At 39.1% G+C, this 144,179-nt stretch overlaps 1 protein-coding gene across 3 annotated transcripts; it reads right to left on the bottom strand.

Annotated features, from left to right (window-relative positions):
* Positions 1-28,167: 28,167 nt before the first annotated feature.
* Positions 28,168-130,590, bottom strand: KLF7 (KLF transcription factor 7). Of its 3 annotated transcripts, none has more exons than XM_021008675.2 (4): positions 130,048-130,590; positions 86,586-87,014; positions 42,880-43,003; positions 28,168-34,763 (listed from the first exon to the last, which is right to left on the bottom strand). In XM_021008675.2, exons 1-4 carry the CDS (start codon positions 130,147-130,149, stop codon positions 34,726-34,728), a joined length of 693 nt encoding a protein of 230 aa, XP_020864334.1. In that variant the 5' UTR covers positions 130,150-130,590; the 3' UTR covers positions 28,168-34,725. The 3 variants fall into 3 exon arrangements, with proteins under 3 accessions (XP_020864334.1, XP_020864332.1, XP_020864333.1); XM_021008673.2 differs by having other exon boundaries at positions 86,384-87,014; positions 130,048-130,589; XM_021008674.2 differs by having other exon boundaries at positions 86,387-87,014; positions 130,048-130,587.
* Positions 130,591-144,179: the final 13,589 nt, after the last annotated feature.

The raw sequence follows: 144,179 nt of genomic DNA, 5'->3' as shown, positions 1-144,179 counted from the left end.
ATCATTTCTTTGGTGTCCGTTTCATTTCTTTTCAATATAATTCATTGAGTTTTCTTTTTTTCCCTGCAGTCATAGATAAGAAAAAGATCTGGATGAAACATGTAGAGAAAACAGGTAACCAAAAGGTTAGATTACTCCTCCATCCAATAAGATTACCCCATTATTCCTTCAAGCGTCACCTCAGGTGGTAGAGGTTCCCTGAATACCTTAGTAGTTAGCGCTCTACCAGCTTTTTTCCTGGAAATTACTCTCTCTTTGTGTAAGTGTATATATATACAAGTGTATACAAACACAAATACATGGGATATATAAATTTATATATATACATAATGTATGTATATATATATGTATGTATGTATATATACATATATATATATATATATTTAAAGAGAGACAGAGATGTATGTATATATGTTTTATATTTACTTAGCTGTATGTATGTTGTCTCCCCAAAGAGAATGTAAGCTTCTTAAGGTCAAAGAGTATGTCATTTTCATTTTTGCATTTCAAGTACCTGGCACAGTGCCTGCACACAGTAGGTACTGAATTGCTGATTTAAATTGAACTGAATAATCCAACTCTCTACTTTCAGTTCATCAACCATATTTTTTTCCCTTTAAAAAAAGTATATACATTAGAGAATATACATAGCTAAATTTCCCCTGATTACAATGCCATCTCATGGGTTTCCTCATAATGGCATAGAAGTAAATTGAGGATGGGAAAGAGATGAAGGTACTACTTTGGAATGGGAGTTAGTGACACCCAAAAGACTTGGTAACAAAGAATAAGAGGTGGGAAATAAAGGAAGATATTTTGAGGATGGAGCTCTTCATCTTGTCCCAATTCAGCAGTTTACACTCAAACAAAGCTTTTATGACCATCAGTGGAAAATTTTTCCCTCTAAAGAACAGGACCAAAGGATCGAATGTTAATTATGAAGCTCTAGTAGAGAAACCAACAAATGTGAGTGATCACTTTAAAGACATTAACAGACTTTTTTTTGTATTTAATTGCATTATATTATTTAATCAACTATAATTAGATGATAACCAGGGTAATTTAAGTGTATTTAATGTGTTATTTTAAAATTCCTAAGCATTGTGTTAAGAATAATGTTATTATCAATTAAATTAGCATCTTTACTGATTTTGTTACGAATGACAATAAGTTTTCAGACTTTCCCAGGCATCACCTAGGATTCCTGTAAGCATATCGTGAACAAACAGACACACAGCATGACTGTCCCTACAGTTCCCAGAAGAGTCTTCTAAATTAAATGAGTTAATAGCTGTCCCTCTTGGTCCTCAGTCCTTGTCATCATCCTTCTTCTTGAAGTCATTTTTTCACCTCTTTTCTCCTCCATTTCTGCTCATTATGTTTTCCTCCACAGACTTCTCTCAGCTCTTGGTATTCTTTCACAAATGGTTTTTCTTCTTGTGATCCCCTCCACCCCGCCTACCCCAATCTGTTCAGTCTTCTTGATTTCAGATCCTTATTACATGCTGCTTTTAAAGTGTTTTTCTAGCTATTCTAAATCACTTCTTGCAGTCCTTCATTTCTCACTGAGCCAGTTGTCCCTGATTATTGTTCTGCTCCTGTTGACCCCTCCATCTTCCCCTAGCATTTTCCCTTCGTCTCTCACTGAAGTTATCTTTACTTGTCCTCTAGCTCTACTCTTCCAAATTTGCTCTCTGTACTGACACTCCCCCTTACCATCTAATCCTCATTCTGACACAAGAAAGTCCCAGTCTATTTTCTAGTGGATCTCTGGTATTTGTGTATTTGTTTGTTTTTAATCTCCCTCCATCTTTATTTAAAGAGAAAATGCAGTAATGATAGCATTTGCAGAAACTTCCTGTGACATCAGAACCATCAATCTCAGGAGAACTGTCTTGCTTTATTATGAGTTTTAATTTGTTTATTGCTTTCCAAATCCTCTTCTTATCCAGCTGTTTTGTATGCTGAGAAATAGAACTTTTTTTTTAAGAAACTACCTAAATTGTCTTGACATAGATCACAAAAGTCTACATCTTTGGAACAAGCAGCCTACTTGTTAGCGAAACATATTTCCCAGGGGAAGATGCTTCCTTTGCAGTTCATCTAACGGCCCCATTTTTTCCCCTTGGTGATGCTGTCACCATTTGGGACACTTTTGCTTCATCACTAAATAAAGCCACCTGTGTCAGATGTCTATGGTTGGGTTTGATTCAAGGGCAAGAAAAAGAAAAGGTCAAGATGAAATTTCTGTTTTATCCAAATTGGTTTATCTGATTGGTTGTTCTTCTAAATGTCCAGACACAAAAAATCCAAACCATTTTTCTAGTGTCAGTGTTTGTTTGGATTATTTTTCCCTTCCAAGTTATATTGATGCCTTTTGATTTTTTATCATAGTCATTTTTTTTTATATATCCCTCCTCTCAAATTCAACTATCCTCTATCCTATGAGTCTTCCTTTGTAGCAAAGAAAGAAGCTTAATCAAACTAACCAACAGTCTGATGACAATGTTCCTAATGACCCATTGTTTCCCCCCTCCAATAAAAGGAGGGAGGTATATTTCCTTATCTTTTCTATGGGATATTAGTGTCAGTATTAGAATCTATTATGTAAATACAATTATACAGCACATACAGCTAATGCCCTAACTAGGATCTGATAGGTCAGTATAAATGAAAATCTAGAACTTAATGTTTCATTACATAAGATATATTTAATAAAAGCTGTGTGTAAATTGAGTTTTTCAAAATCAAATCATATTTCAAATGCAATTTAGAATAGCCCTGTGATAAATCCTTGTGTTATAGCAAAAGTTATTCCTAATCTATCTGTTTAGTCATTTTTACTTTTCACATATCATATTTGCTTTAAAGTACAGTTAAATCTGTAAGAATAATAATCATAGAAACACAGAAAAAATATTTATAACTCAATCCCTTACATTCAGAGAAGGTTGCATTGACAGAGAAGAATCTCTTGTTTCTGAGATTCATAATAATAGATTTAAAGCTGAAAAAGAGCCCAGGGGCTGTTAATGTTGCCCCTTTCCTCTCCTCCATTTTTGGGAATGTGGAAACTGAGGCACAGAGAGAGTGAGTTTTCCAGAGTCAAATAGGTGGTAAATGTCATAGCTGGGATTTGAACTCTAATTCTCTCATTCCAAATCCAATGCTTTTTCAACCAGGAAGGGAATGTGGTTGACAAGGTCCCATGGTAACCCATCACACCTCAATTATCTTCTCATTGTTGTTAATATGTAGAACTGCTTTAAAAAGATGGCTAAATATTAATTGTGATAAAAAAAAACCCTATGATATGATAGAAAGATAATTGGACTAGCAGTCAGGAGATCTGAATTCTAATCCTGCATCTATCCCTTGGGCAAGTCATTTGCCTTTTATGAGTCTTTTTTGTCATATGCAAAATGGGAGAATAGTTTGAGCATCATATGAAATAATCTACATGAAAAACACCAAGTGCCACACAACTGAGATCTGATTATTTCCCCACTGACTCAATCTTAACAAGAATGATTTGTGATTTTATGTAAGTATCTCCCACTATGGGGATTCCAAGCTGTCTTGATGGATTAGTCCTGGAGAGTTGCCTGGGAGCATTGAAAAAGTTAACTGACATTTCCAGAGTTATACTTCTAGTATCAGAGGAAGGATTTGAATCCAGGTCTTCCTGATTCCCAGCTCCTTCCTCTAGGGAAGGGTTCCCAAACTTATTTGGCCTACTGCCCCCTTTACAAAAAAAAAAAATTACCCAGCATCCCTTTAGAAATCTACTTTCTTTAACCCTTTAACAGCTGTTTTGAAATTTGTGTCCTTTAAAAAATATGAAATATTTTAAATGACACATCTTATATTTAATAATTTATTGTAAATTTGTGGGGGTTTTCCTGCATTGAAATTTTGATAATGTGATATTGTGTCATGTAACCATACAGTATCATATTGTAAACAGGTCATTACACACACATGTTCCTGCCAATGCATTCCCAACACGCTTGTCTGTAAACATTTGCTTGTTAAGACCTGTCAGTGGACCTGACCACTGGTCAGTTATAACTTGCATTTTGTGTGTTTATCTGGAAAATAATGTAATCACTACGACTTTAATTCTGTTATACAACAGAGCAAACATGTACTAATAGTTTTTTCAAAATTTTCTTCTATTCTTTCCTTATGCTTCTACCACCTCCTTATTTTAATTCACTGTCCCCCAATTGTGCCCAAGGCTTCTACCTCCCCTTCCCATCATTCCAGTGCTCACCAGGGGCTGTATTGCCAACTTTGGTAACCTCCTATGTCATGGGGACTCTAGAGTCAGTAGTTTTTAGAGAGGGTTGGGGGGCAGGGTATCTTATGCTATCATTTCATTGATACAGAAAACTCCCAGTGTGAAAATTCCCTCCACTGATGTAGCTCAATCCTTGCTACTGAAGGAAGGCTTCAGGGAATTGCCTGGGGTGCACTAAAAACTTAAGCTATTTTCCCCAGAGTCATACAACCTATATGTGTCTGAAGCAGGACTCAAATTCAGGGCTTCCTGACTCCTCTGTCCATTATGCTAGGCTGTCTCTCAGATTCAATCATACCATGAAGTTACATCATGTCTTTTATATACACATTTCTCTTATCACTATCTTTAACTCCTAATTCAAATGTTATAAAAATTTTACTGAACTGAAAGAATGACCTTAGTTTTACAAGGGACCAAGTTTAATTAGCTTTTCTTAACTTCCAAAATGTTAATAGCTGCTTTTGCAACACTGTCGAATCATTGACCTTTGGAAATATCTTGTTATTAGTTTTATTAAGTTCATCCCTGTAAAATATCTTATCTAAATGAGGGGAAAACAGTTGAAATCACAGGCATTACACAGGGACAGAGCCCTGGACTTGCAGGAAGAAAACCTAGTTTTGACTCACTACTCCAATATCTACCCATAGTCATTTAACCTGAGGAACTCATAACCTGACTTCAGTTTCCTCATCTATAAACTTGAAATGATGCCACATTCATGCCCTGGCTCATGGGATCATGGTGAGGAAAACACTTGGTAAACTGTTAAGCCTACATCACAGAAATGTGTGTTTGACTTTGTTTTACTATTTCTTGTTGCCTCATGGAGTATACGGCTTCTATCCGGTCCACTCTACTTTTCAGGGAGTGTGTTATTTGAGCCAGGTTTTGTAACTCTTGTATCAAACTGTTATTTCTGTTTCCAATTCTTTCTTCCATAGTTCTCATTTCTTTTCCAATTTTCCCCTGAAGCACTCTCATTTCTGTTAATAAAAAAAAAAACATTTTTAACTCTTTATTTTAATGTATGCCTCATCTCTTCAAGGCATTCTTATTGAGTTTTGGCCCAAACCATATTTTCACCTGAAAAATTGCCTATAGATATTTTGGAGTTATTCTCTTCTTCTATGTTTGTGTCTTGAGTATCCCTGACATCATAATAGTTCATTGTGGTGGGATTCTTTTTTGTTTGTTTGCCCGTTCTTCTAGCCTATTTTCTAACTTCAGATTTGATGTTAGGACTGGGCTCTGGGTACTTCTGGAGAGATGGTCTGGGCTGATTCTATTGCTGTTTTCTTGGGGTATTGAGTATGGTGTTATCTCAGGAACTTAGGAACAGGCTGGGGGGCCTGCAAGCTTTCAGTGCTCCTAAAATGGCCTGATCCAGGCCAGAGTCTGATGGTGGCTCTCCAGTTCTGTAGGAGCAGACTGCTGCTCCTCACAGCTTACTAGAAAGCTCTGCTGTCTCAGAGGGGCAGAATTGTAGGCTCCTCTTTGATCTGGAATTCCCACCTAGCTGTTGTTCTTCAGACTGGGCGAGATGTTGGACATAAGACCCCTGCTTTGTGCCTGAGGGCCGCTATTGTCGAAGCTGCTGTTGCTGCTGCTGCTGGCTCCTGAGCTTCCTTCTTTCTCCCTATACCATGCAGGGCCTCCCTATCTAGGAAAGCCCCTGCCCTTTGGACAGGGCCAGGTCTCCTTTTCACTCTGCTTTGGATCTGTGACCTGGTACCGGATAGTGGGTGCACAGCTGCCATAAAACTTTATGAAGCACCTTCTGTGTGTAGAGTGTAGGACATACAGGGCTGGAAGCTAGGAAGGATACAGAGTTTAGATAAGACAAGTTTCTGAAACCCAAGCTGATCAAGTTCTAGTTAACACAGGTGTGCAATGATGTTTTATAAGTGTACAATGTTTTCACATCCATCATTTCAGTGGTTCCCCCCAACAACCCTGTGAGATAGGTAGGGCAGGAATTGTCATCTCCACTTTAGAGATGGGAAAACTGAGTGAAATTGGTTGGGGATAGCTAGGTGGTGTAGTGGATAGAGCACTGAGCCTAGAGTCCAGGGAAGACCTGAGTTCAAATGTGGCCTCAGACACTTACTAGCCGTGTGCCCTGGGCAAGTCACTTAACCCTGTGTGCCTCAGTTTCCTCATCTGGAAAAGGAAATGACAAAATAATCTAGTATCTTTGCCAAGAAACCCCCAAATGAGGTCGTGAAGAGTCAGACATGACTGAAAACAACATAAATGACTTGCCCAATTTTACTAGACTCATACATATTAATAATGATAGATAGTATTTATACAGTGATTTAAGATTTGGAAAACACTTGACGTGTTACTTTATTTGGTCCTCACAATTACCCTGTGTGGTAGGTGCTATTACTACGCCCATTTTACAGGTGAAGAAACTGAATCAGGCCCAGCTTCTATAGCATGCCCAGAGTCACGCAGCCACCTTGTCTAAGGCAGGATTCAAACTCACATCTTCCTGACTGTATATCTAGTGTTCTATTCACTCCACTCCTGTACACAGCAGAGCCACAACTCAAGATAAGGCTCCCTGATTCCCAGTTCAGGATGGTTTCTAGCCCCCTACCCTCCCTTCCTAAAACGGCCTTCAGTTTGTCTTTGTGTCTTCCTTGGCACAGGGATATCCATGGACGTGCCAGGTGCTCCATGGATGTTTGTTGAAATGTCGAAATGTGAAATGTTCATTTGTGTAACCTGAGCAGATGTTCAGGTTAATGCAGAGTATTTTCACTTTACACTTAGAGAATGTCCTGAATAAAAAGTCTGGAAGGTAATCAAGCCAACCCCCCTTTACCTTCTTACTAACCAATAAGTCTTGCAGCCTGGGATTGGCTCATTAATAATAATGATATTAATAACATCTGTATTTGTTGTTCAGTCGTGGCCGACTCTTTGTGACCCTCTTTGGGGTTTTCTTGGCAAAGATACTGGAGAAGTTTGTCATTTCCTTCTCCCATTCATTTTACAGATGAGGAAACTGAGGCAAACCAGTTTAAGTGACTTACCCAGGTCACACAACTAGTAAGTGTCTGAGGCTGGATTTGAATTCAAGTTTTCCTGACTCCAGGCTCAGTGCTCTGTGTGCTATGGTGCCCCCTACCTGCCCCATCATTTATACAGCACTTACCATGTGCCAGGCACTGGTACCACAAGACTTGTAGCCTGGGGTTGACTTCATCATCATCACCATCATCACCATTAACATTTATAAAACACTTACTACATGCCAGGCACTGTGCAAACTACTTCACAAATGCTCTCTTGTTTGATCCTCACAACAGCCCCTGGGAGATAATTGCTGTGATTATTCCCATTTTACACATGAGGAAACTGAGGCAAAGAGAAGTTAAGTAACTTGCCCAGGGTCTCACAGCTAGTAAGTGCTTGAGGACAGATTTGAACGTAGGTCTTCCTAACCATGGGCCTGATACTCTATCCACTGCACCACCTAACAAAATGGCTATTCTATATTGTCTTAAATTTGAGGTCTGTTCTCAATCCCATTTCTCTCTCTCTCTCTCTCTCTCTCTCTCTCTCTCTCTCTCTCTCTCTCTCTCTCTCTCTCTCTCTCTCTCTCTCTCTCTCCATTATATATATATATATATATATATATATATATATTCCCCCCCTCTCTTCCTCTTTTTCTTTTCTCCTTCTCACTCTTTTTTCCTTCCTCTTTTCTTCTCCTTTCCCCTCCCTTGCTCTCCCTCTCCTTTTCTCCTGTATTGCTCTAACTGTTTCTCTTTTCTCCCTCTTGTTTTCTCTCTTCTCTCCTTTTTTTATCTCCCACTCTTTTCTTCCTTTCTTCTTATCTATCTGTCTCTTCTCCTCTCTCTTTCCATCCCACATTATTTTCCCCTGTCTCCCCCTTTCCCCTCTGTCTCACTTGTTTTTCCTCCTCTTTGCCTGTCTCTTTTTTCTTTTCCTCCTTTCCCCTTTTTCCTCTTCTTTCTCCTTCCCTCCCTTTTCCTTCTCTATATTCTCTTTTCTCCTTTCCCCCTTCTCTTCTCATCTTCCTGCCCCTCCCTCTCACTCTTAGATCTCTCTCTTTCCCTTCTTGTCCCCTGCCCTCCCCTCCTTTATCTCACCTCCAAGTGCTACTTTGCTGTCATTACAATCTTCTATAATATGAATCCCTTCTACGTATTTGCCACTTTATTTTGAAGATTCAAATCCTTTACAACCAAGTGGTGTTTTCTTTTTATGGCAAAAGAAAGAGCATCAGAAAAACTGTGTCTTGTCTAAAGTCCCTTAATTTGTGAGGGACAGAGCTGAAGAGAAAAATACTCTGTTCTTTAGAATACCATTAATGAAGACAAATTTCACTTACGACAACAGCATCAACCGTGAATGCAGGAATATGTTAAAAAAAAAATACTTCCCGCAGTTGTGAAGGAAAAGGAAGGAAATGAGTGTGTTCTTAATCACTACTCCCCTCTGGGTAGAGTTTCCTGACCCTTCTTCCTCCCTGAACTCTCCAAGAATTGCAGGAAATTAGGCCTGTAATATGGAAAAAATAACACTTAGCAAAGAAAATTGTAAATATTTCCACTGGGGTTCCGTTTTCTGAGAACACATCGATTAGCTTTTTGGGGATGAAATCTCTTGAGAAAAAGCAGAATTAAACCTATTAAACACAGAGCTCTCTAGATCCCTCTGGTTATTCCAGAATTAAGGAAGAAGAGGTTGTCCTCAAATCAGATTAAATGTGTGAATGTATTTCAGGATAGCAAAAGGAATGGGTTGAAAGGAGGCAGATTCCTTGGGCACCAGCTGAACTTCTCACTTGTAACATTCCACGCCCCTACACCCAAATGGATGTCACAAGCCACCAAGTAAACAACTGGTGAAATGATGGCCCAGTTTGCTGAAGGTTATTCAGAAATGATTCATTGGAAGCCAGACTCAAGAAAACCCTTACGGGATGCTAAATGGAATCATAGAATCTAGGTTTCAATATTGGCTCTGCCACTTACTACAAATAAGACTTTGCAAGTTTTAAATTGTTCTGTGCCTCAGTTTCCTCATATGCAGATTGAAAGGGTTGGACTAAATGATCTGTAAGTTTGCTTCCATCTGTACATCACCACTCCTATGATCCTAAATGTCTAAAAGAGGAAACATTAGACAGGTATAATTTTTTTTTTACTGCTATGGTTCATTTTCTCACTTCCCAGAGATCCCATAGTATTACAATTTGAACATAATGGAGCTGCCTCAATGTGGTAGAATCAGCTCTGCCCTAGGAAACAGACAACTGGATTCCAGTGTGTCTTCCTCAACCCCACCTCCACCATTTACCAGATGTAGAACATTGGACAAATTACTTAACTTCCAGGCTTCATTTGTCTCATCTGTCAAACATGAAAAAATGATGCTTAATCTGCCTGAAAGCCAAAGGCCTGAATCAGATCTTGCACTGAGTTTTCTTCCATCTCTGAGTTTTGTGAGTTTAACCACATCACCTGGTAGTGGAGTGGAAAGAATGTTAGATTACGGGCGGGAGCCCTGCATTCAAATTGTGACCCCAACACTAGTTGTCTAAAAACAAATCACTTTACCTTTCTGAGCACTGGTTTCTTCATTTACAAACTGTGGGTGATAATATTTTTATTATCTATGTCACTGGCTTTCTAATAAGTAAAATAATTGATAAACTTTGAAGCATTATAGAAATGTAAGCCACCACCATCATTATCATTATATTATGGTGATGATTACTGGAAAGATCAATGGACTGATTGACAGAAGAATTTTTATTTTGGCCCTGATTTTGCTAGTAATTGAAGGAGTTTTGTGATAAGATTTTGGCCATAGAATTTATTTCTTCATCTTTAAAAGAAAGATACTCTCACCACAAGACATTACAAGGTAATCACTTACCTCCTCTGAGCCTCAATTTCACCATTTATAAAATGAAAGGGTTGGACTAGATTATTCTAAAGTACTTTCCAGGGGCAGCTAGGTTGCACAGTGGTTAGAGCACCAGCCCTGTAGTCAGGAGGACCTGAGTTCAAATGTGGCCTCAGACACATACACTCACTAGCTGTGTGACTCTGGGCAAGTCATTTAACCCCAACTGCCTCACCAAAAAAAATAAAATTAAAAAAAGAATAAAGTACCTTGTAGCTCTAGATTTATATTCCTAAGACTGAAGACTATTTCTCAGGTTCACAGGTCAGAGTGCCCAAAGTTTGTGTTTAGACAATCTGCCAATTTGGGAAATAATTTCTGCCAAGCTAGTCCAGTACTACGAATATTATAAACATTAATGAAAAGAAGAACTTATCTCAGCAGGATCTCCAAGAATATGAGATCATGCAGCATTCCTGAAATATTCTGATGCCTTCAGAAGATGCTATATTATTAAAAAGAATTGAGTTTTTCTATGAAATCCATTAGAATCAAAGCCACTCATACATCTCAAAGTTCATATCTCTATAGCATGGTACAGGATACAAAGGACTTTCTTCACAGAAATTCCTCATTTCTAGAAAAGAGTGCTTGGCAGCAGGTAGTAATCATATGCCAGGTAGCACACTTTAGAAGGAAGAGACATTGGGGCAGCTAGGTGGCTCAGGGGATAGAGCACTGGCCCTGAAGTCAGGAGTACCTGAGTTCAAATCTGGCCTCAGACCAAACACTTGGCACTTACTAGCTGGGTCACCCTGGGCAAGTCACTTAACCCTAATTGCCTAAAAAAAAAAAGAAGAAGAAGAAGGGAAGAGACATTGATAAGATGCCCTGTACCCTCAGAAAGGTGATCAGGATGATGACAGGGCTTGAAGCCATGCCACAGGTGGAACGGTTGAAAGAACTAGGGTTATTGGGCCCAGAGAAAATTAAGTGGGGAAATGATAGCTGGCTTCAATTACTTAAAGGATTTGTCATATGGAAAAGGGATTAGACTTATTTTTGCTAGGCCCTTGAGAACAGAATTACAAGACATTACAAGGAGGCAGATTTTTGGCTCAATATATGAAGAAACACTAAGAATCTAAGCTGCCTAAATATGGACTGTCACTAATGAGAGAAGTTGTCTTCCTCATTCAGAGGAAAGAATACTGCATGTATAATCAGAAGACCGATTTCAATTCAGATTCTTCTATTTATTATCTGTGTGACCTTACCCTACTTGGATCTTATAAAATGAATTGGAATGGGCTAGATCAGAGGTTCCTAAAGTGGATGACACTGTCCCCTGGGGGGTGCTAGAATGATCCAGGGGGACAGTAGTAGCCTCAGAGGCAATTGGGGCATATCAAATAAAAAATGGGGTGATGGAAGCATAACGAAAGGAGAGAAGAAATTTTTGAAAAATTGTTCATACTTTTTTCATCCATTGTGTCACAGAGTTAAAATCATAGAAATTACATTATTTTCCAAATAAACACACAAAATGCAAGTTATAACCGATCAGTGGTCAAATCTGCTGACAGGTCTTAACAAGCAAGTGTTGGCAGGCAAGCATGTTGTGCATTGGTGGGAAGTTCAGCATGCATTGGCAAGAATATGCATGTACGATGACTGGTTTACAATTCGATACTATGTGGTTACATGATACAATACTGCATCATCAAAATTTCAATGCAGGAAAAAAAATAAATTTATAATAAATCATTAAATTTAAGATGCATCATTTTAAAAATATAGTTTTTGAAATGATGCAGATTTCAAAAAAAAAAACTGTTAAAGGGTTAAAGAAAGTAGATTTCCAGGGGGAGTGGGGGGGCACTGAGTAATTATTTTTTTAAAGGGGGCAGTAGGCCAAATAAGTTTGGTAACCTCTGGGCTAGGTGATCTCTAAGGTTACCCAAATGGTGAATGAGAAATGGGAAGTAAGTTCCCTATCACTGAAAATGTCCAAGTAAAGGCTGGAAGATTTGACCCTATGTGATGAATTTTGGACATGGAATTAATTATTTTGACAGCAATTTGGACTAGATTGCCAACTCCAAAATTTTATGATTTTTTTAAAAAGTGCAATGGTTGTTATCCCTATCGTACATATAAGGAATCTGAGGATGAGAGGAATTAAATGATCTGTGCTCATTTGTACTCAGTCAGAGCTAGAATTTGGATCCTCCTGCCAAATCCAATTCTATTTCCAGTGAACCATACCATCTCCCTGGGTTATAAATAAGTGTTAAAAAATAAGAGGCCCAGAGAGGTTAATCAAATCGTCTAGAAATACTCAGTAAGGTCGTGGCAGAATCAGGTCTAGAAGCCAGGTTTCCTGATTTCCCCATTTAATACCCTTTGCACTAGACCAGCTGCCCCATTAAATAAGTGAGCCATTAGCTGGGCTGTGTTCATTTCTGTGTGAGTGTGTGTGTGTGTGTGTGTGTGTGTGTGTGTTCTTGTTGGTATTGTTAGGGAGAGATGTTCTTTGTAATTTGTCATGATGGAATTTTGACTGCATAATTAATACTTCTGCCTTTTCCTTTTGGTTTGGTTTTCATGAGTACCTTGAAGAGTATGAATTAAACATAGCTACTAAAGTTTATGATATGAGGAATTGAAGGAAGCTTGGATGAATAACAACAACCAGCATGTACATAGTGTTTTTCAAGTTTCAAAGTGTTTTACATATATTATAGGCATATCTTGTTTTATCATACTTTGCTCTATTGTGCTTTGCAGATATTACAGTATTTTTACAAATTGAAGGTTTGTGCCAACCCTGCATCTAGCAAGTCTATTGACGCCATTTTTCCAACAGCTTGTGCTCATATATCTCTGTGTCACGTGTTCAAACTTCTTTGTTATCATTATATCTGTTATAATGATCTGTGGTGAGTGATCTTTGATGTTACTATTGTAATTGTTTTGGGGGGCCATGAATTTCACCCGTATATGAAGGCAAACTTAACTGATAAATGTTTTATGTGTTCTGACTGCTCTACCTACGAACCATCCCTGTCTCTTTCCCTCTCCTCTGACCTCCCTATTCCCTGAGACACAACAATGTTGAAATTAGGCCAATTAATAACCCTACAATGGTCTTTAAGTGTTCAAGTGGAAGGAAGAGTCAATCGATCTGGCAAACTTCATTGTTGTCTTATTTTAAGAAATCACCACAGCCACCCCAACCTTCAGCAGCCACTGCCCTGATCAGTCAGCAGCCCTCAATATGGAGGCAAGACCCTTCAGCAGCAAAATAGATTGTGACTTACTAAAGACTCAGATGATAGTTAGCATTTTTTAGTCATAAAGTATTTTTTAATTAAAGTAGATACATTGGGTTTTTTTAGATATAATACTATCATATACTTAATAGACTACAGTGTAGTGTACATGTAACTTTTATACGCGCTGGGAAATCAGAAAATTCATGTGACTGGCTTCATTGTGATATTTGCTTTATTGAAGTGGCCTGGAGCCAAAAACTCACAATATCTTTGAGGTGTGCCTCTATCTCACTTAAGCCTTACAACCATCACCCAAGTTAATATGGGCATTATTATGGTAATTTTATAAATGAGAGAATGGAGGTTCTCAGAAGTAATCACGGCCTCCCTAGGCGCAAACAGCTAACAAGTGACCCCAAATCCAGTTGTCTATCCACTGCACAACCCAGTAGCCCTGGCTAGTGACTTCAGAGCGGTGTTGTGGCAAAAGGCATACATTCGATATGGGTTTTACAACACCACTGGCATGATTACCTAAAACAATCTCCTCTGTGGGAAACATGGCCCAGAGATGAAAGGGCATAGATGATACAGTTCCCTGGAGGAATGTGTATCTTCAAAGGAAGAGAGCAGACAGGCTATGCTCATCTTAAAATGGGCAGGTAAATTAACGCCAGGGAAAGGAAGAAAATTATTTGTTGCATAGCCATGGGAAAACAGAATTATCTCCTAAGGAAACGGCAAAGGGGAGCAGAGGTGAATTACAGCGGGAGTGAATGTATAGTGCTTTGCAGTTTACAAAGTCCTTTCCTCAACAGCAACTCTGTGAGATAGGTAACGTAAGTATCATCCCCATCTTATGGATGAAGAAACCAAGACTGAGAAAGCGTAAGAGGTTTGACCAAGGCCTCACAACTACTGTGGCAAAGTTGAGCTCCAAAACTGAGTCTAATTGACTCCACTGTCTATGAAGAAACATTACCAGCCAAGGATTGAAGCAGGGAATTTCAGAATTTGTCTTGCACTCTAGCTGGAAATCAAGATTGCCCAGCAAAGAAAGCACATGGAGGCACAGGGAGGTAAGGTGACAGTGGCTGCCTTCCAGATATCATTTTTGGGTCAGTGCCCGAGCTGATTTGATTTCTACACCCAAGAAACTGATTGCTTCACAATGATTGCATCAAAGTGAAGAAAGGTTGGGAAATGTCCAATCACACTGAGTATAAATCAGATTCCAGGCATTTAAGACTGCACATTCATGAAGAGTCAATTAACACACCTGCTTTGGTTTTAGGGCAAAGCAACATTTTAAAAAAGTTGTTTGCTTTAGGTGTTTATACTTTGAGGATATTTTTTTCTTTTTCCTCACTGAATGGCTCAGCAATAAATCACCACTTCCTCTTTAGTCAACAATAGGGCAACTGAGTCACCATTTGCATTATAGTTCTATTTTCTTATTTGCTCTGCTTGCCTACCCCATGCCATTTTTAGATCTGGGAGAAAACAGTAACTGGTATGCGTCCATCCCATCCTCCACAAGAACTGGGCACTGGACTTAGCTGCATGTAGGCTAGATATTTCCCTCTGTCTAGTGTAAGCAGGTGAGAAATAGAGAAGCAATGAAGTAGTGGTCCCACATTTCTCCCCCACTTTTGAACTGGACTCTAGGCCTCTCTGTGTGCATTAAGAGGTGATGTCTTGGGAGTAATGCAGTCATTAGAGACATGGGGAGAAAAAGTCAAAAGTCTCTAAGAGACCTCATCTCACCTCTATCAGCCCTTGTTCATATGAGAGAAATAAATTCCTACAACAAATTCAGTAAACATTTACCACAAAACAAGGCTTTGGTATATTGATTGCTGGATATCTGCTTTGTCCTACTCTTTCCAAATTAGCTCAGATTTACAGCACTTCTCTGCATATACCCTGAGCTAACTATATCATCCTTCCAGTGCTTCAGGGTCAAAGGAAGGAGAAAAGCAGAAATCTGTATCAGAGTATCTTGGAGGAAAGCTTTCACTATCATTTTGAAAATTTCTCTTTTATGCATTTTTTTTCCTCCTGGTCGGCTTTCCACAGCCCTATTTTTAGAGCTCCTGTCTCAGAATATAGATGTGTCCATATTCTCCTGCTGTCTGACCTTTGTTCTATCTCCTACTTTGGTTAGAATAAAACCTAAGGCTGAAAGTAGGGTTGGCCCAAGGCAAAACAGGCTAGTGCCATCATGGTACCTTCCAGCAGACCTAGAAAACATCTGCTCACAAGCTAAGCTTCAATAGCCAAGCTATAATAAAGAAAAACAACAGATGATTTAAAGAGAAAATTTAATTGATGCCTAATGAATGATGTTATAAAGTTCTCAGTATTAGGAAAGAGCACAGGAATAGAAGTCAGGAGTCCTAGGTTCAAAACCTGCCTCTGACTTGGCTATGTGATCTTGGGCAAGTCACTTAAGCCTCTAAGGGCCTCAATTTCCTCATCTATAAAAAATGGAAATATGATTACCCTTTGAAGTACCTCACAGAGTTATTGTGAGAATCACATGAGACAGGATAGGGAAGGAACCTATGATTTTATTGTTATAAGGTGAGGAAATACCTCCACCAATGTAGGTCTGTCTGTACCTTTGCTTCAACACACAGTTTTGAAGGGTTGCCCCTAGAGCATGGAGAGGTTAAATTACTTGGCCAGGATCACACAGCCTTTAGACTTTAACCCATATGAAGCTAGCTTTCTATCTACTACCCCCTCCTACTACATCTCAGAGGAGGTAATAAGCAAGATCTTTTGTGAACCTTAAGAGTGTATATATACATATCATCACACATATACACACATATGCATTTTTGTCATTGTGCCTGACTTGTGCTTTAGTGCAGTAAACACCTTCCACAATGCAGATGAGCAACTCTCTGCAGCTGTAGTCTTAGGAAATATCTGGGCCACTGAGTGATTAAGAAACTTCTCCAGGGCCCTACAGTCAGTATGTGTCAAAGACTTAATTTGAACCTACATCTTCCTGACCTATAGAGTCAGTTTTTCATCCCCTACATTTCCCTGCCTTTTATATATATTTATGGGCATGTATGTATGTGTGCAAAATGTAGAAACAAAGGCAGGGGGAAAAGGACATAAAAGTTGCATAATACCCAGTGCTAAATATAATGAGGCTGATAATGATGAAAAAAAAAGCTTTTTAGCTAGCTATGTTGGAGGGAGGAGGAAGATGAAAGAAGAGATGGATGAGCTGATAAGAGATAGTTGAGTGAAAGTAAAACTACACAATTCTTATTTTAATTCCATTTTCTCTTCCAAAGTGAATGATCTTTGGACTGGAGAGAATATACTATTGAGTTGACAAAGAGATGAGGGAGGAGAGTAGGTAAGAGAGAACCTAGTTTTTCTTGTTAGCTTCAAGTCACCATACCCATACAGACTTTAGGTTACTGAAAATACTGGTAGATGTCATTTGTAAACCACTATTCAAGACCTTTTAAAAAAACATGGAGAACAGGAGAGGCTGCAAAATCAAAGCAAAATTTTCAATTTTCAAAAAAAAAAAGGTGGATAGAATATCACACTATTGATCAGTGCATTGATTTCATTCTAGCAAAATTCTAGTGTAGCAGGAGTTCTTTGTGTGCCCTTCCTCCCCACACCACACCCCCCCCCTTTCTTCAAGATCATGCTCAGTCATCATACTTGGTGACTACTTGGGAGCTTGCTGGGAAAGCTGGGGGGAAGGAAGTTTCTGACTCATTACTAGGTCAAGCCCTCATGATTGAAATCATCTCTGGATTGGGTCCTCATAATTTGCTACTGGTACAAAACTCTGTGGATTTACTAAAGGGGCAATTCACCTTTTGGTCGTTTCTCTTCCTTCTGTCTGGAAAGCCTGAGGATGATTCTCTGAGATATCTGGAGAATAGGATTGTTAAATGCTCTTCTCCCTTACCCTCAATCTCAAGCCACAAGCATATGTCCTGCCTAAGTAAGCTTATATCTGAGTTGGGGGCTACCTCCTTTTATGCCTTCTTTTGGGGGTATAGGACCTTGTGAAAACTCAAAAACACCTAGACACCTGTAGTTACAGCGGCAAGGTGACAGCAGTGACAGTCACAGATTGTTGTTGCTGTTTGTCCTTCATCCTCAAGGAAGACCATGGCATCAGCAAGATGCCATGACTTGCAAGTGAATCGGATTAAAGTGCAGGAGGGCTGTGCAAAGTCACCAGCCTCACTCTCTTCTCCAGAGCCATCTGGGTCCAATGGCAAGCTATAAATAAGGATGAGTGCAGATAGCACCCAACATGCCCCCAAAGGGGAGTGACTGTCTTGGGCAATTTGACTACCTGCAGGAAAGAATGTCTAAGGATCATCTGGGGTGGACTGGCTCCAAGGGAAGAGGCAGCATTCAAAGAGGCAAATCAAGTTTGGCTCTTTGATCAGACAATGCAAGTTGAAGAGGCAAAATGTGAAGTGGCTGAGTGAATCTGGATGAATTATTCCACGTCTCAAGGAACTTTGAATGTTGGCCTCCCAGATGACTGTGATCGTAGTAATGAGTAAGATACTGAATTCTGTTATGATCAGTCTGTGTGGCACACTATGATTCTCTTATGCTTACCATAGCTTTATATAAGTGGCAATAAATCACCTCCTCTGCATGATTCATATTCGTACACTGAGTACTTCTTTTATTTTTCCCCTGTTTGGGGGAACCCTAAACTAAAGATGAAAATAGAATTGTCCCAAGAGTAGCTAAGGTGAGGATGACAAGCCAGTGAATATGAAAGTAGGGAGCCCAATACCCCAAGGAGAGGTCAGTCTCTCCTAGAACTGAACCTAGGTAAACCACAAAGGCAGATAAAGGATAGGAAGTGCAACATATTGCTGGCCCTGAAATCCCAGCTAAGTTGTTGCATCTAGCCACTGTTAGACTAAAACCCAGTATTCAAAGGGATGGTTTGTGAGAATTAAGAAAGGAAAATAGTGGTCACTAAGGACCAGCATGGCTTTATCAAGAATGGCTTCCTAAACTCATTTCACATTCTGACAGGATTATTAGATTGGTATATCAAGGGGATGCTATAAATAAGGTGCACATGTATTTCTCTTAGTGTCTCAGTTATCTAGGAAGCTCCAAAGGCTACAGAAAAGGCACTGACCTTCATTGGCAGAGGGTTCTCTCTACCACCCAGGAGTTCTCCATACCAATGAAATCACATGTCCAGTCTCTATTTCAATATTTAGATTTTAGTGAGACATTTGACCAAATCCCTCCTCCTTTGAACAAGTTAGATAAATTGGGTTAGATGACAGTACAGTTAGGTAAATTTAGAACTGGGTAAATGGACTGACCCAAACAGTAGGCACTAGTGGGTCAGTGTCACCTTGGAAAGAAATCTCCAGTGGCATTTCCAAGAGATCTGTCCTTGGCTGTATGCCCTTTGATATTTCATCAGTGAACTTAATAACATTTTTATCAAATCTACAGATAACACAAAGCAGGGAGGTTAATTCTTATATGATAAAACCTGACAGAGATAAATGTCAAGTTCTATACTTAGGTTCAAAAAATCAATCTCATAAGTACAGAGAAGAAATATGACTAGACAATAGTTCATGAAGATAAAAAAAATCTTATATTTTTAGTCACCAGCAAGTCATTTGCAAAAGTGTGAACATGGTAGCCAAAAAAACCCTCAATATTATTTTGGTTAGACCTTATTAAGAGAAGTATCATGACCAGAACAACAGAGTTGATATTCTCATGTGCTCCTTCAAGGTTATATCAATAGTTCTATGTTTAGTTTGGGGTGCCATGTTGTTGGATGCACATTGACAAATTGGAGTATATTCAAAGGAGGACAACCAGACTAGAAAATGGACTGAAGACCATTCTGTGTGAGAATCTGTCAAAGGAGCTAAGGATGTTTATCTTGGACTAGAGAAGCTTAGGGGGTCATAATAGCTATCTTTAAGTCATTTAGAAGATGGTTAGCTTTTTTTTTTATTATCCCAGAAGGCAGAACTAGAAACAAAGAATAGAAGTTGCAGACAGGTGAATTTTGGTTCAGTGTAAGGAAGAGTTTCCTAATAGTAAGAGAGCTGTTCCAAAGCACAATGCACTCCCTCAGAAAGTATTGAGATACCCCTCCCAATAGATTTTCAATAACAGGGTGAATGGCCAGTTGTTTAGGATGTTGTAGAATGAAGTCCTATTCAGATACAGGTTCCCTTCAACTCTATGTTTTTTAAACAAACAAAAAAAGACTTAAAAAATTTTCCCCATAACTTTTAAAATGTGATTTGTTTTGGGAGAGGGGAAAGAGACAGGACCTATGATCCCATTGGTATATGGAACTCCCAATTGAATCAACTCTTTCTACCACAGCAGGTTGGTATTCCCCTACAACTTAGAGTCTTACAGAGTTTCCCAAAGTATTGAGGTTAAGTGACTTGCCCAGGGTCACACAGCTAGTAAATGTCAAAGGTGGGACTTGAACTCAGTTGTCTTGACCTTGAGGCCAGCTTTCAATCCATTATGCCATGTTACTTCTTATGATGTGTTGTAGACATAACATTACAGAAACAGATCTATTTTGCAAAGAAAGGTTACCTCTAGGTATAATGAATGAATTGTGTTGAATGAACTGTTTGGAAAACTAAGGTGGTTTTTTTTCCTCTCATAGCCCTTCCTAGTTCCTAGCATGCAAATAGTTTTTCTTTGCAAGGGTGAACAGTAGTTGCTTGTTAAACAGCCAAATGTGTGAAAAGCTAAGGTGGCTTCATGACACACTGAAGTTTTTAATCCTACCTCTAAATAATAAGAATGTCAGCTTGTGCCTAAGAGTCTCAGAAAACCAACAGAAAACAACTACTATTCAGCAGAATTTGGAAGCAGATAGGCCAAAACTGGAATCAAGAGATATACATAGTGACCTCCCACCTCTGAGAAGTGTGCAGAAAGAAAGTGAGACAAACAGAATAACAGACACAGATGGTGACAGAGAGGGATGGAGACAGAAATAGACACAGAAGAAAACACAGAAACAGAGAGAAGAGAGAAAAGGGGAAGTGGAAAGACAAAAAAATAAGGAGGGATACAGAGATAGACACTCTAAGAGAAAGCAGGTAAATGGATACTAGATTGAAGAGTAGACTGAACTGCTCTAGGAACTACTACTCAAGCTGATTAATAGGAAAGGGGAATATAGGGAAATGGTGAGATGAGAAAATAAAAGGGAAGGACAGAAAGGGAGAAGAGGTAGAGGAAGGAAAGGTAAGACAGTAGATAGTAAGTACATAGATGAAAGAGCTGATTATGACATACCTATGGAAAGTTTCCAGGACCAAAATATATAGTATACATTTCCTAGCTGGAGGTCTTAGATGACTATTGTGAGTCATTAGCACCAACATGGCATTTTGTAAATATAATGGCATAAATAGATGTTTCTGACATAAAAAATAATGTCGCAACAAAGTTCACAAGCCCATTTTTTGAAGGTACCCGTGACAAATCTCTTGGCATATTTACAAGAGTCCAACATAGGTTAGTAGTAACATTAGTTTATCAATGTTAGTTATGATGCTCCCAAAACATAAGTAAGCAGTTGTAGGACCCTAGCTGGGTAGGTAGGATGGAAGGAATCTGTGAATACACACCTTCTAAATTGAAAAAACATGTCATAGGGAAATAGTAGCTCCAGAGGAGAATTTATACGAGTGACCATGTTCTGAGAAAGCTTTAAATGTACACTGAGGCCAAAACCAAATGCGGACTGCCTCCTGGGCTGTTGGACTTCAGGAAAATGACAAACTTCAAAGATGTGGCTCCATCAAGGTACCCATCTTGATATGATGTAGTATGCTACAGAACATGTCACAAATCTCTCCCGGTGAGTCAGATGAGTAAATGTACTTACTGTCATAAAGAGACCATTTGCTCCCTGCTTACTGGCAAGATTAGGGCCCAAGAAATTATTGCTTTGCACACAGAATTAGACTGAGTCACCATGTATCTGCCATTGATCCATTGATCTGCCATTGAGCTGCTTGTCAGCATCTCGCATAACTAGAGGCCATCCATTAAGGCTAGTGGCTGTTTTCCCTATGGAAGTCTTGCAGAATCAAGCTATCATCCTTTTGATCATGCAGATGATGTCATCTGTAGTCAATACAAAATACTATTTTAAATCATATTCTTCAGGAAATCCATATGGTAATGGAACAGTGGAGCCTGGAGTAGTGGAGATCAAAGTTCTTTTCTAACATTCTATGATTCTCTGAGTCTAATTATCCCAACCTCTCACAAGCAGAGTTACAATGTCAGAAAGATGCCAGAGATCCTTCCCATCTCCATGACCCAGGAAAACTGTCACTATCCAAGGCATGATTATAGAAAGAGGAGGTTTGTTAACCCTTCCTCCTATCAGTGCCCTTCTTTCCAAGTATTTTCTTCTCCAAGTTCTTTCTACCTTCCCACTTAACACTCAGAAAAAGAGGTGATAATCTCATTCATGAGTGGTGGTCTAAGGAGTGGGCCAAAGAGCTAACTTTGGAGTCAGGAAGTAAGGAAAATTGGATCCAATCTCTACCACACACTGTGTAAATCTTGACCATGTCACCTAACCTTCCACTGTAAAAATTTTAAGTTGGAAAAGAGGCAAAAGAAAGTTCTTCACTGGGAACTCCCTGTTGAAATTCCTGCTCTAGTTTAAAAACAAAAAGTCGAATTCATTCTAAAGGGTAAGTGACTGATAAGGCATACCTTTTATATGATTATTTACCTTTTAATAGTAAAGGGAAAAGCAGGTCAAAGGAATTAATTCTTACAGATACAATTTAAGGAGTAAAAAAGTCTATGGGAGGAAAGGATTGTTGGGTTTGGGGTTTCAATTTTTGTGAGTTTTTTTTTCCTTTGCCTGTTAGTTTTGGTGACCAAAACCACACCTCAAAGGTAAACACCTGCTCTTGAAAATAGGCCTATAAACCTTTTATGTATGGGAATGGTATTACTTAGTGATTTTGAGAAAGGTGATGAAATGGGTAGAGTGCCCAGCATCGAGTCAGGAAGACTCCTCTTCCTGAGTTCAAATCCAGCCTCAGACACTTTCTAGCTGTGTGACCTTGAGCAAGTCCCTTAACCCTATTTGCCTCAGTTTCCTCATCTGTAAAATGAGCTGGAGAAGGAAACAACAAACCACTTCAGTATCTTTGCCAAGAAAACCTTAAAAGAGGTCACAAAGAGTCTAAAATGACTGAAAACAACTCAACAACAACAACAAAAATTTTAAAACCATATTAATATCTTCAATACCTAATCTCAGTAGTTACCCAATGCTCCATTTACCCTGGTGCTGGGTAATCATGACCATCCACAGATAGTTCACTCCCCAGGGATGAATGTGTCTGTTGGAAAGGGTAAAACAGAGAGAAAACTGTACACTTATTCCTTTTACATGCGATATTATCTCTCCTTCTGCCAAGAGTGTTCTTAATACCTTTAAGTAACCTTCACAAGAATCATATTAGCATTTATTAAATCTTTACGTGGATATAACAAAAAGCACCCAATCTGAAACTCAGAACATTGGTTTTTTGTTTGTTTGCTTGTTTGTTTTCTGATTTAAGTCGCAAGGAAAATCACGTAGACTAAAAATGAACATGAAGGCCTACACAGAAAAGTTACACCCAGTGAAAACCTGATGTTATAGGTGTTGGAGGGCACAAATAAAAGTCATCTCATAGGATATCTGCTGTGACTAGGAGGGGAAATAATGGGGAGAGATAAGTGGGGAGACATGATATAGTCCAGAAGATTATGATGACATGCTTATATGTATATATATATGGAAACATACATAGTCCAGCCGCTTCTTAAACTTTCTCCACTCGCGACCGCTTTTCACTTTTTGTCAGTGCTACTCGGCATGGAGTGGCCTGAGGGCATGCACAATGTAAAGTGCACGTACTTTGTGTTCAGAACCAAAGCTGCAGTGAAGTTGCAGGATGCAACATGAGCAAGTGATGCCAGAAACACCTCGGATTCATTACTGGTTTGATTTTTAATTAATTTTTGGTCGTTGTGTGTTCAGTTCTTTTACTGTTGCCAAACTTTTCTTGACCCCATAGGCGGTTGAGACCTGGAGTTTAAGAAGTGCTGAGTTCACTTTCAATGACCTAGTTAGTGATTTATCCAATATCTTTAGTTTCTTCTACCCTCTGGATACCTTCCTTGGGGTCATTTCCTTACTCATGAGTAACTCTAACAGGAAAAATAGATTATGCTCAGTTCAGTTTTTTTTTCTATTTGTTACTAACTGAGAAAAGCTGAAGTTATAGTACATAACTTCAACTAGTCCTCAACATCATTTGGACTCTATCCATTTTGACGTCCTCCCTGATCATTTCCAAATAGGTGCCAGCTTTCACTTTTTTCTTCTCCTTTCCACAACTGTATCCCCAACCCTCACAATTTCATATAAAATTTTAAATAAAAAAAATTTAAATTCTTCCCCCATGCTTAACAGCAAAGCACTTTGCCTCCATCTACACTGAGAAAATGAGGTCATCCAACCTTATCTCCCTTAGTTACCCTCCTCCATTCCTCAAAACTTCTTAGCATCATCAGCCACTATTTCTTCCTTTCTTCTTATCATAAAAGAGGTATTCCTTCATCTCACTATGCATAATTCCTCTACAATAATCTCAGTTCATCTCATCCTGATGGGAGGACCTTGTTGTAGTCATCAGTTCCTTTATTTTAGGAATATTCCATCTCTTCCTGTCTACTAGCTCCTTCACAACTGCCTACTGAGATATTCAGGTCTAATCAAACCTTTAAAAAATTTTTCCTTGACCAGTCAACACCTTCTAGTTACTGTCTCATCCTTCTCCATCTCATTTCTCCTCATCATTGTTAAATTTCTTCAAAAAGGTTGTGGAGGCAGTGGATAGAACCCTGGCCCTGGAGTCAGGAAGATCTGGGTTCAAATCCAGCCTTAAGAACTTATTAGTTCTTATTAGTTCTATGATCCTGGATAAATCATTTAACCTCTTCCTGCCTCCATTTTCTCAAACATAAAATGAGGATGATACAACCCTCACATATTTGTTGTAAGAATTGCCTAAGTGCTTAGGACAATTCCTGATCTGGGGGAAGCACTTAATGAATGCGTGTTCCTTTCTTTCTTAGAAGATCTAAGTCAAACCCTGCCTTAGATATTCACTAGCAGTATGAGCCTGAGCAAGGCAAGTGTCTGAACACTTTCGACTTCAGTATCAATAAAAAATGACTTCAATAATAACACCTACTTCAGATGGTTGTTGTGAAGATCAAATAAAATACTATATATAAAGCACACCAAAATCTTAGAATGCTGTATTAGTGTTAGCTATCATACATGATGCCCAAACTTCTTATCTCCTCTTTCACATATCCTTGAAATCTGGCATCCACCTTCCCTGACCAACCCCCCCCATCACTCTACTCAAAATGTTTTCTCAAAGGTCATCAGATAATCCCTAATGACCACATCAATGACCTTTTGCACTCTTCTTTATTGTCTTTGATCTTTCTCCACATTAGTACACTGTTGGCTTACCTGCTCTCCCCCTATACACACCTTTTTTATTAGATGTTCTCTCTCAGTTTCAAAGACCCTAGACTCCTCTTTTCCTTCCCAATTCCTCTCCCTCTTTCTCCACTTCCCTCACTCTTTTACCCTCTTCTCTTCCTCCTCTTCTTGTGTTCTCCTCAAAAACCTTGATATGGGCGCTCCCCAAGAGTCTGTCCTTGGCTCTCTTCTCTTCTTTATATAAATATTGTTCCTTTGATAATCTCACTCATCACAGTGATGGATGATAGGATTTAGAGTTGGAAGGAACCTTAGAGATCATCTTGCCCAACCCTTCCATTTAAAGATGAAGAAGCTGTAGCTCTTCATCTTGCCTAAAGTCACACAATTTTCAGATCACACAGAAGTCAAACTGAGATTCAAACCAAAGCCCTCTGACTTTCAAATCAATGCTTCTTTCCACTACACCAGTAGTTTTCCTAGTAAGGTCTGGGGACCCTAGAAGTCCCTGTGAGGTCAAAACTTTTTTTCCTCATATTAAGATGTTTTAATTTCTAATATGGTAAATATCAGTAGATATGACTCACATGAACAAAAGGTCTTTGGGGGAGATGTCTTCAATCATTTTTTTATAAAAGGGTGTAGAGACCAAAAACTTTGAGAATCATTGTCTTGCTTCATTTCTTTCAGGGAAATGGAAGCCATCTTCAGAGTGGGGGGCAATTAACTTAAAAGGCAGTGGAAAACTGAACTTGCTGGCACAATAAACTTGGTTATCCCTTCACAAATGTCCTTTGTTAAACAGTAAGGGTTAAAAGCTGCTTAGAGCTGATGTACTAAGAAGTTATAGCCGACAAAGAGGAAAATAGTAGAGATCCAAAGAAGTCTAGGGTCATTTAGAGCTAATAAAAACAGATCTACACCCTTCAATAAGGTCCTCACTATATTACAGAACAGTTTAACAAGTGATCTTTATAATTATGACCATGGGTCACACAAAAATCAGTCAATTATGTTCATATTCTCAGTTCATTAAGACAGGTAAACTGTACAGAAAAAATGAAAAAGTTTTGGTCTTTAAAAACCAAAATTTCAGTAACCTGAAACCTTTTTCTAAATATAAAACACTTCATTCTTTGATGCCAGAGAAACAAAACATATACTAGGGGTGAAGAACATGTGGCCTCGAGGCCACATGTGACCCTGCTGGTCCTGAAGTGCAGCTCTTTGACAGAATTGAATTTGGTCAAAGGACCACACTTGAGGACCTACAGGCCTACATGTAGCTTCAAGGCCACAAGTTCCCCATCCTTGAATATTGTCTATCACCTCCTTCTGTCAATTCAAATATTAACAAGAATCCCCATGCCTAGATCAATTTATACAATTAGCTTATAAATTAATGCTATGATTTTAAAAAATAAACTTACAGTTTACAAATAAATTCTGATAAAAATTACTCCATTACTATGACATTTCAAAAACTTATAGCAAACATTTGGTTTTTCATTTCTGGCTCTTTAGCATGACAACTTAGCTTTATGAGGTTCATATATAGTTAGGGATCTCAGGGGTCATGTAATCCAACCCTCTCATTTTGTAACTGAGGTCCACTGAGGTTAAACGTCTTACCCAAGATCATACAGTTAGCTATTCTGATTCCAAATCTAGCTTCTTTCCATTCTACTGCACTGCCTCTAAAGGATTGTTTCATTCTGTCCAATTCTAGGCAAGAGTCTTTCCATTTGTCAGAAAAGTTAAATGACTTATCCAAGGTCCTACAACTAGTTAGGGGCAGCAAAATACAAACCTCCTGCCTCTGACTCCTAGCTAGGCAAGCTTTTCCATACCTAGCTCAGTCATGTCTTTGCCTGCAATATTTTCATCTCGCATGTTTAGTAATCTTCAGAAGATATTTCAGGTGAAATTAATTTTTTTCAGACACAACTTCTTAACAAGTTTGGCTTCGTCTGGTCACTAAGGACAAAGCTTTGGGATCAAAGAGTGTCACTCAAATTCTTTTCTAAAGCTATTTCCCTACCAGGCTTCCTTACCTGAGAAGGGGGTATAGCTTCTGACACCACCCCTGTAATTAGAGCTTTTCATGCAATGCTATTCAACTTTCCCTTCTTTCAGGAGACTCCCTTGATTATGAATCAAAGTCCAAGGCTTCATTCCCTTTAGTCATCTGCCTCTGATTTAATTCTTCCTCAAGAGCCCAGCTGGTGATGATTCAATCATGTTGCCTTCCTTATGGCAAACAATACATTTCAGATTTAAGTGGAAGTAGGATACTACCTGCCTTGGTGAAGCAAGCATTGTGAAAAAGGTGCAGAGAATTAAACTGTACACTCCATATTTTTTCTTTATTTAACCCTCCCTTGAAACCACTGGACTATCAGGATATTTTAAGCTTTGTTCTAATCCTCAAATTTGTTTCAAGCCTTCATCTTTCCCTAGTCTATAGTCTTCCACTCCCAATACCTACTAGTTTTTCCTCCTCCCCTTATTTCTGAGGTTGCTGCCTACCTTTGTATCCCTGTTTTATTGTGATGAGTCTTAAAAGGCTGCCATTTCTGATAGACCTTCTCCTTCCCCCTTCATAATAAACCATTTTCTATAAACTCCTTTTCCCCATTTAATCAAACTACCTTTTCTAAGCCTCCCTCCCGCCTCTTCCCCTTCATAATGTGTCAGTTAATCCCTTTCAAATAGTCTTCCTCCTTTAACCACCTCCAGAGCAAATAGCCTCTTACCTCCCACCCCTAAAAGAAATTGCTTCCAACAAATCTCCCCTATCCCCTCAAATAAATAACTTTGCATAATCTGACTCAGTCTAAAATATTGCCTTTCAAAACCTCCACTCATTCTTCCTTCCCTCAAAGGCATGAACTTTCTCCTACCCTTCTTATCTGAGCTTTGAATGATCTCATTGGAACTGCTAATTTTTTTTTTAACTCTCAAAGTAAAAAGACCTGATGTAACCTCGTCAGGTCCCTTTCTGTCCTAGAGGAAAAGTTACAGCATAAAGTATATAATGTCTCACTTGTGCTTCTGTGATTGTTTTTCTTCTAATAAAATGAGAAGGAGGATACACTGAGCCATTCCCAGGCCAAACACATTCTACTGTTTATTACACATATTACATTCTTAAATAAAAATGCGTCACATAACATTTTTTGCATAGATATCTTACAATATACCAATTTAAAAAAGAATTATGAAACAGACCAGTAACAAAAATAAATTTTTTCTTCATTAATAATTTTGTAACATTAACATACCACCATCATATAATACAAATAATATTTTTAAATCTTAAGACTTTTTTACAGCAAAAAAACTTGACAAAGTAATATATTTATATATATATAAAAAGCTTAAAAAAAATAAAATGTCAAAAAAAGGCAGAACTGAGGGCTATAAGACTAGGTACTTCTGTGATATATTATAAATACCAGAGAAGGCCTGAGAGAATGTGACTGTGGGGTTGAGGGGTGGGTCTCTCCAAACATACTTGTTAGACATATCTGGCAAAAGAAATGATATAGTGCAAAAAACAAATTCCTTCAAGCAATATCTTTAAGGGGAAAAAAAAAGAGGATCAGATGTAATTTAAAAGCAAATAAGTTTGTGCGTGGAGGATTGTGGGAGAGAAAGAGGGGGTAGTTTTGATGGTGAAGAGGGAGGGGCTAGGAAAACCACTAAACATATATTTTGCCTTAAGTGTTGATAGGGGAGATCTGGGTGATAATAAGTACTTATTGTTTTGTTTGACCCCTCCTTGGTCATGAAATACAAATGCAGACTTGAAGAAAAAAGAAATTAGGCTGAGACTGTATTCAGATAGCAAATGCATGCTAGAAAAAATAAAGCCAAGTTGAGGACCAGCCCAAAAGCCAGAAAGCCTTCCTGGGTCTATGCGATTGCGATTATTCTACCTCGAGCCCAAAGGCATCACAGTTAAAATGTCCCCTCATTGTGTTCTCCTCCCAGCGTTGACTAGTTTTGATATACTGGCGACTGTAAGCATGCTTTCCCTCCAAAGAAGAAAATAGGCACTGGTGGCTATTCCACTTATAATATTCGCAGCCCAACTGATTTCCTTCGGTGAAAGTACTACACACACACACGCACGTGTGTGAATACCACCCTCAGAATTTAGATGTGGGGCTCATTTTATGGCAGTATACAAAAGCTGGAGTGAAATAAATCGAAGATTTCCAAGCTTACAGTTGGAAAAAACTCGTAAAAACAATTCCAATAAAGAGTGCATCCACCTTCCCTCACAGTCACTGAGAAGCCCTGTTGGGGGAATTGGGTGGGGGACAAAAAAAGCCCCAAAACAACAAAGTCTCTGGTTTGGGATAGTTGGGGTTTGAGGACTTTTAGGCGATTCCTCTGTTTATGGACACCTGCTTCCCGTGGACTACGTCTAGATCTAGCAGTATTAGGATTTGAAGGATCAATATAGTCAATGATAGCTTTTTTGTGATCTTCCAGGAGATCTAGCAAGGGACATTTGAGAGAGAGAATTTAAAAGCAAGAGAAAACCCTGGAGCCTTAGGCTGTTAGCCACGTGGTATTTACAAGCAGGTTATTTTTTGGGTGTTTTTTTTTTCGTTAACGTTGCTTTTGTTGTTTACTCTGACATTTTTTGTTGCTTCCTCAACTCCACGGGCCCTGAAGACCTTTGGAAATAGGACCCAAAGGGTCAGTCTAATCTCTATTCCCAGGTATTTTAAAGTTCAAAATAAGGTATCCCACTACATCTATCCAAGTGAATCACAACCTAGCAGATCTGCTCTCTTGCCCACTATGCATAGCTGTCATGCATAGGAAAAGGACCCAAGAGGTCACTCTAGCCTCCATCCACAATATTTTAAGGTTCAAAACAAGTGATCCCAGCACATCTATCCAAGTGAATCACAACCTTCCAAAACCTGTTCTCCTGCCCCTGTATATGACAGACAGTTACTTCTGGGAAATGCAAGCTTCAGCTGGTGCATTTCAATCAGGTTCTAATTTCTGAAATTTTATTTTATTTTGGCAAAGATCTGGGAGCAGGATAACAGCCAGAAAAGCTGGCTGTCACAGAACAGATATTTTTTTTTAAATGTGTCTGATTTTCTGGGTGGTATAATTAAATGCTTTCTATCCCTATACCTTTTTCCTTCTTTCTTCTCCCTCCTCCCAAAGGGCAAATAGTGGGAAATGGAAATGGTAAATATTACCCATACCATGAACTATTAAGGAGTGACTTCCACAGAGGGGAAAATTTTTCAAAAAATATATTTGAGCCAATAAAAGTAGTTCTCTTGTTTAAATGACATTGGATTAACATCCTTCCTTTTAGCTTAGCTTTTGCAGGGGCATAGCAATATTGATGTCCTTAATATATTGAATACACACATCTAAAGGTCCAATTTATTTTCCCCCTTCGGTGCAAAAACTCCACATGGCTATCCTAAAAGTTGAGCCAAAGTGAAATCCTTCTTTTAAAATCTGCTTTGCCTTCTAGGCTTGTAGAGAATTTTAAAAAGAGGAATCAGTGCAATTAAACATATATATAAGTTTTCACTTATCTCCTCAGAATCAAGCCAACCAAAAAGAGGGAGGAGAAGATGGCGGAGAGGTAGTGAAAGATGAGGGTGAAGGGGGCAGTCTCTAGTAGAATCAAGATGAAGTGATGAAATGGGGAAGATTTAGCATGATCTTTGCTGGGGAAAGTATATCAGGGGTAAAAAGGAAAAGATTTGGTTTATGAGATTCATTTTGAGTCTGGGAATATTTTATAAGATGCTGCTTTGTCATGGAATCCAGACATCTATTTTTCTGGACATAATACCCTTCACTAGCAGGCCAATGGGCTGTGCCCATTAGTCATTCAAGGGGCAGGAGGCTCTGTGGGATTTGTACACAATGAATGAGAGGCTGGTAGCCATGAGCAGCATTATGATTTAGGGGTACCTCATCTTTGACTTCTATTCAAATGGTGGGGGAAAAGACACATAGGCAGAAGAGAAAAAGAATCGTCAATATTTTCCATTCTGCAAAGTTAATTGTGGGCCCCAGAACAAAGTATGGTTTAAAGGTCCGTTATATGAAATAACATGCCAGCACTCTCCTTGCATGGTTGGGATTTCCCAACATGTTAGAAGATACCAATTTAAGCGAAGAAAAGAAAGAAATTGTTGTTCCAACGGGAACAACTCAGAAAATACTGCTCTGAATACCCAATCTTAATTTCCTTCCCTCTCTCATTTAAATGTATATATGTGTGTGTGCATACATATATGCACACACACATATACACATATATACACATAGGCATATATATGCACCAGATCTACATATGTGTGTATGTGAATATGTATGTATATACATATATGTATATATGTATACAGTAACATTAGTTCTTTAAGTAGGCCCTTACAAATCATCCTTGTACCTTTTTACCAGCTGGTAAGAAAGGCATTTTCAGTGGATACTTTGTCTCAATTGTTTCTCCCAAACAATCCCATCTAGTTCCCTGTGTCAATTGGGGCCGGGTTGTAATTCACAGCTGAGGCTTCAGCTTAAAGGAATATAGCTTTAAAGTAACATACATAGCAACTATCAAGTTCTTCAGCAATTCTTATGTTCCAACAAATGAAATCAGGAGTAAGAGAGTGCCACCACCAAGTATCAATGAGCCCAAGCTCTGGGAGGGGTCAAGAACAAATTAACAAAGGGTGTCACTGGTACAAGGAAAGAGAGAGGAATTACCAAAACATTTCAGACATTCTGATGAGTACCAAAGGGCCCTTGTTCTGCCACATTTAAATGAGAACCTGACAAGACCACAAATGACAATAGGAAGTAAATAATTAATGATTACTCTTTATAAAAAAAAAGTTATGGGTGTTATTTTTTTTAAGAGCCTTGCATTGAATTGTCAGTTTAAAATTTAAGTTGCCTTGTAGACCCTTAATAATAGTAGCATTTCAAGAGGCAAGAGCAGCTATCGCTCAGGAGAGGACCCTCATGGATGTCGGCAGCCCAAGGCCTATTACCGCGAGTGACGTGATGTGTCCATGCACTCATGCTGAAGGCCGCAAACAGAAATGAGATTCTAGGGTGTCTACATTTTCATCTAACGCACTGGCTGGATGCGCTGCAGAGGAATACAGCTGAGGTTCAAGTACACTCACACTCCCAGCTATCACCCGGAAAGGATGCTCCACACATTCAAATGCAATCCCATGGAATTCCGGATGGAATGGCCAAAAAAGTATTCAAATGTAGAAGTAGACAACTATAAGATTGTCAGCAAGCAGTGCTCCAGGAATTGTTTCTAACTTGTGTTAAGTTTTACATCTTTGGAATAAAATTAATTTTTTTTTCTTAGAAAATACCCTCCGACTAAGGTTTATATCATTGCCTCCAGCAGATGGGTAGAATTTCTGTGTGTGTGTGTTGATTTTTTTTCTCTGTTGTTGAGTTTTTGTTTTGGTCCACGTCTCAAAAGAAATTCTCTGGGCCAGACCTCAAAATCCCTCCCCCCACCCCCCAAATGTCCAAATGGCAAGCCCACAGCATTTGGCTAAAGAGGCTCATTTACTCACAGTGGAGGCATTTCAACATCTCAACGAAATCCAAAGATCTTAATGACTACTTGTGTTGTTTATGTTTAATTATTATTATTATTGTTATTATTATTTTAAAGAGAGTTCAGTTTTGCATCCCAAATATGTCTGGGGTGGCATTTTAACAGTCAATGAGTCAAAACAGTCAAAAGGAGGGCAGGAGGGTAGCCGGCTGGTATGAAGGAACAGCGACCATTGGTGGACCAAATGACATTTTTGTTTTCTAGATGTGTCTTGAAGGGATGGTCCGAGAATATACAAAATATACAACCTGTCCTAGTGACCACCCCACCTGCTTGCATAGGCCATTTAATGGCCCTAAAGGCAGTCTTTGGAGTTGAGGCCAGTGCCAACTAGCTAGAGATACAGGTATATATAGATATCAATTTCTACGTGTGTGATGAAAAAGTGAGGAATCTAAACCTCCTTTGAGCTCCAAAGGTCAAATTTAGCAATGGGCAGGATTTAGCTTGGAGAATAATTTAGGGGCCTCTGCTAGTACTGGATGCTCTAAGTCCCAGGTCATGCTGGGCCCACTGCCTGAAATGAGCAATACTTCTCTCCCTTAGACAGAAAAACCTCAACACTTCGCATAAACGCCAGCCCTTCATTCCCACAATGGACTCTTAAAGTGTATTTTTCCCCCTTTTAACAAGCAGGATAATGTGAGCTCAGTCGAAATGAGAAAGAAGGATTGACTGATGCTGTGTGAAGGCTCTGGACTTGGGAGGCATCCTCATTTTCCCTCCACTCCTGGACGGAGGGGTATTTTTGGCTTTTTTTTTTGTCAGGTCATAACCCAAAGTTAGGTTAAAGACACAGATGCCTGTTGAGGCTAGAGACATCTATGCTGTAACTGGTTAGTAGGGTCGCAATAATAACACACAACACAATTTGTTGATCACCATGGGCTGAGGCCAGCACGCCCCCAAGGAGGATATAAGAAGTGTGATGTCACATCTGATTGGCCACTTCGAGATTCGGGCATCCAGGTGACGAGATAGTTCTAGAGGTTTTAGTCCATGGAGAAAAGATAAAACATTTAAGCTTCCAAATAAGCTTTTCAAGTTTTCATTAGCAAAATCAGAGAGATTAAAAAGAAAAAATCTAGCTATGGCAATAAGGTGAGGCCAAAGGTATACACTGTGATTTTTTTTTCAAGGGTTTTATTCTCTTGGCCACTTTGTAGTCATGCTAGAAGTTTCCAGAATCCCTAGTGCATATGGTGTGCAAAAAGTAAGAAAAGAAAATTCCTCCTTCACGAAGTCTACACGAATGCAGGCCAGAAAGTGTGAGATGTCATTCCACAGTCTACTGCCGTTAAGGCCATTGGTACGGACTTGAAAAGATCTCAATAGCTCAGTCCTGTGAAGAACCAAAACAGATCAAAAGGTCTGTGAGGAAGTCTGACGCTTTGAATATTGGGATTTTTCTGACACAAAGGACAAATGAACCAAGAGGTTAATTTTGGCTACCAAACTGGGATTTGGTTTTCTAGGTCATTTTTTCCCCCAACCACTTAAAAAGAAGACAAGTTAGTGCTACAAGTATGCAACTTTAAGATGATGTATTCTCCTATCAAGTTGCATTGAGAAGCAAGTTAAATAAGTCCCTCTTACTGCTGCCGTCCACCTGCAGAGAAGTCACATCCATTTTCTTTTAATTCCATTGCCAACAGCAGGATGCAATTCTGAGAGCGCTGAAGTAGGCAGCCTTTCTGCCTTGCTGTGAGTTCACCCGGATTCTTCATCATCTTCTACCATCTGGCTAGGGCAAGGCATAAAGGACAGACGTAGATATCTTGAGTATGGTTGAGTGCATGACTGCGTGTGCGTGTGTGTGTGTGTGTGTATGCGCACACGCACACGTGTGTACACAGAGATTTATATCTGAGAACTCTCTCTCTCTCTTTTTCTCTTCTGCAAGGCAGCAAAGTTCTGACCAAATTCCAGCCCCCTGTCTAAAGATTCTTCCTTTAGACAATAGCCGGTGCCATGGAGCTCCTCTGGTCATTAGTTATTTAGATATGTCTCTTCATGTGGAGGGCAAGGTGGTCAGACCTGGAAAAACACCTAAGAAAATAAGAAACAACACAAAATGAGTGTGCTGTGTGAAAGTGGAGGCCTCCTTCTATCCAGAAGACAAGGATCATTCTCATCTAACAGTAAATAATCTGTGTGTATCATTTACTGGTGAGACCCCAACGTTATAGAACTATGGCCCTAGGATCTCTGATTTGGTTCCATAAAGAATTTTGGAGATCACCAAGAATCAGTAGTAGCAATAATTCTGATGATAATAATAGCTAACATTGATACAGCATTTTAAGACTCACAATACTCCTTTTGCATATATCATCACAATGGATCCTCATAACATCTTTGTGAGGTACGTCTTATTATTACCCCTTAAATCACTTGCCCAGGGTCACATAGAAAATAGGATTTGAGAAGATGTTCCAGACTCCAAGGCCAGTACTCTATCTACTCTCTAACTGCTTTTACAAATGATGGGATTGAGGCCCAGAAAGTTTAGATGATTTGCCCGAAGTGGTACATGTAAGAGCGAGGATACAAACTTAGGTCCTCTTTCTACTACACCAAGACTCCATCATTTTATTTGACTTTGAAAATGTACTTCAAATACATTAAATTTTTGTTTTTGTTTTTTGTTTTAATTTTTTATTTAATTTAATTCATGAAATAAATAAAAATTTAGAAAAAAATTTCCAAAAATTCAATTTTTGAAAATATATTTCAAATACATTCAATTTTTTTTTCAAATAATTCATCCCTCTAACACCACAGGCACTATAAACACAGAATCCACCAGTGGTACCTAAAAAGCCACAGAATATATCCCTGATTATTACCACTCTGATTAACTGTAAAGTAAGCTCTTTTTGCCTCTTTTTCTGCAATTTGTAGTCAGGGGCTGAAGAGTTTCACCAGAATCAGGCTGTTAGAATGAAAGCTGTCACAATGCCTGGCATGAGTAGTTTCCTATTCTCTCATTTGGCCTCCTTTTTGAAAAGGACTCAAGCTTGATAGCTTTCCAGCTTTTGAGAACACTCCCCAAGGCTTTTCTTATCCTGAAGAAGCCCCCCATAGCCAGAAGCACTTAAAAATATATTAACAAGTTATTTACAAATTTTCTCTTTGGGCCGGGGCTTCTCTCCATTTATGCATACACTCACATTCCTCACATTCTTTCTCTGGTCATACATGCAATCACGAAAACATGTAGAAATTAAAGCACAACCATATCCTATAGATAGCAGATATAGATTAATAGCTATATTAACTCTTAAACCTACTTGTCAGTGCAGGTAAGTTTTTAGATAGAGATTTCTTCTTTAATTGAGAAACCGGGGGTTAGTGAGAAAAAAAAAAAGTATATCTCCCTCCAGGAGACCACAATGAAATGAAAGTGTGCAAAATCATGGTAGACTAAGAATATCTTTAAGCTAGTCTCCTGGCACCTGGCAGGGAATTCTCTTAGTATCTACTCTAGGCCAACAGCACATGTCTTATTCCTAAATAGATACAAAGCTGGCAATAACCAGTAAAAATAATGACCATCAGATCCTGGATTTTGAGTTGAAAGGGACATTAAAGATCTCATTAAGCCCAATTCCCTCATTTTGCAGAGACCCCAGAGAGATTATATAATTTATCTAAGGTCACAGCCATGATAAGTGGCATACCCCAAATCAAGTACTCTTCCCAATGTCCTATGCTGTCTCTCCAAATATAGACAAATAATAATAGTAATAACAAATTGACTATAAGGGATCATAAATTGAGTATACATCAAAACCTGTGAAAAACATTTCCCTATAACATCTCTATAAAACTAAGATTCACATGTCCCAAGCCAATATCTGTCACTATTTCAAGCAACAGTTGAATAAATTCCCTACTAAAGTCCTATTCTAATGACCCATCACTGGATGATCAAAGGGCTAAGCCAGCCCCAGTAGGTTCTACTATGCTAGAAGGACTTGGAGTACAAGCCCTGTCCATAGACTGTCAGTCAATCAAAGGACTAGCTCTGGGAGCTACATCTCTAGGTGATGTTTTTGACTGTGGTAAACTCTTGAAGACTGGAGGGACTGAGACTGGCATTAATAGAAGGAATAACCATATTGATGGAATCACAGATTTGAAGAACAGAAGTAACAGCTAAACCAAAGAATTTGGACAACCCTCTTAGAGTTACTGATGAGGATATTTGACCTACTTACAAGTTAGCAGAGTAGTATCTCTTTCTAAGTGAGCATGATACTAAGGTGCATAAAAAGCAGTATAGAATGGTAAGAGTATCATGTCATGAGCAGCAGCACAGTCTCCGGGCCTGGAGTTAAGAAGATCTGAGTTCAAATCCGGCTTCAGATACTTACTAGTTGTGTGACCCTGGGCAAGTCATTTAACCCCTATATGCCTCAGCTCCTTATTTGTAAAATGGGGACACACTGGAAAAGTAAATGTCAAGCCACTCTAGTAGCTTTGCCAAGAAAACCTGAAATGGTATCACAAACAGTTGGGCACAACTGAATGACAATCACTATGTCACTATGTGTAGATCTTAAAGGTCCAGGTCTCTGCATATATTGCTGCTGATTTGGTCATGATAGGTCAGGGTTCAGCAGCTAGGTATTGCTTTGCAGCCCACCCACTTCCTCATTTTGTTCCTTGCTTTATTTCTTCCTCCCATCATCCTTGAAAAAGGGAGTCCTACCCTAAAAGGTGTTAAAAATCACATATCATCTTTCAGGTTGAAAGTAGAAGGAAGATGATAGGTTTCCAGGGGTCAGAAATCTGCGGCCTCAAGACCGTCCACGGCCTTCTAGGTCCTTGGGTGCGGCCACTTGACTGAGTCCAAGTTCTACAGAACAAATCCTTTTAATAGAAGGGATTTGTCCTGCGAAGTTTGGATTCAAAGGACTGCATCTGAGAACCCAGAGGGCCACATGTGACCTCAAGGCTGCAGGTTCCCCAGGCCTGGAAGCCGATGGCTAGATTCCAGGAACAAAACTCTGAATAAGGAACATCCTGTAGACCAAAATGAGGAGCTGGGGGCAAAGGGGAGCGGTCAAGAAGCATATAAGAAGAACTAAGACAGGGGAGTAAAAGAAGGGGTTTTAGTGGATTATTTTCATTAATATTAAAGTCGAGGCCTGTCAGGAAAAGACCACAAAAGGTAGAAAGATGTAGGAAGTAAGAATCCAGTAGTTCTAGCAGTGGGCAAAAATTTTCTCAGGGGCAGCTAGGTGGCACAGTGGATGGAGCCCCGGCCCTTGAGTCAAGAGGACCTGAGTTCAAATCCGGCCTCAGACCAAATGCTTGACACTTACTTAGCTATGTGACCCTGGGCGAGTCACTTAACCCTAATTGCCTAAAAAAATAAAAATAAATAAAAATATAAAAAAAAACTTTTCTTCAACTGTGCAACAGAAACCAATTGGGAAATAAGATTCAATATACAGAAGTTTGCTTTAACATTTACTTTTCAGAAACATGTCTACTTTTCATCGTTAGCAATTCATTCAATGAGAATATATTGAATGTGCCTAACACTGTGTATTGAGATATCTCTATACAAAAACTGTGTGCTAAGAACACGGGAAGCTCCTGTGAAAAAAATAAAGCAAGGAAAATCAAACCAAAAAAAAAAAGTCTAAAGCAATGGTCGTAGCTTTAATGAAACATCTAATTTGTTGTCCAGAGCTATTTATCACTGTTACTTATTCAAATTATAAGCACTATACAAGAAGGGTTAGATGGGCCCCTACCTATTGAACTTAGTATTCAATAGAACATTAGTATACTTAACCGTTATTAACTAGGATTATGTCAATGAAATGGATGGTCCCAGGCCCTGTCTCTATCCCCATTCCTGCTTACTGAACACAGATGAAATCACAGCTCCAGACCAAAAAAGAACCTGATTAGGAGTAATACGTGACATTGGGCAAGTCTGGAATCCAGAAGCACAAAATCCAATCACACAAAGAAGGGGAGAAATGTATACAGCTGCCAGAAGACTGAGTAGGGAGATAGGTGCTAAAGTACTGCTTTTAACCTATAATAGCTGTGTGAGCTTGGACAAGTCACTGATTTTCTCTGAGTCTCACTTTTGTCATCTGTAAAATGAAGGTGAAAATCCTTGAGCTGCTGCCTACTTCATGGGGACATTAGAAAGGAAAGTGCTTTGTAAACTTAAAAAATGCTACATAAGTGTGAGCTATTTGTTAATAATGATAATATAGTATAATTATAACATATATTATATATGCAATGTATAATTATATGATGTATAATTCTAACACAATTGTATACTATATAACATTTTATATGTGAATATAAAAAGTATTATATATGCATATATGTATATGTATATGTGCATATATACACACACATATATACATACATGTATATATACATGCGAGCGCACACACATATATATACACATACACATACACACACACATTTGGCTACAGTCAAACTCTGAAATTGTCATTGTTCTTCATTTGGAAAGGGAAATGGGGCAGGGGAAAGGGAGGCGCATAGTTATGAAAGGCATATGGCTGCCAAAACAAATAGCCATCTTAGTGAGCACCAAAGGGACATCAAGCAGCTGGCATTTCTACCTAACACTAGGTTGGGCTGAGAACTCCAAAGGTCTACTTCTTTCCTCCCAATGCCCTGATCACTTCTTGCACCCACTCTGCCAGAAGCAATCTTGCTGGACTCTTGCATGCCTGCTGAGTCAGTGGTACAGTAACACTGGCTATTAGTGCTAATGGGAACAAAGCACTGTTTCCTATCAGCAGCGTCATGCTATGTGAGAGCATTTCTGTAAACAAAGAAGCCTGGTACCTCCCTCTAGCTCTTCCCTCTTGCAGCTGGTGAGAGTGGGAAACATCCCCATCAAACAGTGAGGGGGTTATCAGTTAGAGGCCCAAGAAAACAGCATGGCCTTCCTCCACCAGGCCACAGCAAAGTCAGAGAATGCTAAGAGGTCAATGAGACATCAGAGATGATCAAATCCATCCTCACACATGGCAGTCGAGATACCACCACCACATGCACACTTTTTGCCAAAGAAAACCTCAATCCTAGCTAGTAACTCAATAGGATGGCATTGCGAAACTGAATACCAGATTAAAAACAAGAGAAGGCTTAGATCCCCATTCATTCACACTCTGGTAAGACCGCTGCACTGCGCTGGTATGGGGCATTATGACTGTCTGATAGGTGAGACTCACTGCGGGAGGTAATCATCCACTTGCCAAGGGCTTTTCTCTCCCACATCTTTGTGCCATGTCAGCTTTCTCTCTGGTTCCCCATGCCACATCCCAAGTAAATGCTATTCTTAGCACATAAATGCTGATTGAAAAGGAAGGCGGCTTGCCAATTCAAACTAACCCTGGCATTTGCATGTCCTGAAGCCTCAGCACAAACCTCAACCCCTGGATTCAAGGGTACCTATTGTTTGGCTGTGTCACAGTTACTTTTCTAGTTGGAAATTTGATCGATTTATCCTTTTCCAAAACATCAAGAGAAAAGCAATTCTCATCATCCAACCAGTTAGCTGCAAATTTCCAGGTCCAGAAACTAAAATATTTTAATATCAAAGGCACAAAATACAAGGGACTACCAATATATCCATCTTCCTCTCCCCTTCCACAAACATGATTACAATGGTTTGATCCATCTTTCCTCAATGTATGAATGGATGCATTAGATTCTGACACATTTGTCACCAGAAAGTTGTAAATTCCCCAATATGTCAGGTGATGGGAATTAGAAATATTGCATATAGCGAAGATCCAAAAATGCTTCCTTCTCTTCCAAGTAGCACATCAACCGATGTGGCCATGCCCACACTATCTCTAATTTAGAGTTGGCACTACTCTTCAGAAGTAGACAGCTTTCTATCGGGACTTGACTACCCCCTAACTAAAAATGTCTGAAAGTTCCCAAAGAATTTCTCTTCCTAGGGCACATAAGAAGTTTGTATGACATATACAGAGGCGCCTAAAGATTCCAGTCCCCCTACAAGGAACACTTCAGTTAACCAAGGGGGAAGATTTAGATTGTCTAGAGATGGGAATGAGAGATATTAGACAGGAGGATATAATGAGCCCAAAGTACCCTCAGTACGAAGGCAGCACTTGGCTGATATCAAGTTTGGGAGCAATGCATATAAGGGGAAAAGAGAACCCCTCCTAATGTAAGAAGGGCAAACTCTTAGGGAATGAACAATAACAGCTTTAGCTATTATACTTCCTTATGTCCTGGTGTGGGGAGTTTGTTTCTTTGGCTTTAGAAGGCGTGGTTTTTAGCTCATTCTTAAAGAGTGATGATAACATAGCAAATAGCCTCTTTTAGAAGGAGAAGAAAGGGGGGTGGGGAGGGAAGGAGCTGCCGGAAACAAACATGAATTCTTTTTTTATAAATATCTAGAGAATGAGGAAAAGGTCTCTCCTCTTGCCACAGACCTGGCTTATCCTGTGTTTCGTTTGAAACAAACAAAAACTAATACAGGGATAACAGGCAGAGAGGAAGCCCTGGTGAAAGGAGACCGGAGTGGGACATCAGGGCTCGGGAAGACAGGATGCGAAACTGATCGCATTTCCTTCCTTATGAAAGCTGGGCCTTTGTTTACATCCTGTCCACCCCCTCCTGCCATTCTGCATGCTCTCAGCCAACTCAGAGAGCCCAGAGGCTTTCAGTTAGCCTTTATTGTATTATAAGCATTTTTCTTATCACAACCGAGACCCTTAGTATTGCATTAAAAAGACAGTTAATTTTCTTAAGCTTCTTTTTTAATACAGAAATAGGATTAGAAGGATAACACGCTCAGATGCAAGCACGTTATTTGATTATGTCTAAACCTAATCCTGGCTTCACCTTGGTCTGCACAGTCTCCAGTTTGGGGGTTTTATTGGTTGATAATGTCAGCGCTGTCAGATATTATTACTTGGGCAGTGTCTGCTGTTACTCGTCCTTTCCTCCACTCCAAATTCTAAAGACTTGAAATTAAATTTTAGGATAATTCTTTGAAACCTCTCCATCTTGCAACTCTTGGACCTTTCTCTCTTATATCATAAGATCAATAGATCTAGAGCCAGAAGGGACCTCAGACACCAGCTAATACAATCCCTAGATGAGGAAACTGAGACTCGGGACTTGCCTGGTCACTTAGGTAGTTTATCCAAGGTGGGATTTGAACCCTGGTCCTCTGACTCCAAAGCCTCTGACTGTTTTTCCTGAAAGAACAGGAATAACCTCAGAAAACATAGACCCGACTTCACAAGAGGCAGGAAAACAGAGCAGGAATCTGAAGTCCCACTTATTCTGGCTTCAAGGTCTAGTTGAAGTTTTAACTCTTTCACTGATACCAGATGTGTTCCCTTCCTCTTTGAGTTTTCATAGTCCCATGTGTCACAAAAGTCTTAATGCCATTTCAAGCTATTCAAGCTTAAAACATCACAAAGACTTTGGGATCTCCTTTACTTTGTTTGCATTTCTGTTGTGTATTTTCACACTGTACTTTGTGTTAAACATTTTTGAGTGCTTGGCTCACTAGAAACTTCCGAACTGCAAGCTTGTTGAGATCTGATTCCCTGTCCTATTCATCAGGTTTAAACTCTTAGTTCCTAACACTGCCTTCCATGGAACAGGCCCTCAATAAGAGCTCATTAAATCAAATTTTGGATTTCTTTCTTCTGCATCCCCAGAGCCTATATAGTAGGTGCTTAATAAATATTTACTGAGGAGAATTATTAAGGAGTTGCTTTTAAAGCAAATCATTTTGTATTTATAATTTATCTCTAAGAAAAAGAATATAAGATTATAAGAATCTCATGACTAAGAGAAAGAAGAGAGAGGAGGGAGCGGTATATCAAACCAAAGACTTGTTTCCTTCTCTTCCTTAGCATAAGACAGAGTGACTAGGGAACTCATAGCTGGCAGAGTAAAATTAAAATCCCAAACGATGCTTTTAGTTTTCCTATCTAAAACCTCCTTGGGAGAGCACCTCTATGGTCCCAATTCTCTTAATGGAAAAGCCAAAGATAAACATGCTTTGGAAAAGACTTGTGTTCACTCCTCCAGGCTGATCAAACCGCACTCTTCTCCCCTCTATCAGCTCCCCAAATCATCTCATAAACCACTTTACCTGTCGCAGTGGTTGCATTTAAAGGGCTTTGCACCCGTGTGTTTCCTGTAGTGCCTCGTAAGCTCGTCACTTCGTGCAAAACGCCACTCACACCCTTCCCATGAACACTTATAAGGCTTCTCACCTGCAGGAAGAGATGAAATGAGGCCTGTTAGTAAATGACAGCATACCTGCTCCATCACACTTCACTACCTCAATAGTCAACATCTTGGAAAGAGCTACGTTTAAGGGTAAAACTCCCTGGCCGCACAGGTGGCAAAAATTGAGAGATTAAAATGGACCTCAATAGTGTTCTTACAAGGTCCCTGCATCTGGAAATCCTATTTTGGTTCCCAGAGTTAGGGCATTTCCTTCAACTTGTAAAGCAGTCATTTCTTATCCCAGGAGGATGCTCACCCCCACTGCCTGAGCAGGAAGGAAATGTGCTATTTTCATTAGAACCACAAATGCTTCTAATTCTATTTTCCACCAGAACCTACGGTAATTCGCCATTTCTGGCTTCTTGGTCTCCCCCTCCTCCTCTCTCTTTTCCCTATCACCACAAACTGTAGGCTTGTGGCTGATTTATAAGGACATCAACTCACGACTCCAAGAGTGACTGTTCCTTCCAGTAAATGCAGGTGAATAAATAGGCAAGAGAAAGAACCACAGTCTTAGGGAGGAGAAGGCAAATAAAATATGTGAAAGGTCTCAGGCATCCGTATTATCTTCAGCCATAAAAACCCTGCTTAGCAAAGCTGAGAACTGGATTCTAAGCTGTGACGCATACTGCTAACAGGGCTTTCAAGCCAATTTGTGAGGCATGTTTTAGCCAGAATGAAGCTCTTACATCAGTAAGTTTGAAATTATAGCATTTAGGATTCCCTGAAGGACCTTTCCATATAGCAACTACAGACCTAGAAACACAGTACAAGGGAGAAGAAGATTTTTCTTTAAAGTCTTCTTACCCATCATGTCCACCCCTAAACGTGACACACATTTGTACTTTTCACCCTATGGAAGGACAGTGACAGGAAAAATTCCTATAAGATAACATTTGTAGGCATTGATTTCCTACTAATAATAGGTGACATTTATACAACACTCTAAGGCTTTCATAGAGTTTTATATTCCTTATCACATTTGAACCTAACAACAACCAGATGAGGTGGTTATTACAAGCATTTTCACTGTCTTTCTCACCCCTGTCTCCCATCATGGGGTGATGGAGATCTATTATTTCACCAATATATCAAATTTATGGTATGGAAACTCTCTCTACTGATGCAGAATATCAACTCATTTTATAATTTTATAATTCCTCCATTAGATTATGTGCTTTTTGAAGTCAGGGGATGTCTTTTGCCCCTTTTTGTATTTCCAGTGTTTACCTTACTACAGTATGCATTTAATGAATATTTATTGATTGAAAATCCGAGAGTTACCTAGAGACACTTCAGGGGTTAAGTGATCTGTCCAGGGTCACACAGCTAGCACGCATCAAAAACAACTCGAATCTAGGTTTTCCTGATTCCAAAGCTAGCCCTTTATCCATTATATCACATTGCTTCTCATCATACAGCTAAAGAAACTCAGAGTCAGAGAATTTCAGTAACATGTCCAGAGTCATTCATATAACTTGTAATAATTAGAGGTAGGATTAAAACCTAGGTTTGTTTTTTTTTACTCCAAAGCCAACACTCTTAAAATATTAAATCTTAGGAATTCAGAAGATTTAGAGGACAAATGATTATTACTATTGAGATCCAGTTGGTTGTCCCATTATTTCTACTTTGACAGGCTAAACCTGCCCTTCACTTTGAAACATTAGGAGACATTCACTGTCCAGGCACACCACTTGATCCACTTTCTTCTTCCTATTTTCTCCCTCCTCTTCAAAATGTGATTATGAAAGAGATAGTCCTTTTTCAGTCTACACTAAAACTACATCTTAATAAATGTTTTTTTTCTTCATACGTCACTGTGAGCAAAAATCCCAAAACAGGTATTTTCTTTTAAACAGTCTAAAAGCCTGTGAATGAGGTTTAGAGGTATAGGGGAAACCAGGAATCAGGATAAAAATCAGAGGAAAAAATATTTCACTGATTACTATCATGAGAATTTGGAGACCAGTCATAATTTCAGAAAAGATACAATAGTGCAGTATAACCAACATTTTATAAGCGCTTCACCTATACCTTGGCATTCTGCTAGTGGAAACACAATATTTAAATAGACCAGGTTATGTGGCCTCATGTAGCTGATAGTCTCCTGGGGAGATAAACCACTAACACAGATAGCTGTCTCCTTTGTCCTTTTATGAACTGCTAAATAAACAAATGCCAGGTAAAAGGGAAGCATCAGGCCTCTCCCGTCCTGCCTCAGTTATTGTTGAATAGTTTTTTGTTGTTGTTGTTGTTGTGAGCCCTTTTGGGGTTTTCTTGGCAAAGAAAACCAGATCATTTTACAGGTGAGGAAACTGAGGCAAACAGGGTTAAGTGACTTGCCCAGTGTGGCACAACAGCAGCAATCCCAGGTAAAATGCAAACATTGTGCGTTTCTTTTCCTATCTCACTATCTACCCCCTCAATCTGTTCAAGTGATATTTAGACTCAGGCCACCCAAGAAAACTTTTATGGTTCTATGTGATAAGATACAACCAAGTCTGGCCTTCTGCTAACTTTGTTCCCAGGAAATGCAAGGTTTCTGTAAGGTTTCTGCATTTGCTGCTAGTGTATTGAAAGGAAAGCTATAGGAGAACCAAATTCTCTTTGGGCTTACACTTATGGAACTGAATGCTTGAGGGGGAATAAGTAAAAACTCCATCCAAGACAGGAGAGAGAAGGGAGGAAAGGGCTTTATCTTGGCAGCCCCTGACTTTTACCAATGTTATTGATCATCAGAGAGATTTCAAAATAGAAAACTGGCTCCAAACAGAGAGAGGACACCATTGGACTTCAGAAAATTCAAAATGCCTCTGTACTCCCAAAGACCTTTAAAAGCAAATAAAAAACTCTCAAAGCCTCTAGGACCAAATAAAATTCAAAACCCAGCAATAAGGCATAGAGGAAATCCCATGAAAGACTGTAGTAGTTAACACAGAAAACTAGGTCCCAGAAATCAATTCATCTATCTAGCTGACTGGCCTAGCACAGGCTAACTGTGTTCTGAAGGACAAAAGAAGGGGAAGGGGAAAAGGGTTGAGGGAGAAGGAAAGCTGAGGAAGTTATTCTTTAATTCAAAGTAAATATTTCCCTCCCCACTCCCTGTAGCTAGATTTGGTTATTTATTAAATAAGTTTTTTCCTTGATGCACAGTGAAACTTGCCAGTGCTCTCATGGCAGATAATATATGCACTGAGTTACTTACCCAGCAGGGATCCCCCACCCACATTTCCAGGTCTCTCTGGGCTGTTCTAATATATACTGTCTCAGAGTACTACTATTCCAACTTCTAGCTATGCAGCAACTTCAGGCACCCCGATTATTTATGAATGTTATCATTTTATAAGCTTTAACTGCTCTCAGTGTGGAAGGTGCTGTCTAGAATGTTTAAGCATGGCCCCTCTGGGCCTCGATGGTATCTAGCCTCATTACATCTTACAGTTTCATAAAGATGTCTTCCTCATCCCTCTAATTGGTTTGCTCATACCATGTCATGTCTGATAGTAAATATCGAAGTGAAATGAAAACAGCAGAAAACCAGAGATTCTCATCCAAACAAGAGGGGTTTGTGTACTGCAATCAACCTTGTCCCAAATCATACTGGCGCTAGACATCAGGAATCCAAAGAAATACAGGATTGCCTTGGTTAAATTAGTGGGAAAAAAAGGCCCACAGACAGCGATGGGGAAGGGCAAGAGAAAGTGCTTTCAGAATTCTCTATCCGCTTTCTAGCCACCAATAACTACCCAAGAGTGGAATCTTCTGTCAATGTGTTTAAGGTCATACCTGTGGTTCACCAAATAATTGCATGGTTGACCTGAAAAGAAAAGCCCTCCATGTATTTGTTTTCATCCTGGAGTTTTTGTTTGTTATTTTAGTAAAATGCTTATTTTGCAAGAGGCTATGTCCCTTCCCCCCAAGAAACCAGGCAGTTGGATCACAGCTAAAACAGACTCTATGCATAATCAGAGCAGCCTCATGAGTCTTGAACCTGGAGGCAGAAAATCTGGGTTCAAGACCAGATTCTTCCATGGGAGCTCTGAATCTATTTCCTTATTTGTAAAATAGGAATAATAATCCTTGTTCCACCAATTCTTTAATTCTCTTCTCTCAGAATTTTTGTCAAGAAAACACTTCACAAACTAAATAAACAGGTGTGCGTTTGATCTATTATCATGGTACAAAGGCAACAATGACCATCGGAACAACTTCCTTCAATGCCCTTATCTCCTATTGTCCCACCATTCTGTTTCCTCTCTACTGAGAAGGTTATCCTCCAGGATAATGCATTTGAAACTACAGTTGGGATATATCTGGAATAACACAGACTTAATCATTGCAATTTTAGGCAAGTCCATTTCCTTATCTCTAAAATGGTGTGTTTAGACTCAAAAGAGATATCTGGAAAGTTCTATGATTGATTCCAGTTCCAAATTACTGTGATGACATAGTCTTCTCCCCTCAAGAGATTTTGCAAGCTAGAAAAGGCCCATTGAAAAGGACAATTAAATTCACCAAGAGAGATCTACTTGTATGAAAAAAAAAAGTGATAGAGGAGATAAACCCCCAAAAAGCAAGTTTCCATCTGGAAAGAAGACCGAAGTTTGTAAAAGTCACAAAAGATATAACGGAGTGAAAATATTACTGTTCACCATGTCTCAGAAGACTAACTAGGCCTTATGCTCCCTTGTAACTTGCTGGTAGCAGTCTGAGATAAATTTAAAAATTGTCTAGAGTGGGAAGACGCGTTAGAGGTCTAGTCCAACCCCTTCATTTTACAGATGAGGAAACTGAGGTCCAGAAATATGAAAGGACTTGCATGAAGTCACTACACAGGTAGTGACTATAGAGCTTGAATTGGAACTTAGACCCCATGACTCTTTTGAGTTCATTCAGCATTTCAAATTCAGAACTCATTCCTCTATCTCACTTGTGACCTCTTACATGGTTGTTGGAAAAGGCTGAACCCCCAGAAGATAGCATAGATTGATAACATAAATAGATTTATGTTGTACTGACCCATAAAAGGTTATTTTTTAATTTTTTTTTCATTTTATTGTTTTTATTTTTATTACAATAGTATTAATTAATTTATTTTTAGTTTTCAACATTCACTTCCACAAGATTTTGAGTTCCAAATTTTCTCCCCATCTCATCCCTCCTCCCACCCCAAGATGGCATGCTTTCTGAATACCCCTTCTCCTAATCTGCCCTCGCTTCTATCTCTCCCCCTCCTTCTCTTATCCCCTTCATAAAAGGTTATTAAGGGAAGTTTGTGGTACAGGCCTAATGGAGGGTAGGGAAGACAGGGAACAGGAAGGTTGAATCATAGACAGGAGTCATTCTCTAACACAAAAAATGTTGTTGGTAGAATGACATAGAACACGGAACTGGGCTAACCTTGACTGAGCCAGTGATGTATCTCTTAGGCTTTTCTAGATCCAGGAGAGTATAGACTACTTGACTGGTTGTTGGAAGAGTGGAAATTACTCTGATTAGCAATGCCACTCTAGGTAACTGCTGGGATCTGCCTGGATTATCTCTTTCCCCAGTGTAATACATTTATGCTGTAACAAGAAAGGAAAATGGATAGTTTTTACTCGATATGCTGCTTTGCCTTCCCCAAGTACCTCATGAAAATCCCTTGACAATGGCCCTCTCACACTCTCACTTCCAGAAATTGCAGACTCCTCCACTGCCCCTCAGCCTAGACAATGAACATCCCTACATTTCCCTTAAGACTCTGATCTTGTGCCTGATAGCACAGTCCTCTTGGGTGTCACTCCACAGGGACAGTAAGTGCGTCATTTTATGAAAGTCATTGGTGCAGCTGCTTTCCACTGATTGGACTTGGAGAATGCGTGAGTGCTATTTCAAATATATTGTGTTTTCAATTTTTCCCAACAGGAATTGTCTTCTTCAATCTAATATTTCATAGATAGTCGTGCACAGCAGGGATGTAATTATCATAGCATCTGCCACTCCAGGATCACAAGTCCCTTGAACTTTATTGTCACTATTACTTAAATCATCATTAATAGTACTGATCCCAATTTACAGACAAGAAACTGCCCATAGAAAAGGCTCAAGTTTTTGGTCCTGCTTGCAAGCAAGGTACCTAGAAAAATACAGAACTTCCCTATCACGGTCTTGAAGAGGCTCTCGTCATGCACGCCCTAGAATAAGAAAGACCTGAGTTCAAATCCAGACTCAAAGACTTACTGTGTGATCCTGGGAAAATCATTTAAACTTTGCTTGCCTCAATTTCCTCAACTGTAAAATAAAGATAATAATAGCACCTACTTCTAAGGACTGTAAGGATCTAATGAGAAAATATTTGTAAAGTGCTTAATACAATGCCTGACTAGATAAATATTAGTTACAAATGTTAGTTATTATTATGATGATGATGATGATTATAAACATGCCACATTTCTGCTCACCAAAAAATAAAATTTTAAGCAACATTAAGCTCAAAAACAACGGAAAAGTAAAAAGGAACTCAAGGCAGATTTGTTTGTATGAGCTGAAAATGTGTGCATAGGTAATAACACCGAGAAAACATTCTCTTTCCACCATATTATCCTCACAGAGACATGAATTTGATAAGTCACGCTGGGGAGAAGAAGCTGTAGGATAATAATAACAATGATAAGTGAACATTTGTATATTTATAGTTTTACACTTTGCAAATAGCTATATATATGTTATTTGATGTTCTCTGTCATAGAGACAGTGGTGGTGATTCTATTGCACATAATAAGCTAAAGCAGGAAATGATCAGCATCTTAGAATATCATGCCAAGGTTGTCCCTGTGAAGAGTTCGATTTTCTCACAAAAGATTACCTTCGGTTGTGAGACAGGAGAAAGAAGATCATCCGAAGAAAGAGGATTGCTTAATCATTTGCTAATTTGTTCAGATGTTCATTAAATTTGAGGTTGCCTGTTATTGAACAACCAAAATTTGCTTAGCACTGCATAGAATACATAAGCTAACAGTTCCTGCCTTTTGAGTTTAGAACATTTACTCAATAAAACATTTTTGGGGTATTAAAAATAAAACTGCCAAAAGGATAAATGATTCAGAAAAACTCTTCCCAAACTAGAGCACAGCCCAACATGGATACAGGTGTGAAATCAGAGATGAATTGCTTGCATGTGTGTGAATTATACAATAAGTCATTTCTTAAAATTATTGCTGTAATACACAATTTTAGTCAACACCCAAAGTTCCTAGACAAGAGGAGATGATGGCATGGGGAGGGTACTGCTGAAGATTTTTGCATTAATTCTCAGAACCAAGAATACCAGGGTCCTACCTACTCATACATACTGGCTATGTGACTCCACATAAATAACCTTCCAGTACTGCAGGTAATTCTACGACCATAACTTAGGGAAAGTATTGATTGGCAATGGTAGCAGTAATATCCTTATCAAGGACTTACCTAGACCAGTGAGTGAAATTACAGGTTCAGTATCTATCAATGTCTCCTATAAAACCTTACTTCAAACTGCTCTGAAGGCTGCCCCAGATATTAGCAGAAAATAAGCTATAGGAATTTAAGAGGTTTTGTCACACTCAACCAGTGAATTCCAACTGTAATTTTGAGATATAGCAGGGTATTTGCAATTATCTAAAGACATGTCACAAAATTTTTAAAATTCCATTTATTTTCATTTGCCTTCATTTAAAAAATGATTAGCAGTCAAACATTACTCAAGTGTCTAGACGAGGTGTGGAAAAAATTAGGGTAATGCAATTCTGAAAAAAGGGAATTAGTGCAAAATATATAGTCCTCAACATTAGCAGCCTTACCTTCTCTTGGTTATAGTTGCTCATAACCAGTTAATACTCACTGCTATGAAACTAGTGAGCATAGGAGAGGCTGTGTCTTTGGGGAGGAATGGGAGGGGTGGGAGTGTTTTGCTGGCCCCAAGATTATTTGATTCTACTTTCTCTCTTATTCTACTTTACTGGAGTTAAATCTGGAGCAAATTTAATACTCTTTAGCATTTCAGTTAAAATAATCTTATTTTTCATTCACCCTCAAAAATAAAAAGGATGATGATGAGGGCATGCTATTACATAGGAGCTATCCTGGTTTTCAGGAGTGAGGAGGGACAGTATTTTTTTAATAGCGCACAATTAATATATGTTTTCCTTTTTGTTTTAAGAAAGCACTCTAAGTTATTACAGTTTATTCAATAGCGATTTTCAGAAGTTCATTTTAGCCAGTAAAAGAGGTATGAACTCAGCTAGTTCTAAATGCACCATAACAATGTGGGAACTTGAAACTTGAGAAACAGGACAACCTGATCCCAAGTTTAACCTTAATTCTCAACACTCAAAACCCACAAGAGTAACATACATCATATCAAGTTTCACTACTATATATTGCATAACAATGCATAGAACATATGTGAGAACATTAGCTATTCATTGTGGATAGTGAACAAAAGTTCATTTTCCTTTTGCATCAATTTTAAGTATTTAACAAAAAGAGATAGATATTGGCAGAATTTCTATTCTATTTCCATATGATATGTAATCATAATGGTTAATTTATATTATGACCAAGTAGCTCTGATATATAGCAATCTTATCTTTTACTTAACCTGATGACTACTACCCACTTCTGGTGATTCAGATGAGCTACAGTGATGCTGCCAGAAGCAATCTGGAAAGTATTGCCAAAGATTATGACATCTTAAGCAAGAAACTGAAGACCTTAGGGACATAAGTGGTGCCTTCATGACTGGTGCTGAAGAAAAGTGCTTCAGAAAAAAAAAGGGCAGGTTTGACCTGGTTAAGAAGATGATGTATGAAAATGGAATTTGTACTTGGGGCTCATAGCTTAAAATAATAGGTCTTGGCCAGGGATGGAGTATACCTAACAAGTGCTAGAGGGAAAAAAAGATGTATCTTCCTGGAGTCCTACAAATATAACCAAAAGATTAGAAAACTGAAAAGAAAGGTAAGAGAAAGTCATCTATGTATATCCACCAAACTAGATATCAGAAAGAATAGCTATAGTGTGGGGAAAAGGAGTGAAGACATGCTAAAAAAAAATTTAAAAAAAAACTAACAAGAAACATACATTACCTAGGATCTCTGATGCCTATAGAGAAATGCATAATGGATGAGTAAGATACAAGTTTAGAAATCTTAATGGAAGGAAGAAAATTTAACCTCATCAATATCACTGCAACTTGTTAGTATGAGACCCATGCATAGAATATGACTCTTAGAGAGCAGACACATTTGAAGGATAGGCAAAAGGGAGTTTGACTAACACTACATATTAAGAAGATAAGCTCATGATATTTATTCCAGGAATTAGGCATAAGATTGGGGTGAGGTTAGCAGAATGAAAAACATTTGGGAGAAGACTGGAAGAGCAGAAGCAGAAGAAATATCACCAGAGTATACTACAGACCACCTGGGTAGAAAGGGAAAATAGATGAAAAGTTCACACAAGCCTGGCATTAAGACATAGATAGAAGATTTCAATTATCCAAACAAATACTGGAGCTTTTTATCTCTCTGCCAAAAGCAAAATTGCTAATAAATTTCTTAGCTTGGTTTACTGATAACATTGCCTTTTGGAAGAGGTAAATGTCTGCATGATCCTCATCAACAAAGTGAAACTAGTGGCTGAAGTAGAAATGATATGAATGTTTTGGGAAGCAACTAATTCACCCTAGAATTCATGTTCCTCACTGATAATATTCTATGTCCCATCTCCATGACTTTGTATCTATCATCTCTCATGCGTGGAATGGATGCCATTCTTACCTCCAACTCATAGAGTTCCTCTCCTCCCTTAAAATGAAGCTCAGATGCATAAAGACTTTCCTAATCCCTCCCAAATGTTAGTACTCTTTCTAGCATAGTACCTTGTAATAACATACTTTGTGTATATTTATGTATTTGTGTATATATTTATTAACATTACATTTATGCTGCATACATTTTTATATGTACTTGTCTCCCCTATTAGAACATAAGCTCAATATGAGAAGGGAAAATTTCATTCTTTCTCCTTATATCCACAGCACCTACATAGTGCCTGGCACAAAGTAGGTGCTTAATAAATACTGGTTGATTGATGGATGATTAATGATAGAGAAGACAAACAAAGCTGGACATAGTCTGACCTGTGTTCTACATCTTGAAAGAATATATTTCAAAAGGTTCAGAGAAAGGATAGGATGAAATACCATGTATTAAAATTCCACAGGAGGAAACCTTCCCAATAGGAATAGGAAGCTCTCCAGAATGAAAATCTGAAGACACAATGAAAAACAATTTTGGTGAGGATAAAAGGGCAAGCTGCCTAGAGACACTGATATGGATGCACAGCACACTCACTAACCAACTTAGATTTTCAGAAGCTTCTCCCTGAATGAAAGGCCCATCTTTAAAACAATCAGAAGAAGAAGAATGATAACAATAATATTCTAGGGATGCTACATGACTGCAACTCATAGAATGGCACAGTCCCTAAAGAATAAGAGTGAAAGGTCAACAAGGAGCAATAGGGAGGAGCATGGTCATGGTGAGTTGGCCACAATGAATTTTGGCCAACAATTACACATAAGAACCTGTGTAAAGACTGCATGACAGAGATCTATAAAAGTAGAAGAAGGTGGGCTGGTCATGAAGAAAATCAAGGAAGAACATATAGCCTACCCATATGTTCCACTGGTATCCATGTCTCCAATATGTTGAGTGGGCTCCCCGAGGATTTGTGGGTGGAAATCATCATCATCATCACTAATATTTATAAAAGGCAATGTGCTAAAAATACTGTGCTAACACTTTACAATAATCTTATGTGGTCCTCACAATAATCCTGGGAGGTAGGTATTATTACTATTATCTCCATTTTAGGAATGGGGAATAGGATGAGGAAACTGAGGCAAACAGAGGTTAAGTGACTTGCCCAGCATCACAGAATTAGTGCCTAAGGCCAGATTTGAACTCAGGTCTTCCTGACTCCAGACTTGGTTCTCCATCCACTGTGTTACCTAGCTGCCCCATTGACAAAAATTATAAATTAGGCAAGATGAAAGGACCTGGAGGGATCCTCATTAATGAGATCATAAATCAATCAAGCATGATATATGCTAGAAGCAGGTAGGTGGTACAGTGCCTAGAACACTGAACCTTGACTCAGGAAAACCTATGTTCAGATCTGGCATTAGACACTTTTACTAGCCATGAGACCCTGGGAAAGTCAGTCACTTAACATCTCTGAGTCTCAGTTTCTTCACCTGGAAAATGGGAATTATACTTCACATTGCTGTGGTTATCAAATGAAACAATTTGTGTAAAGCCTTTTGCAATACTTGATTTGCTATATGAATGTCAATGATGTTGATGATAATGTAATTACTGAGACCTGTCTGATGTTTGAGAAATCTTAGAAGCAACAAACAGATTTAGGCCAGCATGTGATACTACACAATAGGAAAAGTTCCAAATAGATATTTGACATAAATATAAAAGGTCACGTCCTTTAAAAAATTCAAAGACAATAGTCGGAGACATCTTTCAGAACTATGGCTAAAGGAAAGTTCTTAATCAAATAAGAGAAGATCATAAAATATAGACAATTACCTGAAACAAATTTTTTTTTGCTTAAACAAAATCAATGCAGATAGGCTAAGAAGAGAAACTGTTGACTGAGGAAAAAATCTTTACATTAAAAACCTCTAATCAAGGTTTGATATCCACAATGTAGGGAACTGGCACAAATACATAACATGAGCCATTTCCTAGTAGACACAAATAAAGTTCTCAAAAGAAGAATTGTAAATACTTTTTTAAAACCATAGAGAATTACTTCAAATCAGTAACAACAAAACAAATTCAAATTAAAACACCCAGAAAATTGTCGAAGATGACAAAAATGGATAGTCAATGTTGGCGGAACAATAGGAGCCATGGGTTTCCATTCCCTGACCATGTACCAATTGATGAGAGGGGGATATGCCTCAAGAGAATGTGGTTTAGCAAGAGAAAGTTTGTCTTGGGTTAAAAATCAACTCCTGATAATTTACAACAGAGTTAATCTTTACATGGCTAGCTGAAAGTTGACAATAAGAATAAAGGCAAAAAATAACTCTGAATAAGATGTTATATGAGTTCAACAGACATGATATTCCTGCCCTCTGGAAGCTTTTCTTCAAGCCCCAAGTCATAATAGTCCTCCATCTTTACCTTACCAAGGGACAATTACTGAATAAGACAAACACCTCATCACAAACCTTAAAACACAGTAGAATCAAAGTCAACAAACAATCACAGTTCAAAAGTCTTTTAGGACATAGAATTTTCCCTCAAGCTGAAGGCATACACTTAAACCATCTGACCCAAGTTCAACATCTAATGCATGAGAGACAATGTGATCCACTGGAGGTTTGGAGGGGAATACTGGTCCAAGAGTAGGAAGACCTGGGTTCCGATCTCAGTTTCAACACCTACTAAGTGCATAAGTAGGCAAATCATGTAATCCCCTTGAGCTTCGATTTCCTTTTTGGCCTCATAGGTTTGTTGTATGGAAAGTATTTTGTAAATTTAAATGCACCATAGAAATTCAAGATAGAGTTACAGAGAATCTTGTCAGAAAATTTCACTCTAATTTTGGCAAATGATAAACTTTACATGTGTAGGCTCTAGGTAATGGAACCCATGCAGTAAAGACCTACCTATGTTTCCCCCTTCATCTCTTTTTTTGACTTTCCTCTCCAACTAAACTGGTCTGCTTTCTTACTCCAACCACAAAGGTGCTTCCCAATCCTCTCTGCCTATCTGAAATCCAGCTCAAATCCCATACTTCTCATGAAGACTAGACTCACACTCTTTCCTGAAGTTATCTGCTTTCTCTGAGGTGCTTGAGATTAGGCACTCTCTGGGTTTTTTTTTTCTACCTGTATTTCTCAAGCACAGTATTTGACATGTAATGGTAAGCATTTTATAAACACTTTTAAAAAAATTCATTCATAATTGAAATTGAGAGGATGCCCATTAATTGGGGAATGGCTGAACAAGTTGTGGTATATGAATGCAATGGAATACTATTGTGCTATAAGAAATGATGAGCAAGCAGACTTCAGAACAATCTGGAAAGACTTGTATGGTCTGATGCTGAGTGAAGTGAGCAGAACCAGAAGAACTTTGCACACAGCAACAGCCACATTGTGCAATGACTAACATTGATAGACTTATCCCTTCTCAGCAATGCAAAGATCTAAGACATCTCCAAAGGTCTGATGATGGAAAATGCTATCCACATCCAAAGAAAGAACAATGGAGTTTGAATGCAGATTAAAGCATATTATTTGCTCTTTTTGTTTTCTTCTGTTTTGTTTTGTTTCCTCTTTCTTGTGGTTCTTCCTCTTGGTTCTAATTTTTCCTTACAACATGACTAATGTGAAAATACGTTTAATAGAAATGTATATGTATAGCCTATATCAGATTGCTTGCGGTCTTGGGGAGGGAAGCAGGAAGGGAGGGAGAGAAAAATTTAAAACTCAAAAACTTATGGAAGTGATTGTTGATAAATCAAAATAAATTAATTTTAAAAATTCATTCACAGTACTTATTAAGTCTATGTGGCATTCTTCATTTTTGTTTATTTTGCTAATAACTTTGTTATTCATTTTGAATAATATTTTGTTATTTTTGTTAACATTTTTGAATTAATATTTTGTCAATCATCTTTTAATAGTGATGGATCTTATTCTTTTTTACCTAGAATATAATGTTCTTGAGAATGGGGATTGCTTCTTCAATTTCTTTGTATTCCCCTTAGCAGGGTGCCTAACACTAAGAAGGTCCTCAATAAATATCAGACTGATCAATAGATAACAGGTCAACTAAAGCCCATAAGACTATTCAATGGCCATAACTTTCAGTCATCTGAACCCTGGTGCATTTCAGTCCACTGATAAAGAGTTGAGCATAAGTATCTACGTACCCTATTAAATTTTTAAATATAACTTTTATTTTATATACTTATTTCATTTAAAAAGCACTTATTTTCTCTCCCTTTTGCCTCCCCTTTAATGGGGAAAGAAAGAATAACGTAATAAGTCTTTTAATAAGTATGGATAACCAAACAAAAACATGTTCTTGTATTGGTCATGTTCAAAAAGGTATGTCTCATTTAGCACCCAGCGTCCATTACCCCTCTCTCACTAGGGTAGCGTGCTTCACCACTAGTCCCTGGAATCATGACTGGTCACTGCACTGATCGATTAACTTTTAAGTCTTCCAAAGTTGTTTTTCTCTATAATGTTACTGTGCCTGACACTGTTTTAACGTTACTTGATTTGTTCTCTTCACTTAAAATAAACTGGAACTACTCTACACTAGAAGACTTTGCATTTCCACTTCCAAACACTGTTGCAGAGGGCATGATGTCAACTCATCCTTAGCTCCTCAGAACAGCACAACCTCCCAGCAAGCTCGACTGTCCCATGGTGGTTACAGCACCAAATTAAAGCAAGATCTTCAACAACACTCTGGTCAGCTCATCTCTACTTCAACTCTACGTACAAAAGTGAGTTCATCCACCAGAAAACAGATATGCAGACTTTAATGCACGCATCCTTCTCCTTTCTCCAAATCTTTCTATCATTTTACACTCCCACAGCTTCCCCTATAATTCCATGCTAGGAATACTAGTAATGGGAAACAATACAATATAAGCCACCCATGGAATAGACATCTCGATTCAAAATACACACACACACACACACACACAAACACGCAGACACACACACACACACACACACACACACACCCCAACCCACACAGAAACACACCTCCTTGCCCCACCCAAGTTAAAGATCTGCCAACAATTTGGCTCAAACATACTGGCACCCACATATGTGGCTACACCCCCACACAGCCTGTCAGTATATATACTCCTAACCTCAAATACTCAACATATCTGTACCAAGCCAAATAACCTCAAAATGATTTCTTTTACTTGTTCTAATAAAGAAAATACACATACCCAAATCTCTCCCTCAACAGATATATATATATATATATATATATATATATATATATATATATATATATACACACACAATGCAACAACAAAATAAAACAACTGCCCTACACAAGGAGATCCTAGGAGAAAAACATCAATGCAATATAAGTTTATGCTCTAAAAACAAAATGTCATGACATGCACAATTATGGTTAACCTGAATTAAACATTTGTTCACAAAATCATCAATTACTCATTCAAATAATGCAGTATTTTCATTAAATGCAAACTTCAAATTCTTTCATTCCACCATTAACTAAACTTTGCCTAATAAGTCCTTCCTCATCTATTGCCCCGACTGTGCCTTCTCTTAACTTACCTCTCAAACTTACCTTCTGGTTTTCTAACCTCAGTCTTCTAGAACTATGGTCCTGATATGCATGTTTTCTATTTTCCTTCAGCCTCTCATAGCCTCATCTTTAGCATCAAACTCAACTCTTCATGAGCCCATTCCACTCTTTTCTCTACCTACTTCCAGTCCTCTAAGACACGCATTCCAAACACCCTACTTCCATGAATGCTACTTCTCCATCCTTTAATTAGTTGTAATAGATCCCCATAAAAACACTGCATCCTGAGTATAACCCTTTGCATATAAAGATTCTTCCTTTTCTCATTTAGGAAGCATTTGTTAAATTCCTATTACATACAAAACACTATGCTTGGTTCTGAGGATATAAAGAGAAAAAATCAAGTGGTGCCTAGACTCACAGAGGTTACAATCGGCTGGGGACACAATATGTACACAGGTAAGTTAATTCAAGATAATCTGAGGATGGAGAAGACACTAGCAACTGGGAAAACAGGAAAGGCTTCATGGAGGCAGTGGCACCTGAGCTGAGCTTTGAAAGAGGCTAAGGAATTGAAGAGGTAAAAGTAAGAAGATAATCCATTTTAAGCTTGGGGGCTAGTGTATGAACAGGTACAAAGGTAAGAAAATAAATGTCAACTTTGGGGAAAAAGTAGACCAGTTTTATTAGGACATAGAGTTTATAAGAGGGAATAACGTGAAAATAACTCTGTAAAATCAGGCTGGTGCCACACTGTAAAGGGCTTTAAATTTCAAGGTGAGGAGGAGTTTGAGTTTTGTCCTGGAGGAAATAGAGAAGCACTGAAGGTATTTGAGCAGGGGAGGGGCACAATCACTCATTGATCAGTTCCTTGCAAAATGGCTTCCACTCTCAACCAACTAAAACTGCTGCCTCAAAAGTCAATAATGAGCTCCTAGTTGCCATTTCTTAACTCTCATACTCCTTTATCAAAGTCTCTATGGTATATGACATTGTTTACAACTGACTTCTTGAGCTATCTGGATTAGTGAGCTAGTACAAACTCCCCTAGCCCACTCTGTCTAGCTAGTACCAAGCCAAGTTTTGTATTCCATCCATCCACTTTGCCATCTACCCTGTTGCCCATTCAAATATTTCCCTATACCTTACACCCTACACCCTATGCTTTTCTTTTTTTTTTTCAAGACAATTGGGGTTAAGTGACTTGCCTCGGGTCACTCAGCTAATACGTGTCAAGTGTTTGGTCTGAGGCCAGATTTGAACTCAGGTCCTCCTGACTTCAGGGGCGGTGCTCTATCTACTTCGCCACCTAGCTGCCCTCACCCTACGCTTTTCATCTCTGGCTGTCAGTACAGTAGTCAAATCAATGCTCTTTGGCTAAGGCATGTCAATTGGCCCTCCTATGGATCAGGTCACCAGTCCTATGATTTTCTCAAAGCACAGATCTAACCATGTTATTCCCATACTCAGTAAACTCAAGTGGCTCCCTATTACCTCCAGGATCAAATACTAAAACCTCCATCTGACATTCTAAGACCTTTCATAACCATCCCCCCGCAACATTTTCAGTCTTCTTATACTTCTTTGCCCCTTTGACACTGACCTTCTTGTGGTTTCAAAAACAATACACTCCATCTCTTGGCTCCAGGTATTTTCTCTGGTTGTTCCCCATGCCTGGAATGCTCCCCCTCCTCATTTTTGTTTTATAACTGCCCTAGCTTCCTTCAAACCCCAACTGAAATCTCACCTTCAACAGTGAGCCTTTTTCAACCCTCTTTAATTCTACTATCTTGCCTGTTAATTATTTTCAATTTATCCTGCATATAGCTTGTTTGTGTGTGTATGAGTGTGTGTATTATACATATATATACATGTATATATATAATCTGTGTATATATTATATACATAACATATGCATATGTGTGTATAATATATATGTATGTATGATACATACATATATATATATATATATATATATATATATATATATATATATATATGTATGATACATACACACATAATATATGTTTGTCTTCCCCCCTTAGATTGTGAACTCCTTGAAGGCAGGGACTGTCTTTTGCCTTTGTACCCCCTGGCATTTAGCACAGTGTCTGGTTCATTGAAAGCATTAATAAATGTTTGTTGACTAACAGACTGACTCATGATTCCGTGGATCAATTCTCTTTCCTGGCCACCATTCCCCCATAGTTCCTTTCCCTATTAGAACATAAATTCCTTGAGGGTAGTCACATTTTTCCATTTGTAGTTCTTTTTTTTTTCCATTCTCAATGATTTCTCCTTCCTCATCTTCTACATTACAGTTTCCTAGTTCTCCTTCCTCTGTCTTTTACTGGTTCCTCATCATTAACCCTATTCTCTAAATGTAAGAATTTTTCCAAGGTTCTGTTTTTAGTCATCCTCTCTCTCAGTGCTTTCTCCCTCAGATATCTCATTTACTCTCTCAGCTTCAACTACTACATCTCAATAAATGTATCTCAGACCTATATTTCCTAAATCTAACTTTTCCCTAGAGCTAAAGAAATTGCCATTTAGATGTCTAGCTGGTGCTTTAAACTCAACCTGTCTCATTACCTTTCCTAAAAACATGTAACTCTTTCTTCTAACTTTCCTCTTATTATGATCAGCAATACCTATTCTCCCAATTGAAACTTTGGAATTATCTTTGACTCCTCCCTCATCCAGTTACCAAGTCCCTTTAAATCTAGTCTATCATCACAATCTTTCCTACGTATCTTCTCCTTTTTATTCCCAAAGCCACAGTCACAGTCTAGACTTTTATCGCCTTTTCCATGAACTCCTCCAATACCTCTTAATTGGTTTCCTAATTTCCAGTCTCTCCAACCTACAACACATCCTGCAAGGTAATCATCTTGACGTGCATACCGAACCATGATATTCTACAATCAAAAATCTTATGTGCCTCCATACTGTTGAAGAAAAGGCAGATTCCTTAGCCACTAATTAAAGACCATTCCCAATCTGGTTCCACCCGACTTTTTCCTCCTTGTTCTGATATCATCACCTTTCATATTCTCAATAGGGGCTGTCCCAAAAGTCTTAATGCAATTTTAAGTGCTTAAAATTGCACTAGGATTTTTGGGACATGTGTATAATATTATATGATTATGTTATATATGTTATTAATATATGTTAATTAATATGATAAAATATAATACAATGATTAATAATATGCATTATGTTATATATAATACGATCTTATACCTTATGGAAAAAGAATTTTATAGCTATGCAGGATCTTATTGCTCATTCAGATCAGCTATGGTAAAGTGACTATGTGTGATTAGTTGAAGAGAGGGTGTGATTAGTTGAAGGTCACACAGTGACTCAACGGCAAAACCAGGAGTAGAACCCAGGTTTCCTGATTCCCAGGGCAATCAGTGCTCTTCCAAATACAGACACTTAAAAACCTTACTTCATGAGCTGCTACTATACCTTGAATGGGTTCCTCAGGAAGCTATTCATAACAATAATGTCATATACAACATTGTCTATATGAACAGTCAGTTAATAGCAAACACAGAATATAGAGTTCGTATAAGTCAAGATGGCAGGCTAGTTCCCTGTGTCGTCTTTGATTTAATCAATGCAGAGATTATTTGCCTAACCCCAGCTTTCTGGATCACAAAAGGTTACACTGGTTATAAGAAAACAGGTGCAAAATATACTAGAAAGCATACTGTCCACCGAGCCAGAAGATTGGTACGCAAATCTTTTACTTGTTTCTTTAGTGATCTTGAACAAATAATTTCACCTTGGATAGTCTCAGTTTCCTCATTTGGAAAAATGAAAGGGTTGCATTAGATAAGCTCTACAGTCCTTTCCAGATTTAAGTCCAGGGTCCTTGTCTCTTTTGACTTTTAAGGTCTTCTTAAACTCTAAAATCCAATAATAAGATATTTAGATCACCAGTATTAACTAGAAGGAAGAAAAAAAAAAACAAGTTACAATCCATTTCTATTTTTTATAGCTAGTTGACGGAAATCCAAACCCTGGTTAGCAGAATGACTTGCCTCAGGTTATATAACCCCAATATATACTAACAAGCCAACTGCGGGGAAGAGGACAACAGTTTTCAAATGAGAGAGATTTATTGCAAGTTTCTCTTTAAAAAGATGATGCTGCGAATTATCCTAAAGGGCCAAGATTTGTGGACCAATTCCACCTAACCACCCACTTCCACTATATAGAAGTGTTTGAAAGCTCTAAACAGACGCTCATTTCAGCATGAACAATTAAAATACAAGAAATGCTTCTACCCACTTTGGAAATATTTGCTGGTGAAACAAATGTTTCAGCTGGAAAGAATGTCTAGGGCATTCAGATGCACCCAAGTATAGATGTACTTATTGTTAATTTAAAACATACTTGCCTACCTAGACTATAACTCAAAACTTATAATTTCCAGTCCGGAGTCTGCTCAACTTTGCCTCAGCAGAATGTGGAGGTGACTCTGCCATACGATATTAGGCTTATTGTATTAACAAACTCTCTTCTTTAAAAGAGAAGATTAGATCTTCCCCATTTGTCAATCCTAACAGAGTGTCCAAAGTCATCAAGGTAAATACTATGACTGAAAAAACTGATCAACAGCAATCACTTAGCAGAATTAAGAGAACAAAGCCCAACATTACTAGAGTAATGTCATGGCAAAACAAAGCTGAATCCAGAGGATTGATGAAAAAAAATATATTTCTTTTCTCTCAGTAAATAGGTGGTGAACTATCAGTGTGAACTGGGGTATACATTGTCAGATGTGGTCAATGTATTGGTTTCTTTGCAACAACGTTTTTAATAGCAAGTAGTGAGAAGCAGCCGTGTAAAAAAGCAATAAAACTTTTTTTTTTAGGGTTCTGGATTTTGAGTCAGTCTAAGTTATCCTTCAAGTATATGAGTGAGACGCTAACTACATTAATGTGGTTAACCAGGGTCATAGTTTTAGAGGTAGGGATCACAGTGCCTAGGGAATAGGCCTTGACAATAAAAAGACCTGTGTTCAGGCACTGTCTCTATGTGACCCTGGGAAAGTCCTCAGGGCTCTAAGCCACTCTCTGAGACTATAATTTGCAGAGAAGATGCAGACCTGTTTTGGCAGAGAGATTTTCTTTATCTGGGAGTTCTCTATATAACTGAAATCGCTGTCATGGTCCCCATCCCTCTTTGCATCACCACGTGCATATGTGGAGTAAAGCCACCAAGAGTCCGCAGTCTTTTCTGTACCCCGAACATAATAATAACTGCTACTTGTTTGAGGCCATAACCATTAATTTCACAGAGCTCTAGCATTTTAGATCATCTTCAAAGCTAAGTGCTATTTGCAACTGTCACTTCACCTCAGTCCATTTAATTTCATTGGAATAGGCTTTTATGGAATGCAGGAAATTAGAATAGAAAAATGAAAAAGAAGCACATTAAAAAAAAAGACTGTTCTTTTTCCAAGGATATTATAAGGCAGCAGTTGTCAAGCGGTCCAAGTAGAAATAGGCTGGGCTAAAAGAAAGGGACCTCTCCACTGTAGAGCCGACTTCTTTTGCTTAGATCTCTAAATTCTCACTACTACTCCATTTTGACTGGTATGGTTAATATATATGGCACACATCATATTTTCTGATGACAAAATTGTAGAAGGGATAAGTGACCTAACGGAGGACAGAATCAATACCCAAAAAGATCTCAGTAGGGTTAACCATCCAGGTTGAATCTCAAGAAACAGAATAACATGGTAAAAAGACTGTCAGATTTGAAATCATAGAATCTGAGTTCAAAACCCAGCTCTGCCACCTTGGGCAAATCAATGAGCCTCTCCGGGGCTCTGCTTCTTCATCTAGAAAATAAGGAGATTTAAAGTACATGTGCTTTAAGGTTGCTCCCAGTTCTGAAGATATGAGATGAAATTGAATAGGGAATAAATAAATAATTGTAAAGTTTTACCCTTGGGTACAAAAAATAATCATCCTAAGTACAAGGCAGAGGTATAACTAGACAGCAGTTTGTTTGAAAAAGAGCCAGGGGCTTTAGTGAATTGAAAGCTTGATATGAGTTAATATATTGTGATAGGCAGCTAAAAAAAAAGTTAATCTGATTTTAGGCTGTATTAAGAGAAGCTGCTAGATGATACAGTGGATAGAGCACTGGGCTTGGAATCAGAAAGCCTCCTCTTCCCGAGTTCAAATCTGGCCTCAGGCACTTACTAGCTGTGCGACCTGTTAACCCTGTTTGCCTCAGTTTGCTCATCTGTAAAATGATCTGGAGAAGGAAATGGTAGAAAACTCTAGTATCTTTCCCACGAAAACCCTAAAATAGGGTCATGAAGAGTCAGGTATGACTGGAACAACTCAACAACAAGAGAAGCAACAGTTGTCTTACTGTTCTCTGCCCTGGTCAAATAACATATGGAGAATTCTGTTCAGGTCAAAATACCTCTTTTTAGGAAGAAAACTGTCTAGAAAGTGTCTGGAAGAGTAGGAGTAGGATGGTGAAAGTCTTAAATCCTTGCTTTATGGAGTTAGTTGAAAGAACTGGGCATTCATAGCCTACCATAAAAGACTTAGCAGATAGATAGAATAGCTATATTCAAGTATTTAAGTTTGTGAAAGACAGATTAGGCTTGTTCTGCTTAGCCCCAAAGGGCAGAACTGGGACCAACAGGAGAAGTTGTGGAAGTGCTAGATTTAGGCTCAATATAAGGAAAAATCTTCCAACAGTTAAATCTGTCAAGAAGTAAAATGGGTTGCTTTGGGAAGTAGTAAGTGCCCCTTCCTTAAAGATTTTCTTTCTTTCCTTTCCTTTTTTTTTTTTTTGAGGCAATTAGGGTTAAGCTACTTGCCCAGGATCACACAGCTAGTTAAGTGTCTGAGTCTGGATTTGAACTCAGGTCCTCTCGACTCCAGGGCTGGTGCTCTATCCATTGTCTCACCTAGCTGCTCTGCTCAAGATTTTTAAGCAGGGGTAGGGAACACTTGCTGGGAGCCTTGATCAAGAACAGGTTGAACTAGACAGGCTCTCTGATCCCTTTTGACTTGGAGATTCTTTGACTCGGTGACATTTCAAATTCTGAACTCTGCTACAATCTGCATGAGCTTGGCCAATCAGTCAACTGATCAAGTGCCACCAGGACAGGTGACGTCCTGCCTAACTTTTCTGGGCTTTGTTTTCTCATTTTACAAATGAGGAAGCTGGATTAGATTCACGTGAAAGTCTCCCCCATCTCTAAGATCCTATAAACTCTCATAACTGTACAAACGTAAGGCAGCATTGTTATTAGGCTTCATGGTTTATATCAGTTTCCTTGGCTAAAATTTCATTTCCAAAATATCCCTAGTGCCTGTACAGAATTTCAAAGGGAGAAATATTTTGCAATGATTTTATATTATTCCATGCAGTATGCCTGGAAGGACATTCAACATCTCTATTTTATAGGAATCTACCTTTCCTCCACAGCTACCGAGAAGATAGATAACATCCTATATAGCTCTGGGGCATAGCTATAGAGAACATAAACTTCACCCAAGGACTGTGCCATCTGAGCAACAGAAGCCCTGTGAGGGGTTCCCTTTCCTAACCTCATACTAAGAAGAACAAGCAAGCCTAATAAAGTAGAAGAGATTAAGGAAAAGCTGCATATATTTGGGGGCCTTCCTCTCAGTGGTAAATGGTGTCAAATCAGGGATCAGGAACATGGACAGCGCTTTGTACACCTTTAGAACGCACAGTGAAAGGGTATTTTGAAATGTCATGCAGTGATCTCAGTGTCAGAGTTCAAGAAATGAGAACACTTCAGGGTCAAAACAGTGTTTAGCCATTCAGGGGAAGAAAAGCTCTCTAGAACATCCAGACCAACAGCTTTCTGAGGATAAGATAGTAGAATATGGCAGCTAGGTGATACAGTGGATAGGGCATTGGGCTTGGAGTCAGGAACACTCATCTTCATGAGTTCAAATCTGGCCTCAGATACTTCCTAGCTGTGTGACCCTGGGCAAGTCATTTAACCCTGTTTGCCTCAAGTTTCCTCATCTGTAAAATGAGCTGGAGAAGGAAATGGCAAACCACTCCAGTATATTTGCCAAGAAAGTCACAAAGTGTTGGATACAACTAAAACAACTGAACAACATAGAATAGCTTGGGAATCAGAAAACTCAGACAGAAAGAATATCTCTGCCACTGTGACTCTGGACACTTCACTGAGCTTCAGTCTCTCCATTTGTGAAATGGGGGTCACAGATTTTAGAAATGGAAGGGTCTTCAAAAACTTTCTAGTCCCCTCTCCTTATTTTACAAATGAGGAAGTTGAGGCCCAGAGGTTAAGTGACTTGCCCATGCTCACACAGCTAATAAGTAGGAGAGCCAGGATTCAAATGCTTGCTGTTCAATTCCCAATCTAGCACTCTATCTACCACACTATAACACCATTCTTCCTATCAGCCTCATGGGGTTTTGTCGAGTTGAAATGAGATGACGGATGCGAAAATGAAAACTGGAAAGCACCATACAAATAGTTATAGCAACTAACATTTTACCAAGTGCTTTAAGGAATATGGAACACTTTGCTGCAAAACGCAGACTATTATTGTCTTCCACTTTAGAAGAAATGAATCTGTATAAACACGCTATCAATTTTTTTCAGCATCTTATTAACTTCTAAGGAGGAAACCTTCTTGCAAGAGCCATGAACCATGGGAGCTTTGTATGCTTAAGCAGTAATCAATGTCCCAAAGTGTCTTTCCTCCTAAAAGCTCCCCCAATATTCCCCCCCACCTCAAAATTTCTAGGATACTTCACTAAGCATAAAATTGAGGCAAAAGATACTTTATAAAGTTGTTAATAATAATGGTGCAAGCTTATACAAGACAATGACACAGGTCAGATGAGCAAGGTCTTCTTTCTCTTTGCTGCCTTTTGTTTCTCCCCTCCCTAAGGAAACACTGATATTCTTAAATGCCTTTCCCCAGCTCCTGCCTGGGAGATGTAAAATTCATCTTAAAAGCACCTGCCCACACACCTCAGTCAGTGGTGACAGGGACTAAGGGAAATCAATGTTTCTCACCTTTTGAATCTGAAAGCATCATGGATCTTATGAAAAAACTAACCAGCATGCAGCAACCTTAGCTCTTCTGCTTTACGACACACACTCACACAGACCATTTGCCTAGTTAAAGAGGAGGCATTATCATGAATAATTAAAACTAAACTAAGCTTATCAAAATAAATGAACAAAGAATGCTTCTGATAGAGCAGCCACCTTAAAAAAAATTTTTTAATCATTTCCCCCCAGTTACTGCACTACACAATTGGATAATCTTCAGTGGGCCTCCCTATCAATTTGGGTAAATTAGCTAGATTCTATTTGATATCAAGCTAAGGCAGTAAATCATATATATGAACGTGTGTAAAATTATATAGTATAGGCCCAGTGTAATAAAAAAACACATTTATATTTTATAACGGCTGTTTTCTCAACATTCAAGCAATTTTGTTACAAGTGCTCCAGAGATTTTTCTGAAGTACTCCCGATTTGCTGCTGTAACTGAGTCTGGCTTTGTTTGCAGATTCCTTCCTTCTCCATCATAAACCGTTATCTGCCAAATGTCAGTCAGGGTCTCTTTGTGCTGCCAGGAATCGTGCCTGCTTCCAGTACTCTGGGTAGCATGAACACAGAAGCAAATGAGCAGGTGACCTTTCAAGCCGTGTCAAAAGAGATCCTTGACCCAGAGACCTCAAAACTGAACTGGTTTGGCTTCCTAAATCACCCAACTGGAAAGCACCGTGTTTGCAGACAGGGATTGTGTTTACATAAAGATTTAATGCCTCAATAGAGCAAAAGCTGCCCTAACTGTTCATTTTAATTATAGCTTTATTCACCCTACAACGGGTGAATAATATTTTTTAAAATCTCTTGGTAATGGAGCCCACAAGCTGCCCATGGTGTTGCTAGCTCATTTAATGACAGTAGTGGGAATGACTTTATAAAAGGTTTTTCTCAACTGAGAGGATTATTTCCAGATCCTCCTATGCACACTATGCAATAAAATCATATAAAACTTCAAGATTGGGCTGGATGTGGGGGGTGGGGGAACAGAAAAAAAAAAAGCTCACACACGTGTGTGAGACAGCCTTCTGAATGCTTATTCACTATTGTTAAGATTTCTCCAAGTAGAAAAAAAGGCTAAGCTCAAGGTTGAGGAATACAGCCAGAACATTCTTGAATTAGGATTATTTCTTCACAGCTAGAATACACCAAGAATAAAGCTAGGTTTCAAGAGTGGAGTCATACATACTGAAACAAAGAAAATCCCAGAATCAGACCCTTAAGACTGCAAAGCCGTCATGAGTCATGTGATCTCCTCCTCCTCACTTACCTGGCAGTACAGAATGATTCCAGATAACGTGTTTTCTAGCACTGCAACCTTCTAAATCTACAGATCTGTCAAAAACAATGAGAGTTACCACCAGTGGGAGACCCATGGAGAGAGTGCCATTTGGCAAGATGGCCTCTTGGCTTGCATAAATGCAGAGGAGACTTTGCTGTCCTTATTGCCTTAATCTTTCAAACTAGCCACATGAACTGCTCAGGTTTTGTGTCATGGCCCATTAACAAATTGATAATAATACTACCTATATTTATGAGGCTTTTTTTTTCATAAAGGCATATAATTCATCCATTGAGATCTTCACAAGGTAGGGAAGGGATGGAGAAAGTAGTATAAACCTTATCTCCATTTTCCATATTTAGAAAATTGAAAGTACTAAAAAAAATTTGCCATATTGGCCTAGTAAAATTAGAGGCAGGGGGCAGCTAGGTGGCACTAGTGGATAAAGATCTGGCCTAGGAGTCAGGTGGAACCCAGTTCAAATCCAGCCTCAGACACTTGACACTTATTAGCTGTGTGACCTTGGGCAAATCACTTAACCCCAATTGCCTCACCAAAAATAAATAAATAAATGAAAAATGAAATAAAATAAAATGAAATTAGAGGAAGAGCTAGGGTAGGATTTCACAATATATATCACTGCCTTGTACCTATAAAAACATTGATATTTCTAGGGTTTTTTTTCTTAAAATAATTTTATTTCCTATAACATGTTCAGCTGTATTTTCAGATTTTCTTTTGTCATAGTAAAAACTCCAATAAGGTAATTATTTAAATTATAACTTCAATCTAAATTTCTCAGAAGATTTAGTGCTCCAAATTTCTTTATAGATGAAGAAACTGAATCCCAAAGAGGTTAAGCCATTTGACAAAGGTCACTCAAAACCAATCCCTCTAACTGTAATCCAAATCCTAATCCTAACTCTATTGTGCTATATCCACTACCTGGCCCACAATAGTATACCCATTCCTGAGGAATACTACAAAACACTGGCACATTACTTCAACAGCCAACAACAAAGATTCCATTCCCTTTCAAGGTTCATTTTTAAAAATGAAAAAGTCCCTAGAGTTTAAAAATGAAAAAGTCCCTAGAGTTAAAAAACAAGTAAATGGAATCAGTCTAGAAGAACTGGCATTATTTGGCTGTTTTCCTAACAATTTTGAATTTGTTGTCATAATGGCCACATTGGACACTGATTCCTGAGTAACTTGGTATAAATGTATATGTAACGTTGTAAATATTCAGTATTTTTCCCTGAAACAAAATAACTGAAACCACTTTTAATTTAATTAATTAGTTTAGGCTCAACAAAGAGAGAGCATTGAACATCAAGTACAGTATCCTGATGCTTAACACTGTCCCCAGCATATTGTAGGTGCTTAATAAATGCTCATTCAATTAAAATGAATACTTGAAGAAGAATGTGGATTACCAAATCAGACTGTAAGAAGTACAAAAGCGTGGATGTATTCAGCCATTTTGGGGATACACATTGGAACTACTCAGACATTCACAATGGCTGATTGTCAACTTATCCTCTCTTTAGCTCTTTTTTTTTGGGGGGGGAGGGTAGGCAATGGGATTAACTGACTTGCCCAAGGTCACATAGCTAGTAAGTGTTATGTGTCTGAGGCCGAATTTGAATTCAGGTCTTCCTGAATCCAGGGCTGGTGTTCTATCCACTGTGCCATCTAGCTCTCCCTCTTTAGCTCATTTTTTTTCCTAAGAAGTATATCTAAAGGTATCTTTCAGCTCTAGGGCAGTGGGATGAAAATGACTACCCATCACACCATTGCAAAAATTAAGATACTAGAAACAAGTGCCAATACAAATATGCTATCAACCCTGACCCCATAAGGCTAGTTCACTGCTACTAGTCAACGCAAATTATAAAAGATATACTAATCAGAGTGGGATCCATAGATTATATACATCTGTCCCTGAGGCCACATCCATCTACTCATTTATTCAACATCCAATCAACAATCATTTATTAAGTGCCTACTTAAGGGATGGCACTAGAGATACAAAGATGAAATAAGAGAGACTTTACTTTGTGGGAGTTTACACTACAGTGGAGGTAGAGAGAGAGGAACAGGAACACAAATAATTATGACACAATGATAAGTGCAAAGAAAAGTATGTGAAATTTAAGGAGGGAGAGGATCACTTCATGTAGCGATAGAGTTTGGGATGGCTTCATACAGGATAAAGAATGACTCCCAACAGATAGGGATAAGGGAGGACATATTAGATACTGACTCAAAAAATGTGGGAAACTGACAACTTGGAGATGGGGAGAATAGGATGAAAACAGAAAAGGGGCAAAAGTCCAAGGAGTAAACTGATCAGAATAGAATGTATGAAAGAAATAATGTCAGCAGTATTATCTCTGAATACTAAAGGTAATGTGACATATGCTTACAACAATGCATTATTGACCTTTGTGTCCAGAGATGGAACTCTTGACCATGTTGCTTCCTATTCATGTTAATGTAGAAGAAAAGACCAATACCTAACTAGAATGGACTCTTGGTATGAGGAGAATGTCCGTTATCAGGTTCCCAGTGTGTATATAGGCACTGGAGGTAATACAAAGACAAGAAGTTTACCCTTCTGGATTAAAGGGAGAAGTCCCATGACTTTTAGGTTTCTAGGTCTGATTTTCTTCTTGGATTGCTTTATGGTCACAAGATTATTTATGTAGAGACAGAAGGGACCTGAGAGAACATGAAGGCACGGAAAAGCACTCAATCTCAATTTTGCCAGGACATAAATCACTTTGTTGTATCTTTTATTTGGCTCACACAAATGCCATGAGAAAACTACTGCAGGATGTATGCAGTACTTTGAGTTCTTAAGGAGAAAAATGCTGAATATGGGAAGGATTTTTAATAACCTGCAGGGGCTCCCTATTTCTTCTAGAATCAAACAGAAACTCTTGTTGGCTCACAACCTGGCCCTGATCTACCCTTCTAGCCTTACTGTGCATTATGTAGCTTCACTTGGACAACAATTCGGTCAGACTTGGCTTCTTGAAGCATTTCATTTCCCGTCTCCATCTCTTCGCACTGTTTGTCCCTCATTCTCTCATAACCCCTTACAATTCCTGGTCTCCTTCAAGACTCAGCTCACAGGCCCCCTTCTGCTTAAGACCTTTTCTTATCTCCCCCTCCACAGTTGCTAATTCCTTCCCCTGCAAAACTGCCTTGAATCTTTTCATATCTCCTTACACATATATGTACATGTTATCTCCTTTGAGGCCAAGGATTTTTCAGTTTTTTCTTTGTATTGCTGGTGCCTACGACAGGGCTTGATGTTTTTAGCTTAAAAAACAAATCTTATCCTTGCAGAAGGACTCAAGACCACGGATCTAGTTTTTCTACTTTGAAGGTGCTAGGTGAGGCCAGAGGTCAGCACTGAGTAGATGATTAGCATTTCTAAGCTCGTCTTCCACTTCCATCTCCATTCATTGATCTATCTGAGGGTCTCTCTCATTTGAGGACAAATAGCCCAATTTGTATTATAGGTTTTGCAACCCAAAGATCACCAGGAAGAAAAAGAAACAAGTATTTCTGTTGGTGTTGGATGGTGCCTCTTCAAAATCCCAAGGAACTCATAAACATAAACACACACACACACACACACACACACACACACACACACACACACCCCACCCCAGGCCTTTATAGATCAAAAGGGGGGGGGGGGAAATAGCTAAAAGCTGCCTCTAAGAATAACAATAAAGGAAAGACATTTATTTATAGCAGAGGTTCCTAACCATTGCTACTTCAGGCACCAAAATATCTATCCTGGGAGCCTATACCTCTGGGTCTAACCTAATACACCCAACATTATTGCTTTTAACTAACAATCTGGTATCTCTGAAAAGACCTTCAAGCAAGATCACACAGGTCTAGTGGCTGTGAAGATAGAACACTGAGTAACATTCTTCCCCCTATTTCATTAGTATATATAGTCTCTCTAGGCCTTAGTTTTCTCACTGTACAAGGGAGGTGAACTAACAAATCTTAAGGGACGCAACCAGCTTTACCATTTTATGAATTCAAGGGCCCTACTTGAGTACAATGGAAATCATCTCTAACCCAAATATGAAGTTGCCATTTTGACAACCAGCTGTGAATGCGGATGACCTGGATTCCAATCCCACCTCTGCCACTTACTAACTGTGTGTCCTTGGCCAAGGCATGCAACCTCCTTGGACCTCAGTTTCTGCATCTATAAAATGAGGATATTGAACTACAGTCCTCCCAGCTCTAGATCTGTGATCCTAATGTGATTGAAGGAAGAAGAAAAAGAACAAACAAAACTTGTCAAGTGGGGGAGAGATCCAAGATAAAAACAAAAAAACTACAGCTCCATTTAACCAATACAGAAACAAGGATATACTCACTTCTGAATTTTTTTTTAATTTGAGTTTCAATTTCACTGTCTAAATGACAGGAACCACTGGATAATTCATTTTCCTAATTCTTATATCCAAGTTGCTGGAGTTGCACCTACATTTGGGTCTCTGAATGTCACCCACTGAACACAGTCCATACTTCATTGTGGGGGGGGAGGAGCCCTTTCTAGTTCACCCCTTTTAATTGCACTTGGGAAGAAATAGTTTACAACGATATTGAGCTTGATGGTTAAAACGAACTTATTTACTCACATTATCTACCAGAACCTTGGAACAGCCTTAAGAGTTAGGCTTTGCAAATATTATGTTCCTATTTTACACCTAAGCAAAATGAGGCTGTAATGGTCAAGTGACTGCTTGGAGTAAAACAGCTACAAAGTAGCAGAGGTGATTCCAAGTCTAGTATCCTTTCCACTGAACCTTACTGCTAGAGAGCTGGCCAGATCTTTTTCTTCAGTTGAAGGTCCTTGGGACAGAACTTTTGCTAATCATGTTATAATGGGGATCGGATATGGAAGCAGTGTAAGAAAAATGGTGCTCTGGGTTTGTGCTCAGATAAGAAGTCACCTTTCCAGGGACTTACTTGCTGCCCTTACATACATTTAACACAATAACCTCGGACTTCTCGAAAGCAAACAATTTCCCTCTAGAGATTCACTCTCTAAGGGAGGCAAGTTAAGCACAGTTTCTCATTCTTTTAAAGAGAAACTATTCTAGACCTTCCCCTTACTTTCCCATGCATTTAGAGACCCTTCCACTGCCTTATGCTCTACCCCTTCCTTAAATGATTGGTTACACCTATGGAGAAATGGAAAATCCTATTTAGCAAAAGATCCTAAGTCTTTTTTTTTCATGGTTTTCTTTTTGAAACTAAAATCAGTTTCTTATTCATTGCATTCCTATGTGGGGAATCTGACAGAATGTTTAAAACCCACAAATTGTATTAAATTATTTTAATAATACATGTTATAGGTTATGTTAATTCTTTTAATAACACATGTTACACGGGTAGGCATGTGGGTACATTCATCAACATAAAAAGAATATAGAATACGTGTTCAGTCAACAGGGAAGATAATTTAGCCAATAACAAGCTACTTCATTATCAGTGGTTTTAAGAAACAAGAATTTTCCATATTCTCCCTCATTTTTGAGTTAGCAGTCATAGACCATAATCTACTTGTGGTCTCTTTTATTTGTCATCTATGGCCCTGCACTGGCAAAAGGAATAGTTTTTGATTTTGATTTTAAGAAGGCCAGCTGGGTGCTTTTAAAAATATAAATAAGTGGATGTCTTAAAGCATTATGAGTAAAGGCATTAGCAATTTTTACATATACGTGTATTCCATTAGCATCTGTGTCAAATATGAACATAAAGATACAAATAATATGTTACCTCCTTCTTAAATAGGTGAGAACCATAATTTATATGGTAAGCCTTCAAAATTCTCATTTCTTTTAGAGTACCTTCATAAGGCTAATCAAAGAAGAGAGCAACTTCAGGATTCTAACATGATTTCTAAGTTGGAGGGTTTAACAGAGAGAATCGGTCTAGGGGACGCAGGTGCCAGACATTGTGTAGAATTTGCACTTATGCTCCATTAATCGCCTGCATATCTTCCCTTCTCCTTTCCTCTCCTCCCCCCAACTAAATCCCTCAGGAGACAAGAGAACAGCAGAGCAGCAGGCCCAGACTGGTACCCAGCAGCAACACCAGTAGCAGAAGTAGCCAATTAGCCTCTAGAATACAAAGGGGGGGAAAAAAATGATGCAGTTACCTAGCAACCAGAAAGAGCAGAAACAGCTGTGGTGTAGCAGGCCCAGGCTGGTACCCAGGCAGTAACAGGATAGCCAATTAGCACACTGTATTTAATGCTGATGTGGTTTCCTAGTAACAAGCTGTACAAGTCTGTCTGTTGCATTTTCTCCCTCCCATCTTCACATTTCCCTCAATCATACACAGCATTACTATTTGCCCTAATTACTGTTTCTCTACTGCTTCAAGCTGCCATTATTTTGTCCCCAGAGAGACTGGAAGAACTATAAAAAAAAAAAAGATAAGAAAGAAAAAGAAAAAAAAGTCTTCCATAATGACAGTATTTAGTTTCAAATTCAGTTTAGTTGTAAGGCTTCAGACACTTTTAAAAAGCTTACCACCCCCCACCCCACCACAACCCACAACCCACACATAGATAACAGCCAATCATGCCCTGTGTAAATGTCTAAATAGCCTGTGGCACCTTCCTTGAATGTTTGTATTTATGTCTGGGTCCAGGAAAAAAGGTATTTAATAACACATCCTGCCATTTTAAATCGAAAGCTCTATACCCTTGAATTTGTACACAATGATTTTCTAAAACTTCCACCTGAACCCTGGAACTACAAAATATTCTATTATTTCTCTCTTGGAAAGGACACCTAGTTATCTTTTGGCTCGGTGTGTTTGTAAACCTAAGTACAAGATTCAGCAGTTCAAAAGGCTCAGATGACTTGAGAACCTATTTCCTTGGCACAAGGTAAAACCTTGAGACAAGTAGACAGTAAGTTTTGCTGCATTCGGTTGCAAAGGGGCTGAGACCACCAGATTAGATCTTTGTCACTACAATAATTAATTCCACTGGGGTGACATTATGTTGGAAGATGCAAAGAGAAACTCATAAATGCATGACTTGGCAACAATTGTGACATAAGGGTAAGAAAAATTATAGATACTCTAAAATATTCAGCATATCTTCATGTGCAATACTGTGATTTCAGATGTGTACAAATCAGTTTGAATTGTCTCATATTTTGTACCATTTCACCATTTACAAAGCTCTGTCTTCACAACAACCCATGAGGTTAGGAATAGAATCCTTCTTCCCTCCCCCTACCTTCCTCCCCCTGCCTTCTCCCCCCAATTTATTGGTTAAAAAAAAACTGAGGCTAAGAGACATTAGGTGACTTGCTTATGGTTAAAAACTAAAAAGTGTCACATGTGGGATTCAAAGCCAGTTCTTCTGTCTAAACTCAGTGTTTCTTCCACCTGTTCCACATAAGGCATACATACAACCTATATAACTTTTTCCTGGACAAATGCAATTACACATTGTATCTGATAATCCATGCTTTAGACTCCTGGGGCCTGGGAACAGCTCTCATTTAACATTAGTTTCTATACAGGAACAATCCAATAAGCCTTTGAGTAAAATATTTTATGTCTGAAAAGCAACATTGGCTAGGTGTTTCAGAGGCAAAAGTTAAACAATAGCACACTTAACTGGGCAAAATTCAACCCCAAAGAAAAATGTCTCTCAAAGATGGTAATAGGTCATTTTTCCCCCTTATGGCAAACAGACTGGTATCTATTATTTTCTTTATCTGATCTACTAAACTGCTGGGCCTTTTATCATTCATGTACACTTAAGCCTCTAAAAATTATGTTGCTTGTGAGAAAATGAATATATAGCATGTCCCCAAAGTCTTAAATTAGTTTTAAGCTACCAAAACTTAAACTATTTGGACTAAGACTTTTGGGATACCCTGTGCTACCATTATTTTAACACCTTCCATATCTTAAATATGGAATGTAAATTATAAGATTAATCAAGAAGATGCATTCCAATGACAAGTCTTTGTAGAGATTTCATTATCAGAAGCAGAAATGACACAGAAGGCAATGGATGCATTTCAGGACATCAAAAAGGGGTGATTACTACCTAAAAAGATTACGTAAAGTTTGTGAAAATAGTGTCACGTGTTAGAAAGCCAAAAAAAAAAGGCTTGGAGCTTTGAGACTAAAGGAGACAAGGAAAGGGGGCTGACCTCTGTTAAGAGAGGAAAAGGGAGGGGTGGTTGGAGAGAAAAGGAAGGTTTGGAAGTCTGGGAATGGAGAGATCTGAGAAGAGAATAAGGGAGTGGGCATTTATTAAGTGCCTACTATGAGCCAGCCACCGTGCTAAAGATTTACAAATATTATCTCATTTGATCCTCAGTTAGGTCTTGAGAGAGAGAGAGAGAGAGAGAGAGAGAGAGAGAGAGAGAGAGAGAGAGAGAGAAGAGTGAAAGGGGAAGAGAGAGGGGGAGAGACACAGAGAAACAGAGACAGAGAGACAGAGACAGAGACAGAGATGGAGACAGAGACACAGAGAAACAGAGAGACAGCAGAGAGACAGATAGAGACAGAGTCAGAGAGAGCTCCTCCACCCCAAACCAAACCTCTCCTGACCAGCTTGCTAATTCCAGAAATGCTCTTAACCCTGAACAAATCCTTCCATAATCTAATATTAAAATGCAAATGCCTGGTTAAGGATCTAAGACATCTCCAAAGGTCTCATGATGGAAAATGCTATCCACTTCCAAAGAAAGGGCTATGGAGTTTGAACGCAACTCGAAGCATACTATTTGCTATTTTTTTCTTCTTTTTTGTTTTGTTTTCTCTTTCTGGTGGTTCCTTCTATTGATTCTAATTCTTCCTTAAAATATGACTAATGTGAAAATATGTTTAATAGGAATGTGTATGTATAGCCTATATCAGATTGCACACCATGTTGGGGAGGGAGGCGGGAAGGGAGGGGGAGATAAATTTAAAACTCAAAAGCTTAAGGAAGTGATGGTTGATAAATCAAAATAAATTAATAAAAAAAAAGTTGAACAGAGAAAGGAAAAAATAAGTAAAGTCGCAGTGACACCAACATATAAGTAATCAGAAAGTAAGTGGGGAAGTGGCTTTAATGCCCAAGGACCCAAGAAAAAATCCTGGCTCTGCCTCATACTACCTTTCTTACCTGTCAAAGGAGGGGGTACAGTTAGATAACCTCAAGTCTCTTCTAGTTCTCAAAGATCCTATAAACAGCCAATACTGTGTCCTTTTGATTTTAGTAGAGGAAAAAGGAGAGAAGTAGATGAAGAGAGGTTGCTACAGCAGTGAAAAATGTGTACAGAAGGAGGAAGCTAGAACTAGGAAGATAAATGTTTTAGATTCAACAACTTCGCCAAGGATTTGGCTTATTTAACTCCAGCTATGCACATACCTATAGAAACCGTTTGGGGAGGTAGAATCATAGACATAGTTTAAGAGCTGGGAAAAAGGAGGGGGTCTTAGAGGTCATTTAGTCAAGCCTCCTCATTTTACAGATGAAGAAATAAACTCAGTTGTTTCAGTTGGTTTTGGTTTGGCATTTGAGCATTTCAACTGGAATGCTTAATTTATAAAGACTGTTCAAAGGGGCCAACTTTGTCCCCAAAGGCTTCATTAATTGAATTATCTAAGTATTTTTTTCTACAGACTATACTCTGGATTCTTTGAGGTGTTTTAGAGTATTTTACAAATATCCTTTTGTATGTCCTCTTGTATTTATTAACTTTTAAGATGGTGAGTCACATCAAAATTTAAAAATGACAAAGATTTTCTTTTATCACTCAGGACATGCTCAAGCTTCATCTGCCTCATCCAAGTGAAATCATTCCTTTTTTTACTGCTATTTCCACTTCAGAGTAATAATGATGCCTACCTACAATAATTTAGAACCCATTACCCCATACCATCTTCTCCTTCCAAACTACAGCTCATTTTACTTTCTTCCTATCCTCAGAACCCCCCCCCAAGTAAAATGTATGGGGTAAGAATTATTACCATAATCATTCCCACATTGCAATACAGTTTTTGTATAATGTTCTATTGTTCTCTTGTTAATGAGTGAGGCAAAGCCATTGTGCCCAGGCTACTTTTCAGATACCATTATTTGACTTGGGGCTCTCTTTCATAGCATCCCTCTGCTCTATTTCCAATAAAGCCAGCCTAATCTTTTTAATCTTTTGTGCATGAGGAAGCTTTCACCCCTGCCTCCTATCATTTTTCACTGCCCTTCAGGAACCCCACGTCGTTAAGCTAGATCCTCTTTTGAGATCAGATTTCAACTATAATAGCATTATTAAATACCCTGCTCTTGCCTTTTTAATCTTCTTTACATTAAAATGTAAGGTTCTTGAGGACAGACACTATTCAGTGCTAAATATAATAGACCCTTGATAGATCTTAATTGGTGATTATTAAATACCCATTAACCATATTTTTTTCCTTTCTCTTCCATCCCTTTCATAACATATATTTATTTACCTTGTGACTACCAATTATGCATTATAAAGACATCTGGAGTGAGTTTACCATAACACCAACATCTATTAGATGTTATAATGCTAAAATAAATGTTCTTCTTGTGTATATGTGCACCATTTATGCCATTTTGGTCAATATCATGTAATTCAGTTCTCCCAACATTCTTGCTAGTGAAAAATGACTCCTAACTTGAAAAATCATGTCATCTAATTCAGTGGAGGCACTTTATTCCATATCCCCTCTTCTCTGTCTTTAAATAATATACTGACACCAAATCTTAGAATCTTACGATTAAACTTTTACATATTTTTTTTGGATTGACTATCTAACTTTATTCAACTTTTTCTTCTGTAATCAGGTTTTAATGACTTTCTCTTACCACATGGATAAACTTAATTAATGAACCTCATTAACAGCTCAGCCCTGTGTTAGCATATTAAATGTTCTTTAACATCTTAAATTTATCCATTGTATACACTCAATTGTTCCCTTTCTGTAGTCCAGCAGTGGAAGTGGCAGATATTCCCCTGACATATACTGAAGTATTTCATTTTTTCCCCAGATGATTGATGTTTCTGATACTGAAATAAGGTCACCATAACTATAAATAAGGGTATTATCACCCATGGCATCATTTTGAAAGACAAGCATAACATCAGACACCACCCAGTTCTACAGGAGAAATGGAGCATTTCATCATGAGTCCTCCTAGCTGAGGTGCATCCTATTACCCCATCAGGTATTTTCTATCACTGACTCAAACATTTCCATCCATACTGTCTCTGACATCCAAGCGCAAAGATTTACAGCCATTTACTCTAACACTTTCATAGACTGCCTCTTCCCTGAATCCCGGCCCCTCCCTCCTTCTTTCATCTTTCCTACTTGGAAAAGACCAACCCCACTGAGTAAATAAGAAATGAGATGGTCTATATAGCAGGGGTGGGGAACCTGTGGCCTGAAGGCCAGGAGTGGCAGCTCAAGTACAAGCCTTCCAATGAATCCAAACTTCAAACAACAAATCCTCTTAATAAAAGGATTTGTTCTGTAAAACTTGGACTCAGTCAAAAGGCAGCACTAGAGGACCTAGAAGGCCACAGGAGGCCTTGAGGCTGCAGGTTCCCACCCCTGGTCCATAGTCAGGAGACTTGACTGACACAGACTTCCCTAATCCTAGATCAAACATTTAACTTCTCTGAGCCTCAGTTTTCTCAGCTTTAATTGCAGGCAACAGTGGTCACCTTTTTTGGGGGAAAGCATATAGAAAAATGATGTCATTTTTAGGTAAAACTGCTCAGGGATTTTACAGGAAATCCCCTATATAAATGCAAGATGATTCTTAGCAGAAACAGCAACAGCTCAAAGGGTGGGGATAGGAAAACTGAACATGATGTTTTTGTAATCTCCTTGGATTAATTACTCTTTTGGTAATTGGGGCTTTTTAAGACCTTGCCCAATACTTGCTTTTGGAATGCAAATAAAGCGGCAACCATTTATCCCATTTGGTTTTAAACTACAAGCTCAATTCCTCTAAATACTTAGCTAAGAACAAATACATATAGACATACAGACATACATATACATACATACATACATACACACACACACATACATATATATATCCACTGTACTTATCATTTCTCTCTTTTTGGATCAACAGCACCCCTTGAAAGTTCCACACTGAAGTAGGTAGCAGATAGAACTACCGTAAGAGTTTAGCTTGGGTTTTTTTGTTTTTGTTTTTTATTTTTAGGCAATTGGGGTTAAGTGACTTGCCCAGGGTCACACAGCTAGTGTCAAGTGTTTGGTCTGAGACCGGATTTGAACTCAGGTCATCCTGACTTCAGGGCTGGTGCTCTATCCACTGTGCCACCTAGAAGTCCCTTTTAGCTTGGTTTTTACATGAGCTCAAAAGCCCTAATCCAAATTAGACACTGTGATCTAACTTAGAACAAGCCTCACTCCCTAAGTGGAATTTTGGACTCCAGAATGTGGAGAATCCCACCCTAGCTAGACTGGTAGCCCTCAAACTCACCTATAAAAAGTAATTCTCCAAAAAGGCAAATGGTCAATTCTAAGTCAACTTAATCAGGGCAGTGAAACAATAAAATAATTTCCCTTAATGGTATGACAAATATACTTCTTAGCAAATCTTGTTGGCTCAAGAGGAAGTTTTATCTTTAATTTTATAGAGAACTTATGGCCTATGGCTTTGTCTTCAAGTGATAAAAATTAACTTAGTTTTTTGTTAAGATACCCTATAAAAGGGGCAGCTAGGTGGCACAGTGGATAGAGCACTGGCCCTGGAGTCAGGAGGTCCTGAGTTCAAATCCTGCCTCCGACACATAACACTCATTAGCTGTGTGACCCTGGGCAAGTCACTTAACCCCAACTGCCTCACCAAAAGAAAAAAGATATCCTATAAAAAAGCTTGGTTTGGGAGAAGGTTGAAATGATTTGCTAAGATGAGGTTTTGGCATAACTGGTGAAATTCCATTTTCCATGTTACCCCTGTAATCATTGTGGAATGTATAGAGACTGCTACAAAAATATGAAGCCCTGGCTTCAAAGCCTACCTCTCATGCCTACCACCCACATGACCTTGGGCAAATCACAACCTCCACATACATCAAATTTCTCATTTTTAAAATGAAGGGGTGGAACTAGAGGGCCTGAGGTTCCTTCAAGTCTTAAATCTACAATCCTATGATCTCTTTAGGCCTATGGCTAAAAAAGGTTTTCCTGTTATTGTTTACAATCCAATTGCATGGTTTTCATGTTCTAAAATATTTTCCTTCAACACAGAAATTCAAACAAAACACACCCATCTGCTGATGACAGTTTAAGTCTTAGAGGTGGAGAATCTCTTCAATTCTAATTACTCTGTGATAGACTGTATATACATGCTCCTATGCTGATATGATTTGTCAAATTATGTTTAAACTGATAATATATAAACTATTTATTTTAATAAGTTTTTTTCCTCTTTCTTGTTTAAAGGGGCATTTGAGAATAAGAGAATTTGCATTTCATCTTCAGTGGAAGGAAAATTACATTTTAACACACTGTTTTGGTATGGTGGGGGGGTGGGGGGATTTGGGCAGTGAAGATAAACAAAAATAATTTTAGTGGAATTGTAACTAGAAGTAATGCTTGTTTCACCTTGAATCAGCCCACTAGGCTATGGTCACAACTTTAATTACTAAGAAAGGAAAACCCCTCCCCCATAACAAAAATGCAATGAAGGAGAGACCAGACAGAACAACATGAATGCCTGAAGGGTGTTGTTAGGATAGGCAAGCACTAAAGTTTAAAGATAGGGGTGTGGGTGTGTGTTTTGTGTTGGGGGTAGGAAAGAAGGACATTGTCTCACATGTCTCTGTGCGTGGACTTTATTTTACTGAGATCTTATTATCTTACCTCTTTTGTCCCATTTCTCACCTGGTTCCTTCATCTCTCCCCTTTCCCACATTCCATGGGCAACTAGCATTAATGCCCTGGCCATTTGCTTGGACATCTTCCTGCCTTTAAAATTCATTTTACTTCATTCTCTAGCTTCCTCCATGGCAGAGTTTGAAGGAATCAATCTAGAAGGAGCCCGCCAGAGAGAGGGACATTCCTGCCAGGGCAGTAAGCACTATCTTTACAGAGCTTAAAACAAATAGTTCTTAAATCCTCAAGGTAAGCAAATCAGCAATATTGGCAAATTTATTGGAACCCTTTGTTTGTGCAGGGGCCAGGGAAAGCCTCCCGTGTCCTTATTTATTCCAACTACTTCCTGGATCTCAAGGCCCAAGGTATTTGCCATACTTCTACACACTTTTAGCAACCAGTCACAAACTTCTTCACCACCCGCTACCTGTCCTCTTCAGGGGTGGCCCTCTCTGCCTAAACTTGCAAGAGAGGAAGAGGCTAGAATTCTCAACACTGAATTTATGGGAGCCCTGGGTTAGAGTAGCTGGATTAAATCTCCACCCAACCAGAACCCATCTATCCTGCTCAGCTTTTTTAACCTCCTCCAAACATGTGGTCAGCAGCTCTTCCTACATTTCTCACTTATATCAGCAGATTTTTTTTCTCTCCAGAATCTCCTTTGCCATGTACTTTTGTCCCTCTCCCCTCCAAGTTTTACTCTCTTTCCCGGTCTATGTTTGGATTTAATTTAATTCCATCCTTCACACTTCCTCCATTACTCTTGGTTCCTCTACACCATATAAATTATCACCTTTTTTTCAGTTCCCCCTGTGCCCCATTCACACCAAATCCAAATAAATACTTTGCATTCCCATCCATTTAGCCTGAATTAATTCTCTTTGCTCTCAGATACCTATCTTTCCTCAGAAAGATTTTTCCCCTGAGGAAGGTTTCATAGGCAAACTGTTTCTCCAGGACACAAGGTGATAACTTTCTCTTTTCTTCAGAGAATAAAGCCATCAGTATCACTGAAGACCACTACAACTTCAATGGACCATTAATAGATAGCAAAACACATTCTATTGATCAATGATCATTCATCATTCATTTTCATTGGCCAGTCTAACTTGTGCCACCATCTCCCATTCACTTTTTACTTCTCTGGGGAAAAGCAGAATATAATTGTTGGGGCGGAGGGGGGGGGAGCACCGAGGGGAAAACAGCTTCATTTGAGCAATCAGGATTTTACCTGGGTGTTGGCAAACTCCTCTGTTGCTAACTTACCATCCTATTGTGTGTTTACTCTGGGTTCCAAGAGAGCCACCTTTCAAGCATCAGTAATCACTGACTAATCCTTGGTTTATGCTGAACCAAGTTGCAAAAATAGGGAAAAGTTCTATAGTTCAGCCTCCCACTGTGGGATGTGGCTCCCAATCCAAGGTTTCAAGGTGGGTAAGTAAATCCTGAACCTTTGGAATATGTGTTCTTTTGTTTAAGACCATTGATAGGTAAGGAAAGGACCTTTGCTTTCCAAAGTTTTCTTGCTCACATGACCCCTCCAGGACTATCATTCATAGCAATTAAATTTTACTGGAACTAGGTCCATAATCACAAATTCTGCACATATATGGAAATCATATTTTTCCATATTACTTTTTCCAAATTACTCCTCCAACTTTTCCTCCTTTCTTCTTCAAGTCAGTGAAGAAGAAGCAAGATGAGATAGCTAGGAATCCAAGTTGGCTAACAATTCAATGTCTCCTCAATATTTTAATCATTGACTCTAAAGACTGAAAAATAAAAAACAAAACCGTAAACCCACTTTTAAGGATAAAGTTACTATAAGAACAAGAGATATCTCAAAAGAGCAAGAGATAAGAGAATCAACAGAGATCGTTTTGGCCTAGACAGAAGAAAGTTCAGACCTGAGATCTAGTGACTAAAACAAGCATTCAATTGCAAAGCATGAAGGTCACTATTCTGATGAGCCTACAGCATTATAAAAGTATGCCTCACGAGAAGACTTACACCAACCGTGAACCATATGGGAAATTAAGATTTCGATTTAGAGGGGCATATGTCCTAGTCCTTTGCTGGCAAAGGAACAATATCAACTGTGGCTCATCCCAATTCCCAGCCTCCTGTGATAAAGATTTAGAGGTCAAACATTATGGCTGCATCTTGCTATGTATTATGTCCTACCTTACTCTTTAGAAGCTATTTAAAATATGTCATACTCTCTCCTGCCTAAAAACTTTGAAAGAGACCAATTTCAAATGAAAGGTCAAAGTCATTCAGCCTTTGGAATAGGCTCTGTAATTCCCAGAACTACTTCTCTGAGATTAGTTCCATGAACCGCCCCAAAGTGTTCTCCCAGGATCAGTGGCCAGCACTAACTGACTTCAAGGCTCCTTTGAGATGTCCTCCCAGTTTTTCCATAGACTTCATCCTCTCCCTAACCCTCATCTGGTTTTGTCTCATTTCTGACTATCCCAATCACAAAGACTACCAACCACAATTTAGGTGATGGCCAGGGCATTCATCACTATACCATCACCATCACTGGATCCATGAAGATACATCCACTAGAGGATTTCAACATTTTCTATACAGGAAGAAATGCATTCTGGTTTTGGATGGACCACACTATATTGGTTTAGTTATGATATTCTTTAGCTTAAAATATCAATCTGGCTTCTAATCTGCCTATATCAAGGAGGTCCTACTGAAATATACAGTCCCCTCCATGCCACACACATTGCAATACAGGCACATGCTAGCAATTTTGTAGTAACAATCTCATTGTAAAGCTATCTTACCATCTCCCAGTAAAGCAAGAACCAGAGAACAATGCAAAAGAGGAAATGTCAATTAATTACAGAATGATCACATCTAATGAACTCTGAAACTCCCTTGCCATTGATGAGTGATAAAAATCAGAATTGCTGGAGGAACTGGGGCTGGTAAAACCCTAAGTCTCTCCTTTAACAGTGAATTCATGGAAGGATGCCTCCTACAAAAAAAAAAAATCAAACCAAACCAAACCAAACACAACATCCAAAGTTCTACAATCACATGCATATCAACTTGATTTAATAACAAAAGCCTAAATACATGAAAAGACCACAGAATGAAAGCAGCCAGATGACTACAGTGGCTTATATAGCTAGATTATTGCTGCTTGCTTCATTGAAAAGGATAGATTGCCTAAGTCCAATCACAAAGAATCGACCCCACTGAACTTATGAAGGTGCTCCACAGCCATAGTGCACAGTGACCCCCTAAATAACCTCAGAGACCTACTAGTGGTCCAACCTATACCCAAAAGGAATCCCTTCTACAATCTTGATAAAAAAAAAAAGACCTCTAGTGAAGGGGAATTCAGTACTTTTGTTAGCAGTACAATTATACTTTGGAATAACTCTAACTTTAGGAAATGTTCCTAATATCAAGCCTAATGCCATCTCTAGAACATGGAATATCTTGACATCTCACACCAAAAAAGCCAGCCATTCCATTCCCTCACCTCCCACCACCATATCTTCAGAAGTAGCCTACAGAGTAACAAGCCTCAGCATAAGAGTACGTCCATTACACTGTGGAGCTAAAGGAGGAAAAAGGAGAGAAATCACATGTGTCCTACTTGTACCACTACCTGTGTGAGTCCTCTGGTGGGCCTTTAAGTGGGAGCTTTTTGTATAAACCTTCCGGCACCCGTTAAACTGACAACGGTGAACCCTCTTCTTGTTTTCAGGGGATGCATCAGCCCCTATCCCTCCTTGTTCACTGTCACTCTGTCCGCTCTTTATGGCCCCAGCTGATGTCACTGCTGCTGCGGCTGCCACCCCTCCCACCTTTACTGAGCTAAGCGAAGCCTTCTTGGCCACCAGTTTCAATGTCACTGTGCCATCTACAGCTGAGAGAGTCTGTGAGGTTTTAACCAAATGGCGGCTGAGCTCAGGGGAGGAAGGAGGCGTTAATGAGGTCACTGCATTGAGCTGGGCCTGGTTGACTGCTGTGTAGCTATCTAAGGAGGAACTTGGAGGCTGCAGGCTGAGGCAGGTCTCAGATAGCAACTTGTCCCGGGAGAGCAGAATGTCCACTGCAGAGCTTTTTTCACACGTGGATGCTTCCATGGGGAGCAGGAGGGGATCTAGGCGCCGGAAGCTTTCTTCAATGCTCGGGTGAGGAGTGGCATGAAGGAAGCAGTCCAAGTCCTCACCAAAAGTCTCTGAGATCCTCCTTGGCTCTGTCTGCAAGTAACGTTCCAATTCGAGGCATGTCTGAAATAGGGAAGGAGAAGGAAAGAAACAGCCATCAGAAGCAAAGAACACCATGAGCCTACAAGCTGGTAGAAGGCAAAGGAAGAAATTACAAGAAGGTGTACCATAGCTGGGACCAGGGCAGTCTCTTTATTTATTGACAAGGACTAGCATTCTCAGTCTCCTTGTGGGCTCTCATGCTAATTTCCAGAAGCTTATAAAAGGTCAGATACTATTATTCCAACTATCTTGATGGGGAAATAGAGGCTCACAAGGGGTACCTAACTCTGTCAAGATCACTCAGCATGACAGTGTTGGAGACGGACCTACAAGAGATAATCTCCCTTCTCCTAATCCAGTTTAGAGCCATCAACCATCATTAAGAATCACTAAATCAGCACTTTAGAGATAGAAGAAAGATCAGAGATGAGTTGATCTAATAGCCTCATTTTACAGCTAACAACTTTACATTTCTATGGTGCTCTATATAATGTTAGGTGTTAATAGAGACAAACCCATTTTACAGATGAAATAATTTGCTCAAGTTCAAACTGCTTGTTAGAGGTAATTTCCATGTAAACAAAAAGTAGAGAAATCAAATTATAAACCCATGGTAGTAAGAGTAAACCTTCCTATTGCCCAACATTCTTCTTCAAAGTAGCTATTACACAAGTAACAAAAATAAAAATCAAGTTTCCCTGTTTTCCCCCAACCAATGTCATATTTCTACCAATATTCTCTGACTGAAACATTGTGCCTCTGCTAAACAGGAGCCAAATCTTTTTTAAAGAGTACCTCTTGCAGATATAATAGAGACAGCACTGCTACTTTTGGAGGCATTGTTTCCAAATACAATTGCAACATGCTTTGCTACAGCATTTTATGTTCTTGTTACAATTGTTTAGAGCAAGGGTGGGGAAACCTATGGCCTAGAGATCACATGTGGCCTTCTAGGTCCTCAAGTGCAGCCAACCCAAATGGATTCAGTCAAAGGGCCACACTTGAGGACCTAGAGGGCCATATGTGGTCTCCAGGCTGCAGGCTCCCCACCTCTGGTTTAGAATCTCTGACCACATTATAAAGTAACTTCAGACAGCTAAGAAATCTGGTAAAGACTGGTCTCAACAAAACCCAAAGCTCCATCTCTCACAAGACTCAAAGTATAGAAAAGAAAAATTCAAAACGCTTCATAGTATCTGCAATTCTTGAATCATTTTTAAGCCAAAATCTTTAGAACAGTGTGAAACCGACTTTTAAGGCATGTTGGAATGGCCAAATCTGTTATACAACCCCTCCTTGGTGGTTGTTTTTAAAAGGTGAGGGGAAATCAACAAGAGACTTTCTATGTGCATCTAAAACATTGAGAGGCATTAGAATAGTGAACAGAAGGCTAAGCTAAGCCCTTCTAGTTAGGAAGACCTGGATTCAGATCCTGCTTCTGAAATATATTAGCTATATGCCATGGGCAAGCGCTCTAAGCAACCATCTAAGACTGAAAGTTTTAGTTATCACATATGAAAGGAGTTTCTACCCTCAGAACAAAATGAAATTGTTCCAAATAGAAAAAGCTCTGGATTTGGAATCATGTGGTCCTAGGTTGAAATATTAGTTTTATAACTTACTACCTGTATGACTTTGGACAAATCACAACCTTTTTGTATCTCAATTTCCTCATCTGTAAAATGAGAAGGTTGAGCTACACAACTTCTAAGGTCCCTTCCAGCTCTTTAACTGTGATTAGCAATTTACAGCCTTCATGTCAATCTGCTCACACTTGACCAAATGTAGAACTACCACACGTAGATATTTATAACAAAAAGGGGGGAGGGAGAGGGGGAGTAGACTACCACTATATTTCCATATTACTGCTATGAAACCTATATTTTTTTGAATCAGATGTTCTGTCTTCAGGCTTTTATTCTCAATCATGTATCTAATCCATAACAACCTGTCAACAAGTTAAATGTCTCTATTTTTGGTGACATTTACAAAGACAAAGCAAAGGGGAGGGGAAAAAATCAACTTTCTGATAGAACTCTGCATTATTAGATAAGGAGACAAGATTTGAGCTTTAAGTTGCCTTTAGACATCGTTGTTACTTAAAAAAATATATGCATAAATAACATTCATTCAACACCAGCAATGTGCACAGCATTCTTTTAATAAAACTATTAACACTGATATGAATATCACATCCAGGCACTTGGTAGGGAGAAATTTAGGGAGGAGGAAAATACTTTACAAATACATAGGGGACAAGGATAAGTAGTTAGAACTAAGCAAAGAGATTTTCCTGGAGACAAAATAGATTTTGATCTGGTTCTGGGTTTGTTTGGGTTAGGGTGGGGGGTTGTTTTTTTTTTAATCTGATCTTTGAACTATCTATCTACCTCAGTGAGTCAGCATCAGTGAAAAGTTAAACACCCTCTGAGTTGCTAGGAGCTGTCATCTTTAACTCTTCCTCCTCATTCTGTCTGGAATCCCACACCAGAAAATTCTACCTATGCCATACTGCCAAAATGGCCTTGACTCTTTTTCCCAATAGTCATATTCCTAATACAGATGTCAGTCACTCTACCTTTCCATTACAGAAACCTTCTCTTCCTTGGTCTGATCATTTCAATCTAAAACATAAGGGTAAATCCTTTTTCCCCTACCATCTTGATCATAACAAGATTACGTATGTCGAAAGGCCTCTGGGTTGCTTGCTATGAGGACCATACACTGGTTGGATGAAGTCCAGCACTCCCTAATGATCTCAAAGGCACAAGCTTTGCTGATATCATACCCACCACTTCTGTAAGTGCAAGGGCTCCATTGGGAATTATACAACTCACCCCTCCCACCTTCCCTCCACCCCCAGCTTAAATCAAAAAGCAAATTTGCTCAGCTTTCATATTCCAAGAAGTAACTTCTGTCTTAGAACAGGGGAATAAAATGAAATAAAACAAACAAAAAAACCCATCACCCTCTTCCACTATCCAAGTTGGCATGCTAGAAATATCAAAAAGCTTCAGTTCAAACCTATTCCCATTTCACCGTAAATTGAAATTACTCTATGCTTAAATTTTCTTCACCAAATTCCCCAAACATCTCTACTGTTATCCCTAAAACTTCCTTTTACTTTCTATGTTTTCCTTTACTTCTACATTTCTCTTTCCTTTTTCTCATACCAAATCTGCTTAGCTATCAGTTAATCCTCCTTGCATTCATAATACAAGTTAAAGCCATCTTCTTTCAGGAAGCCTTCCAAAGGTCATGGGTGACATAATACAATGCAATGATATTTCCAAAACACCTTTTCAAAGTCAACATTAAACATTTGTGCTGTCCATTCAGTACCCCAGGATTGTGATCTCTTTGAGGGTTGTCAATAGGTTTTGTATTGTTCTATATCATGGGTTGATTCAACAAATATTTATCAAGCACTTGCTGTATACCCAGCACTATGTTTGATATTGACAGAGATATCACAACAAAAAAGACATCGCCCCTGTCCGTGATGCATAAGGGAATATGGTAATTGCTTAAGGGGTACAAGCAAGATGCTGTAGAAGTTCTGAAGAAGGAAAGATCATTTCTGAATTGGTGGGGTGGATATTCACAAAAGATTTCATGGAAGAGGTGGCTCATGAGCTGCGTCTTGAAGGATGAGTAGCATTTGAAGATGTAGGGATGGGAAAATGTTCTAAGCATAGGGAATGGCAAGTAAAAGGTAGTGGAAGAATGTAGACCAGCTTAGCTTAAACAATGACCCTCTAAAGGAGAGGTGAAGATCCAAAGGTAGGTTGGAGGGTCTTGAATGCCTGGCTAAAGAACTTCAAATTTAACTATTAGGGAGAAAGGAATTATTGTTTGGGAATCAATGGAATGATGTAATTTGATCTATGATTAATCAAGAAGAAGCATGAAGGAAAAAGAAACTGAAAGGGGGGGGATCATTTAGGAGTTGAAATGAGAGCCTGAAATAAGGTGATGGTAATAGAAATGGAAAGCAGGAAATGCACTCAATACTTACTTTAGAAGTAAACTTGATAGTTCTTCACAACTGATTGTATACTGGGGGTGAGGGACAAGAAGTTAAAAGAAAAAGACATTGACAGGTTTCAAAGGAAATAGATTTTGTAATGAATAAGTTAGAATTTATATGTTAAATTATCATATATATATTTTTTAAATCTTTTGCAATTCTAGTCAAAGAACAGATAGATACCTTCAATGAAAATGAGATGATGTTCTAAAAAGTATTGGAAGTAGGAAAAGGAAGAATTAGTTTAGCAATTCCTTGAGCTCCAAAAAGTGGGGGGAAATGAAAGATGGGAGGATTTAAGTAAGAGTAGTTTGAGTCTAATAGGGTTGTAAAAGCAAAGAAGATCCCTATGCCAAATGATACCCAAATTTGATATTGCCTAGAATCAAGTACTGACATCACAAAGCCAAGACACTTTTCATAATGGAAGATAATATATCACTCTGTGTTACCTCTAAGTAGGGGTGTGTAGGAACCAACTTAAACAGAGAGTTGATTGTTAAAATCTTCAGTGTGAGTATTTATACCTCAGACATTGGAGAACGCCACAAACTGAAGCTTGATCTAATGTTTTGTTAATTGTTTAGATTTAAGAAAGTGATAAATTGTTAATAATGAAGATTAAATTTAAAAGTGTGTTCTGCATACATTTTTTTTCCTGAAACACTGGTTGTTAAACATTTATAACATACCCCTGCTTCTAACCTTCCTGACTATCCACATTTGGTTAGTATGATACTTGAAACATAGAAATTTTTGCACTACTCAAGGCCCTATGTAATGTAAAAATAGCCTGCAACCCCACTGTGTCTACACTAAGGGGTATGATATATTTACCCTTGTGTTTTCAAAAGCACAAGGTGGATTCAAAGCTATCTTTCCAATGTTGTACCAGGTTCATTAGACCTACCCATTAAGTCAACAGTCATTCAATCAATAGTTGAACAATTTCTATTCTGTTGAACTAAGGAAGTGCCTCACTTGAAATATACCCAAGTGAGATGCTCATAAATAAAAATCAAAAGAATTGAATCTTACTATCGAATTTCACTGAAGCTATCCAGAGTTAATATAGCAATACCAGTGCCTGCAATTTGTAATCAATCAGCAGTTATCTGGCAGCCTTTTAGTGGTCTTTCCCCAGTGTAGTCCCACTTCCACATACTCCTAGGTAATGAAGTGTGGGCCCAAACCCTAGGAGTAGAGACACATCATGTGAGATAGTTCTAGGGAAATGGAGGGATATGGAATATAGGATGACTGATAATATGGCCTCTTATTGGTTCTTAGGCCATTTAGATATCCTGGCCCTTTCCTCAGTCTGGGAGCACGACTGAATTGGAGACACATCTCACAAAGATGAATAGGGCATGAGCTGTGGTTCCTAGGCTGAATGTTAGCCCAGATAATTGCACTTTGCCTGAGTAAACAGCACCTGAAGGTTTGATCTCCCAAGGGATTCTTTTTCTGTCCTTTATTGCTAGCAGTTCTGCCCTGAGTGGTTAACTATGTTGCCACAACCCCAAGTGAGTCTGAAGTACAGAAACAGAGGGACTAATCCTTGACTTTCCCATACTCTTCTCCTGGGGTATGTTATGACGATTAATTTACTTTTTTGTGCTTTGAGGTCCTCAAGGGCATCCTAAAATGGAAAGTTGAAATTAACATAAAGAACCAAATATCAGCTCTTCTGAACTTTGGAGTTGCTGTTTACTAAAATCTCAGGCACATTATTTTTTGTCTTCTCTAACTCCTATTTGTTTACTTTAAACCATGGGTTAGCCATTTTTGTCATGAACCCTTCCTCAGAATAACATTTTTAAATAATTGAAGAAAATGCTAAATAGAGATCAGAGGTTAATGAAAATAAACATGCATTTATTTTCCCATCCAAATTCATGGAACCCCTGGATCTACCCATAAAACCCTTACTTTACACATTTATAATCTATCTGGTTTTTGCCTTTTAGGTCCTCCTCAGATTCCTCAGGAAATCTAATCTGGTGTGACTGTAGAAACTTACTCCACCTCCCTCCCTCCCTTTGTACTCTGGTATGTATAGTTATCAGAATTGGAGTTGAGGCGTGAAGAATGGTAAATATTTGTTGAGGTCTGCTACCATTCCCTCCCCCCTCTCCCCCCTGGAGGTAAAATCATTAATATGTGTAAGTGACCTTTACCCAAAGATGTCACAGTCTTCTGTCACAGGACTATAGGGTAACTTAGATCCTAGACCCTGAATCCAAGAGATGTTCAGAACCAGATATTTAACTGGGGGAAACTGTCATCTAATCTTCTTCTGTCTCAGGTCAAGGATTTTAAAACAGGGTTGGGGGACAAGTGGTGTTAATGCTGGCCTACCCCAGTGTGTGTGTGTGTGTGTGTGTGTGTGTGTGTCTGTGTGTGTGTGTGTCTGTGTGTGTGTATAACTACACACATATATATATATATATATTTGTAAATAAATGTATCCATATGTAAACATAGATCCACATATATATCATATAACATATTGTGGATATACATTAGTCATAATAAGCTGTGCAAAAGTTAGGAATCATTTTCTGGAATGTTTTAAAAATCAACAGCTAAGCAACTTTTCTTTTGATTTTCATTACCAGAAGGTATTTGAGTGGAAGGTCAGAAGAAAATGAAATTCCTTTAGGAACCATGGATAAGCAAGTAATGTCCTAGTGAGGTGTTCTTCTTACTGCATTTTTTAAGCTATCAGGTGGGAGGAAACACAAAAAACCATCTATAGTACACCCCAGAGGTACAATAGCATTACACATTACTGTCAGAATTGCTGAATTCCACAGAATAACCACAGTATTGTAACCAATGTAAGATTGCATTTCTTCAGATAGCTTCTCACATCAACTAGTTGCTTGAACTGAAACTGAATTTACATTTTCCCTTTGGTAATTTGCAAAATCTGAGAAACAATGTTGTGAACATTAATTTAGTCCAATGTAAACATGAAAATGCTGAAATCTTTATCAAAGCTGCTCCAGCATGTTCTTTTCCCAGAACTGTTTTCAAAATTGTTCCTGTGGGTTTTGTCCCCTTTCCTTGGGTTAGGAGAAGGGGGGAGCAGGGTAAAAAGGGAAACAGTTCATTGAAAGTGTACATCTTTTCTGGTACAAATAAGTTTTAAATAATTGTCCCATTTCATCTTCCAAGATTTCATGGCATCCTAAAGCCTGGAGCCCACCTAATTTAATCCTTTTACTTCTAGGCACGTGGAAAGAGGATACTGACCAAGGTTATACCTCAGACATCTAGCTAGGACTACAGCCTGACCATATGTCTTTAGCTGCCACTCTGAAGAGAGAGCTGAAACAAAGAGCCTGCATTAGGTATTAGAGCAAGTTGTCATGGCATATAGTCCTGCCAAAAACAGAAAGCAGCAGTTTTCAAGGTTTGGGTTTAGCTCTAGTCCATACTGGTAATTTAGTTTGCTTTACATCTTAACATATGTATTCCGGTATTTGAAGGGGTAGCCAATATTCTTCCCCATCCCCCAAAGTCACTCTGAAATTAACCCATCTCCCTCTTTTATAGGATTGTAGATTTGGAGCTATGGGTCAAACCCTTCCCCCACTTTACAGATAGGACAAGTGAGGTACAGAGCATTTAATATGTGCCCAGCATCACATAGTCAATGAGACTCTGAAATGGTGCTTAAACCCAGGTCTTTGTGACTCCAAGCCCATACCTCTAACCAATCACTCCATTCTGCCTCTTGCAATTCACTCACAAGTCATTACCTCTCTTTCCTGATGTCATGGTCCTCTTCGAGAATGAAGAATAAACAACCTGCTTCCCTGCATTACAGAAATACTAAAAGAACTGGCTCATTGGTCAAATGTTCACTGCAGGATTTAGGGAAATAAATAAACAAGACTTTCTCTAGGAAGAAAAGTGAACATGTTTTAACTTCACTGGTACAGTGAATCCTCATGTCAGTAAGACTGTAGATCCACAGAGACATCACGGAATCTTAATAAATAGAAATATGACGAGGGGTGGACCCACACCAATAAACCCACAGATTCTTCAATGTATCAAGTAGAGAAAAAAAAAGTCTACTTGAGAGAAAAGGAGATGGCCCACTGTCCTACACAATAGTTTCCTCAGCTGGTTCACTGTGCTTTCAGCTGTGGCTTTTTAGGAATGACCAAGAAAGGGCTCTCAAATTCTTCCCCATGATACTCAATTCCTACACATAAATAAATCAGAAAAAAAAAGCAGCAGTCACTCACTGTTATTTAGGACCAAAAAAAGAAAAAGAAAAGAAAAAGAAAGAAAGATTCCAGGTGCCAGGTTGCTTAACTAATTCCAGAATTCAAACCAAGGAAAACTTTCACTGATGTATGCTCAATAGATCATACTCTTTCTGTACTATATAAACAGATAAAGATTGGATAACATCCTAACCCAGAACCAGACCCATTCTGTATTTAGTATGAAATTTAGGACCACTGGAGTATAGGCCCATCTGTTACCTTCCAGACAAAGAATGAGTCTTGGACAATTCTCTCCATCTTGTCTTTTAACTTTCCTTTATATTTGATGAGGCAAATACAGTATAAATATTTTATTTTAATGTAAGAACCCATCCTATGAAGAAGGAAAAAAAGATACCAATGAGAAAATAAACTCAATCTTAGATCTGGACTGGAGGGAGAGAGAAAGAAGAAAGACAAAATATGGGAGTGAGAGAAACTCCCAGAGGATGAGTCTATTCAGCCTAATGACAGAGCCAATTGGTTCCGGATTCAGAAGGAGAGGACTCTATCTTTCCTCTTCATTTCTGGCCTAAAGACTTCTGAAGAGCCGATCCCTTTAAGGAAAAATGACTTCCCAAGAACAACAATGACCCTGACCAGTTTTTTCTGTGTAGCGTTTTTCATTTTTTTTTCCCAGCTTCACCATTAATTTTCCATAAAGAGCAGTTTTCTCGATGAGCCCTTGTCAGGCAAGCCCTGATGCTTCAGAAACCTGTAATCATTCTTGCTCCCCACCCCCCACAGCCTCTGCACCTGTGTCAGCTCAAGACACCAGCTGGCCACATCTTGCCTCCTGCCTCTTGGACGTGGGGGTGGGGAAGGCAGCCCTGGTTGAAATTCCAAACCAGCAGAGCCCACCACCCTCTCCCAAAATGGAAAACCGAACTTGACAACAAAAATAAAACACATAGGCACAGTCCTCACCAACCTCCTCCCTTCCCCCACCATGCCTTGCCAAGGGAAATAAACAAATATTAACGGCCTATAAGGTCTTGATTCAAATCAACTCATGTTGTAAAAAAAAAAAACCGTTAACAACAGGGAAGGCTGACAAGGGGTTATTAATACTCTTCTTACTACCCTTACCCCTATCCCTTTCCCCATCTCTGCCTGCCGCTAACTTTTCAAGGAGCTGAGAACACTCTCTCCTTCACACAAATACACACAGAGCTCCCCTCAACCCAACTCCCCAAATCCCTTTGCACTTAGCTACTTAGACAAGGGGGAACATGCCGAACACATGACATCACCTCCCCCTTCCCCTTCCAAATCACTAGCACAGGCTGACTCAGGCTGTTGGTATTTTTTAAATAAGCCAGTTTCATTCACTCCCTCCCTAGATATTGTTCTTCCCTTTTTGGTTGGGTTAATTAAGTACACATTCCCCACCTTCTCCTAATGTCCCTCCCTCCCCCCAAAATTACACATACAATTTCATCCCCACTAAAAACACACTTGTACATACACACAAAGACTGAATTTCCCAGGAATAACAGGTTCCAGTCCCCAGAGACCTTTCAGTACAGAGGCAATTTAATGGGTAGTGATCTTCTCAATGAGGCTTTCAAAACTATGATCCCTACCTATCTTCTCTGGTGGGCTGATCAAGACAGAAGGATAGAAGGGGGCACAAAGTGAGGAGATATGTATAGCATCAGCTGAGCTACAGACACCAAAAATAGCTAGTTCTCACCAGTGAGTATGGTCCTCTACCTACGGAACAGGCCTGATTTATGTAGCTTAGAATCCTCACCTTCACACATACACAAAAGTTCACTTACACAGATATATACTCAGCACTGGGCTACTAGCCTCAGCTAAAATAGCTATCTTGCCCCTTCTCTGTCTAAAGAGGCAAGACTACCACAGACTCACATAGCAACAATAAATCTATAAACACTTAGTAAGTACCAGTGCACTGTACTGTGCACCTAAAATATGTCCAGTAGATTGGATCGATTTAAATTATTGACAGAGCCTATTACTAGAAGAAAAATCATTAGCTTGGGAATTCTGGGAACTAATTTTGCAACTTTGGGCAAATCCAGCTTCATGTGTCTAACTCTGTTTCCACCTTTTTTAAATGAGGGATGTGGACCAGAAGATCTCTACGGTCCCTTGCAGCCCCAGGAGTCTGTAAGACTTTTAGTTAAGAGGAAAACTCTTCCTGTGAGTTCACAATTTCAGAATTTCACATGGCAATGACTAAGAACAGATCACTTTTTTTTTCTCTGTGATTTCATCATCTTAGGGAGCTCCCAGTAACTCCCTTTACCAACTTTCTGGTCAGCTCCTTCTCTGCAACTAAAGTCTTGGAGTTGCTGGGGCACTGAGAGGTTATGTGACTTGTCTTGGGTCACCCAGTCAGTATGTGTCAGAGATGGGACACAAACCTAGAATCTTTGATGCCAAGACCAGCACTCATCTGCTGTGCTATGCTGCTGCTCAGCAAAGAAGCATAGGTAGGATTTTTTTTGTCTTTTTAATGCTAAATATTTTTAAATATTTCAAACATCTTTCCATTATCCAAGGATGTGGTTAGTATGAAAGAGAAAAGGAAAAAGAAAGAGGAAAGGGGAGGGGAGGGGACTAGAGAAGGGGGAGAAAGAAAGGGAAGAAAAGAGAAAGGGAGAAAGAAAAGGGGAGAGGAAAAGAGAAAGAAAAGGAGAGGAAAGGAGAGCGGGAAAAGGGGGAGGAGAGAGGAAAGGAGAAAGAAAAGGAGAGAGGAAAGGAGACAAACAGGAGAGAAAGGGGTAGAAAAAAGAGAAAGAAAGGGGATTTGAGAATGAGAAAACAAGAAATCAACATCCCCAGTATCTAGCACAGTGCCTGATACATGTGATAAATAAATGTTTGTTGATTAGTTGATATAAAAATAGTCAAAGTTTGTATAGATGTTAGGTGGTACAATGGATAGAATTCTGGGCCTGAAGTCAGGAAGACTCATCTTCATGAGCTCAAATCTAACCTCAGATACTTACCAGCTGTGTGACCCCAGGTAAGTCACTTAACCCTGTTTGCCTCAGTTTCCTCATCTGTAAAATGAGCTGGAGAAGGAAATGGCAAACCATTCCAGTATCTTTGCCAAGAATCCCCCCCAAAAAAACTGAGGTCACAAAAAGTCAGATATATTGAAATGACTGAACAAGAAATATGTATAGATGCTGCATTATGGAGTCAAAGAAAGTTTTGCTTTGCAGGCAGTAATGAGCAGTAGGCCAATCCCATCAACAGCCTAACTTGTAGCAATAAGACTGTAGATCAAATAGTTCTCGACATTTGGGGAGTTAATTTGGGCTGTGACCCCCTTTCCCCCCAAAGTACATTAAGGCCTATTGAAAGCTATACAAAATCATTTTTTGAGAACCTCATTACATGCTGGAAAATAACAGAACACCCAAAGATGCCAACATCTCCTCTCTTCATCATAGTACTATTGAACCTCTCAGCCTCCAAATTGAAAAGGAGAGAGATGGAAGGATTTTTGATGGCAATAGAGAATTGCCCAGAGATAAATGGAGACTAGCTGTTATAGTTTGTCTCACCTAAAATTTCCTACCCAAGAAAAATCTCTTAACTTCATTCACACAGAGCAAATAGAAAACATTCCCTCATTCGCACTCATTAGGTATGACTAAAAATGGAATCTTTTCTCAAAACAAAGTTCAGTGTACAGTGTATGGAACTGAACCCAAAGATCTCTTCCAATTGCTTCACTTCAAGTAAGTGCAAAGGTCATTTCTTCATAAAAGCCAGTATTGCGTCATGCACTCGAGGTGTTCATGTAGTGGCGGGGAAAAACAGGCACACATGCACGCCCACAGGCATAGACACACAGAAGCCCCAAGCCCCTTCTCATCTCCCCTAGACCCCGAGATGCTTATTACTCTATATCCTGAGGGACTCTTGGTTAAAAGCAAAACCCAACTTGTTGCTTTCAGATTTCCACAATGTTAGCCTTGGTTAGTTGGTATTACCTGTAAATATCTGAGGTAAAAGTGAAACTTGACCCCGTTTTTACATTTTTGTATGTATCACAGACCCAGGGCATAGGAATCAGAATACTCTCCCCATACAGAACAATTCTTTTAGCATGAAAGACTCTTCCAAAATAGACATCAGGAAAGCTTTGATGTATTCTGAATTTTACCAACTCTAACCCTATAGGTTAATTCAGATGTGATCCTTTTGGAATACCTGTCCTAGCCCATTCTGATGATTTTTACATAATTTTCAGACAAAAGAGGGTTTCGTTCCATGTTTTTGAATTTAGCCTAAAAGAGCTTTTCTACTAAGAGGGGACTAGTTATTTCAAACCACAATCACTCAGATATGATGTGACCTCAAGCACTGATCCTGGAATGGATCCAAAATCTAATTAAGAGGGTATGGCATTTGAAATAGGTTAGGATGGAAGGTGAAAATACTAAATGTGTACTTAGGTGGAGCCATATCAATAGGCTGTTTAATTTATTTTTGTTCACCTACAGACAGTGAAATTTAGAAGCTATTCATCGGTGCTTGAGATGTCTCCCGCTAAATTCATCATTAGATCCATAAGTCCTCAAGCTATCTTTTTTTTGTTGTTGTTCATTGTAAAGGGCCACAGAAAATCTTTTTACATGTTGCATTGGAAGAGGTGTGAGAGAAAGGGAAAAGCTGGGTATTTCATCACGTCAAGAAGAGTAAATTGTGTCTGCCCCACTTCTGAACCACATCACAAAGCTGTGGATTTCAAATTAACAATTCAACTCAACTTGACAAGGGAGTTATCCTTCATTGGACTAAGAAAAGGAGATGTGGAAGTTCTGATCCCAATAGCTCTGTAACCTTACTTAACCCTGAGCAAGTCTGATGATATCGGCTGACACTCACACCAGAAGTGCCACACTCTCAAAGAGAGAGACACTAATTTGAATCATCACTGCAATTCCTCTTTCCTTTGTTCCTGCCTGAACCAATTTCCATACACTTTCAAAGACCATCACCCCACACTAAGGGGAAATCCCAGAAGCATAAGGACAGCATTAGCATCATGAGGAAGAAAATAAAATTTCCAATATAGATGGGGAATGTCGTTTTGACCTCCAAGGAGGGTTAATACATATGCATGATAGAATTTAGGTTAAAGTGTATCACCCTGATTTGAAATGAACTCTGAAGACCCATGAAAACAGTGACCTTAAAGCACAGAAGGACAGTTACGGATGCTCTAAATCTGATCTGGCCTCAATCATTACATCCACCAACATATGTTAGGGAACATTTCCATTCAGACATGATACATTTTTCTCTTTGAAGTTTATAGCAAGGGTTGGGACCCTAGGTGAATTCAAAGTCTGAAGTTGCATCTGAATTAGGAATTAATTCAGAAATATCTTTTATGATAGCTCTACTACAGAGGCATTTATCTCAGTTTTCTACATCAGGGATTCCTTTTTGAATGGGACTTGCTATACCAATTCTGACTTTTCCCCAACGTTCTGCTTACTGGAATAGAAACCGTGGCAAAACACCAACTTAATTTATCAGTAATTAACCTGAATCAGATACCGGAACACCTTGGCTAATAGAGATTCCCTGTAAAGAAAATGTGTTTTCTCTCTTGAGAATTTCCCAGCATGGGAGCCCCAGCAGAGACATTGCCTGGAGGAGAGTGTCACTGCCCATACCAGCATCTGCTACCTTCATGAGCTTCATAGTCATGCCAGGCTCAAGCCTCCTCCATAAACAGAGCCTCTGCCATAATGTTAGTAGGACACAGAAGACAACGGTGTTGAATCCCCCAGGCTTTACTCAGGACCAATTGAGTGGATGAAAGGAACACTTTAAGTCAAAAGACAAGGAATGACCTCTTTGAAAGATATACTACACTCTCTAACCAAGATTTGCAAGGTATATTTGTAAATTTGCAAGATTTGTAAAATAAATAGAGAAAGAAAGAAAGAAAAGAGCCTTCTCAGAAAGCATCCAGAAAAAGGCAAGATGACTATTAAATGTTGTTAATTATCCAGATGTTGAATCTACATGGAAAGTAATATGGAGGCTATGCTTCCTATAAATATCCTTTTTCCCACACCTGAAAATGATCTGTCATATCAGTAACCCCTCAAGGTAATCATTAACATTTATATAGTTGACTAAACACTTTACATATATTGTATCATGTGATGCCCAAAAAACCATGTGAGGTAGGTACGATTATTATCCCCATTTTACAGATAAGGAAACAGACTGAGAAGGGTAAAATTACTTGCCCAGGTTCACCTAGTAGGTGACTGATGAAGGATTTAAACTCAGATCTTCTTGTCTCCAATTCTAGCACACCAACCATTGTATCACCTAGCTGCCTCTGAGATAGAAGCATTGTGATCCCACTCTTATTGACTGCCACTCAGGCAATCCCCACCCTCCACCATAGTTCATGGAGTTAAATCATCAGTATAACCTAGTACAGCATCCTACTATTTTTAGCTGCTAATAACCCACCCTCACTACATCCAAGAATCTCAAAGTATTCAAAAAATTCAACAATCCAATGACCTTCCAACTCTACCTACCACCAGGGTCAATTAGTCCTCTACTGCTCTTACACAAGCAGATATTCTAAGTCAGGCTCACAGCTGAAAAGATAACGCTGGACCCCAAGCTCCAGCCCATTTCACAAGACCATATTTCTTCTATGGAACATCTACCCTACCCCTGCATCTGCCAGCTAGTAGTCAGTATATGTCTTAATTTGTTGAGGGGAAAGGGAGCAAAGTACAAAAGGCAAGGTCCCACTTTAAATACTCATTGCTTTGCTCCCTTTTGTTAGGTCCTCAAATTTTCACTGGCCACTTCCTCTTTCTTTCAGAAGGGAAGGGGTGGTCAAGACAGCAATCCCCTCCTGCCACTGCCAACCACCTTTCCCCCTTCCGTATAACTGCTGAGAAGGAAGAGAACTAGGCTAGTCCACAGAAAGCCACTCCAGTAACTTGTATGAAGTGCTAGAATTTTAAAGCACACACATACACATATACATACATGCACACACACACACACACACACACACACACACACACACTCCAAATTTACAGCTTATTAGAGACCCTTTTTGCTTGTGATTAGCTAAAGCAAAATACATGGAGATAGGAATTTTGATGTATATGTGTGTGTGTTTTCCTTAAGGAACATTTTTAAAACACATTTCCTAATTTAAGAAAATACATAAATAAAGTTAGACTAAAGCAGCCTCCATTAAGTCTATTTCATGTACCCTTGGGACTGGTAGTTCTTGGTTGATTTTTGATCATCTCAGTATTTTCTATCTCCCATCCCTCTTCATGGCTCAAAGAGAAGGAATCCAGTCATGTTGATGCAGCCGCAGCAGAAGAGGAAGTTCAGGAGGAAAAACAGCAGTGGTGGAAAATAGACCAGCAACAATCACAACTGGAGTAGTTACATACGAACTTCTCATTCTTGTGTGCAAATCCTGGCTTCTAGAGGCTACTTGTTGCCTCAGATAGAAGACACATAGAGGAGGGGACCCACTTCTAAGGGGAGCATATCAGCTTAAGAGCAAAATGGACATGACCTAGTTCTATCTCTATACACTGGAGAATCTGAAGGTTAGACTGAAAATGTCTTTGTGTTTGATGACCTGGCAATCAATGGACTGAAAGGTGTGTAGTGCATAGGCCCTTCTAGCTCAAATATGCTTTTTTTTTTAATCTTCCTTAAAGGGAAAAAAAAAGATGATTGAGGAGGACTATTATGCCTTGTCTTGGTCTGGCCACTGAGTCATTTTATGACCTTGGATGAGTCATAGTTTCGTGCCTGTGTTTTTTGCTTAGAGAATGTGGTTGATACTAGCTACATAGTTCACAGGTAAACTGCCATCATATAAGGTCCCCTGGGCTGACATTCTCGAAGATAGTTTTTCTAAGGGCAAAAGTTCTAGGGATAACACTGTTGGGAAGCAATGTGAAGGACAAGGAAGACTAGAGTAGGAAAGGTTCTTTTCACAAGTCACCCTCAACAACACTGGTTGCCTTAGGCAAATTGTCCTCTGAGGGTTCAAGATAGGGTGTGAGTGAATTTAGTTATCTCTAAAAATCTTTTTTTGGTACTGGAGAAAGCCCAATACATAAATAAATGTACTGTCACATACATAGGAGAATTAAGAACAGATATCATAATGTCTGCTCAAACAAGAAACTAACCTGAAAAAATAATCCTCAGCCCCCACCACACTCATGTGCTCTGAGTTCTCTAAACTTAACATTCATAGGATCACAGGAGGCTTAGAGGCCATGTAATCCACTCATTTTCTAGCTGAGGAAATGAGACCTAAAGACATGAAGGAAATGACTTTCCCAAGGTAACATAGGTAGCAGGTTACAGACCCAGGATTCTAATCTAGGTCTTCTGACTCTAAAGGCAGTGTATTTTCCACTGCTCCATATTACCTCAGATCATCTTGGTCATTTACCATGGTCTTGACTCTAAGCTCAGTGGAATAACATTTAACTTAGTGAAAAGATGGAAGCTACCAGCATCTTAAACATAAAATCATGCTCATAAATGCCTGTTAACAGCCAAAAAGATAGACTATATTATTGGCCCCTCTTTGTGAGCCTGCTCTTTGAATGCCAGCAGCTACTGACCAGGCATCCTCAATGGTATTACCAACAAGCCCTCTCTCTAAATAAAGATAAGCAAAGCCTCTCTGTTATTTTAGCACTGCCAAATCGAATCCCTGTTGCCATACTACTTGCTTCAACATTTCATTAGATCTAGGATCTCACCAATGCATAAGCCTCCCTCTGACACTGTAGATGGCAACCCAACAGCACCCACTTATTCTAGGGACTCAAATATCCTGACATTATGTGGGTTCCAATTCAATGTGGGCTCTTATTCTTCACCCTGGTGGCTACACAACCAGGTCACCTTTCCTAGTCATACCTACCTTTAATGACATCTTTTATGCCACACAGTACATGCCGCTCATGTAAGATTTGTAAGATTTTGTAAGATCCTGCAGCCCGCTCATGTCCATCAGGCATCTCTCCATTACCCTCTGGATGACCTGAGATTTTGATTCCTTGAAGACTTTGATATTCCAAGATTTACAACCTCATAGCCTCACCAGAACAAAACAAAAAAAAAAGATGTTCACTGATAAAAAGTATGTATGTGTATAAATATATACACACACATAAACACTTAATAAATATAAAGAGAATCAATGCAGACTATGTGACTATGAACCAAGGATCAAAGGATATAAACAAAGAAGAATGACAAACCACCTAGCAATGTATGAAATTATACCCTACATCACTCATGAGGGAAACACAAATTAAAAAATAAAACAAAAACACCAATGATACTTGATTTCCACCTATCATATTGGCAAAGATAACCAAAAATGGAAATGGTTACTGTATATATCCTGACAGTATTGTGTGTGTGTGTGTGTGTGTGTGTATATATATATATATATATATATATATATATATATGTATATACATAATATATGTATATATATAATACACACACATACACACAAACATATGTGTGTATACATATAGAATACATAAATGTGCTAGAGTGTATATGCATACACAAATTGAGAGACCAGATCAATTGTTTGTACTTTGATGTAAAGTCACTTGGACAAACACCAGATACTCCTTATCCACTTGGCTTTTCCTTTGTATACAGTTGGGCTGCACTCTTTAGGTGTGATTTCTGATGGCATTTAGTAGGTTCTCCAAAGTTCTAGAGCTTAATTCAACCAGCACAATGTTGCCTGCAAATTCAAGCATTTATAGGATCTCACCATTTCTAAGGAACCTCTCTTCCACTGGGACTCTGAGCTGGACATCCTCCATGACAGTGACAAGCACCTCTGGCAACTCTGTATCTCCCTTTTTATATAGATTGAGTGATGTTTACAATTAGAGGGCTGTTAACAAAAGCATCTATCAGGAAATCGTATCATTTTAACATATGCATGGCAGCCATCTTGCTGGGAGAGAGCTGTTAAGACTGCATTTTGTTCTCCTGAATCTATTTTTTAAATAGTCAAAGAGTAAATAGCACAGAATTCTTTATTCTCTGCACCTGTTAGTCAACTGTGCAACTATAAAAATATGATCTGCTGTAGAACATAATTTGTGAAAATCTTTTTGTACTGTTCTCATACCTTCAAGGATGCCCTTGCCAGGTGTATAAGTTATTCTCAGGAATACTTTGCAGATAGAGAAGGTAAGCATAAGAGGTAGTAGGCACCAATCTCCTCTTGGTGATCTTTTGTTGGTGGTAATAATGTCCATGATTCTATACTAACAAATTACTCTCTGCCCCTATGGAAGAAACTAGTTCAGTTGTAAACAACAGGTGTGAGGTAAAGGGAAGAGAAGAGGAAGAAAATATTTTAAAAGGGGGCAAGTGAAGGAAGAAACAGAAACAAGATGATGAACAGGTATTCTACCAGACCAAGCTGCTGAGGGCAACGACTCCTGCTTTTGTTTACATGCCTCCTACCCCTTAGCAAGGCTCTGTGCATACAGCTGGTGCCAAATAAATGCTTGTTGACTTCTAAAAAACCCAAGTCCCTCACTAAACTCAGTTCGAATTTGGCTGGTGAGAGGTCTCAAAGCTTGGGCTTGTTTTTCTCACTCATAACCTCTCTGTTGATGTTTTGCTGGCTTTCTAAGCAAAGAGGAAACCTCACCCATTCCTGTAGGCACGAGTTTATAACCGCATTCCACTGGCCAATAACACCCACCAACTAGCTCCTTGAGGCTCTTCTCAAGGGCATCGAGTCAAGCAATTGGATCTGGTCGCTGCCCTGGTAAAAAGGTGGCCAACTGTGTGGCGGCTGGGAGGGCAGCTCTAACTGAGGAGGATCAAAATGTGCAGGTACACTTGACCTTCGGAAATCTGGCACTTTGCTAAAAATCCTCTAAAAACCAAAACATAAAATAAACCCCACCCAGTGCTCTTTACTGAAAGGAGGTCTGGAAAAGGCACTGAAGAAAGAACACGGCTAGGATGGAGCCCAGCCCCCTCACCCCAGGTCCCCAGTGGTGGAGACGCTCACAAAAATCAATAGAGATCATTATTAGCTCTGCAATATCACAAAAGAAGGTTGCAGTCTCCTGCCTTTGTGGATAGGAGAGATGGGGGAGGGGAGGAAGATTTGCACTGCAAATGGCTCTGAGGGAAACTATGCATCATTAAATTGTTAGCTCTGGTGAGACAATTGCTTGGTTAGCTAGAGAGTACTAGCCTTTGATAACCTCCAGTTTGAAAAACAAAAACAAAAAACTATCTGCCTCTGGTTGCCACAACAGTGATTCCAAGATCAGGCCAGCCAAACCAGTTAAGTTCTGACCAGGGAAAGTTTTTTTGGCCTATTCTTCCCCACTCAGCCCAAATCCCAGAAACCTCAGAGTAATTTGGCCCATCAGGGGAACTAACCTTAGGAGATGGAAGGGAAATTTTTTTAATTTTTTTTTTAAATCTTAAAACTAACTCTCCAAGGCAATGTGACCTAGAGGCATTTTTTTTCTGAAATAGAATGAAGTTTAAAGTTTCTTTTTCTTTTTCCATGTAAACAAAATGAAATACTCACAAATTCTAAAGGCAAGAAAGAAAGCAGAGGACTTTCAACCCTTCCAAGGGCGGACAAGCTACCAAGCAGATAGACAGATCCTCTTTGTTCCTTCCCATCTCACCCTGACAGTTGGCATGATAATCTGGGCTTCTAGTCCATTCCAGCCCCATTAGTGCCTCACCATATGTTTTCTAACGAAACAAACAGTATCAGGTCTTGTGACCCTACTAGCCTTTACCACTGGGAGGAGGAACCATAAACCATAAACCAAATACCACCCATGGGCAGGGCCAATTAGCAGGCTGTGTCAGTTTTCCCAATAAAATATAAAAAGGGCTACTTCCTTTTTTTTTTCTTCTCATTTGCCTTATGACTCACTGGCTCTCTGCAAGGACAGGGACTATTCTCATCATTAGGGCAGCTAGGTGGCACAATGAATACAGTGCCCAGCTGAAGTCAGGAAGACGAGTTCAAATCTGGGCTCAGACACTTCCTAGCTGGGTGACCCCGGGCAAGTCACTTAACCCTGTTTGTCTCAGTTTCCTCATCTGTAAAATCAGTTGGAGAAGGAAATGGCAAATCATTCCATTATCTTTGCTAAAAAAACCTCATGAAGAGTGGGACATGACTGAAAAAATGGTGAACAACAACATTCTCAATGTTAAGCATTGGCTAGTATTAAGGATCAATGTTAGGTACAGAGGAAAAAGAATAAACCTTGGAGCTGTAGGAGCTGACTTTGAATCTAAGCTGTAATATACTACTAGCGATTCTGAGCAAATCATCCAGGCCTCAGTTTTCTCATCTGTAAAATGTATCAGAAGACCAAAAATATCTCTTAAGCTCTAGATCTGTGATTCCATGAGTTAAGTCCTCAGGCTACTTCTGTGTACCCTTTCATCCAGTCTTTGCTTAGACCAGATCTGTGGTTTCATTCATTCATTCATTCATTAACTCTAAATCCCTTACAGTCTCTGCTTTCATGACTTTTGCAAAAAGTACAAGAAGATATTTTGTTATTTACAAGCAACTATTAATTTAATGAAGTAATTCAATTAGAATTTATGAATTTAATTCAAGAATCCTTTAATAAGTGCCTACCAAGTGTGGGGGTGAGGTGGGGCTTGGGCAGGTAGGTGGCACAGTGGATAGAGTGCTGGGCCTGGAGTCAGGATGTTCAAATCTGGCCTCAGACACTTTCCAGCTGTGTGTCACTTAACCCTCTTTGCCTCAGTCTCCTCATCTGTAAAATTAGCTGAAAAAGGAAATGGCAAACCACGTCAGTATATTTGCCAAGAAAACCTCAAAATGGGGTCAGGAAGAATAGGACAAAACTAAACAACAACAGCAAATGTAAGACTGTCCTGGACCCAACTCCAAACTAGCTCAAGAGAGCTGACTGTTAAATTTTCAACATGAGCATTTACACCTTGAAAAGCAGCAAATGCTATAAATCATAGCTGGGTTTATTATTTTGTTGATTGTCTAGACTTAAGAAAGGAGAAAATGTTAAAATGAAGATTAAACTTAAAAGTGTGCCAGGCATACTTTCCCCTCCTGGAGAGCTGGTTGTTAAACATTTATCAGCACACCCCTGCTACTCTGTGCAAGATGAAGTGGTGGGGATACCAAGTCAAGACCTAAAAGAGCCCCTATCCTCATGGATCTTCCCTTCTATTAGAAGAATACAACATATACCCAAGTAAGTAAATACAGCAATTTTAGGAGGGAGAGAACACTCACAGCTAGGAGAAATCAGGAAGGGCCAACTAGCCCAGTTTCAATCTATTTACTGGTCTTGTTCAAACTCGCCAATTAGAGACAACTGCTATACACTCAGTCCAATGGACAGATTTTGCATGTATAAGAAATAGGACTTCTATATACCCTGTGATTAAAAAAAAAAAAGAACAACTGCAAAACACAGCACATGGAAAAGATTGATGACCTCTGACTGGCCATAGCCTTCATGTGCCAGTAGCTTTGTTGGGTTATATTGTTTTCTATTAGAAAGGAAATGCTGCCTTAAGGATAGAACTCAGTCAAAATCAGCATGCTACTGGTTTGCTGGGTGACCTTAGAAAAAACAAGCAGGGGATCTGTGTCATCTCCTCAGTATGCCCACTTCACAAATGGGGGTGGATGTTATTATGATCCTATTAGTTATGCTGTGCATTTTGCTTGTTTTTTTTTAAGTATTAACACAAATGACATCTACTGAATACCAGCAATGGGCAGATTGTAACCTGGATTATAGCTTTTGGCTTTTTTTTTTTTGCACAGCAGGCTTAAGACTCCAGCTGGAGGGATAGAAAGGTAAAGATATAAAGCGTAAGAACACTGGGTCAGTAATCAAAAGAAAAAGACAGGTGGCCAAAAGCTGAAAATATCCTCAGCATCTAGAAATGTCAAGTCCATTTCAGGCTGCCTTCAGATGACAAAGAAAAGACTTCGAGGAAGGTTTTCAGGAAGACTTGGGGAGAGCTGTGAAGCAGCTTGTCAGGACTAGGAGGAGACCATTCATATTTTAAGAATGGTTTGAGGAAATGCTGAAAAAGTAGGTACAGCAAATCCAAAGGTCTAATGAGAAGATGGAGGGAGCAAATAGGCAAGGCTCCCTATGAAAGCCACTCTCTATGCAATAGTCAAATCGGAACTGATTCAATACTGAACCTAGGGATTTTGTCTTAGGCATTTCCATACTTGCCAGATTGTAGGTGTAGAATTCACTGGGGCTGCATACAGCAAAGGAGCAAGTCAAAGAGTCCCAAGCCTCGAAAACAAGTGAGTAGTCTAATGCAATGTGAGCAAGCAGAAAGAAGTGAACAGATGCTGCTGCCCTAGCCACACTGAGGAAATTCAAGCATTCCCACCCTCCACTCCCAGGCAGAAGATACTAGGAAAGAAGAGATTCTGCCTAATATCTGCACCATTTGGCTAAACTTACCAGCCTAGGATCTTCAGCTCTGCTTACTTCTGCTTGCCTGTGAGGCAGGTTTTACCAAGCACATCTGGGGCCCAGAACTTTAGAAACTCAATTCTTTCTTCTTCTTTACTACTCTGTAGTATGCAAAGGGTTCTTAACTTGATGCCCATGGACTCCTAAAGAATATGTACATAGATTTCAAGTGGTCTATGAACTTCAAACTTTTAATATTTTGGTAACTGTTTTAATATAATTGACTTCTTTTGCATTTCAATGCATAAACTTCATCAGACTGGCAAATGAGTCCATCTCACTCACACACACACACACACACACACACACACACACACACACACACACGTGAAGAAGCCCTTTCTGGTTGCTTCTTGGCTACAAAAGGTGCCTTCATAGTCCTTGTGGAAAACCCTACAGAACTCATAACCTCCCAACTCTTCTTTTCCTTCTCAGTCAGGGAGATTTCTTCTCTCTCTTATTAAAAATAGTCCCATAGATCCTTCATCCACACAGAGGTAATATATGTGTATACCTAGTATAAAAAGGCTAATATCTTAAATGTCCCCTTTCTCAGGGACCTCAACATTTTTAACAGATATTAAAGTCAATATATAAAAAGGAATGATAAACTATGTTATCAGTTGTCTTTCCGGGAACATTGAAGGAAGAGGGGAAGGCAGAGGATAAACTACAGGAAGGCCTTTTGTACCTTTACGCCAGTACAACAGAAAGCTCTATGGATGATTACTCCTGATGTCACTTCACTTCTGCCTCTCTTTTCCCCCTTCAATTCCACATCACTCTCTCCACTGCACCTGTCTCTTGCCCTAAGGCCAGGACAGGAAAAAAGAAGGCCTTAAATGGAAGAGCAAGATTAGATGGGAAAAACCACAGCAGAGGAACTTAAACACAAACACACACACACACACACACACACACACACACACACACATAAGAAAAGGAGAGCAGCTAATCAATGTTGACAAAGCACTTTGAAAAGATGTGTTCGACAATAACATCAGCAGCCCTTGCCCCCACTGCTTCCAAAGGCAGCTGTCTGCAATGGTTTTAACTTCAGGCCTATCTTGAAGTGCTTTTATGGTATGCTTTTTTGTTAGCAATAAAACAGAGTTTTCAAATAAAGCTATTGGCTGCGATAAAGCGCATCACTCAGCCAAAGGCACTTGGAACACAAGAGCCTGATCAAAGCTATCGCTTCTTTTAAAATCAGTTCTTAAATAGTTATTTTTTAAATGGCTTGGGTCCTCTTAAAATAAAAATGTGTTTACTTTTGAGAACTAGTTGTGAATCTTTTAGGGCAAGTCTTGGCTAGCCATGCATTTCATGGGGACCCAACTCATGGCAGCAAGTGTCCCATAATTGGAATCATTCTGCGTGATTTGTTGAGAAAACTTAAACTAAGGCTAGGCAACGTGTGCAGCTGCCTAGGGAGGCACAAGGGAGTGTCTTTTTAGTGTGCCTAAACATACTATATAAACACACATGTGCCAGAAAATCCCATTACTTGTGGCATATAATAAGTTTCAAAACTTCTTGTGGATAGGAACACAAAGACAGCATAATTTTCCAATGTAAAGTAATGCAATTCCTCGTATGAGTACATGACCCCAGTTCTGACAAATGGGAACCAGGACCTGCCTGGATGTCCATGACTCGACCATATGCTCTTCCCCAGATCCAAATTTCCCATCTGAAGGATAAAACCTGAGGTGTAACCTAATAAATCCCAAAGGAACTCTGGCAGAGATGCTGGTGCCAAACTCATTCAATTCCATTCAAGGTAGGTAGGTAGGTAACTACTATATGGAGGCCAGTAAGCAGGGTAGTAGAGAGACAAAAACAGAAACGACCCAGGCACTCAACAACTTACAACTTAATAGTATTTCCTCCTAGAAGCTTTAAGAAAGAGTGAAAGGAGGGAAGCAGTTATAATGGGGCCAGATTACATTCCTAGCCCTCCCTGCATATTGCTGGAAGCACAGTATTTACCAGCTCACCACAGACCTAAATTAATGCGTTAGCTGGATGTTCAGAAATAGTTTCCTATCTCTAGCCTTTTAGGATTTCTGTCTAAAATCTTAGCTCCTAAAATATGTTTTTTTTAATGCTAAGTAATGCATGAATGAAACAGGGTCAGAGGATCCAGGTTCTAATCCAAGTTCTATCAATACCTATATGATCTTAAAGTCTCTGGGCCTCAGTTTCCTCATATGTAAAATAAAATAGTGGTTCTAAATGACCTCTAAGTTCACTTTCAGCTATCAGTCTACGATCCTGTGACCTGAAGCACTGAAGATCTGAAATTTGTTCTCTTCAGTTAAAGACAAAGCAGAGACTTCTTATGTACTCCTTATTACCTTGAAATTCAGGAAGATGCTTTGCTTAACTCCAAATGTTTATACCTTTTCCTGGATGTAACCTCAGCTTCTAATAGATCTTAAGTGAAGGCTTGGAGTTGAGTCCTCGTTCCACCACTCAGCAGCCTTATTATTATCAGGCAAATCGCTTAACCTCCTTTGGCCTCAGTTTAGCCAAATCTCTCCCAATTTCTTGCCCTTTAAATTACTTTGACTACATTTTGCATTGAAATATTTGTGCACATATTGTACTTCCCTAGTAAAATGGAAGCTCTTTAAGTGCAAGAATGATTTCATTTTTTGTGTCTGTATCCCTAGTGCCTAGCACAATGACTGGTACACAGTAGGTGCTTAAAAATGGTGGTTGAATTAAATTGAAACCTGCAAAATGGGAATAATACACCACTTACTTCACAAAACTTTGCAATGGGTTTTGTAAAGGGGTAAAGCACTGCGTAAATGAATACGTTAATAATTACTATAACTGCTACCACTTCTCTCCCGCTACAATTAAGCAAAGGATTGGCATATATGCTCCCTTCTATGATGTAATGTTCCTGTGTGTCTATGTGAGTATGCATGTGTGTGTGTGCATGTGTGTATATATACATATGTGTATGTATGGAGGCATGTGTTTAGCATCTTCCAGAGAGAACAGTAAAAGGTAATTTAAAACAGAAAATCAGCCATTGTGCCTGAACCCAGTTGTTCTGTTGTCTGTCAGGGTGGCTGGCCATTTCTTTAGCACTTATCACTACCTTTGTCAGGGTGGCTGACCATTTCTTTAGCACTTATCACTACCTTGGTTCAGGTAGACCAAAGTAGGGGAAGTAGGTCTTCTGGGGCCCCCCAGGCTCAGCCAGAAACAGCCCATTCCACTTTGCTGGCTCATAAATATCTAATACCTAGGTTCACAGCACACTAACTGTTACCTCTGATACACCAGCCATAGTTACTACAGGTCCAGAAGAGCTCCCAAGGTCCAGAAACAAAGAGAAAACCAGAGGAATGAATGGACGTGGGAACCAAAATTTAATCTCCCTATGTCTGAACTGAGGCTTTTTGTCTATGCAGTAGTACTATAAATGTGATTTTTTTTACATAGCCTATGCTTTCTAATAAAACCTTCAGCATCCAGAAATGAATAGCTCAATTCAAAAAATACTGTCACCCCTCCAAGAGCTACTAATGGCTGCCTTGAGGCAGAAGCATATGGGAATGAAATGAGCTCTTGCTCACAGATGAACAGGAGATGTCCCGGGCTCCATGTTGTGGCCCTGGCCTTAGGAGAAGAAATGGCACAAATTTCATCTGACACCTGGCAGCACCAAGGAGTGGAATCACATAATCTTATAAAGAGGAAGGCAGATTTCCTGGGCATAAAAACACCGTCCAACATCCCAGCAAGAGAAAGGGTGTTTCTAGCAGCACCACCATCAGAGGAGTCACTCTAAGAACCCTGGGTTCAAGGGTTCTGGGACTCCTTATTCCAGGGAGAAGTAGGGTTCCCAAACAACACTACGTTAAGAAAAGGAGGGCTGTGCATGTGGCTCCTATAGGTGAAGAAGCACCAGAGGTCTAAATATAGCAGCAAAAGACCTGGTCCTTTGCTATAACTGTGAATTTTTAGACACTGTAGGTCAGAGCTGTCAAACTCACAGCACATGGGGCCTGGAAAACTCCAGAGGGCAGTCTGAACCAGATTACAATGAAATTGGGAAATGTGTAATAAAATAAATAAAAATGCTATACAACATAGAAAATGTTAATTTGTGGTTTTCTAAGTCAATGTGCACCGTGCAAGGGATCTATTTCAACTTATGTTTGACACCACTGCTGGTAGGTCACATTGGGGTTTGATCAGGAAAATTTCCTAATTAATCTCTTATAAGTAGGCATTATATTATTTTATATTTATATTGTCTAGTTATTTTAAGGCAATGGTTTGTTTTTAGTTTAGTTTTGGATTTTTTAGGCAATCAGGGTTAAGTGACTTGCCCGGGGTCACACAGCTAGTAAGTAGCAAGTGTTCAGTATGAGGCCAGATTTGAACTCAGGTCCTCCTGACTTCAGGGCCAGTGCTCTATGCACTGTGCCACTTAGCTGCTCTTAAGGCAATGTTTTAAATCACAAAAATAAAACATAATCTAAAGAAAGCTGAATTAAAATCCTCCATTTAAAAAAAAGTTGGAAAATTTCTCAGTGTTAAGCTGAAGGGACTTCATTGAAAGAAGGCAGAGAGAACTAAGTTCCCAAAATCTGAGCTAGCTTCCTTAACTGTAAAATTAAGGGATTGCACTACATGACGCCTAAGGTCCTTTCCAGTTGTAAGTCTAGGATCCTATGAATCTAAGGATAAAAAATTTTAAGGAGAAAGAATTCCAAGAGATTAAAACATTTATGGGAACTAGAATCCATGGAAGTCTTAAAATGGCTTTAAAAGTCAAGATTTAAATCAACTTGAATTTCCCAAGACCTTGGACTTGGTGTTTCCAAGATCCTTTTCTATCTCCACATCTAAGATGAAACTTAACTTCAATGGGCCTCAGTTTCCTCAACTTCAAAATGTCAGGGTTGAGCAAGATTATCCCTAAGGTTATTTCTAGGACTAAATACTATAATCCTGTATCCTTAGCCTTTGTGAGTAGGGGGAGAGAGACAAAGAAACCAAGAATATAATAGTTGAATAATGAAACAAAGAGGCATATTGGGACATGAAAATAAATGACCTGTGGGGTTTTTTTCCCCTTCCTCCTACAAAGAAAACTGTTTATTTCACTTTGTGATTTAGTGTATTGTAAAATGATCACTAAAATAAAATCTTATTCTAAAATATATTCACAAATCAGAGGGCAGAATTACTTAGGACAGCTATTGGTATAAGAAGAGAATGAAAATATGTTTAGATTTTCTAATATGTTGAGAATGATCAAATGATGTTCATTTCAGGAATGGTTCAATGAACTTTTCAGAGAGTCTCAAAAGGTATATCAAAAAGAATTAACTATTCTAAGTGATTAATTTCCAAAAGAGGGGGAAAAAAATGAAAGTGACCCTAAAATGACTACCTTGTAAGTCTAAATGGTGTCTTCCTCCCTGCTTCTCCCAGTTGAATTCCTACTCATTTTTGAAAGCCCAACTCAAACACCACTTTCTTCAAGACTTCCTTGATCTATTTGATAAGCACCTTCTTCCTCAAACATCATGTAGCACTTTGTTTTCTAATTCTTTGCTGTACTAATGCACTAGAGTGTCTAATAAATATTATGCTCATCCTCTTTCTCTTCTACTGTAAACATTTGGAGGACAGAGACCTTATATTATCTAAACATTATATATTCACCAGTGCCAAGCACAGTATTGCATACACAGTACAGGAAGATGCTTGATAAATGCTTGGTATGCCATATAGGCAATACAGACAAAATACTCAAACGCCTAATGGAGAATGGAAATCTTAAAGTATTGGAAAATAAATGCAAATTGCATCAGTGATGAAGTCTGGGAAACCATCATGACAAAGGTCTAAAAACAGGTGTCTTGAATCTCAGAAAAAGTAATTAAAGGTTCCTGAAGTTTTCCCATATTAAGATATTATCCTGTGGACTAAGCCATGTAAAATAACTCTTCAAAAATGAAGCATTTGTCCAGATGGAAAAAAGTTTAGTAAAAATCTGCACAAAGTTCTCTTCTACCAAATGAAGGAAGCCCAGAAGAGGTTATATCCTTTATCTGGGCAAACACTTGACTACAAAGGAAGTTGCTTTTACCCACCCACCTCTACCACATATCCTCAAATAGTGACACAGTCACAAGGTCTAAAATCTGGCAGAAGAAACAGTGACAACTGGCCCTCTCTTTGGCTGCAGAGACATCTAATAGACTAGAGAGATTATTGTTAGGTCTTGTCCCATTTAACACCCACTTATGACCAAGAAGAGGCTGCCTGCTAAGGAAACTGAGTGTCTGATTCCAAATTGGAAAATGTTGCAAATACCAATAAGGAATGAACATTATTAGAGCAACTGCTCAGCCCAGGCAGGGGGATGAACCAGATGGTCTTTTCCATCCCAGATTTCTATGATCCACAACAGAGCCTGGATGACTAGGAAAATGTGAGATCTAATTTGGAAATTATTTCATAAAAATGAATTGCAGACAAAGACATTCAATGAGAAGGAGAAATCAAGAAAGTAAATCATGGAGGTTTAGTGGTAACTGGAGAAATCAAACTAGCTTCAAAAGCTTCTGATGGAATAAAAAACCAAAAAATAAATAAAATTGTCCTGACTTAGAGAAAGAACTTCCAGATCATTTAGTCCAATACTCTCATTTTATAGACAGGGAACTGAGGCCTGGCAGAAGTTAAATAATTTGCTCAAAATCACAACCCAGTCATCACTGATAATTCCCTATGCTTTCATACCTTGCCACCTTTGGGAATGTAGAATGTCATCACTTTCAGAAAGGGAAATATAACCATAGATTTAAAGATGGAAGGAACCTGAAAAGCCAAGTAGTCCAACCCATTCATTTTACAGGTGAGGAAACTGAAGTCAGGGGAGATTAAGTGGCTTTCCTATGATCACACACAGAATAAGCGTCAGAAGCAGGATTGAACCCAAATCCCCTATCCCCAAAGTAGGATTTCCATTGTACAATAGTCTAAATTCTACCATTCAGATGCTACCAATCAATCCTACCTGACCTCCCATATTCACCCCTACAAGAAATCACCTTCCCTCTTCCGTGCTCATGTAGCAACTTTGTACAACATGGTATTCTGCTTTGCATTATGATTATTTGCATCCATCTCACACCCATGCACCCCAGTAGGTGATAAACTCCATAGGCAGGAAACTACATGTTATTAATTGCTGCTTTCTTCACTAGCTAGCAAGCACAGAGTGTTTTACACAACAGTTGAGTGGTTCACCATGTTTTTAATAAATTCAATTAGTGACAGAATAATCAGAACTAGAACTCGGGGCATCCTGACAACCAGAGGTATGTGACCATACTTTTATCTACACGACGAAGAGCACCAATTGAAAAAAAAAATCCTCAAAGTGGGACAATGTAGAAAGTCCTCACTATATTTCTGGGGCTATTATACCACCTCCTCTCTTAGGGACTGTGATTTCATTCATATAGGGAACTTCCAAGTGAGGAAACTCTCTCTACCAATGCAGGTTAGCATCTTCTCTGAAACTTATAGTCTTAGGGATTTGCCAAGAACAGTGAGAGGTATGTGACTTGCTCGAGATCACACAACCAGTATGTGTCAGAGGCAAGACCTGAACCAAGGTCTTTCTGGCTTGCAGATCAGCTCTGTATCCTCCTTACCAAGCAAACGAGGTACCCTTTAGTGGAAGAAAGTTGAAAGCTGAGGATCCAGTAGAATGGAAGCTCCATGAGGGCAGGGATTACTGTCATTTTTGTCTTTGTATATACTTGATAAAGACTTGTTAAATTGAATTGAAACCAAAAGCAACCAATGTGGTGTCAAAGTCTAGGCAAATTTAGGAAAAAAGATTAGGAACTATTAATCTTCAATTTGACAATAGAAAGTGAAGTCAGAATCTCAAAATTAGCCAAATACCCTCAAAGTTTTTGAGTTACAGAGAACCTTTCTTGTAGAAACCAAGGCTAGAGTGATGGCCACCATTCATTCTCATGCCACTATTGTGGGGCAAGTCTCTTGTATGACATACTACTGCTATGTTATAGGCATGGCTGGTGAAGCTCTAAAAATATCACACACATTTTAAGGAAAAGGCAGGAGGGAAATATGTGTGTATGTATATATGTGTGTGTGTATGTGTGTATATATATATGTATGTATGTATGTATGTATGTATGTATGTATGTATGTATGTTTGTATATATGTCCGGGTTAAGAGTCAAAATTATAAGGTAAGAAAAAAAGTCTCCTAATATTGGAAGTGGCTGGTTGGAAAAGTGGGATAAGCTTGAATTTTTTTTTTAATGCTAAATTCTGGGGTGGGAGGATTGCGATGGGGGGTGGAATGTGAACCATGAGATGCATTAGCATGAGAAATCTTCCCAGGGAAGGAGTCAGTTAATCCAAGGGGGAGCATGAGAGCATGCTCTCTTGGGACATCTGCAACTAGAGCAGACAAAGAAAGGGAAAGGATATTTCATGGAACCCTCCTGAAGCAACAGGGATTTTCCTTCTCTTATTTTCTCTAAAGCTATAAAAATACAAAACACACTGAGCTAAGGAATGAGTACAACTTCAGGACCGGCATCTCTGAACATAAAATAAATCTCTCAGTAGGTGGTATGATCAGCCTTAAATACCTGGAAATCATCTTTTAGTTTTATGGCAGTGTGTGTATTTCTTTCCCCCTTCCTCCTCCATATATTCCCAACATGAAAAACCACATCAAATTATTGCTTTTCAGAGGCCAATTCTAGAAGTCCCCATTTTATCATGGAAAGAATATTCCTTGTATATGTGAGTGCTTCCATTATGTCTTATTTGAAGGGGGGAAAATGAAATAAAAATCCTATCCAAGATATTTATAGATATCATAAAACCTTATTCACTCTCATAAGCCAATATAAGCTCAGTCATCAGGTATGGCAGAAATAGCAGGTGTAGTAACCAGCACTACATTATAGCAGCTATGCTTAATTCTGCCTCTATAGGTGAAAAAAAAAAGGAAGAAATCATTTTGTGTTGGAAAAATAGAGTAAGTAATCATGAAGGCTCAAAAGAAACAGAAAGGGACCTTCTTTAGACCAAACCTGATGTCAAACCCAGGCTGAGATTCCAGGGCCAGCAGGCCATTGCTGCTCTCCTCCCAAACCCAAGGAAAGTATGAGAAGTTACTTAATCACAGTTTCTCCTATTGTGATAAAGAAAAGAATAATAAAGTCATGCTCTCACCCCAACAATCTGAGAGTCACAGAGAGTCACAGAAACACCTCCAGTCTCAGGAGGGCTGGTCATGGTTAGAAGAAGCTCTTAGTCTTTTCAATGATGGTGCCATCTGCTTTAAGAGATATAATTTCAAGGCAGCTAGATGGCACAGTAGATAGAGTACCAGCTCTGGAGTCAGGAGGACCTGAGTTCAAATTCGGCCTCAGACACTTGACACTTACTAGCTGTGTGACCGTGGGCAAGTCACTTAACCCCAGTTTCCACACACACACACCCAAAAGATATAATTTCATCAGTATGGACATTTCTTACACACCTTAGCCAATGGTATCATGAACTGCTATGGCCAAAAAAAATTCATTGTCAAGAAGTCAACCTTCTAGATGAGATTTTCTTTTCAAGGCTGGCCTCACATGAAAGGTCATCATGAAGGCTGTGTTTGGAAGTTTTTCAGCTTGGCAATACCTGACCAGAGCTTGCACTCTCCTCACATAACCAACAAGAGCTCACAGTCATTTTCAACTCATGATGAAGCATCAGAATTGGGCAATAACAATAATAATGATATACAAGTAATCAAAACATATAGTGTTTTAAAGTTGGCAAAATGCTATACATAGATTATCACATTTGAGACTCAGAACAATCCCCTAAAGTAGGTATTTATTTCAGGCACTTTCCTCATTTTACAAATAAAGAAACTGAGGCCCAGAGAAGTTAAATGATTAGACTAGATGATACCTAGTGGTTGAAAAAGATGTCTAGTCCCTTCCAACAGTAGACACATGATCTTCTGTTCTGGCCATACATAGCTAGTAAGTATCAGAGAAAAGATCTGAATCTAGGTCTTTTGATTCCAAGTCTAGTAGTCCAGACACTATGTTACACTAACACTCTGCCTCTTTATCACACACATACATACACAAGCTTTGCACATAAACAGTGGGACATATATCCTAGATGGAAAGAGAATCAGGCTGGGAGGCTGAATTCTGATATTGGACTGGCTCTGACTGTAATTTGCTATATAACCTTATAAAAAACCATTTAATCTTCCTGTCTCAATTTCTTTACCTGTGAAAGGTTTACACTGGAATTCCTGCCTCCTCCCTAATTACAAGGAAGACGTGTTAATGAACAGGAACTGAGTAAAGCTTTCTGAGCCCTTCAGGAGAAGGGCATGCTAAGAATGTTTAATATTCCCTCATAGTAACAAACAAAAACAAAGCTTTGAGCTAGTGGGCTGATCTTGCCCAGGAGTTCATATGCATTCTTAAAGAGTTAGATATGTAGAGACAGTCTGATATAGTGGAAAGAACACAGTATTTGGAATCTGGAGGACCAGAGGTCAATTTTTGGCTTTGACCCTCGTTAACAGACAAGTAACAATCCCCCAGATACCTCAGTTTTTGTATCTTTAAAATGGGAGATAATAAAGATTGGGAAGTGCTTTCTAAGCAGTAAAGTGCTACATAAATATAAGCCCTTATTCTCTTATCAACCTAAGAACACAAATTCCATAATCTAGTATTAGTCAATTACATGATGACTGCAATTACTCAGATAAATTCCTTTTAGGGGCCTACAATTCTGGCAGTGACTACGGCTTGTAAAAAGGACTGTAGTAAAAGTCTCTGCTCCTATTCCATTCCATGCCATGCCAGAAGAATTACCCATCCCTCAAACCAGGTGCCAACACCAAGACCACTCTTCATTTAATCCCTGCTAACCAGGGTCAGAAAGGTGAGTAAAGGTTCCCTGCAGTTGGGGTAGAGGTCACTGGTGGAGACATATACTCAGTAGGATAATTTAGCCATGGATAATTGTAATTTTTATTGCTCTCATGAACTTCCCAAAAAGCATTATTTAATTCTAAGCACTTCACCTCCCTCATGATGCTCTCCCTTGCCAACCCCACTGAGAAAAAAAAATTCTCTTAAAAAAACGGAGAGAAAGAGATTGAGATGGAAAGAGAGAAAAAGGAGAAAAAGGGAGAGGGACAGGGAAATGGAGGCAGACACAGAGATACATAGAGAGAGGGAGACAAAGAACATACAGGCTGATACTATGGTGGAAAGAATGTTAGATTTGGAGCTCAGACCTGGCTTTGCCACTCACTGCCTTTGTGGCCCTGGATAAATCAATTAACTTCTCTGGGTCTCAGTTTTCTCAGCTGTAAAGTGAAGGAGTTGGATTAGATAAAATCTATGATTCTACAAATTTGGATAACCAGCATCAGTTAAGAAAACAGTTGAGAGAGAGAGAGAGAGAGAGAGAGAGAGAGAGAGAGAGAGAGAGAGGACCATTCCAAATACTTTCTTTACTTCAATACCTGACCCTACCATATCTGGAAATAGCCCCATTTTAAATCTCTCTCAGTGGCATAGTATTCTTTCTATTAGAAGGACAACTTCTTTAAGCTCAGCTGCTTCAAATGAGTACAGCTTATAGGAATATAGAGACACTGATCAGCCATCATCTGACAAATATCTGTATAGAAGTCCATCACTTTAAAACCTCAAAGCAGTCTTGGGAAAGTGAAAAACCAGGGCTGAGTGCCCAAAGAATGAATTATTTGAACCAAGTCAGGAGAGGAATGCAATGCTGAACAACAGACGGGTCCCAGAAATGGAATTTGATCAGGTTAAGCGAATCTCTGGGTACCTTTATTATGAAATAGGAGACAAAGAGGTCTGCCTTTAACTCTTCCTGGGGAGAACAAAATAAAAATGTTTGAACACTGTTTAGGCAGTCCCCTCTAACCAATGGCCTAAGCACTAGGCCCACTGACCCTTCAGAAGCTCCCTTACTCCCTAAAGTGAAAGTTATTCACAAGATCCCTTGTATGGGGTGGCCATCTGCAAAAATGTTCATCTTTTCACTCCTTAATACATCTAGGCAAAATCTGATTGTTAGGATTTCTTTGCATCTTCATACTGATCTGAGCGAGTCTGGGAGTCTGGGGGAGAGGTGGAAGGGATAGGGACTAGAGAATGTTCCTTCCCCTAAACCTAGGAAACGAACTGCTGTTCTCCCAAGGGATGAATGACTAGGTGAACTGATATTGCATCATTTCCAGCCCCAGCTTTAGCCATCTTATTAACAAAGAGAACCGAAGCTTTCTCTTCTTTGTTGGCTGTTGCAAAATGGAGTGGAGTTGGGGGTTTTTTATGTTCCCTTCCCCCCATTTTAAATATTTAAACAGCAGAGCTTTGCCGCTCCTCCAACCTACTCAAGAGTTTAGAAACACTTCACAAAAGGTTTTCATGAACTGGCACGTGGCTTTCCATTAGAGCTGCAAGCTCTGCTGGAAGCAGGTCAAAGACAAAGAAGTTTCTGGTTTGAAGCTTTCTATATGAAACACCAGCTCTATCTTCTATCCAGAACCACCCCCAACCCAAAATCTCCCACACCTACCTCTCCAAGTATTTCTCCCCCATACACAATTCCACATTACTCACATGATGGTAGTTATTTAATGTACCAGACCTTCCAGGTAATATTAATTTTTTTTAATTATATAACTAATCCCCAAGAATTTTTGCATCTTGTATATTAAACAGTAAGGAAATCACCTCCCTTTAATGAAAAATGAAAGGAGCAAGAAGAATTGAGAGTAACTCTGAATCACACTCCATATAAAAGAGTGGACCCTTGATCTAGGAACTGGAACACCTGGGTTCTAGATAGCACTCTTCCCCTAATTAGCTACATGACCTTGACCAAGGTACTGCATCTCTATGGGTCTCAGTTTCTTCCTTTTGCAAATGACTGTTTCGATGTTATGATCATTAAGGTCCCTTTCAGATTCAAAATTCTATTGAATCTCCTACCTTGGACTTCCAAACCAGGCCTGTATGCACAAGGACTTGCTTGACTCTCAATATGTTACCCAGGGATCTTTGACAAACCCTGTATATTTAGTGACAGATGGCAGGCAAATAGCCAGCTCTAACCACTTCTGAGAGAGGGCTATTTCCTGGTCCAGTGCAGCCAGGGAGATTATACTATGTACAAATCCATACTGGATATTTGTAACATCCTTACCAGCATTAACTGTTCTAAAGAGACCTTGAAAGGTGCCTATTAGAAGAAACTGCACCTGCATTGCTCCATGGCTAATCTGTTGCAGACTTGACAAAGTTGTAACAGTTTGTAACTATATCTAGACACCAATTATACTGCAGATAGAACAGTTTTTGTTCAATAATCAGTTGGTGCCAAACACCAGCCTTAAAGATTCCCTGATTTCAATGTAAAGCAATAACATTTTTAAACAAGTTTTAAAAGATACCTTTATCACATCAAATAGGCGAGGTTATCACCATCAAAACCACATCTGCATTCAAGTTTAATAAGATGTTGATATTGGATCAAGACACCAATAATTATCATTGACCAGTAGCTATAGCATCCATCCATACAATACAGCTTGCCATTCAGAGAGATAACTAAACGAAAATCCCTGACAGAGTATAAAGTTCTTAGGGTCACACACATGCACACACACACACACATACACATACACACAAACTGGAAAAAGCAAGAAGGACCTACATTCTATGAAGACAATCGTGTTGATAAGCAGACCCCCAAACAGGAATGAAGAACACCGGATCACACATGCCTTGATTAAAAAGCTTATATTAGCAGTGAATTTCTACCCTGAATGTGACTCTTAAGACCAATGTTGTGAAGTTCACAAGGAATTCTTCTCAAGTGAGTATGTGTGTTTTAAAGGAGGAACATTTACTCTAATGACAATATGTGTGAATGTAGCAAGATGAAAAAAGATCAGGTACAGCAACCATATTCTCTCCCCAAATCTAACATAAGTTTAACAGTTATAGAGCATAAGAGGTTCATAGTCTCTTCATCCCTGTATCCTAACTTGGAAGCATTCCTCTGTTTAAAACAGTTCTACCTGCTTAACTGAAGCAAAGGCTCTGACAAATTCTGGAAGAAAGGCAGTGTAAAAAGATGAAATAAATCTCCACCCCCATCCACAGCTATTTAAGATGGGGAGCTGTCCTAACTTTTCAGCAAACCTCAGCACTACCTATCTACACACACACACACACACACACACACACACACACACACACACACACAAACTTGAGCACAATGAACAAAGTTATAACAAAACCGCAGCAACAGAATTTACATCAGAGTGGTAGACCCTAAAACAAAAACTAAAACTTACCCCAAAGAGAGAGAAGAGAATAAGAAAAAGATGGTCCTTAATGAGCAAAATTAGAGAGGCAAGGGTTATTTAGCAACCACTCTTTGCTATAGGGGCAGTTAAAGAGTCAGTATGTACCAATTTGGATCGAACAGAATAGAAAGAACTCTTCTCTCTCCAGCAGTAGATATAAGTTGACAGTGGAGGGGGACTGAAGAAGGACTCAGTAATGACCACTTCCCAAGTACACAGAGAGTTTAAAATATAGAGTGACAATTCAGTTCTCTGGATAGAAAGAGATCTGAAGATATATAAGACAGAGATACTACTAAAAGCCCTATTATCACCCTCTCTTAGACTGCCCCAATTCCAAAGGAAAGGTAAAAGTTCCTTTGGTTCAGAGATATGGTCCAAGCAGGGAATGGATAATAATAATAATAACAGTAACAATAATAATCTCACACTTGAATGCCTAAGACCCCTGACATACACATATAAATCATTTCAGAGTAAGGCTGTCACACTACATCTTCTGCTGTGTCTTTTAAATGGATAGAACCCCAATGTCACTCTCTCCTCTAGGATAAAAAACAAATAAGCAAAAAATCAAAAGGATAGTATCTTCTTTCTCCTGACAATAAAGATGGGAGCAATGTCTCCATATTGCCAAAAATGAGAATTTTCTTCCATATGCACTTTTCTTAATAACCTAATAATCCTCCTCATTCCTCCCCCAAAAGTTTGGCTACTATAACATCTTTAAAGCAAACAGTTCATCTCATTACAAAACACCATTAGGGAAATCTAGACTGAACAATAGTAGAGACCCTCTGAAACTGCAGATTCCTCCTAATAAAAGAGAATGTTGATACATATGCTAATTTTAAAAAAGACCAAACACCAAATCCTATCCTATGACCAAGTGCTCTCACTACTAACACATACTTAAATCTTTAAAAAGAGAAATCTAGGTAAGAGAGATATTTCTATTTTTTAAAAAGATACAGCCACCCTGCTTCAAATAAAGAAATACATTTACTGCAGCTAAAGACCACACGAATCACACACAAAACAAGCACCCGATATTTTATGCTTTCAGTGTGGTTTGCAAGGCTCCTTTGTGTCTACAAATTCACCCGGCCAATGTGGTTGCCAAGAAATTATAATTCATAAAAAGGTTTTTGTGTTGTTGTTGTTGTTGTTTGCAAATTGGGGACTGAGACAAAACTGAGGATGGGGAGACTTGAGTTTGCTTTGTCCTCCTTTTTGTGATAGCACTTGGCTTTTAGGGCCCAGAGAAGGCAGCTTTCCTTGCTGTGTAGGTCAAGAAGGAGCATGGCTCAAAGGCCAAATCCGATCTCTTTCTCACAGACTGTTCTTGGAAGGCAATCATTTGTGCAGGTTGTCCTCTAGAGACACCTTGTACCAGAGGCCCTTCTAAAAAGTGTTTCAGGGTGTTTGGAACCAAGATGAAACTGCAATGTTATTAGGATGCTTTAGTTCTTACAGTGGCCAAGTATGCCATTAGTCTAAAACAATGAGGCATGGGGGAAGGGGAAAGGAATGCTGCGATTTATTTATTTGTTTCCAGTAGCAGTGGAAAATTTTCTCCAAGCAGAAAAGAGGCCTGAAACTGACCCCATCTGCCAATTATGAATCAGCATTAACAACTAACAGAATTTCAAAATGATTTTCAAATAAACATGCCATGCTCCTGATGGCATGAAGCAAAACTGGTTTCAGATAGGACTTACAGAACAACATCATTATGCCCTCTCCTCTGCTTTCCCCTCCACAATGAAACAATACAGACAACCAAGGATAAATCAGTGTTCAGATTTTCAGCAGTGAAAAAAAAAACCCTCTGAAAGAGGTGTCCCCATTAGCTAAAGCTACAAGTCAGCTTTCATTTTGGAAGTGGATGGTAGGTCCAGAAAAGTCATCATCCCTACTGAGAGGGAAGGGCTAGGATGTAGCTACCTGTCTCCTTTCCAAAAAAATGGAACAGTACCCTCAAAACCACATCAGCATTCTTCCTACCTTTGCCTTTCCCCTGCTTTTTCAGAGAGTTATCGAAAATTTTCTTGCAAGTTTTCAGAAGCCTACTTTGGGGACCTTCAAAGTTGTGTGTCAGCTAAATTCCACAAAATAATAAACCACATGAGCACAGTGTAATTTACTGTTACGTGATGGGGAGAGATGCTGTTACTTCAGCCACAATCCTAAGTGTGTAGAGCGCAGGAATCGTAGGAATAGATAATAGCTAAAGCTATTCATTTTGGAGGGGGGGGGAATTCATTTTTGTTTTAAATTGCAGGAAAGTCCATAGGTACTATTTACTAGATTCGGATCCCTGAATGAAAGGTAACGGATTCCCTTGCATGAAAAATCAGTGTCAAAATTCTCACCCTGGATACTGTGCATGTCCATCATTGGTGTTAACACCAGACTCACTAAAGATTAAGCAGAAAAATTACCCGTATTATCAGCATGAAACAGTGTGGAGGTAACAAGAGTCCAGCTTTAATCCTCAAATGTACAGATGTCCTGGGCTTGAACATCTAACCCACAGTTTCTCTTAAAACTAAATCAGAATCTTTGGATTTTCTCCTTTAGTTCAGGTTCACTTTAAGGCTAGCTATCTTTCTTAGTATCTGAGTGAGAATACCTTCTAATAATTACCTCCATTTCACCTCTAAGGAAGCTTCCTCTTGCCTAGGGTTCCTTGCAGAAGATGGCAAAAGAGTTTTTCTTGTCTTTTTTTTTTCAAAGGGGAGTGGATGATGAAGATGGCAAGTAGCAGTGGTGTGGTCAGTGTTTAGCAATATTTTTTCGCTGTCCTGAGCAATCAGCATTCAAAATTTCAAAACCTGAATGGTTCTCTGGGCCCAACAGTTATGTGCAACTGCCCTTGGTACATTCCATTAAGAAGAAAGACTGCAGAAGAGGAGGCAGTACTAAAAGCAAAATGGGTTTGAGGTTGTCTTCTGTGAAAGGCAATATTGCCTAGTGGATAGTGCTGGACCTGGAGTCAAGAGACCTAGGTTCAAATCCTGTATCAGTCACCTAAATGACACTTAACCTCATAACCTGAGTTAGCTCATTTATAATGGGCATAATAATAAAGGAAATAGAAACTTTGTTATCCGTTAAATGTAATACATAAGTAAAATCTATAAAATGGGCATAATAATGCAGAAAAAACTTTGCAAACCTTAAAATGCAATATATATGTAAATCAGTACTATAAGTACCCCTTAATGGTTATAGTCCCATTTACATGACTTAGTTAAGCCTACAGGGCATAAAACTGAAATCCTACTAGAGGTGATGCTTTGTTTATTATAAGCACTCTCCCACAAGTTAAATCTAACTCTGGCTTCCAACCATGTGATTAAGGTGCCTTGACAAAGAGGTAAAAAGTTAGGGGTACAGGGTTTGTGCCAAACTGAGAGGAGAGTCTGCTTCCTGTTATCAGAAAACCAATTAAGAGACATTGGTGGGGAGGGCAAGGAGGAGGAGGAGGAGGGAAGGAGTGCCTAGGAGGAACAATGGATCTGATACTTTTCATCACGCAGTCAAGCCAAATATTTTTGGTTTGTTTGTTTTCACACACTCCAAGGCTGCTAGCTACTAAAGAGTGAAGGAAGCAGGCTTTACTCAGAAACTGCCTTGGGCTCCAACCTTATTACTATGAAAACTTCAAATACAACAAAGTTGCGGGATTAATCATCATACAATGCTGTAACAAATAAAACTCACTTTCCTTCCATAGGACTGTACCAACAAATCATATATAGTGTCAGCCTTTAGACATGCTAGGTAAATCAAGACTGCCTTCCTTTGAACTTGTCTAGACTGTGGTTAATATGCAACTGATTCAACACTGCTAGCCTGGTGGCAAAAAAAAAAGGGTTTTTTTTAATTGTGAAATTATATTTTTCAATTTAATTAGCCCGCTGAAAAATTAAAGAAAAGAAAATGAGGAAGGGGATGAACATTTTTAAACCCAGGTATTATTAATGACAGAGGGAGAAAATGCATTTAATAAATGTCCTATGACAGACAATTATAAATGAAACCTTAATAATGTGTGAAAACGTATTCATTACTGTCACAGAGAAACAAAGTCAAATATATCTGACAGAACAGTCACACTGGCATGCATATGTGTGTGTACACTTATACACACTGAGAGAAGGAAGGCCAAAACCTTGAGGAAAGCTCCCACAGTCTAATCACTGCTCAGCTAGGTAACAATGGTACAATAAAAGAGAACTGGTGTTGCCATCAGACCTATATATGTTCCTTGTGCAAAAAGCTCACTTAGCTGAGAAGTAACTTACACACCAGCTTAATGCTGGCAAATATGGCTCTGTATCCCTGCAAAGAGGAAATCCAGCAGTTCATTAGTCTTAACAAGCTGCTGTCATAGGGCATCGAAGTTGCCCTGGCAGCCACATGCTGTTCCACTCACGTCTATTACCAATGGCAAAGTGGGTTCTTGAGAAGGGACTACAAGTTAATATTGTCAACAGGAAAAAATGTGGATCCTCTCCTTGAATTTACTTATCTCTGCTCACCCACATCTTGGGGGAAATAGTGCAAATTCAGCCAGGGTCATAGCTTTCCCTGAAGGATACCATTCCTCCACAACCTCTGAAAGGCTGGAGCCCAGCAGAACCACGATTTTTGGCTACCCACATTTTCTACTGGCAGTTTCTTTATCTACCTCTCACAGAAGTAGATTGTATTGTAGCACTGCATTGGTCTAATGAAGACTAGAAATCAACCCCACTTCTCCCTCCTCCAGACCACCTGAAGACCTGGATGCGGGGTCGCCTCAGGCATCATCTTAGTTTCTCGAGGCTCCTATTTTAAATAAGATAAAATAAAACACATAAAAAATACACCACACCCCTTTCAAGCGGTGTGTGGCTGCCAGCACGAAGCAAAGGGTTCTCAGGAATGAGAACAACAAACAGTTAGCTGAAGGGGACTGGGTTGGTTCCCCCCCCCCTTCTCTTCTAGAGGCATTTGACTCCACGGGGCGGAAGCTGAAAATACATTATAAATCTAAAACAAATGCACTTTCATCCCCCACTCCTAGGTATTGCTTAGTGTCTTTTGTTACTGGTTCTCTGCTCTCTCCTTGCCCACCCTTTCAATATCCCCCCGAACGAAGATTTTTATTGTTTGTTTTATGAACACATACTAATTAGCTGAAAATACCCTCTCCGATCCCTTTTCTACCACCTGCCGGTTGTCAAAATCAGCTGAAAGCGATCAACCTGACTTAAGTTACTAAGCAGGGTTAAGTAATATCTCTAATCCAATACATGCACATATCTCCATAGCCATATCGCTATCAAATCAACCATTCCAACCCTAAACCGAGAAGTTAAGCGGATCTCTACAACGGAATGGTCTGCGAGTGTAAGGACTTGTGTTTATGACTGAATACAGCTCGGACCGGACTGCTCTGTTTGGCAAACGTGGGGTGGAGGGGAGGGGGAGGGGGAAAGGGGGTAAGGTTAGAGTATGTATGTTTCAGGAAACATTTTAAACAACAAACACACACACACACACACACACACACACACACATTCCCCCCCCAAAAAAAAACGCCTTAAAAACCCCAAAGCCCGCACCAACGCAGCCCCAGCTTCTCGCCGCTACAAGATTTACACAAGTAATTTAAATCATTCACCTGCTGCCAGTTCTCCTCCAGGGATGGCAAAGCTGAGAAGTAGCCGGTGTCGTGGACAAGTTGCAGCTCCTGGAATATACTATAACTAGCCAACACGTCCATGCTGCTGCTGCTGCTGGGCAAAGCAGGAGGAGAAACCCTCCCCCTTCCACAGTTTTGTTTGTTTGTTTGTCTATTTGTTTGTTTGTCTCACCCCCCAAAAAAGGCATAAATCCAGGGTCCCTTTTGGTTTGGTTTGTTTCGTTTCAGTCACACTTAAAAAAAAATCAATGCGGAGGAGAAAGGGAGAGAGGAGATGAGAGAAGAGAGAGTGAAAGAGGATGAAGACAGGCATCCAACATGTACAGTGGAAACGGCTGCCAGGAAAGGGGTACTTCTCCACTGTAGTAAATGCAAGAATTCCCTTCCAGGGCTCTAATCACTCCAGCTCGTGGACCAGGAAGGGGGATGCAAACTCACTGACACGAAGCTGCCATCTATTTCTGCATTGCTGTTCGCTCCTAATGCAATCTTTGCTCTTTATTTTGGGAGGTTGCATTTTTTTTTTCTCGCGATCGCTTCCCCCCCCTTCCCTCCCCACCCCCCACCCCATCCCTGCTAGTTTGTAGTCCTCCCCCCCCTCCCTTTCTTTCCCCTCCTCCTTCTCCTGCTGCTGCTCCTCTTCCCCCTCCCCAATCTCCCTCCCTCCTCACTCCTCTCCGCGCAGTCGTGGGATCTTGGAAGAAAGCGTCCATTAAGGCAACGTGTGACCATGTAAGGTAAACGGAGGGGGGGCTCATGAAGTCACTGAGGACCAATCGGGGGCAGAGAGACGGGACCTGGGGCGGAGCTTGGCAGCCAAGGGGTCTGGGGATTGGAGCAAGCCTGATCTCCCTTCTGCCTTACAAGGCGGTGTAAGGCGAGCTATTTTTAGAGAGCTATATAAGGGGCCAGAGCCGGCCGGCCGTGCGGAGGCCTGGGAGAGGGAGAGACAGGGATGGGGCGGGAGTGGGACACACGGTGAATCTGTGAAGCAGGGCAACGCACATCTACACACACACACACATACACACACAGGCTGGAGTTCGGGTGGTCTGGAGTGGAATGCAAAACCGGGCCGGCCGAGGGAGCTGGGCGCCCCCAAAATGCCTGCGCTGGAGAGGCGGCTGCCGCTTTACCCAAGCTTCGCTTTTGCAATCCACCTTCCTCTTCCCGGGGTGAAGGGGGAAAACGGCCCAGACTATAAGAGGTCTAAAGAGGAGCCCAGCCTCCAGGGAGCCCCATCCTTCCGCATCCCTGGGATGGGCTGGGAGAGAAGAAGATAGGGCTCGTCTCTATTGACCATTTTAAGCAGAAAAATGCTGGCGCGCGCCCCAAGACGCCGGGGCAGTGCAAGTCTAGGCTAGGCTACTTAGCGAGTGAGCCCCGCATCCCGACTAGTCCCACCCCCGCCCCCAGGTCTATGGGGAAGGAACTGGAGGTGAGGGGGGTGGGGGGAGGTGCGGGAGGAAACGGGTCGGAAGAACCAGCTCTATCGGGGTAGTGGAACAAGATGGAAACGAAAAGGGAAAGAATCCCAACTTAGTTGAAAAAAAAAATAAAAGGCCAACCAGCAAAATTCCCACGGAGGACGGGGCTGGAGACTAGAAAAGGAGATGCCGCATCAGAGGCAGAAAGAACAAAGGAGGAGGCGCTGCTTAGACCTGTCCTGTAAGGAAGGCTGTCTTTGGCTCTGTTCCCAGCCTCCCATCCAGGATGGAAGCACTTCCACCTACGCCACCGACCACCCCTACACTACTCTCCACTTTTTTTCCCCTTCTGATCCTGAATGGTAGAGGGGGAGGGTCTGTAGGTTTTATATTTTTTAAAAATCCGAAGCCCAGACTGATTGATAGGGAGTGATTTCGCCTGGATGGATTTGTTACAAGCAATAGATGGGAGTTAAGAGTGAGCATGTGAGCCATGTTGCAGTAGGCAGCTTGCCTGAGAGTTTTTAAATGATGTAGAAAGACCATGTGGTTTCCTCGTGTACCGAGAGAGTGCTTTGTGCAGAGCAATGCTTGATGAAAAGCAAGGTTTGGGAAATATTGGGCATCATACAAGCCGATGCAGATTCATATCTATATACACTACATAATGTCTATACGTGCATGTGTACACATTATATGTGAGTGCTGTTTCCTTACAAATAATACATATACGCATACCATTATGTGTGTATTATCTTACAGTGTGTGCATGTATATATATATATATATATCTCCACATACATGACAGTCATATAACATGGCAAAGCAGAAAAAAAAATTAGGGTCATTAAAATGAATCAAAAATGCATATACAGGTCTACATACATGTGCATCATATTGTACACATATACACAAGTATACATACATGTGTATATAGTATATATTTATCTTCATTCTGACATATCTAAATGGGGGGGGGAACTGGCATGATATATATGTTCTTAGAGTTGGCCAATCAGTTCTTAGTTCTTAAATGGTGAGTGCAGTTGAAGTTCCCCAAATTGCATTGTCAGCTAAACAGAATGCTAACTTCCACTTTAGGAATGATTGCAGAATTGCGTGCAAATTCAGACAGAAGATTTTTTTCCTCCTTTTTACCATTAACAAGAGGAACCTTCCCATCTTAGCATTCTCTCTTTTTATTTGCTCTGGCTATTTCTGGCTTGATTTCAAACTATTAAAAAGTTATATCAGTGGTTTTCTAAGAGAAGTTAAACGGTAAGCATTGGGATTGGAATTGTGTATGTGCATAAATCTCTTATCTATATTGGGGGGAGGCCAGACCAGTAATTGTCTCATGCAGGGAAACTCCCACTGTGAAAACTCTCCATTACCATAGAGTTAGACAACATATAGTCTAAGAGATAGCAACAGTTATACTTGTAAAGGATATTTCCCTATCTATGTTACAGTGATGGTTATCCATTTAAATGAAATTCACATATTAGGAAGCAATTTCATTCCTTTAACTCTGTAGAAAAGAACTTTTTCCTATAAATAAGACAATGTCCTAATAGGATCTGTCATTTGCCATAATAAACCCCTCTGGATTCAAGATAGATCTGTCTTATAAGTGAACTGAATTTTGTGCTCATGTAATATAGAGAAGCCAAAGTACTATGGCTTATCTCTGTATAATTTGAATCATCACTATGGATAGGTGAAAGGTTATAAAGTAAATTTGAAGTCTGGGATTCTGGGATTTAAATAAATGAGTCATTAGGTTGTGAACAAAATGGACAGTATAGGCATAACCTATTAAATATTATCAAGCATTCGGTTACTGACAACTGATATTGGAGGACCCTGAGAGAAATCTCTCCTAAGTAAAGATTGAGGTTTTCATAAGATCATATGACTTGGATTTGGAAGGCACTTTAGACATTTATCCCAGTAAATGTTAAAAATTTCTAGTCTTTATATTCTTCAAAATTGAGGACCCCAAAGAGCTTTTATTTATGTGAATTATATCTATTGATATTTACTATATATGTATGAAATTAAAACATTTCAGCATTATGAAAATAGCTTTGATCTCACAAACCCATCAAAAGGGTCTTGGAGACCCTCAGGGATCCCTGACCACACTGAGAAGCACTATACAGGTAGTAAACAGAACTGAGATTCAAAATTGTATCCTTTGAGTCCAAATCCAATGTTTTGTTTTGTTTTCCCTATAATACAAATATACTTCCTCTTATTTAGCTTAACAACCCATATAGCTATTACTGCACAGAGATGTTTGGACTGAGGTAGGTAAGTATCAAGCCAATTACAACACCCCTTAAAAAAAGTTTTATATAAATAAATAATCACTGTGGGGCAACTATGTGGTGCAGTGGATAGAGCACCCACCCTTGAGTCATGAGGACCTAACTTCAAATCCAGTTTCAGACACTAGCTGTGTGACCCTGGACAAATCATTTAACCCTGATAGCCTCCCCCCAAAAAATCACCCCTGATATAAAGTTTGAAACACTTGGTTTGAGCTAGAGAAAAAAAAACTTGAATCATAGAAGTTCATTTAATTTATAGTCCTCTACCAAGTTCTACTCCAATGTCTCCTTGTAGCATAGAGGTGACCCTGACTATGCAAGGGTCTTGCTCTTTTGGGGGAGGGAGTGGAGAGGAGGTCTTATCTTTTTGAAGACTAGGCAAAAAGAGTAGAAGCTCTAGCAGTTCCACTATGTAGGTGTTTTAAGTACTGTCCCAGCACAGACTTCATTTTTTGGCACTGTCTAGAGGTAGAGAAAAACATAAAATGATCCTCATTGCTGTTGGGTCTGACTTTTACATCAATGGTTGCAAAAGGGCAGAAAATGGAGCAGAGGATTCTGGGGATCACATAGTTTTTAGAATGACACAAACATTATCTTATCTGTTTGTACTGAAATGTGAGATCCTTGTCCAATGACATACTACTGGAGTAACCAAACTATGTCAATCTCGACATTCTCTACAAATGAAACAAGTGAAAAGAAGTTGTAGCTGAAGTGAAGCATGGTTTGCAGGTTCTCCTTGGAGAGTCAGATAAAGGGGTTGGAGGAGTAGGCTTTATCCTGTATCCAAAGACAACTTAAGTCAGAGAATTTTAATTATATTGTTATTGTTCCACCAAGTCCCAAGAAACACTATTTCATGGCACATCGAGTCATCTCATATTGTGATATTCAGGATTTTTTGTTCTGTTTTTTCAGTCATGTCCAACTCTTTGTGACCCCTTTGGGGTTTTCTGGCAAAGATATTGAAGTGCTTTGCCACTTCCTTCATATTACAGATGAGGAACCGAGGCAAACAGAGTTAAATGACTTGCCCAGGGTCACACAGCTAATAAATGTCTGAGGCTGGATTTGAGCTTGGATCATCTTGACTCCAAGGCTAATACTCTATCCACTGTACTACCTAGCTGTGATATTCAAGGTAAGTATTTGCAAAAGGATCCATGAAAAATTTTGCAGTTTATGTGTCAATGCCTTCTAATAGAGAAAGAAGAGGTATAACACTTCTATAAAAAAAAAAAAGAAAAACTTTAAATTTATCCTAATTGAAAAAAAACACCTCTGTCCTTAAATTCAGTGACTTTAAAGGAAAGGTGGGTGGGTCTGAGGGAAAAGTGCAAAAAATATATTGGAAAATATGGTCCAAGGGTAAAGAATAAAGGAGGCCAAGAATTTATAGACTGTAGTGAAGTCTTACACCTATATATCATGAATACTTTCTTCAAGAAAAGATTTGGAAAGTTCTGGACATAGTGAACACCAAATAACATCATAAAAGATGAAATTGATTATATTTTAATGGACAGGAAATGATGACTCATTATTCATGTGGAAACCACTCCTGAATAAACTGTCTCTGGATGGTCAGGCCACAGACATTTTAGAGAAAAGCTCAAAATTAATATGAAACTCAAAGAATACGATGAGAAAACTATATGGTGTGTGCAATTTAGAGGAAATATAGTGGAAGAAAACAAAGATAGGAAAAGGAGGTAGACTAGAATGAGAATATACTCATGTCCTGGAAGGGAGCATGTCCTGGAAGTAATATAATTTTGAGGGCATTGAGAGATCAATGCTTACAGTAGCTAAAGGAGTAGAAGAAATCAGAGGTGTGGAAAAATCTTGAATCTTAACATTATCCCCCAAAAGATAAACAAAAGGACAGCAATAACTAGCACAGTGTCTGACACAAAGTAAGTGCTATATTAATGTTAGCTATTTTCATGTATTTGTTATTTAATGATATGACTATACAAACATTTCCCATAGGTTGAACACATCCTTGATGAAGGAAGAGGATTTTGTTTTAAGAACTCTCCAAGGTTATAATTTGTAGTAAAATAGCAAGGATATATACAGGACTCAGAAAAGACACTTGAGGCTATAAGCTGATGATAATGGGACAAGTAGGGTTTTGCAAGCAATATTCCATAGCAGACTACATCTAAAAATATAAAATCCCCCAGTACATTTTGTTGTACTTGTTGACTAAAAGAAAAGGGCATTTTTAAAAGTCAAAACACTACTTTTGAGGTTTTCCTCTAAGAAGGCATCTCCCCTGCATATGGCAAAATTTTACAAGAATTCTTGAAAAATAGAAGAGAAAGAGCCTTATCCAATGATACACAGATTATTAAGACCAAGAAAGGAACAAAACAGAGAAATGCTTGCCAAAGATGATTGACACTGTCATGGAGAACCCCAGTGTGGTTGCTAAGTTGAAGAGAGATTCACTATAAATGATGGTCTTCCAAATGTTTCCATTTGTTAGCAGACACTATGCAGATTGCATTAAACATTAGTCCATCGTAGAGCTTCTTAAGTGAAATTAATAATGACTTAAAAGAATTTGGCCTATCTCTCCAAATAAGGGAAATGAAGTGGATGAAGAATACTGGTTGTCCAGACTATGACATGCAATTGGATGGACGACTTATAGAGATCATATATAACAAATGGATAATGAGCTAGGCTCAGAATTGAACATAAGGATGGTAGTGGGCTGGATTGCCTTTAAGAAAATGCCAAGTTCTTTTAAGGACTCCAAACATGTGACCAAAGCAAAGACCCAACTTTGTAACATCAGTATTCTTCTGGCCATATTGCATGGCTAGTAGTCAGGGAATGCTTAAGTCTCTGAAAACTTGAAGTTGTTGATCAGCCAAAGGGCAATGGAGAAACAGATGACAAAAACACATACAAACCAATAATTTGGAAGGAGGAGTCATGCAAAGGAGGGGGACAAAGACTAGACCTGTGATTTCATCTGTATAGGGAACTCCTGGAGGAGGAAACTCCTTCTAATAAAAGGATTTGTTCTGTATAACTTGGACTCAGTCAAAAGGCCACACCCAAGGACCTAGAAGGCCACATGTGGCCTCCAGGCTGCAGGTTCCCCACCCCTGTCTAACCTTTAGTGGTAACTGAAGAGAAGGTAAGATAATATAGGACCCAGAAAAGGAGAAAGTTAACCAAATCATGATGGAACAGAGTGTCTACTGAGCTATGTTCCAGAGGAGAATTAGATATAATAGCTATCTAGAAGACCTAGCATAGGCTGCCAATGTCTATGAGCCTTGCTTTCAAAAGACTATCACTGTCTTGTGACTCAAAATTATTCTGGTGCCTTCTATCCTTGGAATTGTTTCTCTCTGTGCTTAGCAGAGTTGTTCATCCAATTAACCTAACTAGGTTATGACCAATTCCTTTCTTCTAACTGGCCATACTTTGTTTCTTACTCAAAAATGGTCATGCTGAAGTACTTAAACCACAGTGGGCCATTCCTTGATGCTTTGAGCAGATTAGTGCAGGATTTATTATTATTTTTTTGTTTCTAACTCATATCACTAATTATATAAAAAGTCTACAGCTTGGGTCATCTTAGCTAGTCATCCTTTGGGTTACCTCAGCTAGTCCAGTTGGTCCTAAGTGGTTCTGGGCATTCCCTTGGTTGGTGAATACCCTAATAATACCAGTATTGCCACATAGCTCAGACTTCAGGATTCCCAGGGCCTGAGATGAATACGTAACAGATGTTGCACATCCACATCCTTGCCTTGTACCTTTTGCCCATTGAATAGCTTGATTTAATCTGTTAGTAGTGAGTGTGGTGGTAACTTTGTCTACTCATCCACAGTACCCAAGTATTTCAATGTGGGTTTTGTAAAAGAAATCGACCCAGCCTTTGAAGGAAATCCATAAGTTCAAGACCTCAAAAGATAAGAACTTTTTTTTATAAGATAAGAACTTCTGTGAAGTTCTATAGTGAAAAAAGACAGCAATAAGTAACAGACAACCTTAAGTGAGTCCTCAGCTTCCTTTTCCTTCTCTTCATCTGGAATGTGTCCTGGAGACCCAGAAAACAAAACCTTCCTCTTCTATATCCCCTGAGAAATTTAGCCACCTGAATTTTCTAACTTAGAGGGATTCTGCCTCCATTCAAAGAAGTGCATCCTAGGTTTAGCGTCCACTGGTGAGTAGGGCTTTGCAGGAGTATTAAAGCAAATTGATACAAATGGATGGGCTAAGTTATCTAAGTAACCCACACTATACTTTGATTTGGAAATACTTACCAGAATGAGGCGGCTCTCTCCCTCCCTCCCAGTCAGGAAATAATACCGCCGTAAAATGTAACTGATGTGAAATGAGTTGTAATCTTGGAAATTGTAACATATCATGAAGTGATGTTGTAACGGCAAAAGTTTCCAGTAACCAGGACAGAACTATAAAACTCAGTTTCCTAACAGCCTGGTGAAGGGATCACTGGCCTGTGTGATGCCTGGCCTTGATGTCCCACTGATCTGATCCAGAATCCATCTCCAGATAAAGGCAAACTAGAGTCTAGGATGGTTCTATAGGAACTCTTTAACTGAGAGACAGGGGGAGGGAGAAGGAGAGATGGAGGGGAGAGAGAGAGAGAGAGAGAGAGAGAGAGAGAGAGAGAGAGAGAGAGAGAGAGAGAGAGAGATCATTTGGCCTAGATGCTAAAGCACCCAACTTATAATATTACATGAAGTAAGCTTAAGGTTTTATAGCTTCTTTTCTGCATCTCACTTAATTTATATACCTTTTTCAATATTACAAATGTCACAAATCTGCATAATTGTTTTACCCTGGCCCCTTTCATAGTGCTGACAACTTCCTAACATTACATGGACAGTATACTGGATTTTTAAAAAAAATTTTACCTAGAACTAATGTGCACATGTATGTATATCCATGTACATGAATGCGTAAGACAGATTCTTGGGATTTTTTTTTGGCAATCTCCCTTTTCCTGTTATTCTCCAATTCAAGATACTCCCCCTTGGCTCTGCCCTCACTCACAGGAAACCTTCATTTCCTCTTAGATCTTATTAACAAATCACTTAGAATTCATATCATAATAAGGATAAGAATGATTTACTTTAAATAGCAAGCATTGCAATGAAAAAAAAAAACTTTATCAGCCAGCAATCTCAACTCCTGTGCCTTCATCTAAACCATCTTCTCTCCTCTCAACCCCCAAGACCCGAGCCTAGTTCTAGGTCCCAATTCTCATAGAGAAACTGAAAACATTGGAATAGCAACTTGCCTGTCATTACAAGAAAAACCAAATGATCAGCATCAGAAAATTACTATGACTTTTTTTTGTTAATTACATTTTTAAAACATTTTCAAGGATTTTTTCTCCCTTCTAAATACCCCTTCCCCCCTGGAAAAAATATACAATCCTTTTAACATCTAAATATAGTCAAGCAAAACAAAGTCCCATATCGGCCATGTCTAAAAATGTATCTCCTTCTACATATTCCTTCATTATCTCTCCATAATGAGGTGGTGATTCTTCATCATCAGTCTTTGGATGGTTGACCATTGTATTGATCAGTTCTCAAGTCTCTCAGAATTGTTCATTTTTACAATGTTTTAAGATAACTTGTTTTGTATGAACTCTGCATCAGTTCACATATCTATTCATATACCATAGTTTTTCAGCCAAACCCCAATTGATAATCACATCCTTAGTTTCCAGTTCATTTCCCCTACAAAAAGAGCTACTATGAATATTTTAATATGTATACCAAAGGATTACTTTATAGAACTAGGAAAAAATTAATAATAAAATTCATCTGAAGGAAGTAGAGGTCAAATCTCAAGGGAAATAATGGGGGAAGAGGTGGGAAGGAAGAGGGCCTAGCTGTATCACATATCAAACTATATTGCAAAGCAGTTATTAAAAAACCATTTGGTATTATTTAAATAGAGAGATCAATCAGTGGCACAGAGTAGGTATACAACATACCAATGAACCCAACAGGCTAATATTTGGGACTGAGATCCTATCTACTGTACTTAAGGCTCACTGTTAGGTAAGAATTGCTGGGAAACTGGACAGAAGTCTGGCAGAAACTAGGTTTAAATCAACACCACACACCAGATACCAAGATAAGCTCAAAATTGACATTTGACCTAGATATAGAAGATCGCATAAATAAATTAGAGGAATAAGGAAGAAATTAATTTCAGATCTGTGGACAGGGTGGAAGTTCATGACCAAATGAGCAATGAAAAGAATCTCAGAATATAAAACAAGAAATTTTGATTGCATAAAATTTAAAAGTTTTTACACAAATAGATCCAATACAGCTAACTTGGGTGGGTGGGGGGAATATTTGAAATTAATGCATCTTAACATGGGAACTTGCTATCCTCTGACTTGGGAAGTGTGACCCATCCATAGTCTAAAAGAATTCAGGTTACAACAAAAGCCATTAACCAGGCATTAACAGGAGTAATGAGACCCCCTAGCACTGCAGCAGGGCTATTACATCCATACCCCATGTTCAACCTCAACAGAAGGGAAAGAAAAATTGGAGTCTCCAAAAGTCCCAGCTGGTCATGACATGCTACTCCCTTTTTATCCCAATTTTTTCTTTCTTCTCCCCCTCTTCTATCTAAGATTCATATCAAAACTCCTTCCAATAAATGTTATCAGTTAAGCTGCAAAACTTTCTGGGAGATGTGATTTTGAGATGATACTTGCCTACTCAGATGCAAATCTGTCCCAAAGTCTTCTGGGCACCAGGCCTTTACATACTCTCATCTATTACTCTAGTAACCCCCATTGAAAAAGGAAAGGAAGCTAGTCTAGCAAGATCTATTCTTGATAAAGCCACACTAGCTCTTTGTCCTGCCTTCTCTAGATAGTCACTAACCATCACTCTAACAGTACATTTTAGAAATTTACATTTACACTGTATATATCCCTTTTATACTCTTTCAGAGTCTTTAATAAATGCTTTGGAGATTTGAAGATGAACCTGCTCATTGTGCTTCATAGCATGAGCCTAAATAAAAATTTACCAACAGAGATAGAAGATGTGGCTAGATTACAGAGTACACTGTTGAAGGGAGTATCCATTCCAAGGACATCACAGAATCCAAGCATTAAAGAAGTGCCCTCAAATGGCAAAGGCTAATATTAATGCTGGGTTACAAGAGATTGATCCACTGGAGAAGGAAAGGGTAAAAGACTCCAGGATCTTTGCCAAGAAAACTGCATGGACAGTATGGTCCATGGGGTCACAATAAATGACTGAACAACAGTAGATTGAAGAGAATGTGCTTTTTGTCCACACCTACTTTCTTTTTTCCAATTTTTGCCCACCAGTAAAATTACTAATCTATAATTAGGTTTCTTCAATGTACTTGCCCACCAGAAAAAGAGCACTCTGTGCAAACTGCAGTGAATGGGCTAGATCACAAACAATAGATACCAGATATTTTATGTATATCTCCCAATATATAAACAAATGAATTCAGGTTTCTGAATCAGTTTCTTATAAAAATCTGTTTCAAATATATCAATCTCCTCGAGCAGCAGTTCTCAAACTTTTTGGTCTCAGGACCCTCTTTACACTCTTAAAAATCACTGAGGCCCCTTCCCCAAAGTGCTTTTGTTTATGTGAGTCATATCTACCAATTTTTGCCATATTTGAAATTAAGATGTCTTAGTATTATTATCAATATAGTTTTGATCTTGCAGCTGCCCTAAAAGGGCAAGAAGCCCCAGATACCAATTTCAGAATTACTGCCCTAAATATGATTAATGCAGAAATTTGTTTTGAATATCTAAACATATTTGTAATGGGTTATGCTTTTCTTGGACACCTGGGTGGCACAATGGATAGAGCACTTGGCTTGGAATCAGGAAGACTCACCCTCATGAATTCAAATGTGGCCTCAGACACTTAGTACTAACTATGTGACTGTGGACAAGTCACTTGACCCTGTTTGCCTCATCTGTAAAGTGAGCTGGAGAAGGAAATGGCAAATCAATCTAGTATCTTTGCCAAGAAAATCCAAAATAGGGTACAAAGAGTCAGACACAACTGAACAACAAAAATACATTTCATATCTTCTCGCTGAGTAGGAGAGGGAAGGGGGAAATCAGAAAGAATTTGGAACTTAAAAATAAAATTGAATTTTAAGTGAAAAAAAAAGCAACAAACAGAATTTCCACCCTAGAGCTTAATCACTGCTGACTAAGTTGTTAAAATCAAGCTCCTCAACTTGCAAAGCCAAAACTCAGTGTCTAAGCCTTGCTAACCCTACCAAGGTATAGCCTTCTTATAAGGATCAATCTGAAATAACTTAACAGATGTGTCCATTTGTATTACTACATCCATTTACAAGACAATGGGCACAATGTAAAAATGAGTAAGTGACCAGGTGAAAAAATACCATGAATGTTCTTTGCCATTGACTCATTCTATTTGGAATTTTTGACCATGAAAAAAAAGCATATGGTTCTCTGTGTTATGACTGACACAATATAAAGGCATTACTATGACCTAGAGATAGTAATAAAATCTAGCTCAGTCAACAATCCTTGACTAAAGATCATTGTTCCTATTTCAGTCATCTTAGAAGTGATCCCTCCTTCTTCGAATCTTTGACACCCACCTTTGTACTTGCTAGGATTAGAGCTTTAGAGCTGAAAGATGCTTTACAAAAATCTAGGTCCACTTAATTATAAAGATGAGAAAACCGAGGCATAGGAAAGTTGTGAATTGCCCAAGGTTCCAAAATTGCCAAGTAGTAGATTAGTATTCAAGCCTGGGTCCTGGGACTCCAAAGGTAGGGTTCTTTCCATTTCACCATCCTGCCTCCTCCTATTTTAACCAATTTTATGGTTATTTGCATACATGCCTCCTTGACCCCTATTAGATCAATCTCCTTGAAGGCAGGGCCTATATTGTTTATCTCCTTGTTCTCTTCAGAACCTGCCACAGTGACTTGCACAGAGTCTGAGCTTAATACCCTTTTTGCTGAATTAGTTGTTATGAGAAAGCAGCTACCTAGGTCACAAAGTGTGTGGTTGGGGATAATGAGGAGAGGGGTTAAAAATCCCTTTTAATTGTAATCAATGACTGTAGTAATTAAAGCAGGAAAAAAAGTTGCATTGTGATCACTTTAAATCTGCAATTGTCCCTTTATATAAGTAATCTTGATTCTTATAGAAAGCTACTAAAATGCCTCCAAATTAAAATACTTGTTCCTTTATGAAGTAAAAATACATTCATATTTTCATTTGAAATTATGGGTGGGTAGGCTATTCAAATGTCCTGGCTCTTGTCAAAAGAATCTTTAATACCCTAAGCTGTGTGGCAAGCCATGTTCAAATCTTGTAAGATTGAAACCAAATAAGTTCTTTTTAATGACAGATAATTGGAGGAAGAGGGAATCTTATAGAAAAGACAGAAGAGAAGGAATCTTATGAGAGCTTAATGGTCTCTTAAAAGAGCTCTGTCAGACCAAATATTTACAGGTAATAAGCTAAATATGATGCGTGTAACAGACCAGAGCTGGCCAGGTCAGTCTTGTAGCTTAGGTCCAAGATTTTAACAAAGTGAGACACTCAATAGTTTATCCAAGAGTTAACCATAGCAAGAGACAGCCACAGCAAGAGAAAGACATTCGGAGCAAGAGAAGGATATATCAAGGATATAGCCTTAATCCAGAAGAATGTAGGTCTCCAGGGTGAGTGCCGCTTATGCTGCTGGTCTGTAGTTAGAAGCCTAAGAAAGGAGTTTCAACCCCTTGTATCCCAGATGTTTTGTATTCAGTTGACCAGGAGCTATATCAATACCTAATCCCTTTGTCCTCTGAGCCAATTGCCTATCCAGGTCAGTTTCAATCCCCTTTAAGAAAAAACTCTAGGCTAATCTTCAGGGAGCATGGGCTTAGCATACTGACCCCACCACAATGAGACATACAGACCTAAGAAGATAAAGCCCTCTCTCTTCCTTCTTACCTGCGTGACTTTAGGAAAATCACATTAACCTCATCGAGCCTCAGTTTCCTCATCTATTAGGGGCTGAATAAGGTGACCTCCAAGATCTCTTCCAGCCCTAAATCTGATAATGCTAAGGACCTTGTAAATCTTAGTTTTATATAAATGTGAGATATATTTATTAAATGAGGTTACTGACTGAAGTACAGTCTCTGTAGCACACCATGTTTGCTGTTCATGGACCACCTCAAGTAGAGAGAAGTTAGTCACTGAAAGGTTTACCACTAATTGACTGATGAATTCTTTGGAAATGACAATTCCCTGAAGCAAATAAAAACATACAAAAAA

The sequence above is a fragment of the Phascolarctos cinereus genome, unplaced genomic scaffold (assembly GCF_003287225.1).
Source record: "Phascolarctos cinereus isolate Bilbo 61053 unplaced genomic scaffold, phaCin_HiC Scaffold_7;HRSCAF=346, whole genome shotgun sequence".
In the NCBI taxonomy this organism is placed as follows: domain Eukaryota; kingdom Metazoa; phylum Chordata; class Mammalia; order Diprotodontia; family Phascolarctidae; genus Phascolarctos; species Phascolarctos cinereus.
The sequence above is the reverse complement of the archived record's forward strand: the minus strand, read 5'-3'. Positions and strand labels throughout refer to the sequence as shown.

Bases quoted from the DNA above. Each gene is read 5' to 3' on its own strand.
- KLF7 (XM_021008673.2), bottom strand. From the start codon at position 130,149: ATGGACGTGTTGGCTAGTTATAGTATATTCCAGGAGCTGCAACTTGTC. The intron at 87,015-130,047 runs GTGAATGATTTA...TCCCTATTTCAG, and splicing joins TGGAGGAGAACTGGCAGCAG to ACATGCCTCGAATTGGAACG. The intron at 34,764-42,879 runs GTAAAGTGGTTT...TTATTTTCTTAG, and splicing joins AAATGCAACCACTGCGACAG to GTGTTTTTCCAGGTCTGACC.